At 37.9% G+C, this 144,179-nt stretch overlaps 1 protein-coding gene across 1 annotated transcript; it reads left to right on the forward strand.

The window, feature by feature from the left end:
* Positions 1-47,588: 47,588 nt before the first annotated feature.
* On the forward strand, positions 47,589-109,357 carry CALCR (calcitonin receptor). Its single transcript, XM_046021354.1, has 12 exons — positions 47,589-47,714; positions 54,644-54,800; positions 57,162-57,272; positions 61,568-61,680; positions 64,623-64,714; positions 72,491-72,617; positions 89,811-89,964; positions 95,360-95,420; positions 95,506-95,572; positions 98,167-98,385; positions 99,095-99,136; positions 108,943-109,357. The coding sequence occupies exons 1-12, from the start codon at positions 47,664-47,666 to the stop codon at positions 109,201-109,203; spliced, it is 1,455 nt and encodes a 484-aa protein (XP_045877310.1). The 5' UTR covers positions 47,589-47,663; the 3' UTR covers positions 109,204-109,357.
* Positions 109,358-144,179: the final 34,822 nt, after the last annotated feature.

The following is a 144,179-nucleotide window of genomic DNA, read 5'->3' on the forward strand; positions in this document are numbered from 1 at the left end:
AAAAAAAAAAGAACTCTGTTTCACATGTAGAAATAGTGATGTTTGTGAGACTTTTGTTATTTTAAGGAGAGTACAAATTGAACCATAGAAGAAAATTTTGCCTTCACATGTTACTTTTACTGTACTATCTTTCCAATGACCACTGTAAGTATTTTTAGAGTGGTAATTGCTGACCTTGCCCAAAGCTTTTTCATTCATCCATTCATTCATTGAATAAATACTTAGTGTTCTAGCTGAACTGTGGTTGAAACTGTGCCATGACCCTACACTTTAATCACAGTTGTAAGTCCCAGATACAAGATATTCAAACATGGAATTAAAAAGGAATAAAGAAGACAAATGAAAGGATTTCTGTCACTTATGGGATGACTTAAAATAAGTGAAAAATCAGATCAAATATGCAGTTTTATGGTTCTTCAAATTGTTTCTTTACTTTGAAACTACGTGAAATACATACTTATATCTTTATCATGTAGCTGCTTGTCAAATTTCATTCACTTTATAGAGTTATCCATGCATGCAATGCATGCAACAGGCATTGAAATAGACTAATTTGCCTATGATCATATTTCAGGCCCGTGCCTACAGCTATAGAACACAACATCCCTCCCAGAGAAATTGAAGATCATTTCCCACAAAAATAAAGCCAAACATTCCTCTTTCACAAAATCTCCAATAAAGTTGGTTAAATACTATATATATCAATTTCAGGCTAAGTTAGTAACATAAGTGAGGGTAAATCAGAAGCTTTACTCAGGGGCATCTGGGTGACTCAGTGGGTTAAGCCTCTGCCTTCAGCTCAGGTCATGATCTCAGGGTCCTGGGATCGAGCCCCACATCGGGCTCTCTGCTCTGTGGGGAGCCTGCTTCCCCCTCTCTCTCTACCTGCTGTTCTGCCTACTTGTGACCTCTTTCTCTCTCTCTCTGTCAAATGAATAAATAAAATATTTGAAAAAAAAAAGAAGCTTTATTCAGGGACAAGTATTTTAAGGTAAAATAGGTATTATGAAACTCTGACTAAAACGTTTCAGTGTGGTTTTTTGTTAGGGTTTAATTTGTTCTTTAAGGGCTAAATATGAGTAAGATATATTTCTAATTTTTTCCCATTGAAGTCTTTTCAAATTATTTTTTCAAATAAAATGGTTTTGATATATTTAAATGAAGAATACTGTTTTAGAAGTTACTTATATTACACCATAAAATTTAAAATTTCATAGCAACTTCCCAAACATTATTGAGGGTGTACTTTGGACCAAACACTGTACAAGGTGATGGTAATGCAGAAATGAGTGCAGAGGTGTGCCTGAAAGTGTTCAGGCTAACTGCCAGTCTTTGTTAGTAAACTACAGAATCTGTTTGAACATAGACTTAATTTTTGGACTAATCACACAGGTGTCAGGGCACTTACTAAGTAGTTGCAGACTTTTTCAACGAAAAAAGACCAATATTTCAGGGCAGTAGACAGCAGTATCTTATACTCTGGAGCCTCAAATAAGCCAGTAGACCACTATGCTTTTTGAGTAAGCTTACTAAGTTAAACTGAAAATGGTCACCTTGAGGAAATGAACAACAAAAACCCCCATCTGTCATTAAACCCATGCGGGTCTGTTTCCTGCAAAGATATATCACCTTCAATCGTTTTGACCCTAACATGGTATTTCCTACCCCACTAGAGCAAACCTGCATGAAATACAGAATTATGCCCCCATGAAATAGGCTTCTATTTGGTGAAGTACTTCTGTTGTGTATTTCTACCTTTTATAATGGCTGTGGGCCTTTGTTTTGTCTCAGAAGCTGATAAACAGGGTTAACCCTAGACGCTGTTTTGAAGTGGGTATACTTTCTTTTGGATGCTTTTTTCCAAGAGTCAGTCATTTTCTGAAGCTGTCTACCTACTTCAGGTGTTTGTCATCTTTAATCGGAGGATCTAAAAAATTTTATTTTGGTAAAATATTTATTACTAGAAAATCACAGTACTAAATAAGTATAAAATAAATTTAAGTAATTAAATTTTCGAGTGTTACTTTTGTAAATTTATAGCATTTATGGTTTAGAAGTGATTAAAATTTAAAACTATATGAAGATTTTTGGGACACCCTTTAAATAGATAGATGAACAATATTTAGATATAAAATTTAAATATAAATGCATGCTTTTTAATGAATAGTACATAATACAAATCAACTTATAAAAGTTATATGTAAATTTGTAAGTTGATCTAAATATGTATTTATTTGAATTTATATAAATGTAGATTTGTATGAAGTCATTTTACTGTCTATAAGTATGTGAATCTGAAATACATATCAGTATTTTTTATTTATATATATTCTTAAAATTCACTCTTGACAAGCCATCTATTTGACAGAGAATGAGGAAGATATGTTATTGAGTGAATTTGAAGTTCTGCTAAAAGTTTTAGAGCTACTTTTAGATATGATCACTCTTTATAAATAAAAATTCATTCCATAATTACTAATCCAAATTTGGGGAGAAAAGCAGTTATGAAGAATAGATTTTTTTTTCTCAGAACTATTTTATTTTGACTCATAGTTTTATGATACTGGAGTAATTTAGTTCACTTTATATCAAAAGAATAGCTAACCTATTGTCATGTATTCTGGGAATGAATGACCCAAAGCTAGAATTTTGGTATCTTATGTTTGCTCATAAATTTACACTGTCAAACATAGACTCTCTCTGTACTCTTTGGAAAAAAAATTTTATTTAAGTCGTAAGGAGCTATACTGTTGAATAAACTTCTAATACTTACATAGTTATAAGAACTAACATCTTGTACTCTCTCTGTATTGACAAATAACATGGAGTCATTTTGCTTCTTTTTGCAATAATACAAACTGTATGATCTGCCTAATTGAAATAATATTTGTTATCATCTTACATTATTTTACAGTCTCTCCATATCCTGAAAGTCTTACTAACATTCTTTATGACCCTACTTCAATATAACCCCTATACAAATCTAAGTAATTCAAAATATTCGTTATAAATTGCAAGCTAATTTTTTCTTTGTCTTGTCTCTGAATCAGTATCAGTAATACTTTATTTTTCTCCCTTCATTACACTGTTCTGTATTGACCACTTATCTTTAAAGGACACTAACAGTATGATGAATTGATGCAAACAAAAGAATAAATGCCAGAAGAGGTGTTGTCTCCACCATTCCCTGCTATTGCACAGCAGTATCATCGTGGGGAAAATTGCTTCATAAACTCAGGGTCTAAGTTTTCTCAGCTGCACAAACAAAAAACAATCCAATTCACACAGACAGGTGCTAAAGGCTCGGTCTGTGTTTCACTACCCATGAATCCTTTTGGAATAGTGGTTTCTAATCTTTATATCAACTCCTCATCAAATTAGTTCATTGACAAGTGTCCACTGATTCCAATCACATTTCGTCTACCCTAGTTCGTTTCCTATGTCTAGAAGTGACAATGAAAGCAAAAATGTGAATTCCAAGTTTGCTAACTTGTTCCACTGAGATTGAACACTGATTTTTCCTACACATAATAATTCTTTTCCAAAGAGCACTCACGTATAGATTAACTTAATAGGAAACAAGTCTCTAAACACATAAAGAACATCAACCAAAAGAAATATTGAAACCGCTACTGAAATATTCCATCGTCAAAGAAATAATCTGATAGGAAGTTAATACACATACTGTAATGCATGTAAAGTGTTTAAGAACACTTGTAATAAAGCTGTTTCTGAGAAAGCTAGAAAGTGAAGGAGGGAGGGAGACAACCTAAGCATCAACACTGATTAACTGTTGTCACTCTAATTCCTAACTGGCCTAAATTCCTAAACTTTCAACTTGACAGACCTACTGACTTATTTCCCTGTAGTAAAATCTCCAGCCTTGATATCAACGAGTATAGTGTGGTACTGATACCGGAAGGGATAGATTGCCATGTGGCAAGGCAGACACAACTTGAGTTCCTGGCTCCTAGTTTCCTTTGCTTTGTGTCTAGCATATACACTATTATCTGCTCTATATTGTCTGCTGCTCTCAACCTTAATTTGAAAAGCTCTCTACCTTTGATGGGATAGTTATTTCTTTCCTTTTCTTCTTTTTAAGATTTTATTTATTTATTTGACAGAGAGAGACACAGCAAGAGAGGGAACATGAGCAGGGGGAGTGTGAGAGGGAGAAGCAAGCTTCCCGCTGAGCTGGGAGCCCTTTGTAGGACTCTATCCCAGGACCCTAGACCATGACCTGAGCTGAAGTCAGACACTTAAGGACTGAGCCACCCGGGCGCCCCAGTTATTTCATGTTATTAGTGTGAACATAGTTCTGAGAAATCCAATCAGGTACCTTCTGAGATAGATTACACATCTCTAATAGCCTAGCAACTTCTGTTATACTAAATCCAGATTCTGTAAGAAATGCAAATAATTGGAGAAAGGTACAGCAGAGAGTCAGTGTTAAAGGTCATGTTTTTGAATATTTTTTGAATTGGTCAAATTGGGAAGATAGGAAAGTATAGAATGGGAAAGACAGGAATATTTAAGTGATTTCTAAAAGAGCAATATGTAAAAAAAAGAAGAAGAAGAAGAAGATTATAATTTTCTATTTAATTGAAGCCAGGAAAGGAAAAAAATTTAGCCTCAAGATCCAAGGTTACTATTTGACCATGTAACTTGCCCACTAATGATCATTATAATTGACGTTTATGAAGCATTTTTTATGTGTTCAGGTACTTCTCTAAGTACATTGCAAGCATTCATTACTTTAATTCTTCAAACCTATAAGGTGAATGTTTATATTAGCCTTTTATTTTTAAAGGTGAAGAGACTGATGCTTGCAGAGGTAATATGACTTGACCTAAAAATTTCAGTTTTATAGTAAAAACCAATAGGGACACAAAATGCACTTTCCTTAAAAGATACTTTATTGTGAATACCTTTGGAATTAGTTTTCTGAAAAAGTTAATAGTCTCATTATCTACTTAGGGACAAAGAATTAAAGATACAGCTATCTATAAAAATTACACACACTCTCTGACAGACATATATTAGTTTCATTTTTTTTATTTTGTTTTTCTAATATTTTGATAATTCTTTGAAGTCAATTGCATATATGAGTTCCTTGGGAAAGGAGAACACAATCAGTAAGTTTTGGGAACAACTTGAAATTAAATTTGCTTACTTAGTACTAGAAGGCATTTTTTTTCCTTAAGCAGAAATAAACTTAATAAATAAAATATATGAGATATAAGATTATAATTCTATTATGACTTAGAAGAGAAAATTATAAATATGTGTAGAAAAATACATTGGAAAAAATAGACTGAAATATTGGAGGTGGTTGTGTTGGGGTGGTGGGACTCTAGCCAATTTTCTTCATTCTACATATTTTTTCCATTTTATTTAATGAGTGGTTGTTACCTCTATTATGAAAAATATTTAAGTATGGAAATAGGAAATGTAATTACAGAATGCTATAATCAGAGAGTCTTAGAGTTATAAATATATTATCTAAAATGAATTTCTATAAAGTATGGGCATCCATTATAGAAATTTCTAGGCATTAATATGCATATTTGTTAGATTGGAGAACTTAGAAACAAACGACTTCAAAAGGAAATCTACCTCATTATCAAAATATTAGATATTGGAGCTTGATATTGGATTTTTAATATCTACTTATTGAAAACTTTTTTATGTTGACCTAAATTTTATCTCATTGTCATGGTTTAGACTTAAAAATAAAGGAACAATCTCTAGGTTTAAAAAACCAATCAAGGGGAATGTTTTGCATTGATTTTGGAAGTGTTGCTTTGTTCAAGGCACTCTACTAAGCACAAGACCAATAAAATACGAGTCCCACTCTCTAAGAGTTCCTGATATAGCTGAAGACGTGAGACACATGCACAAATAAAAGCCGAAAAAAATTGAAGACCTAAAAGTGATAGACTTGATTCATTGGTTCATTCAGCACACATTATCGAATACCTAGTAGATGACAGGAACACAGTGGTCAACAGGAAGCAGTCCCTGCTTGTAGATAACGTCATAGTCAAGTTAGAACAGCTAGTAGGAAATTCAGTGATTATGGGACAAATACACTCATTTATCCATCCTTTTATCTCTAGTTCATTTTTAAAGCTTTCACTAGGCACCCTTTGTGCAGCTACCAAGAACACCACCAAAAAGAAAAGTGAGGGCTGTAGAAGCATGTCAAAATTAAGTCTTTAATGGAGAGGAATTTACCATGTAGAATGAAGTAGGCAACTGTTTGTATTTGAAACTATTGGAGATAAAAACACAAAATAATTTTTCTAGGTTTTAAGTGATAAGAAAGGAGATAAAGAACGTGCTGAAGCCAGGGACACATTCATGGATGAAGTGTTCTCTAGCGTTCGTTTGAAGGGTTAACTTTTAAATTCCTCTATTCTATTACATTTCAAGGAGCTCATTATTATGAAGCAACATTTTTAGTAATGCCACTTTAAAACATTAACATTAATAATGTAATGGGTAAGTCACCTCAATTTTCTTAGCCTATTTTACACAAACAAACAAAATAGGAATAAGCTAGTTAAAAATCACTTGAGGATGCTCTATCCTTTGTTTTTTACCTCCAAAAGGTTTTCAGGTGGCATAATATCTTCCTTTTTAAAATTAATTAATGATTTGGTTTTTGCGAGAGAGAGCATATAAGGGGGGGAGGGGCACAGGGAGAGACAGAATCTTCAGCTGACTCCCCACTGAGTGCAGAGCCCACGCTGGGGTTGGATCTCAGGAACCTGAGGTCATGATCCCAGCCACAAGCAAGAGTCCGACACTGGACCAACTGAGACTCCCAGGCCCTCCCCACCCCGCCATTTATCTTTCTATCTCTGTTGCTCTCTTTCTCTTTCTGCCTCTCAACCTCATACACGCACACACATTTATGTATTATGTATAAATACATGTACATATGTGTATATGTATGTTCATACAGATATATACATATCAGAAAAAACAAAGCCATAAACAGATATTTGAGGTTTATTTCTGACACATGTCCTATTTTCTCATTTCTTGTAATGCTTAGAATATCTCATCAAAGAAAATTGAGGTCATACTTTCACTTCTGGTATCAATTTTTAATGCTTTCAGTGAAAGCCACTATCTTCAGTTAACATCTCCAAAGTTTTAATAATTCCTCAAAGTGCACATACCTAGTTGTATTAGTTCCTCAAGGTCCTTGGGTACATATCCATGTCAATTTAATAATCAGTAATCCATCTTGACTCTTTTTAATGACTCTGGACTTGATGAGATCTGTTTTTGAATTGTTAGAAGCACAGTTTGAAATGTTTCTGGTGAATTTTGAGAATGACTTACAGTACGTCATTCCAGAAAACTGCATGTTTGTTTGCATGGGCAGTCTCTGAAATTTTCTGTTTGAACAATCATTAACATTTTATCAACAGTGTAGGTCCTGAAATTAAAAGAAGAGCAGGAATTTACAGATATCTTTGCTAGCTCCGAGAATAGTGTGTGTGTGTGTCCTCACACGAACACTCCCAATCTTCAGTTCTGATAGTCCTTGAAGGACCCAAAGGAACAAAAACTGAAGGAGATAAAGAAATACTTGATATTCATACATTATCTAAAGCAAAACAGTGATGTTATATCCAGTTCAATGAAAGAGTAAATCTTGTATAGTTTCAAATGCTTTACAAATTGATAAATAAATGGCAGCATTGAGAGGTTTAAAGTTCTTTTATTTTGCTAGATTTACCAACTAGAGAATGATAATACTCAGTTTTTAAGTTGATGAGTTATCTCGCTCCCTCCATGATATGAGTGCTATGCTTTGTACTACTTGAAAAAAAAAAAAAGTCCCTGCTCGGATATGCTACAAACATATACAATATGTCTCAATAATATACTTGGGATATTATCTTGGAACTTGTTTAAAAATTAAAAAAAAAAAAAAAAAGCTGTTGAGAGAAGACAGGCAGAATTCACTGAAAATTATTAACTCCAAGAGTGTACTTATGGCTTTCTGATTTCTCCAAGTTGAATCAAGCAACATATTCCATTGAATGATTAATTATAATGCCAGCAAAATGTAAGGAAAATGTCTGGGTAATGCTATACACGTTGCTTGCACTTTACAACTAAATAGAGTAAAAAATAACTAATTTAACGAAGTCCTCATATGTATCTGTAATCTCACTGACCCATCAGATTGAATGACATTATTTTCCTTTTTCTTTGTGAACCCTCTTTGGCAATTTTGATTTAGGATTGATCTTCATCTCATTTTCTAACTTCATTTTTTGCATATTTAGTAATTTCTGCTTGAGAAATTAAAAGGTAATATTCACAACTCTGATATTTTTCAACAAATGAGAAACAGTTGCTTCAGCTTCAACATCAATAACAATTTGTTCTATTTTTATAAACATACTTTGGAGGTTGTTTGTACTTGAAGACCAGACAATATTGTAACAACTGAATCTGAAAATCTCTTTCAAAGTATTTTAATAATAATATAAATTATGATAATCTTAACACATTAATTAAATATTTACTAAGTGCAAGGAATTGTTAAATCTTCTATATGCATTTATCTAATCCCCCAACTGCCCTATAATATAAAGACCACCATTTACCTCCTTGTACAAATGAGAAAACTGAGCAGTTAGGTAACTTCCCTAGGATCACACTGCTAACAAATGAAGGAGCTGGAAAATGAATCCAGAAAGTCTAATTCTAGAATCATTGCCCTATAAAACAATTTAAGTTAAAATTATTATATTGATGGTAGATAGTCAATTTTTATTTAGGCTGATAATATTAAAGCAATCAGATAATTATGACAATATAAAGAATTCTAGATAAAATGACAACCAAATTTATAAAGATTAAATTCATAGAACAGATAAAGCAGAGGAAAAGATTGGTATGTTACGAGGGAAGACTAGAAGTCTTTAAAGTCTACAGGAAAGGTCTTCATATAAGACTCTAAGTCACCTAGAAGATTATGAATAGCAGTTAATGAACATAACACATTCATTTAGCGTGGTTTAAGTTTTTATTAAAAAATCAACATGGTCAGGCGCCTGGGTGGCTCAGTGGGTTAAGCCACTGCCTTCGGCTCAGGTCATGATCTCAGGGTCCTGGGATCGAGTCCCGCATCGGGCTCTCTGCTCAGCAGGGAGCCTGCTTCCCTCTCTCTCTCTCTGCCTGCCTCTCTGTCTACTTGTGATCTCTCTCTGTCAAATAAATAAATAAAATCTTTAAAAAAAAAAAATCAACATGGTCACTAAAAAGTACATGATGGGGCTTGTGCCTGAGTGGCTCAGTCAGTTAAGCCACTGCCTTTGGCTCAGGTCATGATCCCAGTGTCCTGGGATCAAGCCCCACATCGGGCTCCTTGCTGAGTGGGGAGCCTGCTTCTCCCCTGCCTGTCATTGCCCCTGCTTGTTTTTGCTCTCTCCCTCTCTCTCTCTCGGTCAAATAAATAAATAAAAATCTTTTTTTAAAAAAGTAAAAGATATAGAAGATTTACACAAAAATGAAAGTTTTTTCTCTCAATTCTACAACTCAACTACCCAGAAGAATCCCCTGTAAACAATTTTTTCCCCTTTTTATTAATTTTTTCAGCGTAACAGTATTCATTCTTTTTGCACAACACCCAGTGCTCCATGCAAAACGTGCCCTCCCCATCACCCACCACCTGTTCCCCCAACCTCCCACCCCTGACCCTTCAAAACCCTCAGGTTGTTTTTCAGAGTCCATGGGGGGGTAGGGGGATAGGAGAAGAATAAATAAACAATTTTTTTTTAAGATTTTATTTATTATTTGACAGAGAGAGGCGCAGTGAGTGAGGGAACACAGTGGGAGTGGGAAAGGGAGAAGCAGGCCTCTCCACTGAGCAGGGAGCCTGATGTAGGGCTTGATTCCAGGCCTCTGGGATCATGACCTAAGCCGAGGGTACACACTTAATGACTGAGCCACCCAGGTGTCCCTAGACAATTTCTTTTGTACACTGGATGCTTTTTTGGTAAATGCAAATATATGTTTATGTTAAACATAAATGAGATCAAATATAAAAAGTGTTATGTAGTTCTTTTTAACTTAGTGAATCATGAATATCTTTCCGTATTATCCCATACAGATTGAGCTCCTTTTTAATAGTTAATGCTCCATTTCACTGATGCAAAATAACTATTCTAGACTGTTTCCAAATTTTGCCTGCTTTAAAAACTGCTGTAACCAAACATTCTTGATGGTCTACACATGCTCATACTAGTTAACCCTACAGAAAAATTCTTGGAACTAGATGGGTTAAATTTTTGTAGTTACTGCCCTTCAAGAAAATTGTACCCCTGCATTCCCAACAATAAGGAAAGGTGCTGGATAACAAGACATTTTGCTGAACTAACAGGTGGGAAAGTTCCCCATATTAATTTTCAGTTATTTAATTATGAATAGAGCTTAATAATAATTATTAACAACTTAAGTATTTCCTTAATTATGAGTGGAGTTTTCCCATATTTGAATTGGTCATTTCTATTTTATTTTGTCTGTTTTTATTGAGTTTTTCATCTTACTGATTTTTGGTTTTGTTAAAGATTTTAGAGTATTTTCTGTCATATAAGTTGTGAATATTTTCCCTAGTTCCTAATTTGTGTTCTGCTTATTTATGTTTTGCTGTATGTATGTGGTGTTGTGAAGAAATTTTAAATTCCTATCTTGTCTGAATTACCAATCTTGTTTTTTATGCCTCCTGAGTTTGACATGCCTGGAGGAGTTTTTCTATTCCATGATTATAAAAACAATCATATGTTTGTTATTTTTAATGTTACATGTTTTTACATTTACTTATTTTATTTATCTAAAACATATTTAGATGTAGGGAATGAAGAAGAACCAGTTTTCCCCCAAATGTTCTTGCGCCATTTATTAAGTAATCCATCTTTTCCCTACTGACATCAGATGCCACCCTTACCCTATAATAAATTCCCATGTGGAGCTGGACTTATTTCTGGGTTTTCTATATAGTTATACTGAAATAATCCCTTTAAAGTTCTCCTTCGGTCAGTATTTTACTCAACAAGATTTCCTATCTTGGATAGAAAATATATCCTCATTATAGCTATAAGATAGAAAATAATCCTAAGGGGTTTAGGAGTCAGGCTGCCTTCACAGTAACTATGTACAGAGAAGTGTGGTGCGTGTGTGTGTGTGTGTGTGTGTGTGTGTGTGTGTGTATTTAATATCTCAAATCCTTAAAGTTTTGTATCTTGAATATGAGAATAATTTAAAGTTGTCTTTTCTCTAAATATAGTTCCATCTGCTCTTAGTTCTTTGTCTTGTAATCTTTCAGAATTCTAAAAAGAGGGCATTGTTATGAATTACTATGCTATATTTAAAAAGTGTTTTTGAAAAATAGAAATAGTAATAATTTATGTGCACTAATCATTCATAGTTTATCATATATAATTATTTAATCTTCCCATGTGAAGAGGCATGATGATTATCAATGTCATCTAAATTTTATAGGATTGATATCTGTCTCAGAGATACAGGTCATTAATCCAGGACCATACGGCTAGCAAATAAAAAAAAAAAAGAGATCCCAAATCAAACCCATAATAATGCACAGGTTTTTCCAGTATTCCAAATTTCCTAAGTGTAAAAGCATTTTCAGAGTTTGGGCTATGTATGGTACTATGATAGGACATTGGGTTATAGGAAAAACCTTCAGTTCTATCTCCCTATGTTAAGATGGAATGACTTGTGAAGCCCCTTATAGTTTAGGCAGAGGCAAAGCTGTGAATAATGGCTTATCTTGATACCCTGTTGACAACTTTGTACTATCCTCTTCTCAAACACCAACAATTGCATGTTCTACTGGTTCTAATGGGCAAAAAACACCCCAGTGTCCTCCCAAGCCTGTCCTCCTTGGATTTACTCTCAGCTCTGATTCATAACTCCTTTTTACTGTCAATGCTATGCTTTTGGAGTTCTGCATCTTAAAGTGGTCTCCAGAAACCCATGATAATTTAAGAGTGATACAACACAATACTTTTTTCAGGGCCATTTGTATTTTATGAAAGACTTTTAGTAACTGATTGTTACTTTTTGGTTATTTAGTTCCTTTTGGAAAATAGGTAGCATTATGGGAAACATCACCTATCATCCTCCACAAAGAGATAAACAAACTTAATCTGTATAAACACAGACATATATACATATACAAATGTATACATGTGATAGTGCAAAAGAAAATGGGTCTTCTTTTTTTTAATATTTTATTTATTTATTTGACAGACAGAGATCACAAGCAGGCAGAGAGGCAGGGAGAGAGAGAGGGGGAAGCAGGCTCCCCGATGAGCAGAGAGCCCGATGCAGGACTCGATCCCAGGACCCTGAGATCATGACCTGAGCCGAAGGCAGCGGCTTAACCCACTGAGCCGCCCAGGCGCCGAAAATGGGTCTTCTAATGGAAAGATCTAGGTTCTAGTCCTGTTTTTTGCACTCATAAGTTGGGTAATAATGGCTATATCTAGCCTTTGTGTATGTGGTAATATGTGAGCAAGTTCCATTTATCTAAGCGTCATTTCCTTATCTATAAAATGAACATATTTCCATTTGTTCTCCCCATTAAGTGTTGTTGTGAGATACAGTTAAGACCATGGATATAGTAATCAATTGCAAAATATAATGTAGCATAAGATTCAAGATTCAGAGCAACTCACTCTTAGGGATGCTAATCTTCATATGACTCCTGCCTGTACCTTTCTGATTTCTACTGGTGTGAAGGATCTACTCTTGGTGCGTAAGAAGATTGAGAATGACACAAGCAAATGTACTAATGATTCTGCAGAAACATTGGAACTTGAAAATAAAAATTCCATCCTAACATATAATAACAAAGAAGTCTTCCATCTCCTCCCTTGCCCTAGGAGTTAACCAGTAGTTTATTCTCATTATGTCAAAGGTGGGCATAATTCCCCTAAGATGGGTTGTCTTCATTGTGGCCACAACTGGAACTTACTAATTTTTTTTATTAGACCAGAATCACAACAGAAATAACCGGGTCAGCAGACAGAGTGGAGCAGATTAGATCTATAGGGTATCAGTATCATTTTCCCTGTTTTCAAGGCAAATGAAATCTCTCATGCCTTAGTTTCAATGACTAAGACAAGAAGTTGGCCTTGTGGGTAGAGGTCAAGTGCAATTTGATAAGAACCTTTGTCTCAAAATATATTAAAGATCAGAACATCATATAAAGATTAGGATGAAGTTTCCTGAGCTGTTACAAGAACCAGAGAATGTCAAGTTTCTAGGGACCTTAGATAGCAGCTAATAAAGCACTTTCATTTTATAGATGGGGAACTAGAGCTGTATATTGACTAGCCTGAGATGATATAGGTACAGTAAGTGGTAAAACCAAGACAAAAGTATGGATCAGTAATATCACTTGAATATTAATATTTGTAACTCTAATAGTTATTTACATTTTTTAAAGTTTCCTTCTAGTTTTACTTATAAACACTACTTCATGAATACCTAGGGCACTCCCTAAAATGCTTTCTCCATCTGTCCGGGATACAGAACTGGTTCTACATATGGATTATATACTCAAAGGAAGCTTTCCATAGAAAGGAAGAAGAAAGATAGGAATGCTGTGTTCTATTGTTCTCATTGTCATGCTCCCTTTCTCCTTATTCCTTTAATTTGAAAGGTCTTTGCTCCTTTGCTTCCAGGGTATCTAGAGCAACATGCCTTAACACTGATGCTCTCAGAACATATGTCAATTACTCCTTCTCTTCTTAATCTCTCTGTGCCTCATTTTTTAATCTATAAAATGGGAGTAACAGTAATACTTACTCCATCCATTACTGTGAGAGTTAAATGAGACAACATATTTAAAGCATTTTGAACATTGTTAATACATAGCAAATGCTAATAATATTAGCTATTATTACCACCACTGTTATTTGCTGAATCCTTTCTTCAGGGAATGTCAGTAAGGTATCACTTTTTTTAAAAAGATTTTATTTATTTATGTGAGAGGGAGGGAGAGAGGGAGGGGGAGGGAGAGGGAGAGAGAGAGAGAGAGAGAGAGAGAGAGCACAAGAGCAGGGGGAGGGAGAAGCAGACTACCCACTGAGCAGGGACCCTGACACAGGGCTGGATCCCAGGACGCTGGGATCATGACCTGAACCGAAGGCAGACACTTAACTGACTGAGCCTCCCAGGCCCCCCAAGATATCACTTTTTAAGATATAAGTCTATTCACAGGGCACATGGAAAAATCCGGCTAATAGCATCAATAGCATATTTGAGATTATTTGAAAAGCCTGGTTTAACAGCAGAATAATTTTAAGATCCCATTGAAATTTGTTCCTTATCATTATAATGATATAAGGTGGTGTAGAGGATAGTGGGTGTCTGAACAGAACTTTTCTTCTTAATGTGTAAAATTTTATTTTGTTATAAAAGGAAAAAATTTACCGGGAATATGCAAAAACAACCCCATAAATATATGACTCTCTCTTCTAATAATCTTACTGCACAAAGACTTAAAGGTTATTATCTCAATTCTATATGCTTTCTAAGGACTTTCTACTTCCCTGACTGTATCTGGGCCTTCTCTCCCTGACTTATCAGGCTTTCTAGAGGCTACATTCTCAAATTATAGTTTGTTCTCAAAGAGAAGTGGAACAGGCTCAGGTCACAATAAAAATGTGTCTATATATTGAATAGCTTATTGCATGTCAAATGTTTTATGGACCCAAACTCCTTGAAGTTCACATTAACACTGGAAGACAGGTATTATGATCCCCATTTTTCAAGTAAGGAAATGGCGCCTCAGAGAGATTGACTCCCAAGGTCACACAGCCCCTAAATGCCTCAGCAGGGATTCAAACCCTGTTGGTCATTTCATGATGCCATGCCGATACTTTAAGAGGTTTTACTGAAAACACAACATTCTAGAAAATATCACCTTTTAAAACATATGTAGAAATATTAAGAATAAAACACAAGAGAAAAACTCAAGTGAATGGAAATATAAAAACAGAAGAAATATTTTTCACACCAGCTGTTCTCTCTCTCTATCTCTCTCTCAAAATCTTTAAAAAATAAATTAAATAAGTCAGTTGTTCTGGAAGAAACCTGTGGTTCTGAGTTGCAGTATTCAACAGAATATCCCGTCAAATAAACACATACACACTTTTACTCTGAGCAGATGTTGTCAGCAAGATTTTTTTTCCATTTTATCTTGTATTAACACGAATGATCAGTTTGATCTTCTGTGAAAATACATAATTTTTTTCTTCTATGAAAATAAATAATTTGTTTTTGCATCCTCTGTGGAATATTTGAGACTTCTAATTGTCTTTTGGGATTACTCACCCCAGTTTCCTTTGAAAGCAGTATTACTTTAAGGCCATCCCAGGGGCACCTGGGTGGCTCAGTGTGTTAAGCCTCTGTCTTCAGCTTGGGTCATGATCTCAGGGTCCTGGGATTGAGCCCCACATCAGGCTCTCTTCTCAGCAGGGAGCCTGCTTCCCCCTCTCTCTCTGACTGCCTCTCTGCCTACTGCTGATCTCTGTCATATGAATAAATAAAATCTTTAAAAGAAGAAAAAAAAGAAGCACAGCAAGAGGAGAAGAGTCAGGATGAAGGTGAAGGCAAGTCTTGGGGCACAGAGCCCTGGGGAAGAGCAGCCTCCTGGAGCACCTCAGTGCCAGGATTTGGGGGTGCACATGTATCTGGAGAGTGTTTTTGTCACTTCGGGCCTTTGTGGAGCCTCTGGTTTACCCTAATATTTTGTTACATGCCTGGCTCTCAGCCTGATTCGTTAGATGCCAGTTCCCAAGTACAGTAATCATATGTTGGAAGGAAAGTAGTTATCATAAATTATGTCAGTGTTCCCATTTATTGAGGGAAAAAAATTTTTATGAGTGCTATTTAGAACCAGATAATTTTCTATGGAATCACAGAATACTCTTGTGTGTGTAAGGGGCAGATGCTGTCAAATGCATGGAGCTGTTGAAGAGTTGCTGGAGAGCCTCTTCCACGCTGAGGGTTGCTTTTTAATTAGATTTTTCAGGTTGTCTGTGTAAGTCGTAGTAATTCATAGTATCAAAAATATAATTATCTTAAATATTTTAGGATCTCCAGCTGGATTTGTTTAAGCAAGAGGGTACCCCCATGTTTATGCTCACCAAATGATTGTTGATCCCCTGTACATTGCACAAAAATCTCATGTTATGTATACTTTTAAGGCTCTGAATTACTTTCATTACAAATTGTGGTACCATAAAACAGAAGAAATGCTTTTCTAAAATGAGAAAACCACCTTGAGATACTACTGGACAATGAAAACACAAGCTGTAGAGTCAGAAAAACTTGGGTTGGAATTTAAACTCTGCCTCTTCCTAAATGGAAGACTTTGAATAAATCTCTTAATCTCTCTGGGATGCAGTGTCTTCCTCAATAAAATGAAGAGGCCGTGTCCCACGCAGGGCTGTCGGGAAGGCAAATAGCATGATGCCTGGCCAAAGCAGGTCTCTGACAGTTTTGAGTTGAAGAAGAAGATCATGAGCAGTACCCTATGACTCCTCTCCCCATCTCACCTGATTCCCTTCCCCCTCGGAAGTAACTATTATTTGTTCTTCTAAAATGTCTCCTTAAGAGCGCCATGATTTTCTTTATTGCATGTGTTTGTGTCCTTAAGCAGTATTTTTTTGCCCATCTTGCATATTTTTACACTTAACTTTCTCTTCTCATCTCCCCCTTGAAGTCTTCCCCAATGCCCCAGGTCGGCTCCCTGACTGTCCCTGCCACTAGAATTGCTTTTCCCCAATCCATTCTCTAAAGCAGAATCCTATTGCTCCCCTAGTTAACACTCTAGTGAGTCCCTAGTTCTCTTGGTCCAGGCTTAGAGATGAAGGATTTGCAGTGACATATGCAAAATGCAGAGTTACTCCTAACTTTTCTGAAAAGACTGATTGAAGCTTTCTTGGGAAAGCCCTGCTACTCCTGCTGAATGCCTCCTACTGGACGGTCTTAGCTCATGTTACTCTGAACCAGGAAGGTTCAGATCAGAATTGCTGACCTGCTCTGACTTCAAACTATAGTTTTTAAGGGAAGACACATTTTTATATCATCCATGTAAATAACTATAGAGTTCTCATGACTCTACCTGAGTTCCAGTGAAATAATAGAATTAAATGCCCTTGCTTATGACAGGGAAAAACAACTCAAATGCCTTTAGAAAAGACTCCTGGTTTTGCTTTTTTTTTTTTTTTTAAAGCTATAGATCATTCTAAATCAGCTCTGCAAATCCCTTCTATATTAAAAAATTAGTAAAAGTATTATAAATATAATGCTTAATTAATATGACTTATAGGGAAGCTTTAAGTTAAACTAATGATGTAGGGAAACTAAATTTTTGTTTTTAGACTATGCATATTCACATTTTCTAGTTAGAATTAAATATTACTACTTTTACAATAGAGTTTTTTTTTAGTTTTGTATTTAAACTTTCATGATATACTGATACCATATATGTAATTTATTTGGTGCTAAGTCCTTAGGGACATAGTCTATAAATGCAACACTATTTCTGGAATAAATAAGATTCACCTGATTTCCATTGAGGAAATAAACTAAGAACTTCTGTATTTGGCAAAAAGTTAATCTCCAAATGTGAATTTTCCAAACGTTGCTTTGACCAAAGTCTTTAGAAAGAAAATAAAGCCAGTTTCTGCTTTGAAAGCAGCTGACCTCCAAAGTTTTAGATTGATTCTAAATTGGAATTTTTTTGCTGAGTTGTCTTGAAAGTTTTTTCATTTTGTTTTGTTTTTGTCATACGTACTAAAAGGTCCAAAAGGACCTAGGGCATTAGTTTATTTATATGATATGAGGTTAGGAAGCCTGTTAGCTCTTAAATACCCTATTAGGATCTTCTCTTATCCTGATAACAATATCACATTTCTAATAACTCGAGTCTCAGAGTTGCCAGCAACTCTTGAGAGAATGGCTCCCCAAATTAAATTTTCAGAAATGTGCAAGATAAGATTATTTCCTGCCTAATAATGAATATCGTTGGGGACAGTTTAAGAGATTTGGGAAAAAGAATTTTGCCCATGAATCTATAGGCAAAATTCTTTTCCCCTAATCTAAGGGATTTCTTTTTGCCATGCTTTCATCTGAACCAACCCGGTACCACTGTGCCTTGCTCTGCCCTTAGCTCAGTCTCAGAGCTCCCACAGGCTGAGTCCAACTCCTAGAACCAAAACTTTATGCTGTCTCACTAAAACCAGGTCATCTTTTAAGCAAAAACATTCGGTCTGGTTTGCTGAAGGTCATATTTCCTGGGCTAATGGTTCTGAGAATGGCAAATTGATGCCCACTTACCTGGTGTAGATCTTCATTCTGGGTCAGCTGAGTCATGGTCTTGCAGGGTGGTCTTTTCTTTTGTGTCCCACTCCGTTTCTGCCACACAGGATTTTTAACACAGAAGTTGGGTTTTCTGTGATCAAGAAAGATGAATTCTAGGATTTTCATATAATTTTGTTCCTTTTAACTAGTTCCTTCATTTCAGTTAAGGATCATTTTGTTTCTGGGGCTCCTGGGTGGCTCACTTGGTTAAGCACCTGCCTTCAACTGAGGTCGATCCCGGGGTCCTGGGATGGAACCTCACGTCTGGCTCTCTGCTCAGCGGGGTGCTGCTTCTCCCTCTCCCTATGTTCCTTCCCCAGCCTGTGCTCTCTCTCTCTCCCCCTCTCTCAAATAAATAAATAAAATCTTTAAAAAAAATTTTTAAAGGATCATTTTGTTTCTAAAAATAAAGAAGATACCAAATGCCTCCTCCTGACAGAGAAGTTCCCTTTTCCTCTCTTCTCTGTGTTTCTCCGGGTAGAGATTCAGGAGAAGTGAAAGGCAAGAGTAAAATGAAGAGCTAAGAGTTAATTTTAGCTCTAGCCAGGCTTCTCTCTGGGATGTTTCCTTACCAACACCTGGGCCACACCCCGAGAGTCAGAGCCCTGAATGAGAAGCCAGGACACCAGTGTGTTTTGAATGTTCCCCAGGTGATTCTAATCTGCATCCAGGCTTGAGAAACCCTGGAGTTTCCAACCACAACGCAATACTGAATACCGCTTGGGCCTGCAGCTTGCACTTGCTACTGCATTTGACCTGTGTGACTTTTAATATTGTCTGTCCTGTTGTTGTGTCTGTAAAATGGAGGTGGTGGGTAATGACAACTGGTCTATCTTCCTTTCATCCTGGAAACCACAAGCAAAAACATCTATCTTCTGTATAGCATTTCATTGTGTTTGAGGATGTTGTAAATGTGTATCACTGTGTTTAGGACAATCATTATATTGATTCCACTCCATTCACTCTAAAGCATTTGGTTAATGGCTATTATTTTACTTTTGAGTTGTTCATTCATTCAACAAATACCCATTGGTTACATCTCTTGATACGCCCTTATTTAGAATGCCCCCATCACAGAATCTTGGATCCTAAGGCTAAAAGGGACCTGTTCCAATTTTCTCAACTAGAAGTTGGAGAAATTGAGACCTAGAAGGTATTGCAGCTTATGCAAGACTAGTTATACTAGACTAAAACATCTAGTTAGTGGCAGAGCAACTTAATCTTTTACCTGAAGTCCTTGAGTCATATTTTAATATAGCTGCCTATTGCATTAAAAATTACCCTAACACTTAGTAGCTTCAAACAATAAAAATAATTCATTATATCTCACCATTTCTGTGGATCAGGAATTTAGATAGGGCATAATGGGAACAACTTGACTTTGTTCCTTGATGTCTGGAGATTCAGCGGGAAGTCTTATAGGTAGCAAGCTAGAATCATCCGAAGGCTAATTCATTACATGTGTGGCAGTTACTGCTCATACTAATGATCACAACACCCATACTTGGCCCTTCCCTGTGTTGTGGTCTGGGCTTCCTTACATCATGGTGGCTGAGTCCAGGAACAAGTGTCTCAAGAAAAAGAGAGAGCCAAGGAAAAATAGATGAGCTTGGAAAGGCATGAAGAGTTACTTCTGCCACACTCCCAAGGGCCAGGTCAGTTACTGAAGTACCCAGATTCAAGAGGAGATTCAAGAGTCCCCACCTCTTTTTTTTGTTTTTTTTTTTTAGTATTTTATTTATTTATTTGACAGAGATCACAAGTAGGCAGAGAGGCAGGCAGAGAGAGAGGAGGAAGCAGGCTCCCTGCTGACCAGATAGCCCGATGCGGGGCTCGATCCCAGCACCCTGGGATCACGATCTGAGTCGAAAGCAGAGGCTTTAACCCGCTGAGCCACTCAGGTGACCCCATAGTCCCCACCTCTTGGAAAAGTGTCCACATCACATTGTAAGAAGATAATGTGGGGTGATTTACCTGTCCTATCAGAGCCACCATTTTGGGGAGAATACTTTCTGCCACAAGTCAGAGACTATTTATGGGAGCCCGGTACAAGTTGAAAACAATGTCCATCATCATTTTATATAAATGAGGCGAGAGTACAACTCCATCAAGAATATATCTCTGAACAGCCTAAAGCCAGTCATGCTTAAGCAACATATCCCCTCAAAAAACTCCACATATACCCAGGATATACCCTCCACATTTAGTGTTCTGATTTTATGCTCTAGCTTCACGCTCTGGCTTATCGATGCTATATAAATGATGGTTAATAAGACTCCTGAAAAAAAATTAACGACAATTTTCTCTTTATTATTTTCCACAGCATTTGGGAAATGAGAGGGACTTTAGCCCCATCATGACTTCTCAAGAAGTCAGGAAATAATTACCATACACTTGGGCATTTGTGTGGAGTAAGGCAACTAAATGTCTCTTGGAACCTAGAACTCACATCTTCTCTTCTCTGTGTTTTGTATAGAATGTAACTCTGAGAGGGAATTTCTTGTGCCTTTTTAACTCACAATTGGGTTTCTAGTGCCAGCATAGTCCTTAGCACAATGCATACGTATGTTAATATATGTCAACATATATATGTCAATATATACACTGAACCATTTTATCTTTCAGAAACATTGCAGAGTATATACATGCTGAAAAATATCAAAAGACTTCTTTTTATTATCATTGTAATTTTTCCCTCCTATTTATTCCTGGGAGAGAAATGGAATTTTATTGGCTTTATTTCCAATATGAATAAGCAGGTTCATAGTCCAAACCCATGAGAAACTTATTATATAAAGGTATATTAGAAAATCTCTCATTATTTAAGAATACTAAAAATATATATATATGAATGTTGAAAGATAGGAATCATCAACAGATTTTAACCCAACAGGATATTATTTTCTACTGTGATTAATGCAAAATAACCAGAAAAGTTAAAACATTTTAAAACATCTAGCTAATTTGATTTCTTGATGGGAACCCTTAGTTTTACTTTTTATTTTTTTATTTTTAAAAGATTTTATTTATTTATTTGACAGAGAGAGAGAGAGAGATCACAAGTAGGCAGAGAGGCAAGCAGAGATATAGCGGGAAGCAGGCTCCCTGCAGGGATCCTGACACGGCGATCACTGAACCCTGGGATCATGACCTGAGCTGAAGGCAGAGGCTTAACCCACGGAGCTACCCAGGCGCCCTTACTTTTATTTTTAAAACTTACTACAATGACATCTTGTTTTGGAAAATAGTCTTTCTTTCTTTTTCTTTTTTCGGCCTTATGGTTGCTGTTATAGTTGGGCAAATATCAACATAATTTAGTAGATTCAAATGGTTTTGACATGCTCTAACCAGCTTGGCTACTGACACAAGGAGCCACTGTTGTTATCTTATTTAACCATCTCTCATTATATTGCCTAGAATAACTTAAATACATACACAAAAGCACAGTATTAAAAAAATAAGATGAAAAATCTTTCTAATTCTTTCAATCTGCTGTCAAAGTTATTTTGTTGTATAGGTCCCAAAAGAAGAACATCTTTATTAATTCATCCTTCCTAACCACTAAACAAGGAGATGGTCCAAGTCCTTTTTGAAACTTCTATCAATTTATTTTGGAAATCATTTTCTAATATTTTTAGAATGTAAAACATAGTCCTTGAATTAAAAATGTAACTGGGACAGAGTCCTTGACTCAAGCATCATTAATTGAATGACCCTTAAGTCAAATCTCAACTGAAGAGTCCTTTAAAACTAACTTAATTCTAAAAATACATTCATAAAGAAGTACATGTATAAAATTTTCCTTGATACCATAATATAAAGGCAATGTTGAAAGCTTTACACATTACTCAATCATGATAATTATTATATATTATATCCTATAAAAATGAAAATCTTCAATCATATCAAACATTACTTATCATCTATTTATCAGAGTCCCTATAATTCTAGAGTATTTAAAATTTAGTGACCTGTTTGGGAAAGTATCTAGTGTTCTTCTTCTGTAAATGAAGGTCACAAGGCTTTTTAGATGGCTCATGAACTTCTTTCTTGTAACATTGATGTGTATGAAATTTTGGTGTATAATCACTGTCCATACTTTCATCTTAGCATGAACAAATAGCATCTTTTTCCAGTCAACTACAAAAAAGAATATGTGTATAATGAGTCCACATTTGTGTACACACATGGAGTAGAAGACATAAATGGGTGGGACAAATGATTCTTGAATTCCTTTGCTCAAGTCACCCATAAACTGATGTGAGAACCACATATCTACCTAGTAGCTAAGTCCTGGTTTGTCTGAAATTTCACTTCATTAATTGATTTACTCTCTCCTGGCACTTATTTTGGCATAATATAAGTGCAATCTATTTGAAGTTAATTCTCCAAATACTCCTGACTGCCGAGTGCACAGCTTATGTCAGTCATTTTGTGACTAGTGAGAAGTAGAAAAGACATAGCCAGTTGTTTTCTGTACTGAGTCCCAGCTCAATTTCCCAACGTTTAACCCAACTCTGTGGAAATTAAAATCAGGGAGAGTTGACTACAAATTCACTGGGTCCCTAGACTGCAAGATCTTAGGATCTGATCTTGAATCCCAGATCTGCCACTTTCTCACCTAGAAACCTCCCCTCTTGTGGCTGCGGAGTTAATTCAGGTGATGTCAGTGAAGGCCTTAAGCACTGCCCTAGGCACACAGTGGTTAGCATACAAATAGCTCCATATGTCCCTCTATCTGTGATGCCCCTGATGGGCTTCATTTCAGATTGGGTTAGTTAAACATACTGCAATGACCCAACCCACTATACCACTCAACTCTTTACAGTTATGACTTTCATTTTGTTCATTGCTACATGAGAATCCAATGCCAGTGGAAGCAGAATCAAGGCTTAAATTCAGTTAAATTGCATTAAAAACAATTGCTTTTAATGCTTTAATAGGAGTGTATTAAAAAAAAAAAAAGTCCACCCTCCTTTGTTAGTCCACATGCCTTCTGATAGCCACACTTCCAATATAGCCAACTGGAAAATATATTACATTTTGCTTTGACTTGTTCCTCTCTTTTGTCGACCTAAGTACATTGGAGATTTGACTAGTTTCTGTTGAAAATCTAACTGTTTGTTTGTCTTAGTTTATGATTCAGTTTTGTTTTATGCTTTTTTTTTTTTTTTGCTTTTTTATGATGATTTCAGCACTCACCATTGATGTGCTTATTAACTGGGCAAAACCATCCTAGTGAAGCATTTTGATGACACAGCACTCTGTTTCTGATGGTGGCACAAGGCAGCTGTCACTGCCTTTCACTAGGAATTGTGCAATGCCCACAAGGAAAAGAGAAGAGCTATTGAAATAGCTAATAGCCCCGATTGAATGTCTTCTATTTCTTGGCCATGGTCTGGAGCTATCCAGGAATGGATGTCCTCATGATTCTTTCCAAACCATTCTCTAGGGAAGCAAGGCATCTGCTCCTCTCTAAGCTATGACATGGAACTGAGTTTTCCATGTTTGGCATGCTGTCCTCCAGAGGGGAGAAGGGATCTTGCCCCATAGGGAGAGAGAAGAGTATACAATGTATCCTCTAGGCCCTAGGAAATCTTTTGTCTCCTTCTTCCTTTGTCCCCAGTCACTGAGTATTGTGGAGCTGAATTCTCTGTTCATCATTCTCCATCTTCATACAATTGTAGAGTTACTAGAAGTCAGGGGGCTTAGAGTGTGGTTTCTCATTGTACACATCCATAGTTCTCATCTTGCCCAGATTCCCACAAGCAGTAGATGGCAGAGCTGGGTCTTGAACCTGTATGTGCAAGCTGGCACTTCCTATCTCCCCCTCAGCCCTCCCCAGCCAATTACTTCATCCTTTCCCGTCATGTCAGTGATGAACTCGAAATGAGACCATTCAGAGCTGCTTCTTTTTTTTCCTTCTGTTGTCTTTTCTTCTATTATTTTTATTTTTCACTGTGGCGAAATACACATAACACAGAATTCACCATCTTAACCACTTTTAAGTACACAGTTCCATGGCATTAACCACATTCACCTACCTGTGTAACGAGCACCACTGTCCATCTCCAGAACATTTTTTTATCCTGCAGAACTGAAACGGTGTACCCATGAAACAGTAACCGCTCCAATTTCCCACCGAGGTGGTATTTCACTGTGGTTTTGATTTGTATTTCCCTCATGATTAGTGATGTTGAGCATCTTTTCACGTGCTTATTGGCCATTTGTATTTCTTCTTTGGAGACATTTCCATTCAGGTGTTTTGCTTATTTTTTTATTGTTTTTTGATGGTGTGGCTGAGGGTTTTTTTTTTTTTTTAGTTTTGTTTTTTGAACGTTTATGTAACACCTCTCTCTTCCGAGAAATGTCATGCTAAAAAAATACCATTTCAAGATATACCATGGGTGTAATTTACACAGAGCTGCCAATGGGGCTTTTTACTTTCTTTTTTTTTTTTGTCCGATAGATATCACAAGCCTAGTCATTGAACATTTTGAACATTTCTCTCTTTTTGACCTTATAACCTTAAGGACTGTGGTAGATATAGAGGCCTATCTTATTTACAAGTATTATTTGAGGTCTGTCCAAGATGGCAGATCACAGATTTCACATACAGGGAGAGAAAGGAAAAGATATTGCTGAACAGAGAAAACAGTATGTGGTTAAAGAATTCCTGCTGGCATTTTTTGAGTACCAGTTATTGCTGAGGTTAGATACTCTAACTATCTTATGGTCTGTTATTTTGCAGTCAGGCCTTGCCTTTATTTCAAGCATAGATGTTGCAAAATTTACCTATTTTTAGCTACATTTAAGTAATGTTACCATAGTGCTCATTAGGAAAGGCAGATATGAAATGTAAGATAGAATATGTTGTGGTTTTTTTTTTTCCTCTCCTGCTTGTGGGAATTTCCAAAGAAGCAAAACAGTGATAAAAGGTAAAATGGAAAACGTGGGCAATTTTCTATAATATCACCGAACGTGTTCCGCCTTTGTTTGCAGTTGTTTTTATGGGTATATTATGACTATTCCTCATTGGCCACTGAGATTCATTTCCCTTTATAGTTTAGTAATTACATTTGTGAAATATATTTTTTATTATTATTATTTTTATTAACATATAATGTATTATTTGCCCCAGGGGTGCAGGTCTGTGAATCATCAGGCTGTGAAATATATTTTTAACAGCTAATCACCATCAGAGCACTCTTAAGAGATGTAATTAGAAAGACCAGCAGACATTCTGTCTTAAACATATTGCTAATTTAGTACTAATTCATTTTTTTAATTGCAACTTACTGTTGGTATCATGAATGAAGCTTTAATTACAGAGAATGGGCTGCTCAGAAATGGCACTCCCACTTGGTCGAAGTGCCCTCTTTTAATCTGTGGGGTATTCCTTATCAGGGATTATTGTCAAACATTTTTTTAAAAGTATTCTTCCAGTTACCAGAAGACAGATTGAAAGCAGGGCCAAACAATTAAGGTGAGATGAGCATCACTTTCCCTTCTCTGTAAAGCATTCTTATTCTCCGCTACACCACAGAGAACTTCCTATTAGCATCACCAAATAAAGCCCAGTTAGTTTATTTTGTCTTGTCTCCCCCCTCTCTCTATATTTCAAATGCAATTCCTACACATTATAGAAGTTAGAAAATGCAGAGAAGCAAAAGAAAATCACCTGCAAACCCACGTCCTGGTGAGGTTTTAGTATCCTCTCTGCCATTTTCACTACTGTGAAAATTTGTGCAGTTGTCTGTGTGTGTGTGTGTGTGTTTCTAATTATTTACTTTCTCTTTACTCAGAAAAGGATTATTTGTTCCTGATACATTGACTTTGGGCTTCATGTTGTGACTTGCTTAGGTCAATGCGAGGTGACTGAGAAGCTGTGTCTTACCCCATTGGAGCAAAGTTTGAAATGCCATTTTGTAGTTTGGCTCCTCTGGCCTGACAACCCCCTGACAGGACAGCAACAAGATCAGGTTCCCTGCTGCTCCTTCAGCCTTGGTCACAGAAAAAAAGTCAGAGGAAGGAGATCCAGGGAGGGAGCCTCAGCTGCCCTGTAGCTCCATGTCACTTGAGCAAAACATAATAATAGTAATAATAAATACCTGTTCTTTTAGGCCACTGAAACTTGGGGGGTTGTTTATTACACAGCCAATCTAATATTTTACCTAGCCCCTAAGGCTCAGTTTCCACAGCTACAAAATTATAATAACAATATTATCTGCACAGAAAGGCTACTGAAAGGATTAAGGAAAATAGTACATTGATAGTGACTGCTGCGTAGTAAGAAGTCAGAACACGCAGGCACCTGGGTAGCTCAGCCGGTTAAGCGTCTGACTTCTGCTCAGGTCACGATCTCTGGGTCCTACAATTGAGTCCCGCAACAGGCTCCCTGCTCAGCGGGCAGTCTGCTTCTCCCTCTGTCTTCTCCCCTCTGCTCATGTTCTGTCTCTGTCTCTGTCTCTGTCTCTCTCTCAAAAAAATAAAATCTTAAAAAAAAAAAGAACTCAGAAAGTACATTTTATTCTATTCTTCAAGCTGTTCTTCTGTGCACATATATAGATATTTACAAAAACAAGATTATGCAGTACATTCAATTTGTAGTCCTTTTCAAAAGTGTTAATGTAATAAATATGTAATAAGATAATTAAATATTCTAATACAATTTTCAATGGCTGCACAGATTTCCAGAGTGTTGATGTACCGAAGTTTATTTAACAAATCCATTATTTTGAGCATTTAGATTATTTCCAAATTCTGCCACAGTAGACAATATTATAATGGATATTTCTATAATTAAATATGAGCCAATTTATGATTATATATTTAGAAAAAAATCACATCAAAGGATCTCCATGTTTTAAGGATTTTGACACAATATTGTAAAGTTGTTTATAGTTTACAAACTTATGCAGTTAATAAAGCAAACTTTGCCAGAAGATAGTTATATATCCCCATTAGTATAATGCTTATAATATTTAAGCTTTCCTGTGGTAAAATCCCATCAAGAAATTATGTTAAAATGCATGAACCCTTATGTTGCAGTATTTTTTCCTGCTTCCACTAAATTAGCCAAAAGAGACATATTCTGATTTGTTTTCTAAGCATCTAAAATTTATGTTGATACAAGTAAAAATGTGCTGCTGATCATAATATTATCATTGCTCTTAAATGGGGTGCTGTTGAATTTTGTGTCTTTGATAGTATTGTGTGAAAATAGCAAACCACATTTTTGCCATAGGACTCATCTATGTGACAATCAAATTCTTCCATATTGTCTTTTTATAATGAAATAGGACTTTTGCTATTTTATTTTTCAAGAAACACCGAGTTTTAATTAAAAAATAACTTTAAAGACATTTCTGAATCACTGCGATAAATATCCTAGTCTTAAAAATAAGTCAAGGTAACAGTTTCTAGACTATGTTTCCAATTGTGCTATTGATTTTGTTTCCCGTTCTAGTAAATATTGTCAGCCCATGGGGTCATGTCAACTTTCTGTCAGTTGTGGGTATATACATACATATATACATGCATATACATAGATATACATATATATATACATACATACACACACACACACACACACACATACACACACATATATATAGTAGGTGGGCTTGGTCACTTTACAGTGATGTTTGCTGCCCGTTTCAAGTCTCGAATTTGTATATACACAGAGCTCCATGAGAAGCATCTCTGTTCTAGGGAGATTCAATTAGAATTGAACTGCCATTAATCCAGTGCCCTGAACTATGAACCTTTGAGGCATTTAGCAAAGTATTAACTGATGGCAATATGAGCAAACCACTCCTAAAGGTGTTGCTTTTTTAAAAAAAAAATTTTTAAAGATTTTATTTATTTATCTGAGAGAGAGAGAGAGACCACAAGTAGGCAGAAGGGCAGACAGAGAAGCAGGCTCTCTGCTGAGCAGGGAGCCTGATGTGGAGCTCGATCCCAGGACTCTGGGATCATGATGTGAGCCGAAGGCAGAGGCTTAACCAACTGAGCCACCCAGGCACCCCCTAAAATTGTTGTTTTTTATATTTGAAAGTTTCTTTCTTATGTATTTGTTTTAACGGGCTTCTCTTTACACCTTTCTAAATTATTTCAGCATTTTTCTTGCCAATGCTTAATTAAGCTAACTCTAAAACAGCAGTTGATATGGACCAGATGGAAACACTTGGCTGGCTCTATTTCCCGCAGTTCTTTGGTTTAGGAGAGCCCTGGAATCAACAGTAGCCTTACCGCTGATACAGGACTAAGAAGATCCTTGATAAATTGAGTATTTTGATTTTGATCTTAATTATCTTTGGTTGTATGGTATGCATTTAATTCTGACAGAAGGAGAGAATATAGTACTGCATTTTTAAATTACATATTGTAAGAATATTGAAGCAGTTAATTGAGGAGTATTAGTTGTAATCTAGCCCAATATTCACCTTGGTGACCAACTTTAGAATTAGCACAATTCCACAGAGAGCAACTTTGAAACTGACACTGAAGCACTTGTGAACAATTGCTTCAAAACAGTTAAGTTTGAAAAAAGAATATAAATAATTTACATTTGTCATTAAGCAATAATCATTCCAAAGTATATTAGTTTACTTGTATGATCTAGGTAAAAGTCAATATAGTTAATAGAGTTGACCTAGGAAAATAATATTTGTCTAATAGTTTTATTTTGTTGGGAGGGAGGGGCAGAGGGAGAGGGACAGAGAGGATCTTAAGCAGGCTTCACACCCAGTATTGAGCCCAATGAGACACTCGATCTCACAACCCTGAGATCATGATCTGAGCCAAAATTTAGAGCTGGAGGCTTAACTGACTGAGCCGCCCCAGGTGTCCCATCTAATGATTTTAAAATGAGTGGTCATAAATCTCTTAATGCCTTTTAGATTTGGTCTTTGTTGAAGGTTTTTGCTGGTTATAATGGATTGCTAATGAAAACTAAGAATCCTTATTGGCCCATAACTCTTCAACAAGAAATATACATGAAGAGGCTCTAAAGGGAAATATATTGTCATTATTTGTAATTAATCATTAAAAACATATGACAAATTAGAATTCTATAAAATATAATGTATAATATCTAAAGCAAGAGAAAGAATGAAATATGCTTAACATATTTAATGATCTTCAAATTGTCAATTTAAGAGGCAAGAAATGTCTACCAAACTTCTAAACATTTTCCAAAGCAAAATTTCACACACTTTTTAAAGCACAGACAATTCTTTCTAAAAAATAAAAATTACTGGCAACTTATTTTCAAACTGTCATTACCTAATATTGATTTTAAATGTCTGTGTTTCTAGAATCAGTGTGAAATATGAAGAGAGTGTGGTTTTGAAGAACTGTTTTCAAATTTTGTCTCTGCCCCCTCATTGACTGTGAGAACTTAGTAAAGTCACTTAACATCTGCAAACTTCTGTTTCCTTATGCATAAAGTGGGGATAATGTTTATTTGCATTTGATGTGAAGATAATGTAATAAATATAATTACCCAGCTCTTAGTGAGCACTCAGCTCATTTTAGTTTCCTTCCTTCCTTTCCCATCAGTTCTTTCTTAAAAAAAAAAAAAGAAAGTCTGTTTAAATACATATTTTACTTTGGCTAAAGACTGCTATATAGCCCTGTGTATCAATCAGTCATGATAATAATAGGTTTTCTTGATGAACAGTAGGTTCCATCTACAAACTTTCCTGAGGGCACCTGGGTGGCTCAGTTGGTTAGGCGACTGCCTTCAGCTCAGGTCATGATCCTGGAATTCTGGGATCAAGTCCTGCTTTGGGCTCCAGCTCCATGGGGAGTCTGCTTCTCCCCCCGATCTTCTCCCCTCTCATGCTCTCTCTCACTCTCAATCTCTCTCTCTCAAATAAATAAATAAAATCTTAAAAAAACAAAAACAACTTTCCTGAACCTAAAGCCTTAAGTTCAAAGGTGTGTTGTATTTCACTCTACAGCAGAGAACAGAGAGGCTAAGGGAAGAGCTCTGTTACCTGTCCCCTTCCTGCCAACAGTTAGTCCAGGCCCCAGGAAGACCTGCCCATTAGCTATTCTGCCCAATAGCAACAGCAGAACAGTGAACTTATGTTAGTCAGCTGACATTAGAGAAGCAGTTGCCAGTAAGGTTTCCTTTGGAAAGAGTCACAGGTCCTGTTAGAGTAAACTCTTGGTCAACTCAGTTACTCCAGTTCACTTCATTGGCACGACATGAATTCTAGCACTTACCTCTCCAGTGTTTCCATTAGCAAATATCACTGAATGCAAACGACCAGAGGGAGGCAGGGGAAGTACAAAGAGCTGTCATAGAAATTCAGCCAGAGATTGGGAAAATATGAATAAGGATTACGTATGGATGGAGATTATCTAGATGCCTCCCAGACACATTCTGAATTCACTGAACTTGGCTGCCTGCTTCTCAGTTATTATCCCAACTACATCCCCAAACCAAATCACATGCATTAAGATTACTTCTTTGGTATTCCTAATTAAATGTCAGATTGGCCTACTCTTAATTTTAGGGACCAAAGCTTCTTTACATATATAGTTTTAAAAAGTGAATTGAGAAGATGGCAGAGAAGTAGCAGCCTGAGACTACATCAGGTAGCAGGAGATCAGCTCGATAGCTTATCTAAACATTGCAAACACCTACAAATCCAACGGGAGAGCGAAGAGAAGAAGAACAGCAACTCTAGAAACAGAAAATCAACCACTTTCTGAAAGGTAGGACTGGCGGAGAAGTGAATCTAAAACGACGGGAAGATAGACCACGGGGGGAGGGGCCGGCTCCCGGCAAGCGGCGGAGGAACGGAGCACAAAATCAGGACTTTTAAAAGTCTGTTCCACTGAGGGACATTGCTCCAGGGGCTAAACCGGGGTGAAGCCCACGCGGGGCCAGCGTGGCCCCAGGCCCCGCAGGGTCACAGAAGGATCAGGGGTGTCAGAGTGTCGGAGAGCTCGCAGGTATTAGAACGGAGAAGCCGGCTGGAGAGACAGAGCCGAGGACTAAACTCTCAGCTCGGGGTTACCTTGAACTGGTCGCGGGCTGGGTGAGCTCGGAGCGTGGCTAGAGGCTGGGGATACGGGAGTGATTGGGTGCTGCTGTCCTCTGGGGGCGCACTGAGGAGTGGGGCCCCAAGCTCTCGGCTCCTCCGGGCTGGAGACTGGGAGGCCGCCATTTTCATTCCCATCCTCCGGAACTCTACGGAAAGCGTTCAGGGAATAAAAGCTCCCAAAAGCGAACCCGAGCCGATTACTTAGTCCGGCCGCCGGTAAGGGCGGTACAATCCCGCCTCGGGCAAAGACACTTGAGAGTCACTACAACAGGCCCCTCCCCCAGAAGATCAACAAAATATCCAGCCAGGACGAAGTTCATCTATCAAGGAGAAAGCAGATTCAACTCCTAAGACAGCAGAGCAATTCCAGAGGAGGAGAAAGCAAAGCACGGAACTCATGGCTTTCTCCCCATGATTCTTTAGTCTTGCGGCTACTTCAATTTTTTTTTCTTTTTTCAATTTTTTTTTCTTTTTTCTTTTTTCTTCTTCTGCTAAATTTTTTTAAACTTTTACCCTTTTCTTTTTTAACATTTTTTGACTAGTTCATCTAAATATATATATTTTTTCTTTCTTTTTTATATTTTTTATTTGTTTTATTTTTTAAATTTTTTTCTTTCTTTTTTTTTTTTTCTTTTTTTTTAAGAAGCTGTTTTTATCCCCTTTCTCCCCCCCACAATTTGGGGTCTCTTCTGATTTGGTTACAGCGCATTTTTCCGGGGTCTTTGCCACCCTTTTAGTAGTTTATTTGCTCCTTCATATCCTCTTATCTGGACAAAATGACAAGGCGGAAAAAATCACCACAAACAAAAGAACAAGAGACAGTACCGAAGGCTAGGGACCTAATCAACACAGACATTGGTAATATGTCAGATCAAGAGTTCAGAATGACGATTCTGAACATCCTAGCCGGGCTCGAAAAAGGCATGGAAGATATTAGAGAAACCCTCTCTGGAGATATTAAAGCCCTTTCTGGAGAAATTAAAGAACTAAAATCTAACCAAGTTGAAATCAAAAAAGCTATTAATGAGGTGCAATCAAAAATGGAGGCTCTCACTGCTAGGATAAATGAGGCAGAAGAAAGAATTAGTGATATAGAAGACCAAATGACAGAGAATAAGGAAGCCGAGCAAAAGAGGGACAAACAGCTACTGGACCATGAGGGGAGAATTCGAGAGATAAGTGACACCATAAGACGAAACAACATTAGAATAATTGGGATTCCAGAAGAAGAAGAAACAGAGAGGGGAGCAGAAGGTCTATTGGAGAGAATCATTGGAGAGAATTTCCCTAATATGGCAAAGGGAACAAGCATCAAAATCCAGGAGATGCAGAGAACCCCCCTCAAAGTCAACAAGAATAGGTCCACACCCCGTCACCTAATAGTAAAATTTACAAGTCTTAGTGACAAAGAGAAAATCCTGAAAGCAGCCCGAGAAAAGAAGTCTGTAACATACAATGGTAAAAATATTAGATTGGCGGCAGACTTATCCACAGAGACCTGGCAGGCCAGAAAGAGCTGGCATGATATATTCAGAGCACTCAACGAGAAAAACATGCAGCCAAGAATACTCTATCCAGCTAGGCTATCATTGAAAATAGAAGGAGAGATCAAAAGCTTCCAGGACAAACAAAAACTGAAAGAATTTGCAAACACCAAACCAGCTCTACAGGAAATATTGAAAGGGGTCCTCTAAGCAAAGAGAGAGCCTAAAAGTAGTAGATCAGAAAGGTACAGAGACAATATACAGTAACAGTCACCTTACAGGCTAATAATGGCACTAAATTCATATCTCTCAATAGTTACCCTGAATGTTAATGGGCTAAATGCCCCAATCAAAAGACACAGGGTATCAGAATGGATAAAAAAACAAAACCCATCAGTATGTTGCCTACAAGAAACTCATTTTAGACGCGAAGACACCTCCAGATTTAAAGTGAGGGGGTGGAAAACAATTTACCATGCTAATGGGCATCAGAAGAAAGCTGGGGTGGCAATCCTTATATCAGATCAATTAGATTTTAAGCCAAAGACTATAATAAGAGATGGGGAAGGACACTATATCCTACTCAAAGGGTCTGTCCAACAAGAAGATCTAACGATTTTAAATATCTATGCCCCTAACGTGGGAGCAGCCAACTATATCAACCAATTAATAACAAAATCAAAGAAACACATCAATAATAATACAATAATAGTAGGGGACTTTAACACTCCCCTCACTGAAATGGACAGATCATCCAAGCAAAAGATCAACAAGGAAATAAAGGCCTTAAATGACACACTGGACCAGATGGACATCACAGATATATTCAGAACATTTCATCCCAAAGCAACAGAATACACATTCTTCTCTAGTGCACATGGAACCTTCTCCAGAATAGATCACATCCTGGGTCACAAATCAGGTCTCAACCGGTATCAAAAGATTGGGATCATTCCCTGCATATTTTCAGACCACAATGCTCTGAAGCTAGAACTCAATCACAAGAGGAAAGCTGGAAAGAACCCAAATACATGGAGACTAAACAGCATCCTTCTAAAGAATGAATGGGTTAACCAGGAAATTAAAGAAGAATTGAAAAAATTCATGGAAACAAATGATAATGAAAACACAACAGTTCAAAATCTGTGGGACACAGCAAAGGCAGTCCTGAGAGGAAAATATATAGCAGTACAAGCCTTTCTCAAGAAACAAGAAAGGTCTCAAGTACACAACCTAACCCTACACGTAAAGGAGCTGGAGAAAGAACAAGAAAGAAACCCTAAACCCAGCAGGAGAAGAGAAATCATAAAGATCAGAGCAGAAATCAATGAAATAGAAACCAAAAAAACAATAGAAAAAATCAATGAAACTAGGAGCTGGTTCTTTGAAAGAATCAATAAGATTGATAAACCCCTGGCCAGACTCATCAAAAAGAAAAGAGAAAGGACCCAAATCAATAAAATCATGAATGAAAGAGGAGAGATCACAACTAACACCAAAGAAATACAGACAATTATAAGAACATACTATGAGCAACTCTACTCCAACAAATTGGACAATCTGGAAGAAATGGATGCATTCCTAGAGACATATAAACTACCACAACTGAACCAGGAAGAAATAGAAAACCTGAACAGGCCCATAACCAGTAAGGAGATTGAAACAGTCATCAAAAATCTCCAAACAAACAAAAGCCCAGGGCCAGACGGCTTCCCAGGGGAATTTTACCAAACATTTAAAGAAGAACTAATTCCTATTCTCTTGAAACTGTTCCAAAAAATAGAAACGGAAGGAAAACTTCCAAACTCATTTTATGAGGCCAGCATCACCTTGATCCCAAAACCAGACAAGGATCCCACCAAAAAAGAGAACTACAGACCAATATCCTTGATGAACACAGATGCAAAAATTCTCGCCAAAATACTAGCCAATAGGATTCAACAGTACATTAAAAGGATTATTCACCACGATCAAGTGGGATTTATTCCAGGGCTGCAGGGTTGGTTCAACATCCGCAAATCAATCAATGTGATAGAACACATTAATAAAAGAAAGAACAAGAACCATATGATACTCTCAATAGATGCTGAAAAAGCATTTGACAAAGTACAGCATCCCTTCCTGATCAAAACTCTTCAAAGTGTAGGGATAGAGGGCACATACCTCAATATTATCAAAGCCATCTATGAAAAACCCACCGCAAATATCATTCTCAATGGAGAAAAACTGAAAGCTTTTCCGTTAAGGTTAGGAACACGGCAGGGATGTCCATTATCACCACTGCTATTCAACATAGTACTAGAAGTCCTAGCCTCAGCAATCAGACAACAAAAAGAAATTAAAGGCATCCAAATCGGTAAAGAGGAAGTCAAACTATCACTCTTCGCAGATGATATGATACTATATGTGGAAAACCCAAAAGACTCCACTCCAAAACTGCTAGAACTTGTACAGGAATTCAGTAAAGTGTCAGGATATAAAATCAATGCACAGAAATCAGTTGCATTTCTGTACACCAACAACAAGACTGAAGAAAGAGAAATTAAGGAGTCAATCCCATTTACAATTGTACCCAAAACTATAAGATACCTAGGAATAAACCTAACCAAAGAGACTAAGAATCTATACACAGAAAATTATAAAGTACTCATGAAAGAAATTGAGGAAGACACAAAAAAATGGAAAAATGTTCCATGCTCCTGGATTGGAAGAATAAATATTGTGAAAATGTCTATGCTACCTAAAGCAATCTACACATTTAATGCAATCCCTATCAAAATACCATCCATTTTTTTCAAAGAAATGGAACAAATAATCCTAAAATTTATATGGAACCAGAAAAGACCTCGAATAGCCAAAGGAATATTGAAGAACAAAGCCAAAGTTGGTGGCATCACAAATCCGGACTTCAAGCTCTATTACAAAGCTGTCATCATCAAGACAGCATGGTACTGGCACAAAAACAGACACATAGATCAGTGGAACAGAATAGAGAGCCCAGAAATCGACCCTCAACTCTATGGTCAACTCATCTTTGACAAAGCAGGAAAGAATGTCCAATGGAAAAAAGACAGCCTCTTCAATAAATGGTGCTGGGAAAATTGGACAGCCACATGCAGAAAAATGAAATTGGACCACTTCCTTACACCACACACGAAAATAGACTCCAAATGGATGAAGGACCTCAATGTGAGAAAGGAATCCATCAAAATCCTTGAGGAGAATGCAGGCAGCAACCTCTTCGACCTCAGCCGTAGCAACATCTTCCTAGGAACAACGGCAAAGGCAAGGGAAGCAAGGGCAAAAATGAACTATTGGGATTTCATCAAGATCAAAAGCTTTTGCACAGCAAAGGAAACAGTTAACAAAACCAAAAGACAACTGACAGAATGGGAGAAGATATTTGCAAACGACATATCAGATAAAGGGCTAGTATCCAAAATCTATAAGGAACTTAGCAAACTCAACACCCAAAGAACAAACAATCCAATCAAGAAATGGGCAGAGGACATGAACAGACATTTCTGCAAAGAAGACATCCAGATGGCCAACAGACACATGAAAAAGTGCTCCACATCACTCGGCATCAGGGAAATACAAATCAAAACCACAATGAGATATCACCTCACACCAGTCAGAATGGCTAAAATTAACAAGTCAGGAAATGACAGATGCTGGCGAGGATGTGGAGAAAGGGGAACCCTCCTCCACTGTTGGTGGGAATGCAAGCTGGTGCAACCACTCTGGAAAACAGCATGGAGGTTCCTCAAAATGTTGAAAATAGAACTACCCTATGACCCAGCAATTGCATTACTGGGTATTTACCCTAAAGATACAAACATAGTGATCCGAAGGGGCACGTGTACCCGAATGTTTATAGCAGCAATGTCTACAATAGCCAGACTATGGAAAGAACCTAGATGTCCATCAACAGATGAATGGATCAAGAAGATGTGGTATATATACACAATGGAATACTATGCAGCCATCAAAAGAAATGAAATCATGACATTTGCGACGACGTGGATGGAACTAGAGCGTATCATGCTTAGTGAAATAAGTCAATCGGAGAAAGACAACTATCATATGATCTCCCTGATATGAGGACATGGAGAAGCAACATGGGGGGGTAGGGGGATAGGAGAAGAGTAAATGAAACAAGATGGGATTGGGAGGGAGACAAACCATAAATGACTCTTAATCTCACAAAACAAACTGGGGGTTGCTGGGGGGAGGTGGGATTGGGAGAGGGGGAGCGGGCTATGGACATTGGGGAGGGGAGGCGAACCATAAGAGACTATGTACTCTGAAAAACAACCTGAGGGTTTTGAAGGGTCAGGGGTGGGAGGTTGGGGCAACCTGAGGGTTTTGAAGGGTCAGGGGTGGGAGGTTGGGGGAACAGGTGGTGGGTAATGGGGAGGGCACGTTTTGCATGGAGCACTGGGTGTTGTGCAAAAAGAATGAATACTGTTACACTGAAAAAAATAAATAAAATAAATTAAAAATAAAAAATAAATAAATAAATAAATAAAAAGTGAATTGACAAAGTGAGTCACATGCAAGTTTTATTTTAATAAAGAAAGTACCGGGGCACCTGGGTGGCTCAGTGGATTAAGCCTCTGCCTTCGGTTCAGGTCATGGTCTTGGGGTCCTGGGACTGAGCCCTGCATCAGGCTCCCTGCTCAGTGGGGAGCCTGCTTCCCCCCCTCTCTCTGCCTGCCTCTCTGCCTACTTGTGATCTCTCTCTGTCAAATAAATAAATAAAATCTTAAAAAAAAAAAGAAAGAAAGAAAGTACCAAGGTTTCTGAGTGGCTCAGTTGGTTAAGTGTCTGCCTTTGGCTCAGGTCATGATTCCAGGGTCCTGGGATTGAGTCCTGCATCAGGCCCCCTGCTCAGCAGGGTGTCTGCCTCTCTCTTTCTCTCTCACTCTCTCCCCCTTCTGGTCCTCCCCACTATTTATTCTCTCTCTCTCTTCCACTCACAAATCAATAAATAAAATCTTAAAAAGAAAGTACAAAGCTTTGTTTAATAAAGCAGGTTGCAAAATGTCGGCTTCACCTGAAATACTAAATTTTCATATTGAAATTTACTTTGATACCATCATTTTAGACAAGTTCCTTAGACTACCATCTTGAATATTAGCTGTTAAGGTCATGGTGGGAAACAACTGCTATGATGAAAACTATTTGCATCATCATAGCTGACACTGAGGGTTCCAACTTGGCTGGCCATTCCTGATGTCATTAATCCCACTGAATCTCTGTTTTTCAAGGGAATCCAGCTAATTTTACAGAAACTTTGAACTGCTTACATAACCCTGCAAAAAGGATAATTTCCAAGGCACTCAAATTTCAGGGAAATGGACCCTTAAATAATTTAATAGGAAGAAAAGGAAAGCTTTGTAATGATTAAATTATATTTGATAGCACCTTTCTCTATTAGTAAATATATGCTACTAGAATTGGAAAAACAGGAACAGACTTGTCCCTTGTAAAGTTCTCAGTGAAATATCTTCATGTACAATCCCAGAAATAGTGAAGGGATTGGGAAGAATATATAAATAAAGGGGGTACATAAGAGTAGCTCCCACTCAGGCATTCTCTGTAGTACATAATGGCTCCTAAGAGCAAAAAGTGCATCTGACTCAGTAAATATTTGATGAGTGAATTTATAAATACAATAAGAGCTCTCTGCCTCATTCCACTCCACCTTCATTTTTGCAAACACAAACATACGGAGATACATGCACAGTGAACACCAGGGCTATGGGATAGAGGAGGGAAGTGGAGAACTTCATCCACGGCTGGCGTGCAGCTGGTGAGCACCGGCACAACAGAGCTGTGGTAAATAGCCGGTATTTGTTCTGATTGGTGGATGTGGAAGTAGCAGCCGCTGTTAGCCATTTTGAATAATACCACAGGGTATTCCTTTATTTAATCCACTTAATTCAGGCCTAAGCATCTTCTTCCCCAAGGTATCTTTGAAATCAGAACCAAATGGAACTCATGAAGGTGAATAAGAGGAAACACACTGGGCACAAGGATGAGCTGTGGTTGTGGATTACTCTATCCCAACTAGACTAGACCTTACAGGCTTTACTAGCAGAAGGCTAAAGCTAGAAAAAACCTTCGAGGTGAGGCATTGTAGGGGTTTATGGTGTACACTCGTTTGGGAATATAATAGGGATTTAACTAGAGCTCTTCCACTAACCTCCTAACCAATTTGGGGGAAATCACTTCAGTAGGCTTTCATTAACTCACCTCTATAGTGAGAGTTTTGGAAAATCTGAATTCTGGAGTCTCTTCCAGTTCCGTCACCCAGTGAAATCAGGCATATCTTTTTCTGAAAGAAGTTTGTCAAAGGTGTATTAGAACACAATAATGTGTAAATAAGGACCAAATCATAAACCCACAATTTTGAACTCCTGTTGGTATTTATAGGATGGTTTGATGTACGTTGGACTATTTGACTTTCTTTTTTTAAATATTTTATTTATTTATTTGACAGAGAGAGATCACAAGTAGACAGAGAGGCAGGCAGAGAGAGAGAGAGGGAAGCAGGCACGCTGCTGAGCAGAGAGCCCGATGCGGGACTCGATCTCAGGATCCCGAGATCACGACCTGAGCTGAAGGCAGCGGCTTAACCCACTGAGCCACCCAGGCGCCCCTGGACTATTTGACTTTAAAGAGTTTATAATTTGAATCAAGCAATACATCACCTGGCAGGAAGTCTCCTGGGTAAAAAAGAAGGACACTTTTCACCTATCAGTATTTTAAAGCGGACTGTCAAAACAAAGCACCAACATATATTTATATACACATTTTTTTAATTGTCTGTACTCCCTATGCTTAATAGAACCAACATATTCAACTAAATCATCTCTTCATCAGAGTTACAGAAATCTAGATAAGTTGTGGCAAAGTCCTGTCATTTCTATTCCAGGATAATAAAGAAATGCTAATAAATCTACAACAGTTGCCTATAACTAGAGTCTTTCTGCGAATAGAGAGTAGCATAGCTTTTGTTCACTGAAATCAGTGGAAGTCAACTATTAGCTAAATTTGCCTGTCCATTCCTTGAGTGTTAATTACACATTATTAATGGTAAAGTAATTGATAGCAAGAGCTAACTTAAGTGAATTTAGTTAGAGGATCCATTGTTCCAGGACTTCTCAGAACCCTTAGTATCCTAACACAAACATAAACTTTTTTTCCAGAAAAGACCACATAGTGTTCCACATTTCTCAAATCTTGTCCTGGTGAACTACTCCTTCCTTTTTCATTATTAAATGAGTGGTCACAATGATCATATTTTAGAGAACATAATATGGAAAATGATGTCTCTGTTTATTTTCTATTGGAGGGTCAGCAAGACCCAATATTTATCTAATTGCTATGCTTTCCCTTTCTCCAAAATGTCTTTTTTATATTTTATTGCAGTTCCACTTAGAGCCAATGTTGGAGTATGAAGAACCCTTAATTATAGTCCAATTGTCTAATTTATAGATAATTAAATTGAGGTCCAGAAAGGTGCAGTAACATGCTTAAGAGTCACATGATGAGTAGGGAGAAGGTGGTGGGGTTATGGACATTGGGGACAGTGTGTGCTATGGTGAGTGCTGTGAAGTGTATAAACCTGGTGATTTACAGACCTGTTAATCTGTAACAGGTTAATACATTATTAACTGGGGCTAATAATACATTATATGTTAATTTAAAAATTTTTAAAAGTGTCACATGATGAGTTTGAGGTTATTTTAGGATTGGAATGTAGATTCCTTATTCCTTAGCCCAAGATTTTTTTTTTTCTACTACACTGCAATGACTCCTCTTACCATATTCACCATAGCTGATCTCAACAGAAACCATGAGCGTATGAAGTTATGAGTTTATACAGAAGCTGTAAAGCTGTTATTTACAATCAGGTGCATTTTGGGGTGGCTATCTGGCTCGGTCAGTTAAATGGTTGCCTTCAGCTCAGATCTCGGTCCCAGGGTCCTGGGATCAAACCCCGCGTCGGGCTCCCTGCTCAGAGGAGAGCCTGCTTCTCCTTCTCCCTCTGTCTGCTATTCCCCCCTTGCTAGCACTCTCTCTCTTTCTCTCTCTAGCAAATAAATGAAATCTTAAAAAAAAAAAATCAGGTGCGTTTTAGGTTCTCCATACAGATGACCCTGTTGACAACTCAAATTCCATTTGTCCAAAGCTGAGTATTCCTTTCATGTCAGATGGCAGTATATATGTAATGACTAAGAACATGAACTTCAAAATCAGCCCAATTAGAGTTTCTTCAATATAGTCAATGATTCCCACATCCTGTTCTTTGCTCATGCTGATCCTTTAAACTGGACTATTTTTCTCCCAACCTCTCACATATTGAAGTTAAACTTTATCTTGAGATGGTATTAAAACACACATAATAAGTATGTGATGTGCTTTTAATTAAACTGATTTAAGCCAAACAGTTCCTATCTCTCCTTTCTCTACCATAGGATTGATGAGGTCATAATGCCTTTTCCTCAAATTACTCTTAATTAATGAGGTACTATCTAATTATTCATTAATAGTATCCATTTGAGTAATGTCACACTTTTGAACTGCACATGATTCTGAACTACTTCTCCAAGATTTCTCACTGATTAATGTTGCCTAGCCAACTGCTTAGAGGCAATCTGTCTTTTTCATTCGATAAATGTTTATTGAACACTTACTACGTCAGGCCCTTGACAAGAGTCAAAGGAAAAGTCATTTTTTTTCCAATATGACATCATTTTTATTCTGCTTCCCTTCTCATCTAGACTCTTTTACATGACATGCCAACCTGTTTACCAAAAACAGCTCCCCAAGGCAGAGATACCAATTCTTACTAACTAAACTTGGAGCTTGGAGTCCGATGAGCATTTTAAACCCATGATGAGGAGCAAAAAGTTGTTTTGCTTTGCACAATAGGCCAACAGAAATTGGGTTTATGATGACATTGTATCTTGGCAAGTGAGTTCCTGTAGTAATGAAGAACGATTTCCTAATAGATCATGTAATCAAGGAGTTATCCAAACAGAAGGCATTGTTAAGGCAACAAACCAGCAGACCTTGTGGCTTCACAAAATATATTTACCTGTCCACTTGGACTATATCTACAGAAGCTTACTAGATAGATCGGTCTTCAAAACAAATGTCAAATTGCAGATTTGAGGGGCGCCTGGGTGGCTCAGTGGGTTAAGCCGCTGCCTTCGGCTCAGGTCATGATCCCAGGGTCCTGGGATCGAGCCCCACATCGGGCTCTCTGCTCAGCGGGAAGCCTGTTTCCTCCTCTCTCTCTCTCTCTCTGCCTGCTTGTGATCTCTATCTGTCAAATAAATAAATAAAATCTTTAAAAAAAAAATTGCAGATTTGAAACGGATTCTAGGCCTTGGGTGACAAAAGACTATAGCTATTCTGAGATAAGCAGTGCCTGTTTCTTCTCTTTCCTGCTCTTTGCCCATACCCTCATCCCACTCCTGTTCTCATAGCCAGGGTATTAGGGGAGAGGTTCTTAACGAATAATGCTCCAAAGGAGCAATTGCCTCTGAGATGCCTTTTATAGCTTTGGGCTTTGTACCAAGGCTGGGGAATATTTAAGACCTCAGAAATTCCACTTTTGCTCCATGGAGAAGAAAAAAGAAAATTTAAGTAAAAGGGCAGCTCTTTCTCATGACTTGCAAACTTAATAGACTATGGTGGGTTAGAAATTGCCATTGAGCCAAAAGAGCATTTTCCAAAGTATATTCTGTAGATGGGTTAATAACTGTGATTGCAAAAAAAAGTTTTTTTTCATTGTCAAACAGGTTTGGAGAATGAAGACTTAATGAAGTCAAACTAGTGGTTTTGGTACAGGAAAATTAGCTACTTTAATGTGCTAATGTCTATGGTAGATATTTAAGAATATAGGAAATGCTTAATTTCCTAAACATTTTTGGCCATGGAAACTTTATTTTATGCTGCTTCTCATGGGATTACTGCTATTCTATGGAATACGCTTTTGGAAATGCTGATCTATGAGAATAGACACATTATTTTCAGACTTTGACATTTCATATTCTTTCCACAAAAAAATAAATAAATAAAAACAATGTAACTTTACATGTCAAGGAAATTTGTTCTCCTTAAATGAAGATTATTCTCTTCAATCATCATCATTGAATTAGTGATTTAGACTGAGTGTATTAATAGAAGTGGTTTCCACTGACCAGCTCATCCCTGCAAAAAAAGAATACAATTTGCTAAGGAGGAGCTTAGTGATGAGTGCTCATTTGTGGATTCAAACCGGGGCAGATTCTGTTTTCCTACCCAGTAACTGAACCACTGTCCAAGGTTATTTCATTTCCATGTTCTGTATCAAACTCCACAATCAAGTTTTTAGACTCTACCTCCATCTGGTTTCTATATGGGGCTCCCATAAAAGCTTTTGTTTTTTTGTTTTTTTGTTTTTAAAGAGTGGCTAAAAGACATCTTGGAAGTAATTAGACTGCTTCCACTAAGTAATTAGACTGCTGGACAGATCCAGGGGAATCAATATGCTTCACATATGGAAGCATGTTCTTCTAGTCAAGGAGGATTGGCCAAGGAGTCTTGATATAGACAGGGATGTGGCATAGAGGCGATGCTCCTTGTCCAAAATAAAAGAAATCATAAAAGTAAAAGCAGAAATTAGAATCCCTTGGCTCTACAATTAGGGCTCTTTGGGAAAAGAATAATGCTGGCTGTCTTACAAAATTCTGACCCTACATCACCCCTTAAACTAAGCAAACAACATTCACCGAGCACTTACTGTGTTCCAGATTTCTTTCTAGGTTCTTGGGTGACAAAACTGAATAAAGTCCTTCCTGTAGAGAAGGAATAGGGAAAACATCAGGAAGTAAACAAACAAATCATCTAATGTCAAAGTTAAGCTTTGTTCTGGTTTCTCTGAGTCATTTTTCCAGGATTCCAGATGACTGTCTGATCACAGGCCACCTGTCTCACCTGTACCCATTCCAAATCGAACATTTCTAAGTTTCATTTTTGTCTCCATTAGCCTCTGTTTGCCTGACTTTGTCCTTTCCTGTTTGGGTGCAGGTTTAACTCTCTAAGCCTTAGGTTAAAAGAGTTCTCCTCAGGGTCACTGAATTCTGAACCCTACCTATTAGAAATTTCAGGTTAGTCTTTCCAGGTTAGTTTTTCCAGGTTAGTCTTTCCTGAGAGTCCACACTGCAATCTACCCATTCTTTAATCATCCATTCAACTAAACTATAGGTCTCTGTTAGTTCGTTTGGGTTCTCCATGTCTGTCATTCTTTTTAACTTCATCCTTTTCTCCCTCCTTCCTTGAAAGAATCTTAGTGAAGGTGAATTACTTCATTCTCCATTCTTTTTTTTTTAAGATTTTATTTATTTATTTGACAGACAGAGATCACAAGTAGGCAGAGAGGCAGGCAGAGAGAGAAAGGAGGAGGAAGCAGGCTCCCAGTGGAACAGAAAGCCTGATGTGGGGTGCGATCCCAGGACCCCGGAATCATGACCCGAGGCGAGGAATCATGACAGAGGCTTTAACCCACTGAGCCACCCAGGCGCCCCTTCATTCTCCATTCTGATTCTACTTTTCTTGGCCATGTTTTTCTCCCTTAAATTCATAAAGCCCTGTCTTTATTCACTATTTCTACTTCCATGTTCTCCTTCTCCTCTTCTCAGATCACCATGAAATACTTCTCTCAAAGAGAGGCATATCTGCAAAGCACTGTTTAACCTGGGAGAATTACGACTGAACCTGTCTGACTAGAGGCAGGTTCAGTATAGCCCAGATCTGCTATAAAGTTGCACATGAGAAATTTGTTATAGTTCAAAATAAGGCAAGAGTATTTAAAGTTATAGACCTCTCCACTTAATAGGAAAAAGGAAAGGACTTTGTTTTTTGACTAAACCACTCTGTCATTTCTAAATGTTCACTGAGATCCATGTTCATACTATTTTCATTCCCTTTAGTTGTTCATGGTGCAATCATAAAAGCAGTGTGTGGGGCTATGAAACCATGGGGCTTCCCTTTCCTATAGCAAAATGACTGTGAAGCCTCACTCACCTTCAGTTGGACAATTCTCCCACAACCTCTAATGCTCCTCATGGTAAGGATACTGTTGAGCCAAAACCTAGCAACTTATACTTTATAAAATATCAAATGACATCAAATGTATCCAAAATCTATAAGGAACTTAGCAAACTCAACACCCAAAGAACAAACAATCCAATCAAGAAATGGGCAGAGGACATGAACAGACATTTCTGCAAAGAAGACATCCAGATGGCCAACAGACACATGAAAAAGTGCTCCACGTCACTCGGCATCAGGGAAATACAAATCAAAACCACAATGAGATATCACCTCACACCAGTCAGAATGGCTAAAATTAACAAGTCAGGAAATGACAGATGCTGGAGAGGATGTGGAGAAAGGGGAACCCTCCTCCACTGTTGGTGGGAATGCAAGCTGGTGCAACCACTCTGGAAAACAGCATGGAGGTTCCTCAAAAGGTTGAAAATAGAACTACCCTATGACCCAGCAATTGCACTACTGGGTATTTACCCTAAAGATACAAACATAGTGATCCGAAGGGGCACGTGTACCCGAATGTTTATAGCAGCAATGTCTACAATAGCCAGACTATGGAAAGAACCTAGATGTCCATCAACAGATGAATGGATAAAGAAGATGTGGTATATATACACAATGGAATACTATGCAGCCATCAAAAGAAATGAAATCTTGCCATTTGCGACGACGTGGATGGAACTAGAGCGTATCATGCTTAGTGAAATAAGTCAATCGGAGAAAGACAACTATCATATGATCTCCCTGATATGAGGACATGGAGAAGCAACATGGGGGGGTAGGGGGATAGGAGAAGAGTAAATGAAACAAGATGGGATTGGGAGGGAGACAAACCATAAATGACTCTTAATCTCACAAAACAAACTGGGGGTTGCTGGGGGGAGGTGGGATTGGGAGAGGGGGAGCGGGCTATGGACATTGGGGAGGGGAGGCGAACCATAAGAGACTATGGACTCTGAAAAACAACCTGAGGGTTTTGAAGGGTCAGGGGTGGGAGGTTGGGGGAACAGGTGGTGGGTAATGGGGAGGGCACGTTTTGCATGGAGCACTGGGTGTTGTGCAAAAAGAATGAATACTGTTACGCTGAAAAAATAAATAAAATGGAAAAAAAAAAATATATGACATAGATAGAATAAGCCAATTAACTGCCTAATCACCTCATAGTCATCTACATAGAAAAGCTGACTTCTCACTGTGCTTAGCCCTCACATTTGGAATTAATGAGTAGAACTTTCATCTGAAGAAGAGATCTGGCTTTTAATTCTGGCACCCATAATGTTCCACACATCCTGCTTCTCTCAGAGGCTAAATCATAGGACCACCATAAGCAGCAGACCTTTAGAAATTCAATGTATGTCTATAATTTCCTTCTAAAAAAGCAGGATCTAGTTAAGGGAAGCTGTGTTAATTTCATGAGTACCCATAATACATTTCTTTCTTCCCCCCATAATACATTTCAAAAGTCCTACCTTTCACCCCAGAATAAGACTCATCCAATACTCAGGTAGCAATATTTTCCATTGAGGGAGGAGACAAATTAAAATCTCCTTCTCTTTCCCCTACTTCCCTTCTTGAATTCCTTCACTATCCATCCTTGTACCTGGGCTAGCAAGCTGGGAGAAAACTTTAATTTCTTCTTCATTTTCTCTTCCCATAGTACTGATATATAAATGGAATACAACTTACTTATTTGGGAGCTAGTAAATCAGGCAAACAATATAGATACTAACTTACACCTAGGAGAAAGTATAAGGCATATGATGCAGTCATATGTGAAATACAGTTTCACACAAATCTCACTGATGAAAAATATATATATATATACATATTTAATTTTTTGCTTTTTTATTACCTTTCCTTGTGTAAAATTATCTGCACAGTCATGAAAAATTGTTATTTGTGACACAGCCGCATGTTTCTCTTATACGCTTATGAGAAGGAATGGTGAGCTGTTAGGTGACATAGTCAATCCTTGCTATTGAAGAAATTCATTCTTAGTAGCAACTTGAAGCTTGTAGAAAATTTTGTAGGAAAGAAAAATGCTCAAGGCTCTAAATAAGACTACTCAAGTCAAAGTTGGCCTTAAATTACCTAGAGGGCATGACTAACGATCCTTTACAAATCGTTAGGTCGTATGCGTTCCTGTCCAGTGAAATGATTTCTTTGTGGATGTTTCCATTGAAATTTTCAGCAGTTTTACTGAGGCCACAGATTAACTGAAGTCCACATTGGCTGCTCTTGATTTCTCCGAATTCTTTATTTTGGTCCTGATATGTAAAGGTGGCTCTGGAATTTCTTAATAGGACTTTTGACAATGACCAGACACCAGTCCTTCCTGGCTGGAAGGAAGGGGCATGGAACATGCAACTATATTTGCATTCCCACCACATTGCTTGCATACATGAATTTTATGTAGAGTGTCTTGGGACGTGATCCTCTCCAAGTGAAATAGAAAGACAAGCAAAAGAAATTAACTCTAGTCAAGATTAAAGCTATATTTACTAATGTAAATGTCTTTGTTACATGTATGTTTTTCTAGGATTTGGACGATCATCTTCAAAAACCAAAAATGAAGTTCACATTCACACGCCGGTGCTTGGTACTCTTCATCTTTCTCAACGTAAGTAAAACATCATTTTTAAGCTACATTAATCAAGAATGCTGAAATAGAGCGTATGATCGAATGGACATTTGGAAGGGTAGACATCTTGCCAAAACTAAGTTCCACCAGCCAGAAGTTCCTCAAAACTATCCTTTTCTCGATATTTTGTTAATAGATCCCCACTCTGAATTTTCACAGTTTAGATTAGTGTTATGGTTCACTGAGAAATGTGAGCTTTATTTACAAAACTTTAGCATTAACTTGAGACATATCCACATTATCTTGGAATTTAACATGAAAGGTTAATAATGTTCTCGGGTAAAATATTTTTCATGTTAGACAGGTGGATTTGAAACACAGTTTCTAGGCTCCTGTGTTTTTCAAACATCTGAACACTTTCAGTCAGGTTATTAATTTTAAATGCATCCCTCAAAAAAACTAAGAATCTTAAGTCTTAATAGACCAATATCATTTCATAACTCTTTCTCTAACCTTTTAAATCATGTCTAATTTATGAGCTTTTATATTGTTTTATTCCTAAATGGTTAGCAAGTAGTCAGAACTGCAGTTATCTTAGAAAATGCTACCGGGGCCTGTCTGTTTATTTGTGTTGACTTCACTAACCCACCATCATATCAGCTTCCACAACACACATGAAGGAGAGATGAGTAATTTTACATAAATAAATTAGGAGTTGTCTTGATCCTTATCCTTTCTAGCACATCAGGACAACAGTGACCAATGAATCATAGGGGCAATAAAAATCAGTCAGTACCTGATATTATTATAGTCACCTAAACAAAACTTTCCCAGGGTTCCAGGACTTACATTTTTAATTTATGAGTAGTCATAGGCTTACAAGTTTGCATAAACTATTTCTCTTAACATTATTCAGGGGAAAGTACTAATATTCCAAAAATGTTTTAAGGGAATTTTTATTTTGTAATGTTATACATTAAATAAATCGTTTATGGGTATGACTGTTAATGTGGCCCTTTTGTATCTACTCGGATATTGAGTATAGTCTATTTTATTATGTAATATTGTTGTATTATTTTACTCTTTAGATACTCTTTAGATAAAATACAGTATAATTTGCTAAAAGTAATCCAGTATTTGGAAATGCAAGTAACTTCATGTCATTGTAAATATAATAAAAACACGTAAACAAGAATATTGTAGGAACTAATAGCATATTTAATTTTGTCTCTAAATGCCCATGCCTTTTATGAGATTCTATAGTTGCAGAAATAGTGGTATATGCCAATTCATAATTGATATTATTATTTTTAGAGCTTAAATTAAACCCTTGTGATCAATTACATGTAAATATTTCTAAATAATTTTATTTCATAAACCATATAATTATATTTGACAGTGACAGAAGAAAAGTAGTTAGTAAGTTACTACTTACTAAGTTACTAAAGTAACTTACTCGGTATGAATGACAGTTTGAATACTACTGCAAAGATGAGAGATCAGAATAACATATTCTGATATGTTATTCAAAACTTTTACCCAATATATCTTAAAATTCAGACGTTAAAAAAATTTCACATATTTGAGCCATGGACAGAAAAGTTTTCTGGTTTGTGAGCATCTCTTTGCTAGCAAACACGCTGCACAGGGCACCTGAGTGATTTTGTGCTCTCTGCTGTGACAAAGAGAAATTTGCTTCTTTATCCTATATTTGGTTCATATATTTGATTTGGAGAATTCTTCCATAAAATTTTTGATATGTTGGTTTCCTCCTAAAACATTCACTGTGCTCCACATGGATACTCCTCTAAGAAAATTAAATTTTTTAATAAAGTGATATTGATTTTAATCACTATAAAATATTATTTCTTAAGTACATTGGTTTGAAAAACCACTACAAGTGTGTCTGTTGAATTCTACCAACCTGATTTCCAAATGCTCTTTTAAAGTATCAGTTTGTCACCACATTCCATGAGCCTAAGTTTACATTAAGCAAAACCATTCCCTCACTTCCTCTCCCTTACCTGCAGTAAAGCAATAAATAGACTTAGGAAAGTGCTTGACACATAGCGAGCCTCAAAAATGTATTTTTATCAAAATATAAATATAAAATATAAATATAAAATGTATTTTTATCAAAATATATTTTTATCAAAAAATAATTATAACAATGATGATGAGGACATAGTAAAACTAGATTTTTTGGAGAAGCATTCTGTTGTTAACTAAGCTGTATTCCCTTATTTGCTTAGAATTTATCATTATGCAGCAGTTTTATTGTTTATATAATGCTTACATAGAAAGTACATAGGACACCAACCATCTGATGCTACCTGGAAAAACCAGGGCTAATACTTTACAAACTTCTGTTTTATCCATTGTTATTTTGAAAAGTGTAAGTAACTGAAGCCTACAAATAAAATCCTAACATCTACATTGTCAGTATTAAGGATGGTGACATCGGAATCCTGTTAGTTCTATCAGTTTGTGGATTCTAGAATCATGTTCCTTTTAGGGTAGTTCTGTCTCTGACAGTCGTTAGGAATCTTTCCCTATGCTAGTACCATTGCATGGGTTCCCACGTTCATTAGGTTTAAACCACGAAGAGATGGACCATTTCTTAAAGTTCTACACAGAACAGTCCTGTAATGATTTTTGTCTCTGTGCTTCTAGAAACCACCTGTAACCCAAAAGTAGGCTGGTTGTTACATCAAAGTAGGAATTCCTTGACTCCATGGCCATTCAAACCAGACTGAGTTCCACTAAACTCCACGACGAGTGTGCACGAAATCTAGAATGTAAGCCCCATGAGGGCAGGGACCTGGCTAGTCTTCTTCGCTGCTGAATCTCCAGCACCTAGAACAGTACCTGGCATGTGGGAAGCAGAGTATTTATTACCCGAAAGGACCAGCGGTGTTTCGGCTGAGGACTACAGGTATTGGTGGCAGCTTGGCAGTCGTATTTGTGGCGCCATTTGCTTGCACCTTTAGGAGTGACATCACATATACGGCGGCTAAACTGCTACACAGGACAACAATTAAGAGGTTGTTTTTTGTTTTGCTTTGGAAAAATCATGTAAGATGTATGCAAAGCTTTGAGCACCAATCTTTATCCACAAAAGCAATGTGCCCTTAATATCTCATCTCTATCCTCACGTGAGCATAAAATATTTATTTACACCCCAACTATATAACATAAATGTAATACTTATGATAGGTAAAAAAAAATTTTTAAGCCTTTCACATTGCTTGGTAGTCTTATCTGCTCACTATGCTTCTATTTTTGCCTCTGTATTGCTCAAAACTCTACTACTGCACTAGTCATTTTTATTGGTACAAAATTGTCAGCAAAAAGTGTATATGTTGGGCGCCTGGGTGGCTCAGTGGTTTAAAGCCTCTGCCTTCGGCTCAGGTCATGATCCCAGGGTCCTGGGATCGAGCCCCGCATCAGGCTCTCTGCTCAGCAAGGAGCCTGCTTCCTCCTCTCTCTCTGCCTGCCTCTCTGCCTACTTGTGATCTCTGTCTGTCAAATAAATAAATAAAATCTTAAAAAAAAGAAAAAGGAAAAAAGTGTATATGTCCAATGAACTTTATGAAATTTGTGTATGTATTATTGTCAAGCAGTAGTAATTCCATTTTTGGAATTATATATATACATTAAAAGGATTATCTGTCTATGTCCACCTACATAGACAGAATGCCTCAATGTGTATGTTATTTTCAGAAAAAAATCACTGAAACATTCAGTTACTACTGGAAAAATTCCATCATCAAGCTCACACACAAATCAGACAAGGAGCAGACTCAGACCACTATGGCTCATCTACAACAGGAGTTCTAATTTCTCATTCCTTCAGTGTTGAAACAATCTCTATGGAACCAGGCTCCAAACCAAGTTCACTGGAGTTTGTTTCAATATTGCAAGAATGGTAAGATTGATGCTACTATCGTCAACGTGAACAACACCTTCTCTTTCAGATGGTCATATCTATACTGTTACTGGTGTTAAAACTGCATTAGAACAAATAATGCTGCAATTGAAACTACAAGTACAGGGTTTTCCTCGTGATATCTTTGCACATAATGCCCCCCTCCATGGTTTCCAGGAACATTTCTTAACTGGTTGCCCAGTACATTTAAAGATAGAATTCAGAATGTTACTTCTGGAAAGAATGCCAGACTTAAACAAAATAGTCCCTAATATCTAAAATATAAATATTTATATATGACATCACATTCTATCTTCTAATATGATTTGAATGCGGTGAGAAAGATGGCCCATAAATAAGTAATATATGAAATGATAATTCTCATGTCAATGAAAGATTCTAAGAATAGAGGCACAAAAAATGTAAAATAGATGCCCAAGGTTAACCTGTAATTAATATCTCTTATTGTGAGGAACACAATGATCTATTAAAGGCCATGGTTATGGTGATCTCTAGTGAGATTATTAAAACACGCACAGACATGTGTGTTCATACCAATGTAGGCTCATACAATCCAAAATGAAGTCTTAACATGAAATCTCTTCAAAATATGTCTTTGTTATCCGCAAAACACATTCCAATTCCTGAAGGAGTTTCTGAGCATTGAGTGATTGATGATTCTTTGCCGTCACAATTTCTGGTGTCTGAAAATATTTTATGATGTTGGTCTTTCTTGCTAGTCTGTAAGCTCCATGAGGGCAGGATCTATGCTTGTTTTATCCAGCACTGTATCCTCAGTTTCTAGCATAATGCTTGACTTCCTAGCAAACAATGACTATTTGCCATTTGGTTGGTCTTAAAACAAGTAAGAAAGGGTCATATGACAGCAGAATGATGTTCAACTACATTGGCAAAGGATCTGTACATTTTAAATAATTTCTGTCAGTACATTAATTTCTCTTTTCATTGTCATACACTCAAGAGGCATTAAAATTAGAAATAATCCTAATAGTTAAAGAGTAGTATCAGCCATACTCACAGTAAGTGTCCATCTAGAGTTAGAAGTATCAAGTGTTCAGAACCTCTTCTGTTGGCAAGTAATTTCTGCTTTGATGGCTTGTTGGCACCTTCAACTTAAGTACAAAAGAGAACTTACCTTCTTCCCCCTCTAAGGTTTTCTTTGCCCAACTTCTCCCTTCTCAGGGCACTCCTATTTTTTCCATTATATAGGTTAAAATATCAGAGCTAGTGGACTGTTACTGTTCTCCTTTCCTTGTATTTCCTTATATTCAAATATATCTTTTTATTATTTGAGAAAATGCTGAGGGCTGTGCTTCCCTGCTCCCTCCTGCTGTGATCCAGTCCGTGTCTTGGGCTTCCTGGCTCCCTCCCTGGCTCTGATCTGTAGATATCTGATGCCCACCACATGAATTTTACTAACACTCTCCTTTCGCAAACTTCACTAATCAAAAACTGGCATGAGATCTTTATTTTATTGTCACGTTGTAGTAACATTAGCTAAAAATGTATTGAACCTTTCATTACACCATGCACTTTGTATTTCTTTTCTTAGGGCTCTGTATTACCTGATTTTCCTTGACTCCATTTATTACTAACCCCTAAAGACGCTCCCCTCCAGGAAGGATGGTTTCCTTGCAGTGTCTCACGCATGTCATTTCCTACCTCTGGGACTTAGATGCGTTCCTTTCCCTCCATCCTGAAAGCTTTCCCTCTCCTCGGCCTGGACAGGCCCTCAAAGTCCAATTCAAATTCTCCCTTGTTATCTGTAGTCATCCCTGACTGTTCTTGCTCTCTGCCCTCTGTCTGTTCTGAATTGTTGTTGTATCATGCACTGTATAGTTTAGCATTTAGTGCCATGCTGTCTTACAGGACAGGACGCCTGTCTTCACAATGACACACACTGGAAAACAGTGTGGTTCTCCTATGAGTTACCTGACCTATACAGCTCAACTTAACAAAAACGAGTTTGTTTTAGAGACTGTGAGGCATAAAAAAAAAAAAAAAAAAAAAAGGTACCCAACACTATTTCTGCCATCGGTACATTTGGGGCAACTTTAGTCTTAGAATAATTTAGACAGAATAAGGCCAAATAAACAGTGTGTTTAACAGGTGTGATAGAAAGAGAGCAAGGAGTACTCTTAACTGTAGAAGAAGAAAAGTCAGTGTGGGCTGAAGCTTGCAGTCTTCTCTGAAAAAAGTCTCTATGCAGAACACGGATATCGAAAATCACAGATTCAGGCACCACCAAAAACATCATGGCCACAAAAGAGATTGAACTCTATATAAACGCAACTTGGGATGATGTGTTAGATGGTGATCGTGACCCTTGTCCACCTGAACCAAAAAAGCAGAAGCACTAGGAGAAATATTTAGGATTTACATTGGTTTTCAGCAGTGAGATTAAAAACCCTGTGTAAGTCATCTGCTGATGAAACCAAATTAAAGATATTGAGGCCAATCATCAAACGCAGAATATCTCAGAAGAACAGATTTTGTTTGTTCTGTGGAATAACTGGGGTGAATTTTTGGCAGTGTACATACTCTAAGCACAAATTTTTAAAAAGCTAAAATAATTTAATATAAAAGTTTACTTATTGCAGTAATATATCTATTTTTAATAGTATGACTCATGATTATTAGAAGTTCCAAAGAAGGCAAAATTGATTTAATGTTAGTATTTTTTGGAAATCAGGTTATTTGTTTTGTTTACTTCTAAACTTTACAGTGATAATAAAATTAAAACAATCTTTTATGATAAAGAGGTGCATGAGTTTGGGTGGGTGCTATCCATTTTTAGCAGTGAATGGAACAAATACAAATATGAAATTTGTAGGTGGAATTTGTGGATGAAATATAAATATACTTTTTAGTTACAAAGAAAAATATCCTATGTGGAGACTATTCGTAATTGTTACTCATGAAGGAAAATGTTTTCAAACTTTTTGATTGTTTCATTTATTTTTGTATACACCCATTCCCGCTCTGTATAAGTAACCGATGTTTTTTTTTTTTAATACAGCACCCAACCCCAATCCTTCCTGCCAATTCGAATAACACCTATCCTCCCAATATGAAGTCCGAACCATTTCTGTACGTCCTAGGACGAAAGAAAATGTCGGATGCGCAGTACAAATGCTATGACCGCATGCAGCAGTTACCCCCATACCAAGGAGAAGGTGAGAAGATGGATGTATGCAAATATGTTTTCAGGCATCATTAAAGGCTCGTTTTCTTCCATGGATAAATATGTGTTGACTAATTTTAATATGCTAGCATTTTTAACAGTGGTTTTCAAATTATGGTATGTTTGTGTATTTCATGTTGGAGACATGTCTACTTTCTTTGCCCAGGCTCACCCAGCTGGTTTTGGGCTAACAGCAGCACTTATGACAAAATTACTACAATAACCCCGTATTCACACCTGGCAAGGAGGAACAATACAGGGCTAAGTGATGGAGAGGAACTGGAAAATGACAGGAAGGGAAGTGGAAAATATTGGGCAGAGAATTAGCCTCAGGTCAATCCTGTCAAAACCCTGTCTCGCTTGGGTTAATGAGGCAGTATCTTCCCTTAACTGTCAATGGGTTGGCAACTCTGGCTATTCCTTCCTCTTGTCTACCCCCAGTTCTCAGAGGAACTAGTAAAATCTGTCTCCTAGGCAGGCTTTGTTTATCTATCACCTTCTCTAGAATGCTCTGTGGGACTGTTCAAATATTTTCAGAACCAAGCTCATTCTATTAGCTATATATAGAAGGCTCTGCGATTGCCAAACATTACTACACCCAGTTCTCTCCCCTGTCCCCTAAAACATTTGAAAAGTCCCAACAAGACCATGTGTACCCTTGTATATTCTAAGATAACACCGCTTGGTAGGGGGAATATTTTTTAAGTATGTTCTATTTCTACGTGTGGTTTGCCTTCAAATAGTTAAAGTTTTAATTTCTAGTCCCTATTTTTAGCATTTTCCTTTAAACAAAACTCAAGACAATTAAGAGGCAGATACATGTGATTCTTCCACCTGCAGTAGTTTTAGTGTTTTTTAAGAACCTGAGAAGTTATTAGATGCGGCTCTGCCCAAAGACAAACCATTCCTCTGAAACAAAAGAAATGATAGAAACACGAAATTTGTTTTCAGAGACCAAGTGAGAGCAGGCTCCTTCACTTCAGTCCTAATCATTTTGGGAGGTTGAACTTTCATACTATGATCATTATATTGAGATTTCTTTTTCCTTTTCTTTTTAATCTTTTTGCTCTTTTCTTTTCTATTCGTTTCTTTCTCCTCCCTCCCTCCCTCCCACCTTCCTTCCCTTCGTCCCCATCTCTCTCCCTCTGTTTCTTTCTTGCCCATCTGCCCTTCCATCCATCCACTTCCTTCCTTCCATCTTTCCTTCCTTCCTTTCTTTCTCTCTCTTTCTTTCTAAGAACTGACTTCAAAGGCTGAGTCTTATTCTTTTGAATAGCTTTATAGAGGCAAATCTTCATGTTTTAGGGTAGATTAAATTTTGAAAGGAGTGAGAAGCTACTTGGGGTCAAAGCTGATAAATACATAAACTGCTCAAACTGAGCATTACTTTAGTCACTAATAAAGTGTGATTCTAAAATAATAAGACTAGTTTTATACGTAATCTGTTAACTGTCTACAAATGCAACTCCAATAGGAATTTTGAACAATTGAATTTTAAACCCTTGGATTAAGAATAGAATTATCCAAGGGATGCCTGGGCGGCTCAGTCTTTTAAGCTTCTGACTCCTGATTTCTGCTCAGGTCATGATCTCAGGGTTGTGGGATTAAGCCCTGAGTCAGGCTCTGTACTCAGCGGGGAGTCTGAGGATTTTCTCTTGCTTCTCCCTCTGCTCCTCCCCTGCTCTTGTGTGTACTCTCTCACTCGCTCTCTCAAGAAAATAAATAGATCTTCAAAAAAATTAAGAATAGAGCCATCCGAGGCAGCCATTTTTAAGGTTAATGTTTAGGAAGATCTGTATGTTCTAAAGCCATAGAATTTCTTTCAAATTAAGCCTCTTATCCAGGGATGATATTGCATATACTTTTGCAAGACTTCTTTGCAGCATTTCTGAAGATATATATTTTTAAGATTTTTATTTATTTATTTGACAGAGAGAGATCACCAGTAGGCAGAGAGGCAGGCAGAGAGAGGAAGGGAAGCAGACTCCCTGCTGAGCAGAGAGCTCCCTGCGGGGCTTGATCCCAGGACCCTGAGATCATGACCTGAGCCACCCAGGCGCCCCTCTGAAGATATTTTCAAGGAAAGATTTTGGAGGAAAGATTCCATACAGATGACATGCATGTCTTTTGAAGAGCAAATGGAGAAAACCTATAAAAATGTAAATTTCGATTAAGAGTTGGTAAAGTTAATATCTTTATTTTGCTGCTGCTGTTCTTTCTAATATTTCCATATGCACATAGAGAGCTCCAGAATAACTATTAAATGGCTAGATCCTATTGAACACTGTTAAGTCCTATTGATGATTCTGCAGCTTTTCCCAATGTCAATATTAATTTCTATCTGAATCATCAGGTCCATATTGCAACCGTACCTGGGATGGATGGCTGTGTTGGGATGATACACCGGCTGGAGTATTATCCCATCAGTACTGCCCAGATTACTTTCCAGACTTTGATCCAACAGGTAAAATATTTCTTTTTATTTCATATTTTGCTATGAAGCCTTTAGAATTTTCATGGTTCTGAAAAGAAAATCAGATGTAAAGGATACCTATCTAATCATACTCTACATGTTTCAGCACTTTCTGAAGACTTTCTTCGCATGAAATATCACCCAGTTGTACAAGTATTTCAAGTTCTCCTTATTTTTTAGGTCATGTTACTGGTCCAATGTGCACGTGGGTCTCCAATTCTAAATGGAAGTTAGATTTTTACATATTTCAAATATTTAATTTTAAATTTTAATAAAATTTTAAATTAATTTTTTAACTCTTGAAGTTTTACTTAAAAGTGGTTGTTTTTCAGTTTTCAGTTGTTGCACATTTGGTGACCTATGCTAATACTTGATCTAGACTTTCGGTATATGAGACTGACAGAGCACATGCAACGGAAATTTTATGTAACACTGAAAGTTATATAAAACTGTCATGTGTAAAGGAAAAGGAATCAGAAGATAGTAACTCTAGACACTTGCTAGATTTCTGTTCCAACAGTAAATTATTAATATATGTTTGGTAAATGAAACTAATGATAAAATGAATGGATCATACTAACATCCCCCTCCAGGCCCTGCACAACGTGAGCGATCAACAAATGTGTCTTAAATAAATAAGTGACACCAAATTCATTTTAGTTATAAAAGTAACATAGGAATACTTCTCATTGAGTATCATTTTTTACTTTTCAAAACATTTTCATGTATATTATCTAAATGTATATACTCACACAATATTTGACACAAAATTGCAAGTGAACCAAGTCTCCTTAGCTCTTACCTAACCCTCTCTTTATAAGTCAGTACAACAGCCTTGGAAAAGCATTTGAGAAACAGTATTTCTAATTCCCCATGCACACTCACTTCTGCAGATAAAAAGTACTTTGAGTACTTTAAAAAAAAAAAAAAAAAGCTAATTTCCTAGGGAAGACATGTTTTTCCTTCAGGTCTTCATCTAGCCACACTGGTATAACTGGAGGTTGAATCAGGATGCACAGAGAGGATGAGGGTCTAGGGGTACCATCCACCAAGTGGAGTAAGGAAGAAGCTGGGCGGGGGGGGGGCTGATGCGATGTATCTCAGAAACGTCAGCTATCCAGATAGATTCAAGGTCTGGAATCCATGGTACTCAGTGGTTAGTGGTCAGCAGCAACGCAAAGAATGTGGAAAGAGATATCTGAGTTTGTCTTACAGCCTCAGGCCAGGGACTAGACACGTGAAGGACAGGAAATGGATTTGGATAGGGGCTGGTGGTGAGTGATTCTCAACTTGGCTAAGAACCTTGAAAACTTATCAAAATCCTGATGCCTGGTACCACCCCAGACATTCTGAATTAATTAGTTTGGAGTATAACCTGGGACATGAGGATCTCTTAAAGTTCTGCTTGTGATGAAACATGCAGTCAAGATGAAAGTGTGTTAAGAAAAGAAAATAAAGAAAAAGAAATAAAGAAAGAGGCGGATGCCTGGAAAGTTCAGCCAGTACACTGAGTAGCTGTACCAGTGGCATCAGATGAGACTGATGCAGACAATGGAGGAAGGCAGGTCCCAGAGGGGTAAAAAGCAGTAGCCAGCTAGCTTCAGGGACTAGCGGTGTTGGGGCCAGAAAAACTCTGTTCTGAGAAACTAGATAGAAAATCTGTCCCATTGAAGCATTAACCGAGATTAAGAGACTGAAAAGGGAGTATATATCTTGGGTATAAAAGAGACCCCCATGATGAATGGAAGCTACAGGCCCAGCGCTAAGCCCCAGTTAACAGGCGAGGTTTGCTGCGGGGAATAGAGCAAGCCTGAGGCCGCAGAGTGTGTTTAAGCTACCCCACACGATGAACTGGCTGGCGGGGTCCCAGGGGCCCCCAGGGGCTGGTCATTCCACCTCAAACTCCAGACTTCTTCTCACAAGATGTGATATAGAGGAACACAGTGAACACAGTGAGCCCTCCACCCTCCACGGTGCTCATTTTCCTCCTTCCTTCAGTATCCTTTTGGAAGTGGTTCTATGGAAGAGGAATATTCAGTCAGTGGAAGGGAAGGTCCGACAAGATGGATCTTCACTGAATTATCTGGTCTGAACTAGAAATAGCATTTTGAAGAGAGGAATTAGTGTTTGTTTCACGTGTAAGAGACTAGGAAAAAACAACCCTGACTTTCAGATTTTTCCACAAGTTGCTTGGTCAGAGTTTCTACCACCTTTCATGGTCAGCCAGTCCATCCATCTGGGTACCTTTGCTCACTGAGGATGAAGGACAAGAGGTTACAAAAGTGAGAATTTCAGTTAAGATAGAAAACAATCGTCAAATGGTAAAAATCTAGGCAAGAAAGTTTCCGGAATTCAGATCAGAGCAGAGAAATTAATCTATCCCTGTGTCAGTGTTTAAGAAATGCTTTGGCGCTTCAACAAGGATGAGATCTGAAATTCTACCCCAGTAAGACAGAGATAATGAAAATGAGATTACAGGGGACAACTTTAAAGACCAATTCAAGCCAGCCACTTCTGAAAAGTTTCATTGTGCAAAGAGGAAGGGCTGAGTGCCCTGCCCTCCTCAGCACTACTTCCTGTAAACTCCAACTCAGCGCTCTTTGATGATCATCTTTCTGGCTTTTACTGACTCTTCCCAATGAATGATGCTTCATTCATCTGGACTTGACAACTACATTAGAGATAACTTGATTGGCATAAAGAGCTTTTCTGTAATAGAGGCTACAAGGCCATTCCAGAGCAGCAATGGGCTCTTGCCAAAGTGGCTATAATTATTGACTAAAAGGCAAGTTTTTGGTCAGCAAAACAGGGATTTCCAGGCATAGATCCATCTTATCAGCCTGGTTTTTAGAAAGAACCCTCTCAAGTGGGGGAAAAACCCACTTCAAAAGAAAAAAAAAATCTTAAAAATATGTATATCCAACACACTCAAATTTGTTAGGATTTTACCGTTGACCCAAGGCTATATTTTAATGATAAACAAAACAGTTTAATGAAATGACAGAGATTTCATTTTAAGATGAAGTGTTTGGTAAAAGACAGGTCCTGATAGAGTGAATAACAGCACTGAAATTCAAAAGAGGCTGGTAGCCTGTAGGAATATGCTAGAATGTAAAAAGCACATTTAACAAGGATATGCTTAAGGCGCTGCCCTTAATGTCAAACACTCAGTCAACGTTAATGGCAAAGAGCCAAGAAGGTCAATATACAGTTTAGGACCATGATTCTCAACCTCCATACCCTTCGGAATTGGTGAGCTTTTTTAAAATGCTGATGCCTGGTTACCTCTTCAGATAAGCAAATTTGAATCTCTGGGGATTGGGCCTGAGAATCTATAAAAAGCTCCCTGATGTAGATCTGGAGTGAAATAAGGATTCTTTCCTTTTCATGGGGCAGTCCAAAACAGAGTATTTCAGAGGAAAATACCAATATCGAGCACATGCCAAGTGGCTCTAGGCAGTGAAGGGACACCAAGCTGTGTATTGTGAGTAAATGGGGATGTTCGGTTTGGAAAAGGAAGTTAGAGGAGACATATCCTTTCTTCAAATATTGAAAGATTTGCCAGGTGGAGGAGGACAAGTTCTCATAGCTGCAATGGGTAGAAAATGCCTAGACCCAGACTTTGGTGACATCAGAACAAAATAATATCTCCTACAGTCTTGCCCGTGATTGGAACAGACTTTTTCAGAAGGAACATCCCACCCTCCTCCATAGAATTTGCCTTTTGTAGCTAAATAGCTACAAAAAAAGCTTTCTGAAATATTGTTGGGGTCCAATGGTGATTCTTTAAAGAGTTTTTGTTTGATGACTGTCTCAGCAAATTCACAATTTAAAATTCTTCTATGTAACTTTCTAACAAAATTACATTAAGCATATAAATGAAGGAAAGTATGGTCTTGCCGGTCTCACGTAGTTCCTATCTAAAATCAGAAATGTAGGGTTTGTTAAAAAATATGAGGTACAGAACAGGTAGCACTTCTGAATGCGATGGACCTGAGATTAGATCCCAGCTGACCCACTATCTAAGGACTTCAGACTCTATAACCCCTCTCACTCTGTTTCCTGTTTGTAAAGTGGAGATAGCAACCTCTGCTTTACTTGGCTTTGCTGAAGATAACACGAGACAACAGATACTAAAACATCTTGTAAAATGCATGATTCCTGGTAGTCTCCTTTGACCTACATTCACACTCAAGTTCTATAAAGTGATTAATGCTTGTAAGCCTTATTTTTCCTTCTTGGTGTTTTGAGATCGCAATGTAATAACTGTTATGTTTCATTAACAGAAAAGGTTACAAAATACTGTGATGAGAATGGGGAGTGGTATAAGCATCCCGAGAACAATCGAACCTGGTCCAACTATACTATGTGTAACGCTTTCACTCCTGAGAAACTGAAGGTGGGTTTCATTTCCAGTTTGGGTATTGGGTGGGAATGTCATTATTTTTACATAGATATGTATGCATAACTTTAAAATACCTGCTACCAAAAGCCAACCTGTTCTCTAGAAGAAAATTAGATCATGGCCTGTGAGTTCTAGGGATTCTCTGAAGTAGCATTAGAGAAAATGACATTTTACTTCTTCGTTGGAACTTAGTGTCGAAGAGTTCCAAGAGAATCAGGTCATTTATAACGAGGGAAATATTGTCCATGGAAGAGATGATGGGATTCTCTTCCATGACATCATGACATCATGATGCCAGATGTTAGGCAGCATTTCCAGGGACTCTCTAAGATCTGTCTTCTACTGGAAGAGTGCGAAAATCACAAATTTTTTTCCCCAAGCCACAAAGTGACAGTTGCCCCCAATTCCCTACCCAAGGATGCCCATTACAGTTTTATTATCAGGCTTTGAAGGAACCATTAGAATGAGACTTCTCAGCTACCTGTTGATACAGGTGTGGCAGTTTTGTCTATTCCGATTTGTTAGTATTTATGTCATACCCCCTGTTAAATATTTGTAATATCATCTCAGCTCAGAAACATTTAAGCCAATGGGAAAAACCCAGACACGTACTCTCCAAATGCATGAGAAATCTGAAAACAAAAACAAAAACAAAAACAAAAAAAACTCACCAAGCCCACAGTCAGCCTCCTTTCCCCAAGGTGCTAGGAGAAACAATCGGTCAGTATTTAACCACACAGGCTACACCCTGAGCAGCCCCCTGGTGCTACAGCAGAAACCTATTGTTTCCTTCAGAGCTAGACCTGTATGCTAAGTAATTATAAGTTGGAAGCTAAAAGCCCATCAGTGCTTCTGTTTACTATAGAGAAGATTTAGGAGTACAGAAATTTTTTTTTTTATCTAAAACAAAACAAGCAAGAACAAAAAGCAAACAAGAAGAATATGTAGCTTAGAGAGCGGTCGACTAGAGACCAGAGGAACATCTGGTCACAAGCACGGGCCAGGGGCACCAAAGCCCGTCACCTCTTCACAAATTACTTGGTTACCCCCTGAGAATCAGATGCATGTCTACATCCTAATGGAGAGTTATTTACTTAATAAAAACTGATGGAAATTACATGTCGCCAAGTAAGGAATTCCTGAACAAATGCGGATTATGATTTTACAGAAAAAAATTGTAAACCTGTTAACTGAATTGTTACAAAGAGTGCAGATTCAAATCAATAATTCTTAGTACTGCCATATTTGACCTCACTCTAGCCATGTCTGAGATAGAAACAAAGTATTTTAAGAGTAAATGTTCCCCTCTAAGCACCTAACATAACGATTGAAATTCTTTGTACAAATCTTCCAGTTATATACAGGCCAAAAAAAAAAAAAAAAAAATTGAAGAAACCAACTTAGAATTTATTAAAAAGAAAAAGAAGAAGAAGAAGCACTTCTCAGTCTTAAGAATGACACCAAGAAGGGCAACTAAATTATGAGCTGTTGGTTTAATCTTATACATTTAGACAACTTTATTTCAGAAAAATAAATATTTTTTAAAGTATTCTGGAGGAAACTGAAGGAAAATGAATTAAGTTTTATAAAGTTTTCTTAAAAATAAAATATACAGAGATAAAAATAAAATAGTGACAGAGGTTAGGGGCACAGCTATATATCCAAATTAAAAACAGTATTTTAAATGGCAAGGGGATTCTATATCATGAACTATTTAAAAGAAAGAACTCTTAGAAAGTGCCACTCCTAGTTTTATCTAGTTGGTGAAGTTAGAGAAGTAGCCAGAAAATAAACTGGTGGGAGAAAAGACAGGAGCTGAGTATTTGTTTTCTTGCAGAGATTCCTAAATACTTTCTAAGAAGGGGATTGTACACTATTTTGTAGTCTTATGAGCTCTGGCTATAAACCAACTATTCCAACTTTGTCATCATTTCTGCAAGGATAAAAATGGTGCCATTAGGAGGATAGTTATCAATGAAAGTGGCAAATAATATGTAAATACCCCATCAAGTGGTACAACAGCCACCATTCAGGAGAAGTTGATTAGTTCATTTTGAAATTCTAAAGCCTAGAAAGGCAATATTTGTTTCTGTCCAGCAAAAATGCATATCAACAAACAAAAGACTCTGAGTGCTTTGAGAGCTTTTTAGCAGAATCAGTGCTTCCATATCAGGCTCTTCACAAGGAAATTCACAAGAATCAAATGTTGAAGCATAATGATTTATACCTAAATGCCACATTTCTCCCAGGAATTAAAAAAACTGCATAGAAATGATCCAACTTATCTACACTGCATTTGTATCATATGTTCTCCTGAGCATGGTGTCACTTTTTGCTTTATGCTTTATGTGGTTTGAGTTTATATTATTAGGTGAATAGAAATTAAAAATTGTTCTGTCTTCCTGACTTAACATCTGGACCTCTGTGATATAATACCAATTTTCTTGCAGTTAGTGTTTGCATAGATCATCTTTTCCTGTCCTTTTATGTTCAGTATTTCTGTATCCCAGTAGTTAATGACGTTTCTTATACGCAGCAGATAATTGTTTTAAAAATCACTTAGTTTTGACCAAACTATTTTAGAGATGAGGCCTACCGAGATCCAGAGGGGTGAAGTGACTGACTTATGAGAGTCACACAAAGACTTAATGATTAGTACTCTGAGTAAGTGCTGATGAATCCAGTCTGATGTTCTTCCCACCACATCATGCATATTCTAATATAACTGATACTTGTGTAATATTTTAACCTGTTAACCCCAAATATGATTCAATATAATTTAATTCTCTGAAATGTTTGTTATAATTTTAGTGGATTTTTTAAAGGATGAGAACAATTGTTGATTTACACTGGTAGTAAAGATAGAAACTATTTTCCCTCCTCTATTATCATTTATTTGCCTGTTCATTTTTATAACTGTTCTGTTGTTGTTCCAGAATGCATACGTTCTGTACTACTTGGCGATTGTGGGCCATTCTTTGTCGATTTTCACCTTGGTGATTTCACTGGGGATTTTCGTGTTTTTCAAGTAAGTACCCTTATAGCATCTGCTTTTTCTTTTCTTCTTTAAGGTACTGAAATAAATGGTAAACTGTAAGTTAGGGTAAGGGTGGTCTTCTGCAAACCCCAAGAGAAATGCAACACTGGGAATCATGAAGTAGTAAGGAAAATGGAATTACTTAAAACATGCTTTTTAACCCTATCTCTGAGGAAAATAAGATGGATTTATATAATTTTCAAAGGTAATATGGCTTCTTCCCAAAATGAAATAGTCCTGTGAGCCCGTAGGTACATTGGGTTAACATGTGAAAGGCTCCACTTACCATGGCTAAGGTTGCAGAAGTACTTAGGAGAGGCTCCTCTTCCTTCTGTCACCCTCTTCCTAAAATATGGAGGCCATGGCCAGAAACTCAAATGCACCATGTCTAATTGTGAGCTTGTCACAGGTGGATTTGGCCGGAAAAGAAGTGTAGCTAGTGAGCACAGAATAGTGTTTAGCCATAGAAGGAAGGTAAGGCTCCCTTCTGGTCCTGACTCACTCAGCTGGGACCAAGCAGATTCTGGAAGAAGAGTTAAGTCAGTATTTTGCCCTTGCAAGCCGAGCATCATTAACCAGTTATCTTCTAACACTCTGAGGAGTAAAATCCCAAGGAGGTTTCTATTTCAAGGCCATGTCTACGCACTTGATTGCAGAATCTATGGCAAAATGATTAAGTTGATATAAGTATTGATTTTGTAAAAAAGGAGAATTGGAAGTATTGAATCTGTTTTTTCAGGAATGACTTCATCATGTGTGTGAGATGGTAATGTGTGTTCAATTCAGTCCTAGACATGTCCTTTAGTGTGATTTTTGTAAATCAAAGGCAGGAGGCACTATATTACTCTTTCATGAGAACTCTGAATAATTTCTAAACTACTGGACAGTCTCCTTCAACTAATATGTTCTTTAGTTGTGTGGTTTTATACAAAGGGTCAAGAAAACCTCCTTCATAGGCTCAGACTACAAATAATCCTCCACGCTTTAAAGAGGTGATGGTATAACTAGTATATAATGTAAGTAAATATACAGTGATTCATATATAGTATAACAGAATCTTAATTTTATTTTTGTCAAAAGATTATCATGCAACTACTAAAGAAAATTAAGCTGGGGGGGGGGGAACACCTGTAAGCACACCCTGAACACAGTGACTATTATTATTTTTCCCTTGACCCTTTTTCTAAAAAAAATTTCATTTATTTGGCAGACAGATCACAAGTAGGCAGAGAGGCAGGCAGAGAGAGAGGGGGAAGCAGGCTCCCCACTGAGCAGAGAGCCCGATGCGGGACTCGATCCCAGGACCCTGAGATCATGACCTGAGCTGAAGGCAGAGGCTTTAACCCACTGAGCCACCCAGATGCCCCTCCTTTGACCCTTTTTAATCTTTGCCTTCATCTTATACCATTGTCACATTAGGTCTATATCTTACATAGTCAAAGTTCTTACTCTGACCAAGCAATGTAACTGAATAGCAATTTTTTGTTAACTGAAAAATAATAATTAAGTAATAGTAAATAAATAATAATTTAAATCAACAGAGAATGAGCTCCTTCCATATGTGATTTAATTGGACAAAGCTATAAACAAAGCAGCAAGACATAAGGGATTAATTATTAGAATTAGACTAGAAGAGTATTTTCAATTATAATGATCAAAATATATCAGAGTAAACACATAGCATGATTAATCTTGGAATTTCTATTCATTTTTCAACTGCACTTGACCATAGTGAATAAATATATCATCATGGCTCCCATATAACTTTGATTAAAAAGTCTGTCACTAAAATTCTATCCTTTAAAATTTTTAATATAACCATAAAAAAATTGAAAGGAAAAAAATGGAAAGAAACTGCCCCCAAATCAGTAATGGTGCAACTAATACATGTATTCTGAAGTTTAAAGATAATAAAGTGTCAATGGGATATTTCTTAGTTCCTTATTTCTACAGTCACTTAAGTAAGTGATGAGACGTGAGAGCCAAATCAGCAAAGAAAATAAGAATATTCCTTCAGTCCTCATTTCTATATTATTACGCATTTCTATCTTCACGGAAGATGTGTGTTTAAAAGTACAGCACATAAGTAAAGTATTTCTCAACTGGTCCAGTTAGACCCAGAACAGAATTAGTCTGATCAAACCCCTGAGAGAATCTGGGGGCAGATTGTCTAGAAAGCACCTAATTTTGTCCTACTGTCTCTCAGTTCCAGAAGCCTACCAAACAGCAACTTAAATCTTGGGAGGAAAAGCAAGTCTTATTGATTTATAATCTGAATACGGTAATGGGAAGACAGAAACTGAAATAGCTTGTTCTCCAGAGTGCACACAACCAGAGACAGATACAATATGAAAAACACACATGCTGAGATACCAATATTAAGATCGAAAGCAGTCACATCTGATTTTAATACTTGTTCTTAATTTTATCTTAAACCTACCCAAACTAAAAATATCAAGGGCATCTGCTTTCTTCAAATTAAAGTTTGAAAAAAAATATTAAAGTATGTTTCTGAATGTTCAGATTTTTTTCTGTATATTTGCATTTCATAAATATTAAAAGCAAAAAATAAAAGGTAATTCTGATCTATCACTGGATTTTATCTTTTAATTAGCAACATTTCCCCAGAATTGTTTTCAAATGCTCAACATCAGCCTTAAGGTCTTTACTGCATATTACAATGGAAACTTTTATGATTTATGTGCTTAAGGGGCATCATCTGTGTGAAACCTGAGCAAAAATATAATCATCACTCCCTTGCTTAATTCTGCATTCCCAGGCTTGAGTTATTCTGCAGAATCTAATCAATTTCATAAAACTTTCATGAAACCAAAATGAGAAGTTACACCCAGCTCCACTTTTGAGACCTAATGCCCCATTCATAATCATCCCATTGAAATCTCACTCTCAACTCATAAAATGTGCCTTATAGGGTCTATAAAAAGGAATAACCCTGGAGGTGTCCCCCTCAAACCAGCAGTCTAAGAAAGCCTGCAGAGGAATTTACAGTTACTAAATATACAGGAGGCTGTGGAACTGCCATTACTTTGCTGCTAAAAATCTGGGAGATTACTCATATATATACTCGTTTTCTTTGCAGGAAAAATAGTTAGGAGCAACAATATGGAGAGGGATTAAATAGAAACATCAAATTTATTCAGCAAGACTCCTCACTACTAGATGCCATAGTAAATGTCAACAAGAGAGTTAAGAGGAAGATCCCCTTAGGGAAGACGGTCTTGAGAAAGTCACATAAGTGGCCATTTATCTGTGTTTGTTCCCTGACCATTTTAAGCAAGTTTGCAATAAAATTCACTTATCCCCATCAGTTCCACTTGGAATTTATCAATTGACATTTCTGTGGAATAGTCCTAAATTACTAAAACACCTCACTGTTTTCTCTCAAAAAATCACCACAATCGAACATTCATTAACATCCACCTTGACTGTTTGATACTCATGCCTTACTGATTGTTGAATTTTGAATATTAATTATTCTTGCCTGAAAGTGGATAGAGATCTATGTTGGAAGGCAGGGGGTGTCTTTATTGCACTGCGTTGTCTATGTTACATTACCTTGGCCGTATCAATACAAAAAGAGTGTTTCCACAGGGACCTGCAGAAGCAATACTGATTCCTTGCTACTCACTCAGTATGCACTGTTACTCTCTGTCACATCTACAGAGTGGATGGAGAGTTAACACTTTATCTTGTACTTGTAGAGTAGCCACTATTATACATCTCTGGTTGCCTTCCTGGTTCTCCAGAAACACCACTCAATCAATGGCACCAAAGGCAGCCAGCCTCCTTTCTCCCAACCCACCCTTGACATGACAGGACACAAAAGGTAACTATTGCTCTTGTCTTGGCAAACTGTTCCCTCATAGAACAGCAGTAATAGCAAAAGAGGCAAGAATAATGATTGAAAAGGAGTTCCTTAAGGATAAAGATTTTGTGTTAAATCAAAAAGTATAGTCTCTTGTCGGAGAGGAAACATGTATAAGACACTGGGTTTCGAATTTTTCTAGGAGTTTTAATGCAATCCATTCCACATTCCCTCCCTTCCCCTCACTTGTCTTGTCCATTGTGAACAAGATAGCATAGCCAGGTAAAGGAAAACTTTGAGTTCCACAGAAAGCTACAACTGCTTGTACCAATCACGGCAGTTATTGCAATGCATATTTTCACATGTACCAGTAAACTCAAAACAGCATTTACTTGGTTTATGACTTGCTTCTTTCCTTATTTACTTTGCATATGACTATCATTACAGTCTTACAAAGAACTGAACACTGCTGTCCTTATCCTGTGATATCAAACTGGTTTACACAATCTGCAAAACTCAAGGCAAATATTAAATGCCTTCTCATACAACTACAAGCTCCCCCAAATCACACACATGCATATCTAACGTCCCAATTACTTGAAACGGTTTTCACTGTGGAAGATTTACACCGAGTAAACTAAAACCATGAAAATAACATTTAGTTTGAGCCTTAAAATATGGCATCTTGAGAGTCATACCTAAGTAAATCATGATCACTTCCTCACATCTGAATGACACTTTGGTTGGGCCAAGACAGAAGTAGATGTTGTCTCATCATCCTGCTATTAGAGAATCTATAGTACTTGGGGTTCCCTGCCATTCAAAAAGTGAGGAATGTTTGGTCTATCTAAATAAATAGCTATTTTCATCAAGAGGCATGAAGTATAGGGGCCCCTGGGTGGCTCAGTGGGTTAAGCCTCTGCCTCTGGCTCAGGTCATGATCTCAGGGTCCCGGGATCAAGCCCTGAGTCAGGCTCTCTGCTCAGCAGGGAGCCTGCCTCCCCCAACCTCTCTCTCTGCCTGCCTCTCTGCCTCCTTGTGATCTCTCTGTCAAATAAATAAATAAAATCTTTAAAAAAAATGGGGGGGGGGCGTGAAGAATAGCTAACATCAGGTTTGTACTGTTTTCTACTTAAGACATTTCAGATCTGACAGATCATGTTCATTCAAGCAACAAAATATTCACATTGAAAACAATTGAACACCTAATTCCTTATGTTAAGTTCAGTTAACCTCTTTAGCATCCTGTGCCTCTCCTTCAGAACAGTGATCCTAATAAGGGTAAATAAATAATTATGTAGCATATAAGGTCCCCGTAGACAGAAGCCATCTGTTTTGTTCACCCATATATCCCTGGTATCTACCAGAAGGTCTGAATCATACAGTAGTGTGTGTTGGATTATCAAATGGGTACATAGTAATATGTGTTGGATTACTGAATGAATTTTAATAAACTTAAAGTACCTCTAACTTGATTCAAAAAGCTGAGTGTAAATGTCATCAAGTAAGTGTAATAAAATTTTTTAAACTCAATAAGCAGAAATTATATTGAAACTTCAAGACACAGAAACTCATATTCTATACTAGTCATATTCTTCCTTTGGAACCTAACAGTTTATCCAGCTTTAAACCAGATCATCTTCTCATTATGTACATAATACTGCACTAGATATAGGTTTTTGCTACTGTTGAACAACAGCATAATGTCCAATATTAGTTAGTTAATACCTACAGCAAGAACTTGGCAAGTGTTCAGTATGATACAAAGTATAAGATATGAGACGATCTAGCATTTAATGTAATGCTTTGATGTACTAGAAAGCTGTTTACTGGTCACAGCGTGAAGAAGAAAACTGCTTTTATGTAAAGATTTTTCATTTAAAAACATGGGTATCAAACCCTGTAGGATACCAGACTCTTCTAGGTGGACAGAATGAATTTCTTTAGCACCGCCACTCTGGTGAGAGAAACAGAAAATAAGAGGCAAATAAACAGATAGATGATCGGTCAGGAGGTGGTGTTAAGAACAAAAAATAATTAAGCAGGGACAAAAGTGCAATGGAGTGATAAGCTAGAAGTGGAGGAAGTATATTTTTGATTTACACAAAAGACTGAGTATTAACCAGTCCTTTAAACTGATATCGTACATTGGCAGATTATTGAACTCTACCTGGTCAAAAGGAAAACAGGCATGAGAATAGCGACACTGTTTGATGCATTCATCCTTACTCTTTAGTTCTGGATCATGTCAACTGTTGTTGATTTAAGCCAGGCTGAATCCAATAATGAGACCACAGATACTTGCCCCCCAGTGAGAAGAATTATAAAATGCCACTATGACTCTATGGAAAATGGCAGGTCACGGGTTTAATGTAGCGGTCTCAATATTGAAGAGTTTATGCAGGATAAATGGGTATGATGTTTAGCATAAATAATTTTTTTAAAGCCTTAAGTTTGCAACCTATTTTTATAATACTATTATAAAACCAATTAGATTTTGTTTGTTTAACAGAGCTTTCTGCTGCCAAATAAAGTAGTACATGGATGTGCATGTGTGTAAGTTCTTCTCTAAACCCTTCCTGGATATTAAGTTCTGCATTCTATCCCTGCTCAACAAGCTGCAAATTTTAAATTCTGCATTCTATCCCTGCTCAACAAGCTGCAAATTTTAAAATATTCTGTATTGACTATTTACTAATGGCTATACTTCCTGAAAGTTGGAAGATGTAGCTACAATAATCAAAATATGCCCTAACAGATGACCTCATTACTTAAATATACTTTTTACTACAGATAATTACATTTTCTTTTGATTTGAAATTTAGGAAAGCATTGTAAATAAACCCAGACGATTCTCATATTTCATCTTTCCCCAGAATTCCCTTTTCAAAATTCCTAGAATCCTAACTTCCTTCCATGAAAATATTTTTAGAAATAGTTACTGTGATCAATCATTGGCATCATTAACTGAATGTTTTAAATTTTCATATTATGCTAAACATTTTTTGACTGGATCAATTATGGTAAAATCCTTGTTCATCAAGGATAATCATTCCAATTTTGTTATAGCCATCCTACAGGGTTCTCTCCATTTGCATCAAAAAGTGAAATAGGATATTCAAACTAATGTTTATTTATGTGCTCATTCACACAAATACATATGTACAAGCTTATGAAGTGGAGGAGAGAGGAATGAAAAATCCAACAAATTGTTTAGTACCCAAAAGGTGGGAAATGGCTATGCCAACAATCGGCAGAACTTGGATGGGTTTCCTCAGATGGAAACCACAATATGCCTCCTAATGAGATCAAATTTGAGCCTATTTAGAATTCTCTGACTGTGTCTGAGCTCCACCATCAGGAGGATGTGGAAAGGGAAAACCACAGAGTTGATTCTAGTTGGAATATGAGAAATAAGAAAATGATAGAAGAAATGGCAAAAGAGAAGAATGATGGAGACTTAATAAGTCTGGGATCGGTCAAGGACGCAAATTCAGTACTTTGTCAAGGGCAGCCTTGGTTCTGACTTCATGCTCTGTTATCCCATTTGCCACACGATTTCTGCCTGGTTACATCAATGAATCTTTGACTTTTCATCAGAAGCACCCTCCAAACCCTAATGGTTTCTCTTGTAAGAGTCCTTCTCTTAATTAATTTCATGACATTTGTTATAATTAAAAGTGATTTTATCACTCACTCTTTTGGTTATTGTATGAAGTCACGCTGAGGGCTGAAAACTAGGAGCTTCCGTGACTGGAAACTGTTTTTAAAAATCAGTCAGAAAAGTGGTGATGAGTCTTTAAAGTAGGACCAGCCTCACTTATTTCTACAGATCTCTCACCTATGGCTAAAGGAAACATTACAAATATTACCAAAAAATTTTTTCCAGGTACTTCAACATTTTGGCACTAGATAATGCTTTCTGTTACATTTTCTTCCAGGAGCCTTGGCTGCCAAAGGGTGACTCTGCACAAGAACATGTTTCTGACTTACATTCTGAATTCCATGATTATCATCATCCACCTGGTTGAAGTCGTACCCAATGGAGAGCTTGTGAGAAGGGATCCTGTAAGCATTGCATGATTTGTTCGTGATTTATTCTTAAGGACCTAGTCCCTGTAAATAGCGAATGTGATGCTATTTGTCTGACTTAGAGAGCTGTTTACATGTGTGATCATACTTACTTTTATAGTTGAGTTTTGCAAAAAGCATGGTGTATCATTTCTACCCAGTTATTGGAACGAATTGCTATATGCAGTAGTAAAGAGTTGGGAATAATTCAGTCATAACCAAATAAGAATTATACAACAAATCAAGACTTTTTACTACTTATAAAAAATGTATTCACATCAATGGGAAGTTTACTGAGCACATCTTATGAATATAGGTAATACGAGGTGTACTAAGGCAATGCCTCAGTGTGTCACTAATGGGTTACAGGTAAGCCTATATAGGAATCCCTTTTGTTTCCTGGCACTGGGCTGGGCTTGTGCCAGCCAACTGAGCTATAAGTAGCTATGCATCTACCTGGTAAGCCAAATAACTACTGTCATATTTTATGTCTGTATGACTTGAAAAAGTTTTAATACCCTGAGCTTAGTCACTCTCTTCTCCCAATCTCTGCTGTTGATCCCCATTGACTGAGCTCAGTCATAAACCAGAGGACAATGAAGCCCTGGTGGAGATGTCCAGATGGGTTTCTCTGGGCCCAGGGCGGTGGGAGCAGGGTGGAGAGTACATCTGAAAGCAAACAGAAGGTATCTAGCACCCAGTGAATGACCAAGGGATATTTTCATTTTTGTTTCTCTGCTTAACTGTGTTATGCAAGCATCTGTAGATAGCCTCATCTTTCAAAACTGGCATTTGACAGCTCCGCCAACCCAAAGACAAAAATGCGTGAAATCTGCCCAGAGCATGCATCCTGCGTGACAGTGGCATGGCATGGGAAAGCAGCTTAATTTGGCTTCTAATAAATCCACACTGTTAATCATTTTTGCAGTGTGAATGTATTCAGAAGGATATTACGATCCATCTTTTAAAACCATGGCATCTGTTATCTGAGACAGTCTTAGCTTACCTCCAATGGGTTTATCTTGATGAGTTTTCTTTTTTAATGTCAACTGATTTCAATAAAAATCATTTCACTTCATCTAGTCTTCCCAAGACCCCAGCAAAGGATGGATATTATTCCCATTATTAACTGAGTACACTGAGGCTCAGTGAAGGGACCGATCCTCTGTCCTGTGGTTATTTAGAGATGGGATTCAAACCCAGACATGTCTCACTCAGAAGCCCATCCTCTCTTCTCTATACGACATTGTGCTCTTGATTTATTTCCTTAGGAAGATGTGTTCTTAAAGAAATGGCCTCAATCAAAAAAAAAGGAAAAGAAATCTGCCATTTGTAACAAAGTGGTTGGAACTAGAGAGTATTAAGCTAAGTGAAATAAGTCAATCAGATAAAGACAATTACCATGTGATCTCACTCATATATGGAATTTAAGAAACAAAACAGGATCATAGAGGAAGAGAGGAAAAAATAAAACAAGACAAAATCAGAGAAGGAGACAAACCATAAGAGACTCTTAATCATAGGAAACAAACTGAAGGTTGCTGGAAGGGAGGGGCTGGGGGGTAGGGTAATTGGGTGCTGGACATTAAGGAGGGTATGTGATGTAATGAGCACTGGGTATTGTATAAGACTGATGAATCACTCGGGGCGCCTGGGTGGCTCAGTGGGTTAAGCTGCTGCCTTCAGCTCAGGTCATGATCTCAGGGTCCTGGGATCGAGTCTCACATCGGGCTCTCTGCTCAGCGCAGAGCCTGCTTCCCTTCCTCTCTCTCTGCCTGCCTCTTTTGTGATTTCTCTCTGTCAAATAAATAAATAAAATCTTTAAAAAAAAAAAAAAAAGACTGATGAATCACTGACCTCTACCCCTGAAGTCAGTAATACATTATATGTTAATTGTATTTAAATTTTTAAAAAAGTTAAAAAAGAAAGAAAGAAAGAAATGGGCTGAGCCATTCCAAAGTGGTAATTGTCTATAATTGGATGCATATATTTAATTAGGGAAGCTGACTCCTATTAAATATAGAAGCAATTAACTAAGCATTTCTCAGCAAAAAAGATTCACATTTTTGGTTTCCCATACCCCATTAAGTGTGGAAATCCTGAAAAAGTTATTATCTGTATGGAGGAGGCCAGGAAATGGCACTGAGTCATTAAAGAATCAATGCAGTGCTCAGTGGTCACATTATGAAGTATTGTAAATTCTTGAGAAGGCTCTCTCCCATCACTCTTGTAGGGGTCTCCTACCCATGTATCATTCCACAGCCCACTCTCTAGAGGCCCGTAGGGTGAAGGGGCTTTTCATCCATTGTAAGACCATACTAAACCTACTGTCTTCCCTAAATAGTCTAAATTCAGGATTCTTCCGGATTCACTACTGAATTACAGAACCCATTTAACCTTATCCATCAACAAGAAAAATAAAAACTGCCCTGCTTACTTCCAAGAACTTGTCTTAGAGTCCCAAAAGAAGCATAAAGCTTTTAAAAAATTCCCAAGGGCACAATATTGCAAGTGATTGCTCACAAGTGATTGCTAACTCTTGCCCTATAACTAACGCCCTTGGTCTCTGCACTTGGCTTCCCTAACTCATCTATTAGTTTACTCATTGCTCTTAACAGTCTCATGAGTTATCACTGGATGTTTTCACTTTCATAGGATACTTTAGGGGCAGACGTGCCTATATACTTGGCCAGTCACCATGCACACACTGCTTGCTAGCCACCACCAGGTCAACCTGACTTTGCCTTGCAGCTTCTCTATTACCTGGAAACCTATAATAATAAAGCCTGTAAGCAGATGTCTAGGGACCCAGTTCAACTACAAGGCAGCTGATCTCCTGGGAGAATATAAGTGTGAGCGTAGAGGAGACAGAGAAATTAAGAGTAAGCTTTCTTATACAGGAGTGAGGTTGGTTCTGTCGCACACATTAGGGACTCTCAAAGTGACCTAAGTTTGAAAAACAGGAAAGAAGCTTATCTTTATGGCATGACTAACAACTGGTTCTGCCAATCAATATATTGTTAACCTAACAGAATTGTTACTTTAGCTATCTAAGAACAAACTTCCTAGGGAAAAAAAAAATGTAGAATCTTGAAAGGTAGAATTTAATACAGTCAATCAAGTGTTTATTGAGTGCCCAAACTCAAATTTTAGTCTTTAAGCTAAACTGAATTTCACAGAATTTGGGGAACATTGCTATTTACGATAATCCCTAGAAATGGACCACGCCTCATGTGGAAACAGCTTCCTATGTCTCACAACCATTCAGCCCTTTGTTTACCTATTTCCAAGTATTTGTAAAGTTTGTTTTTTTTTTAATGGAAAACAAAGGAGCAAAAGGTCTGTGTGCCTGAAAGAGAAGCCTCGTCTCCTCTGAGGGCAGACAAAATGAAAATAAGCCTCCGATAATAAGCCACTGACAGTGGGAAACAGGGAACAGTCATAATGTGTGAACACCCTGTGCCCCCTTTCACATTTCCAAAAGTCTTTTTTTTCCATAAGACAAAATTTGGAAATTTGCCCTGTTTACCAAATACATACAAATAGTGTTGGCTAAAAAGAAATAGCTACAATGACAAAAATTAATTCATGTTTGTAAGTTGTGTAGCTTAATGCACTTGGCCCCCCAAAACAAGGTCATTTGTGTTTAGTATGTTTTCTATTTGCAACAGTCACTGTTTTCCAGTGGGATCTTGCTAAATCTTTTCTCATATGCAAACAACACAGGGCTACTCTGTCTAAGCAAACAAAGTTAGTTCAACGAAGGGCAAGAAAGAACCCTTGAGTAGGGTATGTCTTATATGATACTCAACCTTGAACTGTTTATTTCCAAGAGAGAAAAAGGTCTTAAAATCTGTGTTATAGCTCCCCTTGAAAATAGATATTCTGTTATAAGAGGCCCAATTTATTAAGTATTGCTTCCCATCCAGGAGATTCTGAAAGTGAACTGCAGTTGAAACTATAAATTCAGTCATCAAGAAAGGAGAAATTTTCCCGTTGTAATATAATTAAATATAATATAAATTATATTTATAATTATATATATAATTATAATTTAATATATAATATATAATATTATATATAATATATTATATATATAATATTATATATTATATATATAATATATAATAATATAAATTAAATATAATATAATTAAATTTATAGGGGATAAAGAAGAAATAGGAAAAGTAGGAAAGCCCCATCTTTCCTAAGGGTAAAGTTCTCCATCTCTAAAGAGACAGACAAAATAACGTCTCAACACTGAGAATCAGGTCATCAATATATTACTAAATCACATGCAAAATTGTATATTTAAATGTTTTTAAATATATATATATAATGTATTTAAAATGTACTTTAAATACATTATATTCTCAACACTGAGAATCAGGTCATCAATATATTACTAAATCACATGCAAAATTGTATATTTAAATGTTTTTAATATATATATATATAATGTATTTAAAATGTACTTTAAATGAATTATTTAAAATATATTTTTCTTGAAAAAGTGACATTCCAGGAAACTTAGATTAAGGTTCTCCATAGCCAGGAAGAGTGGAGATAATAAAGAAAAACCCAAGAAAAGGCTCCCACCAAAAAACAAAACAAAACAAAACAAAACAAATCAAAATAAAAAACCAACAACAACAAAAACCAAAAAACAAACCAAACCCACAAGAAATTTTTGAAAAAGGGAAGTTATTGGACATTGTCAATTACACATATCAATTGAAATGATAACTATCAAAAAATATATAACTGCAGCCATAAATTAAGGAATATTTATCAGCATTCCATTTACCTGTGATTCAGGTATGTGTCATATATATATACATTTAAAGATACTTTTTCTCTTAAGCAAACTGAAAGCAGAGTTGTGGATTATTTTTTTTCATTTTGACCCAATTCTCAGGTCACTGAATCAGCAGTTAAGAGGCAAAAAGATTTTCCTTCCCAGTGCCCAAGGGAATATATTAAAGAGAAAGTTATTTCTTGTAAAAGGAGGCTGCATCATCCCAAATGCTGTTGCACTACTTCTGTAAGAGTTTATTTTGTTGGGGGCAAAAGAAAACAATGTTCTCACTCCTCAGTAGGGAATCCCCATGGGTTTGTGCCCCCTTTCCCATCTAAGTAGCTAGTTTCATTCCTTGAAATTTTTTTAAGTTAGGCAGATTCTCTGCTGTAAAACCAAGGGTGAGAATTTCATTCCTTGACATTCTTTTTTAAAGTTAAACTCAAAATAACTCATGGCATAAGTAAGGGCTGAATAGAGCCTCAGTGTATTGAGTGATGTGAAAATTGCCCCTTGTCATCTGTGTCATTTGAGCATTTCATTTCCATAATATCTAAAATTTCATTTTCTTGTTCTATCTGCTGATTTGATGATCTTCATGTAGAGAGTCGGGAGGCAGAATTAAAAGCATTGTTCTTACTGCATCTAAACGAAGCTGGCAGCATATTTGTCATTTTCTAGAAAGAAGCGTCTCTCTGCACTTTTCCTCCAGGTCTAAAAGGGACAATACAGGGAGATAAGTTTTTACTGGGAAACTGGGCACTTGCACTTCAAAAGCCAAAATAATCCAGTCCCATTTTCTCTAGCCTCTTACGTAAGTAAAGTCAAATGAGTCCCAAGTTGTGAAAAACAAAGTGAATTTCTTCTAATTCTAATTTGTTGGGACAGTTGAGCCACCAGACTATGTCATTCCTAGTTGTAGGAAGCTCAGTTTGGAATGGATGCCCAGAACTGAGACACCAGAGACAGATGAAACCCAGGTTGGAAACAGGACTCCTCATACCCAGTCCAGAGGAGGCTGGTGCAAGGGAGGGCATCTCAGTGTGAGAGAGGTGACAGGGACAGCAGTTTTTGAGACAAGGGAGATCACTGCAGGTAAAAATATATTGAAATTATCCACTTTTGTAGCCTACGGAAGAAATTAGACTGAGAATGAGAAAGTATGATGGATTTGAGGGACAATGCAGGAGAATGATGGTAAGAAAATATCCTACTCTGGTCATTTATGCTATTTCACTTTACCTATACATCGAAACCCATAAATGGTATTTTAACCAAGCTCATATGGTGCAGAGAAGTATGGAGGAATTTCTTTATTTCTTTTAAAATTTTTTATTTATAACAGACCACTTTCCCATATGGATTTGAAGAATTTATTGCTAAAAATGGCTATCAAACATCAATCCAACCTGTATTTTCTCTCATCTGGCCAATCTGGGTGGTTCCTCTTCACAGGAAATCAGTGATTACAAATGGTACCTTGTGAGATGGTTTAGGTAGTGAGGCTTCATGTCAACATTTGCAGCTAAGCTATCATGAATTTCTTATAGATTTGTTTTCACTCTCAAAAAGCTTATAGTTGAGATAGAAAGAATTCTGTACTCTCCGTCGGTGGTACATTCTGTTGGTTCATTGCTAGAAGGCTAAGGAGCCAGTCAGTTTGTACATAGCCAGATTGCTCCCAGTACTGTAGCATTGATCTTACTGGTCTTACAGGATCTCAAATCCTTAGTTCTTAAACTTAACTTACAGATTATTCTGCACCGTTAAGCAATGTCCTTAACCTCACTTTTCTAACGTGTAAAGTGCAGATGATAATAGCACCTTCCTCATAGAGTCGTTTGTGAGGGTTAAATGAACTGATACACCTAAAAATCTTCAAAGCATTCTGGGACATAACAACTCTCAAATGTTAGCTATTGTTATTTATATTATAGTTGTTATCATGGTTGTTGGGCCTTAAGCACTGTCATTTTCTCCCTTGGCACCTAGTTCCATTTCTGTATTACACAGCATAAATTTGGAAACTTAAGAGCCTTTGTATAAATAAATAAATAAATAAATAAATAAATAAATAAAATAAAACTGCTTAAATCGAAAAGGGACTAAGTGTAAAAACAGAATACAGAGTACTCAGAGGTTAGCAAATCGGAAATCACCAAAAGGGCAATGGTCTGAGAAAATAAAATTCAGTCAGTTATGGCTTGAGAACCTCTAGTGAAGAATGACATAATATCCTCATTATACCATATAGAGAAAGACCCTTGAGCGTGGCAAGCTGTTAATTTGTATTCCCCTCTTGCATTCCTAACAAGCTTTTCTTTTTTTTTTTTCATCATGTGTGTATCCTGCTGTTCTGTTTACTGTGGCCTTGTTTTCTGAACACTTCCAGAGTGCTTCCTTTGCCGATCTGTAGGTCATCTTCCAACATTCTTATCTTCGTTGGGACTTTTATCTCCCGTGCCTTCTTTCCCCCTAAACACACTGGATCCCAACTGTTCCATAGACTCCAACTCATTTTCTCTGACGCATTATCAGAAATCAGCTCAGGATTGCCTGACAGACTCACATTTAATTGCAAATGTTACATCCTTAAATTCCTCTGGAGAAAGACTGCAGTACTTCCTTACGAAGTTATTTAATGCTGACTTTCTGACTGGAGGATTTTTCTCCCTCATCCAGCTAGCTTTAAAGACTGTACAAGTCGACAGTTTTCAAGTTGATATGAGTGCCTTTTGCTCCTTCGTTTATCAACTGCCCTGGCATCTTGACAAAAAGTACTGTAATCCCTCCTCATGAGGTTTTCGCGTACATGTGCTCTAACTCGGGACTTGCCCCACTGCATTGTGTTTCTACTGGAACAGATAATTAGCATTATAAGCACTAGAAGGCCGGTGAGTAGCCAAAACAGGAATTGGTACCGAAGAATTTCCTTCTATAACCTAAACCCATTCAGAGTGGCCCAGGGACCAACAGCATCAGGATCCCCACCTGCTCCCTAGAAATGTAGAATCTCAGGTCCCATGTTAGACCTTTTAAATCATGATCTCTTCTGCTGGAGCCCAAGAACCTGTGTTTTAACAGGCTCTGCCAGTGATTTTGATGCACCCTAAAATTTGAGAAAATCACCCCCATAGGAAGATAATGACTATGGATGCTTTCATTATTTACATTTGACCTGGACATATTTGGAGGGATGTATTTTAAAATGCTTTCAGGAACTCAGATTCCTATAAGTAAACCATAGCCACCCCTTTCAGAATTTAATATCAAAGAGTAGATTGGGGCACTTTGGTTGCACAAGTTGGTTGAGCATTCAACTCTTGGTTTTGGCTCCAGTCATGATCTCAGGGTGTGGGATCAAGTCCCACATAGGGCTTTACACTGAACATAGAGTCTGCTTGAGATTCTCTCTCTCTCTCTCTCCCTCCCTCTGCCACTCCCCTTTCTAAAATAAATAAATATTTTTTTCTAAAGGAGTAGATTAAAGGGCATTTTCAACCTTGTAAGATATGAAGGGATGAGAGGAAAAGTTAAGCAATATTCCTTTTTAGTTCTCCATGTATCAAAATAACCCTCTCAATTTAATAGAAGAGAGCTGAGGAAATTACCAACCTTACTGAATGTCAGTCTCATTTAATCCATCCTCCTTGGTAGACAAACAAAATGTTTGCCCAAAATTCGCAGTGTTATTCACTCCAGTTCCGAATTATTCAAGGAAGATCATGGATATGAAGCCTCCATGTCCCAAAAGTTTCTGCCCATACAAGACAGAATGATCTACACATCACGTAGATACAAGAGACAAAACAAGCCAGAGACACAGCCTCAGCTGGTGCCTTGTTGACATACATATATATGTTGGCCAGATCTTCTGGAACATTCACAGAAGAACAAAAATGTGCTTTCCAGAAACTTAACAGACTCCAACAAAATCAACCAGAAGATCAGAATCCTTTTTGTTTTGGCTTTTTGTTGTGATTAACCTACCTCTCTCCCACAAGGATTTACTTCTCCACATTTTTGCTCACCACTCTTCCCCATCTCCTAGTTTTTCTGGATGGCTTCATCCCAGTTTTCACCTGTAACCAATCCTGGTGGTCTGTGTGGAAGTGACTAGAACATAGATAAAGTCCTAATCCAAGCAGTTGTTCACAGGAGACAGCATTGCCCCTACAGTCCTGACTGCTTTTTCCAGAGGAAACCCCACATTGACTCTGAAAGTATAAAATACTTCTTCCATTGCACCTGGGCTCAGTATGTCATGTTTTCCTAGAGAAACTGAATGAAACCCTTTCCAGTTTTTCCTGATTCACATAATGTCCTCAGATAACTGTGAATGACACAGAAAACTTCTCTGGGGTAGCACTACTACAGCTCCCCAAAGAGAAGTTGTCCTGAAAAAAAAGTAATCAAAAATCTCCCTCATAGGAAGATAAAGAGGCCTTGGGGATTTAGAAATTAACATTTAGAAATAAAAACACCCAAGAAAAAGAAAATTTACAGTCCTGTGACTAGAGCAAGTTAAATGCTAATCTGAAAAGCAGACATACAATAGGTAAGGAAAACCTACGAAGAAAACAAGAACATGAAAATCTTCACTGAAACCTGAAATTTGAGGTCATGAGGCACCAGGCCAGGTGTAAGCTACCTTTGATATAAATATATCACATTCCAGAGAAACATTCTCATTTCTCCCTCTAAACTCTGCACATTTGGAATGCAGTCCAATGGCTGATATGTTGGGGAAACCTAACATTCCTAACAGCATGAAATGATCAGTCACCTAATAAAGAAATTGATTCAAAGAATATAAAGTTTTGGGGCACCTGGGTGGCTCAGTTGGTTAAGCTTCTGCCTTTGGCTCAGGTCATGATCCCAGGGTCCTGGGATTGAGCCCCATTTTGGGCTTCCTGATCAGTGGGGAGTCTGCTTCTCCCTCTGACACTCCCCCCTCTTGTGCTCTCACTCTCTCTCTCCCCACAAAATAAAAATCTTTAAAAAAACAATATAAAGTTTTGCTTATAAATTTATAGATTATCATCCTTAAAATGAAGGCCTAAAGAGAGAAGCAGTATTGTGGAGTTGTATGCTAGCTGTGTTGGGTATTAACATTTGCCTATAAAAATAACATTCTCAAATAATCAAAATTATCCTCGAAAATCCCTTAAATCATCTATCAAGTACAATATACTTTCCTCTACAGAAATGCTTACGCACACAAAATTTTGAGGGTGGGTTGTTTTTCTGGACAACTTTCTCTCCTTGGAGTGCTGAGTTCCTTGCTTTCAGACAGCTTCCAGAATAATAAGGAACCACTTACAAAAGGGAGAAAATGGCAGTGATAAATAACATCACTAATTTTTTGCTAAGTCTTTTTGAAAACTTTGTAAAATGGATACTGTTTTGGAGACTTTGTAAAACTGATATTGTTTTAGAAAAGAAAAGCAATAGGAAAGATTGAAAAAGTAAGTCCTTAACTCTAAAAATGTAAAATAATTTCTCTTCCTTTGATTATCTACCAAAATATTCAGATACCTCATTCCCTCATGACATGTCTCAAGACAATTCACAACCTCAAATAATTAAGTAAGGGAAATAAAACTCTTCTCAGCATCCCTCATCTCATCCGATCTAGTATCTCCTATTTTGTTTTGGTCTTATAACTGGGTTCAGTAGTGTTTAATGAATGATAAATAAACACAGCCTTCCCATCATATCACAGAGAACGGGAACACTTGTAAACTTTTTCACGTAAAACCAAAAGCTAATTATAGAAATCCTTCTCCAATAATAATACTTCAAAATGATCCTGAAATCGAAATTCCTTCTCACAGATAGGGGGCAGACTGATGAAAGACCCCATAACGTAGGACCTTTTTCAATCATTTGAGAGCATGTTGTCTCTTGATTTTCTGTTTTCTAAAGAAGTGCTATTTGGAATGATGGGATGGGGAGAAGAGATACTGAGTATTTGACTCAGACAAAACCTTGTTTTCTTTTAATTGAAATGATAAGGGAAGCAGCAAAAGACATACTTTTAAATAGGTCTCATATAACGATGGCCATTGTAGAAAAATATTTCAACTGCATACATAACTAGTACTTCAATAGAGAGCATCCGTCTTCCTGTCACATGCAATTGAATTCAGCTGATAAATAAGTCTTGCATCTCTCCTTTATGAGAAAAAAATGATTATGGATTTTACATGTAATAAGCTCAAAGGCCTTGAAAATTTCTGGATGATTTGCATGCAGTGTAAATAATTGAAAAATGTGAACCATTGTGACAAAGTAAAAAGGAAGTATATTATCAAAGTTAAACTACCAGGTGTATAGGTGACTATATTTTTAAATATGTTATTTAACCATTATCTCAAGCCTGGGAATGTATTAAGATAAACTGCAAATCATGAAAATTGGAAGTGTTTTCAAGGAGAAGAATTTGTATGCCCAGCTTGAAGACCTCTGTGCAAAGAAAAGGAACTGCTTTAGCAGGGCCATAGGGTATAAAGGATGGGGCATTGTTGACGTTGGGAATGCTACCTTCTAAAGATATCAAAACTTAGAAGAACATGGCAGAGACTCAGGAGGGCACCCCTACCAGAGATCCTGCCCAGCAGTGTAGGTTTTTTATTGATGTCAATAGCCTGACCCCTTCAGACATTTGCAAGAACCATAGGTCTGTTAGGAAAAAAGGACTCTGGAATTTATTTGCCAAATCTTGATTAAGCAGCTCTTATTTTGATACGCGAGAAAAAATCAAAGTAGGTATCAAAATATTTTTAGTGAACAACATTATAAACACTACCCAAAACCATATTCATTTAGATTTAATTAGCATCTACTGCTCACCTTTTGTATAAATATTATTGAGTTAGGGGCGCCTGTGTCGCTCAGATGGTTAAGCGTCTGTCTTCAGCTTGGATCATGATCCCAGCGTCCTGGGATTGAGTCCGGTGTTGGGCTCCCTGCTCCGCAAGGAGCCTGCTTCTCCCTCTGCTTCTGCCTCTCTCTGTGTGTCTCTCATGAATAATAGATAAGGGGAAAGATAAATACATAAATAAATATTATTAGGTTTAAATTCTGAGGGTCCAGATAGGAGAAATAGCAGAGACAAAAAGATGATCAAGTAGACACATATTTAATAGCAATTTCATGTTCACTTAATATGTAATCTAAATGTCCATTAAGTAAAATGTAATAAAAAATTAACCTGGCAATTTTAACCAATGTAGACCACAATTCTTTATTAAACAGCATTTCTAAAAATGTCTTTTCCTTCAAGCAAAATATCTAGAGATCGACTTACCGATTCTTCTTCCCTGGCTCAAGTAAACATAACTTTGCACCCTTCCTTCTGTGCTAAAATGAACCGATGAGAAACCTTTTTTGAAGCTTCAGGGAAACATAAATAATCATGCTTAATCACTGGAAGTCACTCTGAACCTAGAGCAAACTTTAAACTTTCTACTTTAAAACATGACAAACCTGGCAGCTTTGACTTGACCGAATTAATATAGAAGCTGAACCTGTTCACCTGATACTTCATTTTCTCAATGAAAGGCAGAAATTGCAAGTATTTTGTAGAAGAGAAGAGTTTTTGGTCACATATAAAATATATTATGTGAACGAAATACGCACTGGCTTGGCCCTTGCCAAAGATTTCCAGTGTAGAAAGCTTACCTTTGGCAGCACTTCTCTGGGCCTTCAAGACACTAAGTTTCTTGGGAGTGTGGTTGGTATTTAACAACTTCAACCTTCCAGCCTAACACCTGTAATCCAGTAAAGAGTAAGAAGTATCTGTAATGCCACATTCCACATCTGCATTTCCTATGGTTCTCCATTCCCATTTCTTTTAATGTCTTCAGTCCTTCCACTAAGGTTTCTATGAATGATAGGATTAAATGTGTAATCCTTTCCAGAGGTATGGCATTTTAATAAGGAAATAGTCTTAAACTAAAGAAATGAAATTATGTGGCATATCGGACATTTTGAAGATGGTGTTCTCTAGCTCCCTTTCAGACCTGGTAACATACCCATAGGGCAAAGGTACCAAGAATGGTTCATGGTAGATTCTTCAATGGCTTAGAAGTAGGATATAGGCTGTGACCTACTGTTACCTGCATTACTTCCATAGATCAGTGCTGATTTCCTTTCTACTTCTCATCCCCAAATCCTTCCCTTGTCCCCAGCACAACCAAAGAACACCTCAAAATATTGACCACCTGTTCTTAGGTTGGTTTTTTCTAAAAAACCAAAAAATTCCAAGGCAGTTTTCTTATGGAAGCATTCTTTCCCCCATTGAATGTTTTTGTTTAAAGATTTATTTATTTATTTGAGACAGAGAGAGAGAATGGTCATGGGTAAGGGCAGAGGAAGGGAGAGAGAGAATCCCAAGGAGACTCTGAGCTGAGCATGGACCCTGACACAGGGCTTGATCCCACAACCCTGAGATCATGACCTGAACTGAAACCCAGAGTCAGATGCTTAACCAACTGAGCCACCCAGGTGTCCCCACTGAATTGTTCTTAAAACACTAGCACACATTATTTTCTATGCGATGCAGATGAGAAGAATTATTCTTAAGTGTGGTTGGGAGATATAACTGGAATAAAATCTGCAACCGAACATCAACATTCCATAAAATTTTGAGGTTGACTTAATTTATTAGACTAAAGAAAATCTTTTTGCTATAATTCCAATTCCATTTTTAATCAAATTACTATAAAGGCTCTTCATGCCATGTGATGAAAACATAGATTTGTCTAATGAGTATACCAAATCAAGAAAACTGTAGGATCTCTTCTCTTGATAGTGACATCATTGCTCAAAACATTGTATGTTTTATTGAAATACAAACAGATAATGAAGACACTAAATGGTGATACAATTCATCTGAAGCCAAAGTGGATAGTACTGCTTTTACTTCTTAGGATACATATCATTCACAGAATTATCTCTGTTGCCCATAATAATGAAGAAAATAAAATAGAACATAATTCACAAATTCCATATATTTTTGACTTGGAACATTTGTTGTTTTATTTGGGAGTGATCTGGTTGTATTTGAATATAGATTATTTCTTGCAATTTAGGAAATCATTAATCTATACAAAATTATAGTATTAGACTGCTTCCTGGAAGAATAGTCAAAGAGCTATTTAACTAATTTGATCTCAGAATTAATCTTTTATTACCTCATGCTGCTAAGCAGAAAACCATTCCAGAATGATGGGGAGGACTAACCTTAGGCAAGAGGACCTGTCTCTTTGTTGAATGCCTGGTTTACTCCATCCTTGAGGGAAGAGTTGTAATCAAGTCAGAGATTATATGACTATACCTTATTCATCTTGATATTCACAGAGATACTAGAGTTCCTGTCTCATAATAGGTTTTCCATAAATGTTTGTTGAATGCACCTGAATGACCTTGAGTATCTCAGGCATGTGATTCTTCACTAGGAACCTAAATTAGAAACTCCTAAAATATTTTGAAAATACACAGGGAAGTTAAGGTCTGGTTATGTATATTTTGTAAGTGTTCCCCAGGTGATATGATGAACAACCCTGGTTATGAACCACTGATCTAAGTGGTGATGAATTTTATAAAAATTTTAATAATCATCTTGATCATCTAGATATATCAAATTATGTCCATGATATATTGGGGGAAAAAACTAGTAGACTATTGATTTTCAGACTTTTTGTGAACTTTTGAGCCATTTAGCCTCAAAAAATATCTTACCCTAAACCCAAATACAAATGATCCTCATTATTCAAAGAATCCATATTTGCAAATTTGCTTACTTGCTAAAAATTTATTTGTAAGTCCAAAATCCATATTCTCAGGGCTTTCATATTTCACATATTCTACTCTGTGCATTTTCACAGACATGCACAGAGTAGCAAAAACACTGAGTCACTTGATGTACACATTCTGTACAAGGCAACACTCTGTCTTCTTATTTCATCTCACATAGTGTAAATGTCCTTTTCATGGTCTATTTAATGCCACGTTTTTCACATTTTTGTGCTTTTTGTTAGTGATTTGCTTCAAATGACCCCCAAGCACAATGCCTAAATGCTGTCATCTTCCTAAACACAACCAGGCTATGAAGTATCTAACAGAAAAAAATAGATATGTTGATATGTTAGATGAGTTTCCCTCAGGCAGAAGTTATAGTGCTGTTAGCCGTGAGTTCAATGTTAGTAAATGAACAAAATAAAATAAATAAGTTCTCTTTAAACAGAAACAAATAAAAGTTATATATTGATTGGTGGATGAAAATGTTTAGACCAGAGGCTTAGAGGAACCTGACCCTGTATTTTCCTTTGGAGCCATAGCTCAGTATTTGCTAATTCAGTTTTTGCAGTAACTTTGTAGAACATAACTATTGTGAATAATGAGAAGTGACTGTATATAAAACATGAAGCCAAACTGCTCTGGGTGAGAAAGAGCCTCCTCTTTGCACAGGACTATTGTCTTTATCTTTTTCCTCTCTCTTCCTCTATGAGTGGCAGCCACCTAAGTATTCTACCCTGGGATTCTTTTTTTTTTTTTAATATTTTATTTATTTGACAGAGAGAAATCACAACTAGGCAGAGAGGCAGGCAGAGAGAGAGGAGGAAGCAGGCTCCCTGCGGAGCAGAGAGCCCCATGTGGGGCTCGATCCCAGGACCCTGAGATCATGACCTGAGCCGAAGGCAGAGGCTTTAACCCACTGAGCCACCCAGGCGCCCCTCTACCCTGGGATTCTTGACCCGGAAGGCATAGAGCTTTCAAATAAGAGTAGTCTTCAAAATGAATGCAGAGTATCGACTGCATTTCTTATTTCAGCTATATGTTTGAGTTTATGTGCACCTAACAAGTATTTGCTTAGCAAATGCAAACTCATATAAAATTAAATCAAATAATTCCAATCAGAAAGGTATTCAGATAGAGGGGGGGAAAAAGTCAGTGCCTTCCTAAGCCAAATATAAATTATTATTTTGGGTCACCTGATGTTTTGAATTCTGTGCACTGCTCTTCTACTTTGGTCAGAATCAGAAGTTGCTTCTGTCTCTGAAAAATGCAGTATTTGCTTTCTTGTGGACCCAGCTGGCATTTTCCTATGTTCTATGAGTCCCAGAAGGATTGAGCACATTGGATTCTCAGTAAATAAATTATTACTGCTATGCATTAAATAGAAATGTGCAGTCCTGAAAAGGTTAGTGCAGCACTGAAAGTCATGTTATGGCTTTCTTACTTTGTAAAAAAGAAAGCCTGAAATCAGTCAGATTCAAATGCAATAGGGAGCAACATGATGTAAAGCAGAGCAGTTGGCAAAATAATAATGCAAAAAATCATCTCTAATACCTAACGTCTTGAATAGTAAATGTTGTTGTTGTTATTGATACAGAGAGTTAAGCACAGTTAAATATCTTAGGGTAGTGATCCTCAACCAGGAACATTTTGCTCCCCAGGGTATATTTGGAAATGTCTGGAGACATTTTTGATATTATGAATGGGTCAGGGCTGCTACTGGTGTCTAATGGACAGAGGTCAGGAATAAGGCTAAGTGCCCAACAATGCACAGGACAGCACCTCATAAGAATGACAATATATCATCTGGTCCAAAATATTTGTGGTACCAAAATGAGAAGCCCTATTCTAAAGGTGACTATGAAATAATTTAGGGTATTCTGTTATACAGTTTAAGCAATGATTATTTCTATACAGACAATATGTACCTGATCTGATTCCCCAGAGATGTGGTTCCTTCCTCTGCACTGAGTACTAAACAAGGATGCTATTCCTAATCTCTGTGCACCAAACATGTGGATCCCAATTTAGAAGCTAAGCCTCCCATATGACAACAAAATCACTCACATCCGATGGGTTCAGCATAGCTCCTGGCTCCTACATGAGAAATTTATGACTTGGTTCTCTCCTCTGTATTGCTAACGAGACATCATCAACAGATCAATGGACTTTAGGAGCATCATGAACAATTTCTGGGTTATTCGCCTCATTGGCCACAGAAAAGGGGCCATAAAAGTCATGTGAAAAATCCTTGGATGCTCAAAAACTATAGGCTCAGAAACATTGCAGGGAAATCAACCTGTTGAGTCTATATAAGTCACCGGAATGTAACAGGAAAAGAACACATTGAGGACATGGCTTCCATGGCCCTAAATGGCTGTTTACCTGTAATACGAATGCAATATTAATGGTCTATGCACTGTCATTCTGATTTGTGGGGACAGAGGGTGGCACAGGTCCACAGATGCCTGGGGAAACTCCCTCACAGGCTGAATGCAAATCCTTTGGTTCGTATTAACATTTACCCTCTGTTCACTGTCACACCCTTGCCAATATCTTCACTGACTTCCTCCCTTTCTTTCTGACAGCTGAGCTGCAAGATTTTGCATTTCTTTCACCAGTACATGATGGCGTGCAATTATTTCTGGATGCTCTGTGAAGGAATCTATCTGCACACCCTCATCGTGGTGGCCGTGTTCACCGAGGAGCAGCACCTGCGCTGGTATTATCTCTTGGGCTGGGGTATGTATTTTTCCAGCTGAGTTTTGAGTCACCTTCACCTCTGTCTGTAAATTTACAGTCTTCTTCTAGTCTTGGTCTCAAAAAATGATCAGGAGTCTAGGTCTTGGGAGGAATGATGGGACACAGGTTGGGGCAGGAGTTCAGTCTCCAAGAGAGCTTGGTAAAAGCCCTTTAACAGGTTCATATGGATTGTGATCAGTGTGGGAGTCAGTGCAGAGAAGGAGGAGTGTGGTTATGTGTTTCACCAGGAAGCAGACCCCACTACAGATGGACAAATGTGCCCTGACTGAGAGAAGATCTGATCAGACTCTCCCTTCAGTTTTATTTATCACCTGTTTGTAGAGCAAAAGAGTTTCACATTTTCGATTCTGTATCTCCTCCATTCGGGCACCACTTCCCTCCCTCAAAAACATTCTTTCTTATCAATCCATCAGCAGGACTTCTCCAGTGAAAGGTCAGGAGGTAGACTATCACCAAGCAATAGACATAAATAACCTCATAGGACTCCACAGTGCATGGCAATGGCTTTGAAGAGCCTGTAGTTGGTTGCTTAAACCATCGCTGCTTCTGCACAGATTGACTAAGGTAGGGTGTTGAGGTCAATGGGGCGACTCTAAAATTTCTCCCCTTCCCCCAGGGGATGCTAAAGTTTAGCTCACTCTGATGGAAGGAAACTAGGTAGGTAGTGAGGCAGGGAGAGGGAAAAATGTCTGAGACCAAAAAGCATGCTGTCAAAAAAAAAAAAAAAAAAAAAAAAAAAAGACACATCCTGTGAACCTCCCATACCAGAGAAAGATCCTGACTGTAGAGCCAAAGGTTTGCCCTTATTCTTCACTGATAGAGTGACTGTGGCTCTTGGAGCAGAAGCTGTGGATTACCCTCAATTAATCCCGCTCTTTCATGCGGCATTTGGCAGAGCCCCTAAAAATACTGATAGGAAAGGAAAGAGTTAATGAGGAGAGAAGATAATCCAAGGGTTTTCTGAGAACATCAACCTTTGTACTTAAATCCCTACTCAACAGGCATTGTCACCAAGGTATGGAAATATATCTGGGAAGTTATGTAGGTGACCTAAAGTCTTTCACAGTCTACACCAGGCCTGGTCCTATGTGATACTTGTTTCAGTAACACCCTTCCTAACAGGTGTATATGGACTTTAACAAAACATATGACCCCAAACCAATAGGACAAATGTATAATGGTTGGTTAGTGGGGCAGATATTTGGGGTGTGTCATCAATGAATTGATCATGCTATGTCTCTTCGGTTGCAAGTAACAGAGAACAATATTTTCTAACTTAAGCAAAAAGAGAATCTAGAGTATCTCCTGGAAGTCAAGGGCTGAAATGCCACCAAAGCTACTATAAGGGTTGCCCACCAGGACTAGAAAAGGAGCACTTTCCCTCTATCTTTTGTTTCTGGTTTTTTTTCTGTTTTCCCCTAAGCATCTGTTTTAACCCTTCTCTGTCTGTATAGACCATAGATCACAGGGTCTCCAATCCTAATGGTCAGTACAAGCTACCCCAGATTTTCCTGAGCTCACATTTTTCTGTTCCAGGTACATAAAAAGACTAGATGCTTGTCTTTAAGTCCCAATTCTGAATAGCAGGACAAGAGAATCTGATTGGTCCAATTGAACTCAGGGGGCCAGCCCCAGCTCAATGAATCATGGCCACGAACTTTGAGAGGGAGATGATCACATAGTGCAAACATGTCTGGAAATGTGTGACCCATCCAAAAAAATGGGAGAGGGGTCTTTGTGACCTGGACAACCCATCTAGAATATACCCCAAACCACCTCACCACTGTTCCCCCACGACCCCCTCATTCTGTTACCTTAACCATCCGGCGAGATTAGAAAGCCGGCTTGTGACTGTCCTGCCAGTCCCACATCCAGTGCTAGGTTCTCTTGCTCTTCCTTGACCTCAAAACAGGTAGAACACAAAGATCAAAATGGCCTTTCATTATTTTTTTTTCTTTTAGTTGCAGCCTTCCACAAAGAGGCTGATCTTACCTTTCCCTGACCTTCTCTGCCTCATACGTACCTTGTCAGAGATTTCTTGTCCTCCAAAGCTAATCATACCAGGAATCAGCTGAATACAGTTCAATGCCCCCAATAGTAATTCTGATCATTACAATAGTAATGATTGGTGCTGGTCAGATGCCTTCCAACTGAAGACCTGAAAATAACATCCCACCCCTCCACACACACACACACACACACACACACACACACATGCACACACACCATTTCTGTCTGATGGATTTTACTTATGTCCTTTAAAATAAAATCTATGGCATATTTCTTATACTGGTTTTGACTATTCAAAAACATCTATCTACCATACTCAGAAATTTTTCCATGGAGTAAAAAGGCTGTAAATTTATTCTTGCCTGTGACATTCAGCAGAGATGAGGGCACCCTGGAAGGAACAATTTATAATTACTCTTTCCATTCTGATGCATTGTGAATTAGTTATAAAACTTTTGACATCATCATAGACAGCTCGATGAAGACATCTGCTTAACACGCATAAACAATTCAGAGGGAAAAAGGAACAAGCTGTTCAGTTGTATCAAAAAGAAGGTAATAAAAATAAGTAAAAATATTTATGGGATACCTTAACCTTCCTTAATCAGAAAATACTTAAAACTGTATCAGAATGATTGAAGTGGGATCCTAAGGAACATTGCACTCAGTAAGGTAAGCATGGAATCATAAATTGAAAAGAATGAGGATTTGTACTCCCCCCAGACAGATGTTTGGAAAGACAAATAGTCAACCAATAGAGTTCTAAAATGTAATTATTTTTTAGCAGGCCAGACCTAAATCTATCTTATTCTACCCCTGCACACATGCGTGTGCGTGCACATGCTCCAAAATTCCACCAAACCCTTTACCGTGTCTGAGAACAAAATTGAGACACAACCATGATGATGTGTTTTGAAGCAATAGTTCTGTCCTAGAATTTTGGGCAAGCATTGTCTTTGGGTGGGAGGAAAATAGCTAAAAGTGCAACTGAAATAGTGCCTCAAGAAAAATAGTGTCACAGGCTCTTTAAAGAATTTCTAATGGACCATAAGAGACTATGGACTCTGAAAAACAACCTGAGGGTTTTGAAGGGTCAGGGGTGGGAGGTTGGGGGAACAGGTGGTGGGTAATGGGGAGGGCACGTTTTGCATGGAGCACTGGGTGTTGTGCAAAAACAATGAATACTGTTACGCTGAAAAAATAAATAAAATGGAAAAAAAAAAGATGTCATGAATTTTAAAAGGAAAAAAAAAAGAATTTCTAATGGAGCAGAGAGGAAGAAATTTCTACTGGATAATATTTTTATTGTCCTTTTGAAATTATTTTCACACCTAAAAAGTATGATAGTTCCTAAATTTTATGGTGCCATGAAATAAGGTAAAACCTGTGCTTTGAAAACAGTCTGAGAGTGGGACAGCCGAAGATTTGGTCCAAGAAATCTGTGCCCGAAGATGTGACTTTGTTTACAGGTGATGTATGTCCCATCCATTCATGTCAGCTGTGAATGGTATTACCCACAGGATAATGGTATTATCCTGTTCCAGATCCTGGAATTATAAAAGATCCTAAAAATTATAAAAGACATAAGGAACATCACCCTCTGGGAGGAAAGTATCCAGTGGTATAATGGTATAATTCTCCCTCCCCAACACAAAGTGAAAGAATGCTTTTTTTTTTTTTTTTTTTGTAGTTACTGTGTTACAAATCTGTACAGGACCACTTACTAGTTGATTTCTCTCAAATCGAAGCAACTTCAAATAGTGAGGTTTAGTTCTCAGAAAAAAATTATTTGTTTTACAGCCCTCTCCTGATTGATTCTTCACCTTGCTCTTTCTCCTCTTGTTATAAATTAAAGAAGGAAATTCCCTCTGCGGACTCTTACAATGAACACACAGAATTTATCTAGTCTCCCTAAAAAAAAAAAAAAAAAAAAAAAATCCTAGGGAGAAGGGATTATTTTTACAGTCCCCAACTTCAGTGGCAGGAAGGGCCTTTGGGGCTCTTGGGGCCTGGGGGATAAGAGGAAGAGGAAGGGGAAACAAACTGCCCAAACAAGGCAAAGAAGCACTAGGAATGAGCAGAGTTGGGGTCCGCATTCCTCTGTACATTAAGGAACACGTCCTCCTCTCTACAAAATGATGAGGTGGGAGTGAAAACTCCATATGCTGCTTCTGCTAATTCTAAAACGTATGTTTCAGAATATATCGAGAAAATGAATTTCTGTTTCTAAAACCCAAGTGGGGAAATGATACGTTAGAACTGCTGTGAATAAAATACAGTTATGTTTTGTGTAAAGAGTCTAACTCAAAATTCTCTCAGGCCAAGCATTTAATCAATGGCCCTATTGAATTATATGCTTCACAGGTTAAGAAGCTGAGGTTATTCTCAGGTGAAAACTCAATATTCTGAGGCAATGTCTTTTTGCATAGAATTCACAGAAAATAAAAATGTGGTGGTCTAACTCACTTCTGAGATACATTTCTCAATGTGATGATAATTCTAAAAGCTCTTTCTACAAATGTCTCAACCAAATCAAGCAATAGTGTGTTGGGCCGGGGTACATCTGAGGGAAAAAAAAAAAACTATTTTGCAAGAACCACAACTGTATTCTAGAAGACACTTAGAGAATGAAAATTGATTTTAAAAAGAGGTACCCTGACAGAATGCATTGCCGATAACAACCCCTATCATTCTGTTTATAAATTCAAAGTTGCTTTTTACCAGAACTTAGAGTTTAGTGAGGGAAGTAGACTCCAAGTTACCTTCATAGAGGTTCCACAGGCAGAACTTACAGAGGGTAGGGAAGGCAGTCGTGTCCTGAAGTATTCTAATGGAAAGAAAATGGAATCGATACATGTGATATAAACATACAGAAAAAAGAAAAGCCTACAAGAGATATTATGAACATCAACAAGGATTTCAGAGCAATCGGGCTATTGTCTCCATAAGCTATCCCAGGTCATTGCCCTCCATGGTGACCTAACTCCTGTCTATTAAGCGAGTCCAGTTCACATGCAGTGAAGAGCTTTCTGGTCTCAACTAACAGTCATCACCACAGACATAACAATGGTATAATGATCACAGTGAGAGTAACAAGGTACCTACCATCCTGGATAATTTGTTAAAGACTTTTAATTACCTGAATGCTCTTCACAAAACTCTGAAAGCACGTGATGTTCTAACCAAGAGTAAATTTATTGGGATTGACCAAAAATAGTTTGTGTAAAAACATCAGGGAAGTATCTTGACAGAGATACTAAAATTTGCCACCTTTTTTGAAAATAAACTACCATTTTCCATGCAATCATTGTTGCAGTTTAAGATCAAGAAATCAAGTGTGATTTCTGCTTTTTCACATTTTTAGGGTTCCCGCTGGTGCCAACCACTATCCATGCGATTACTCGGGCTCTGTACTTCAATGACAAGTAAGTATTTTGGTGGTTTTTAAGTGAACGTATTTGTACGTAAAATGCATTTATATTCATGTATTCCCTCCCTCCTTGTTTTCAGCTGCTGGCTGAGTGTGGAAACCCATTTGCTTTACATCATCCATGGCCCCGTCATGGCTGCACTGGTGGTGAGAATTTTTTTTATTTATCTTGTTGTTGTTGTTGAGAATTGCTTTTTAAATCCATTATTAAGTGTTATCTCTTTGTGAAGATTTCTGTAAAGTTGGCTCTGTGTCCCATATGTCTCAGGACTTCAAAATTAGGCTAAGGTAATGATGATCTATAATGAGATCATCTGTAACAATTCGATTTGAGGATATTCAAATGAAAAAAAATAATTTTTATTTAACACAGTTGGAGAAGGGTAGCATTAAGTTCATCTCTACACCCGCCGTCACAAAAACACAGTTTTCTTGAAACAACGCTATACCTACCTGCTCCTCATTAAAGGTAAACAAGGGACTGAAGAATGGTAAGAAGATGTTATTGAGAAAGAAAGTGAAACATCAGAGCCCCTCTGCACCTTCTTCCCCGGTCTCTGCCAAATGAAACCATCTTTCATTTCATGTCTGGTCCGTGAGCCATAGTGGGAACTACTACTACTGAGCATGCACTTGAAGCCCTTCACATACATTGCCAGGCTCTTCCTAACAGCAGCCCTTCGAAGTAGATACAGCAGGACTATTTGTACTCATTAGGAAAACTAGACCCAAAGATTCAAGTAAACTCATTTCCAAATCAGGTGACTAGTAAGAAGTGGGGTCGAGGAGAACATGACCATCTGCATGTATTTCCAAGCTCTTTGTTTTTACCCAAGGTTTACTTTATGGGAGTGAGCATGACAACCAGCCCATTTAATATTTAGACATTATTTTTCCCACTAGCCTCATAAACAGTGTTTTTCCCTTGGAAAAAGAAAAATGAAAACAGTCCGAGTCACAAACCATGTTCTGCTCATGTAGTGAAGAACTATCCATTAGAAACTGATCAAATCAAGTCATCATCCAACCTGACTTCCCACTGCCCCAGTCTCTCCAGTGCACACTCAATTTCTTTTGCCCTCCTTCAGCGCAGTGATGGACATGCCAGCCCAAATGTCCTCACAAAGACCCACGATGTGGATCTTGAATATTTCCAATACCTCATAAGAGTTTAATTATTACTAAAGGTCTCTTTTCTTTCTTGAGTTTTGGGGGCAACTATGTTTATTTCTATTCTGGGTAGAAAAATCACACTAATCACTTAAATAAATCATCAATTAAATTTTAAAAACAACCTTGGGGGGCGCCTGGGTGGCTCAGTTGGTTAAGCCTCTGCCTTCGGCTCAGGTCATGATCTCAGGGTCCTGGGATCGAGCCCCGCATTGGGCTCTCTGCTCAGCGGGGAGCCTGCTTCCTCCTCTCTCTCTGCCTGCCTCTCTGACTACTTGTGATCTCTCTCTCTCTCTCTGTCAAATAAATAAATAAAATATTAAAAAATAAATAAAAAATAAAAAAATAAAAACAACCTTGGTTTCAAAATTAATCTCCATAGCCAAAAGTAGTTTGGGACCCACTGCAATGGCTCATATTAAAAAGTGTGACCATACCAAGAGTTGGCAAGGGTAGAGAACAACTGGAATGCTCAGCTAGAGCTAGAGGGAACGTAAAATAAAGCCACTTCTTTGGAAGACAGTTTGCCAGTTTCTTATAAAGTTAAATATACATTTACCATATCAACAGGCAGTTCTAATCCTGGGTACTTACTCAAGAGACACAAAAACATATGTCCACACAAGACTTATATACAAATATTCATAGCATGTTAATTTATAATAGTCAAATTGTGAAACCTTGCCAATTTCCATCAACAATAGAATGAATAAACAAATTATGTGTATTATCCATGTAATGGAGTACTACTCAGCAGTAAAAAGGAATGAAATGCCAATATATACAACGTGAATGAATCTCACAGATAATATGTCAAACCAAAGAAGCCAGACATGAAAGAGTACATACTGTATAAGACTCCACTTCTGTGGTAATAGAAATCAGTGGTCGATTGAGGTGGAGGGGTTGTTGACTGCAAAGAAGCAGGAGAGAACTTTCTAGGGTAATGAAAATGCTCTTTTCTTGTTTGGAGGGGTTGCTACCCAGGTACCTACATTTCTCTAAACTTCTTGAACGTAAACTTAAAGTCTCCAATTTACTGAATGTGCCTTACACCTGAATGAAGTCATGTTCTTTAAAAAATGTTATTAGAAAGAAAAGAAGGCTGGGATAGCTGTCTCCACTACATAAACTTTACAGATGAATTCTTCAGTCCTCATTTCACTTTCTGGGAAGTAGTCCTGCCTAAGCAGAAAATCTCCGTAATGAAATGACCAGAAAGCAAGATCTAAAAGTGTCAGTTATGACTCTTCTTCGTAAAAATCATAAAAATCAAAGTGAAGAATAAACCACCCTCGTTGGAATTAAACTTAATTTATTTATACAGGAAAAAATGTTTTCTCATTTGAACCAAAAAAAAAAAAAAAAGGAAACATTAATTCAGGTCTGGAGAGGGTCTTTGGTTTTACGGCTGCACCCAGTAATGCCGAACATATTACACCAACTCACAGGCCGTCTCTCCCGTCCTGTGACATCTGCTCCCAGGATGAGTTAAACAAGAGTCAAGGAAAGCAGTCATCTTTAAGTCAGCCAGACCTGGATGATTTGCTCATAACATCACATCTTTGCAGGTCAATTTCTTCTTCCTGCTCAACATCGTCCGGGTGCTTGTGAGCAAGCTGAGGGAGACCCAGGAGGCGGAATCGCACATGTACCTGAAGGCGGTGAGGGCCACTCTGATCCTGGTGCCCCTGCTCGGAATCCAATTTGTCGTCTTTCCCTGGAGGCCTTCCAACAAGATGCTCGGGAAGATCTACGATTACCTGATGCACTCTCTGATTCACTTCCAGGTAAAGAAGCCGGTGGTGTATTGATCAGCTGTTTGCTCAGCTAGTTGACGAAGGCAGAAGCACTTCTAAGGTCCACCTGTGATCAGAAGGACCTTTGCAAATATATATAACTTGGAAGGGATACAGCTTCTCTCTTCTCATTACCTGTTTCCCCCTTTTATTTTTGAATCTCAAAACTGAGGAAGGAAACGGGGAGGGTGAGCTTTAAGAACACATCTTTCTGAGGACAAATACTTGTCCAGGGACAGACCCACTGCACAGTACTGAGTACTAAGGACAGAGTTTCTATTCCCACCGTCCTTTCCACTTTTCCTTCCCCTATCCAGTAGTTTGAGGGAAAGCACATTTGTTTTGCCTTTATGAGTAGGAGTTTTGAAGATCAACATAACCACTGCCAATCAGTTTCCCAACCTGATAGCTAGCATCACAGTCACCAATGCCATGAAAACAGAGGGCAGAGAGGCAGATGTTCCTGTCAGTAGGAAATGTCTCCAGTGGACCCCAAGCTGGAAGCTGTACCCCCCTTAAACTAGAATATTCTTATAGTGAAGCACTGAATATGAGTGTGCCAGTAATTGTTTTTCCTCGAGCCTTGATTTGCTAATGCAATAGTGAAATGCTCCTCTTCAGGCTGTCTATTAATATTGATTCCTAAACAACATAATGCACCCCAAAATAATCTCAGTTCTGTTTTTCCTCCTCTTTTTAGGGATTCTTCGTCGCCGTGATCTACTGCTTCTGCAACAACGAGGTAAGTGTGCATTTCACATAACACCATCACTCGTTGATATAAAGCCAGCACTTTACAGTTCCCAAAGGGCCTCTGGTCACGTCATTTGCTCTCACTTCTGCAGTTGACCTCAGGGGGTTTCGTGACATACAGGATCATGTGTTTTTCCACTACTTCACATGAATCTGATCTGTGTTTCTATGGGAGAATTGTAGATACTACCCACATGGGCAGCTGTGTTCTGATTTCATTGGATGGCATCTTAAACCGGTCAGTCCCTGGAGCAGCAAGAGTGAGAGCTATTCTGGATTCTCCTAGAAAGAGAAGTCATGCTGCCATCCTTTTGGAAGACTCAGCTCCTCCCTGGGGCTGAGCCAGGATCCAGCCAGTGTGAACTGGTTCACTGCTTTCTTGTCCTGTTGCTTGGTGCCAGGGTCATACCACGTCTTCGACATGGTGGCAGTCCTCCTGAAGTTAAGACCCCAAAAGGAAGCTCAAATAAGTAATTTATTATCTGAAGATTTAGCTCAGTGAAATCTAGAGATCTGCATGGCCAGTGTTGTCAGGGGGCGGTTAGCCAAAGTGCCCTTTCTTGCAATGAAATCTTCTTGCCTGGGACCCCGACTGTGAAGTAGAAACATGGAGCTGCTTATTGTCCCTGGGAATGCAAACCGGTACAGCCACTGTGGGAAACAGCATGGAGGCTCCTTGGAAAGTTAAAAATAGAACTATCATATGATCTGGTAATTCCACTACTGGATATTTACCCAAAGAATATGAAAACACTTATTCAAAGAGATATATGTACCCCTCTGTTTATAGCAGCATTATTTATAATAGCCAAGAAATGGAAGCAGCCCAAGTGTCCCTTGATGGATGAATGGATAAAGAAGTTCCAGTACATACATACAATGGAATATTACTCAGGCATAAAACAGTGAAATCTTGCCATTTGCAACATATATGTTAATTATACCGGAATTTCTTTTTTAAAAGTGCTGCTTAAATTTATACCAAAGAAGACCCAGGCTTTCAAGAAACATAGTTTGTAAGCTCCCTCATTTTTCAGGTGAGAAACCTACCCTCTAGGAAGAACGTGTGACTTGCACAATGTCACAATCATAGTTCCATAACCAGGACTAGAACCTAGATTTCCTGATTCTTAATTAAATGAACTAAATATTCCACTGCACTGTAATATGTCTATAATTCCTCCCTGGAGCTTTGTTCATATACTTTTTCTAGTTATATATCAGATGAATTATAATGTGCAATTATTTTTTATCATTTTACATTGATCCCTATTTAAAATAATTCTATACCAAGGAAAATAACATTTGGTTAAGAGATCAACAAACGTATGATTTTCCTGTTAGTAATTAGAAAGGTTTTCTAACCAGAATCAATTGATCTTTAATTCCCTATTCTATATTTCTTCAGTTAAACAGGGAGCACCTACAAGTTTTTGCTGTTCTATGACGTATTATCTCCAACCTTGTCACTGCTTTACAAGATTTTTGTCGCTCTCATTCTACTTTTTAATTGGTACATTTTATTCCTCCCTTCATCCATTCACCCATAAGCTCATTCCTTTATTCAGCAGAAATAGATTGTCCATTCACTATCACTAGAGGCTAGACTGAAGGCCTCGGGTAGAAATGAAAAGTCACCCTTCTGCTGTCAGCTGTTAGTGTCTCTTTGGTTTTTTGTTTGTTTTAAGAATAGCAAAAACTAAATAAATAAATGGGGTTTAGGGCATCCCATCTTTATATCAATTTCTATGAATGTATAGTCTGTCTTTTAAGTTATTTCAGGTGCCATTAAAATAAATTTTCCCACCTAAAGCAATATCTCTGTAGGGCTAACATAAAGATCAGGTTCAGAAGGGACATACCTTGAAAACACGAGAGGATTGCAGGCATTTGCAAAAATACCTCAACCCTTCCTCTGTTTTAACCATGAGGCAGGCTGTCGTTGAAGCATCAGGCATAGAAAGCAAGCCAAGAAGTCCTCCTAACTATTGAATGTTTCTATTTCGTTTGAGTATGTTATCTCTGCTTTTCAAAGCCAAGAAACCAGCTCCATTTTAATTAGGATTCTTTTACCAGGGAAGCTACCAGTGTGATGTTTCTAATAAGATAGAAATTGTGTACTGTGCCAAACGTAACATCACAGGCCCATGAATTTTAGGTTTGCGGCTCTCCACGGGGCCTTCTGTGAAAGTGCTGTCTATGCCCCATCAACCTGGCAGGGCACACAGCCCTGCGGGCAGGTCTCGAAGCCGCTGCTGCTGCAGAGCAGTGTGTGGGCTTTGCTGGGAGCACGTTGAGTTTTAGCAGAGATCTAGGGGCTGAGATGGCAGCTAGACAGTGCAGAAGGAGGTTTTCATTTTCATTTCTTACCTGCATGTTGTGATTCCCATTACGGAAATTGGTCAGATACGGACAGATAGACTAGAAGCAGGGAAGGAATTTGGAGAATGACAGGAGTAGGAATCAGGAAGCACTCACGAGGGCATGCTTATGGATCATGTATTTCCTACAAGTCTTCCAAGAGTGTGGATGTTGACCGTGTATTATTAAGTACGTAAGGGACCTCAAAGAGATGATGATGGCTACAAAGATGCCCAGTGGTTCCGAATCGCATCTTAAAAATGGAGAGAGCACCAACAAGACAGTGGATGTTCTCCCTTTCCATGGGTCTTGCTATTGTCCATGCACTGTGGGTAAAATCGTTTGTCGATCAAAGTAGCATGATCAGAAAGATCTCAATTTAACAGTAACAGACTGGAGTGGATGGAAACTACCACTGCTTTTCTTTGTTGTAACTTGTCTTGCTTTAGAGAGCCCATCCACCAGCTTATAAGAGATAGCAGTCTCTTTCTAGAAAATATTTGGTTCCAAAGCCTTTATCCAAAGGTGCAGTTGGTAGCCCCTGCTGACCCTCAGGGTGGCTCCCTCACTTCTGAGGAGCCTAGAGATCCTTTTACTGTGTCGCCTCCTTGACCAGGCCCCAGCCTTGTTCTGCCCCACCAGTTCTCTCTTCCACCCACCCAAGCAGCGCAGAGGGTCAGCCTCCTTTCTTCCTAGGGCCTAGGAGTCTGTCTTTAGCACATGTCATAGCCATTCCCACTCCACCGCTCAGGCACCAGCTTGGACATGGTACCAGGCCAAGTGTGGGACTTCTTTACATGGCTATCAATTTCTCGACCTGTGCTCTAAGAATCAAAGAGAAAGTCTTGCTATACTGGGGTGTTTCTATGGTTCCTGCTTTCTGTCTTCTCCCCATTTCCCCAGGTATTCCCACCATGAAGGGGAAATGCAAGGACATTTGTGTCTCTGTATATCTCTCTCCCTCTCAGGACTGGAAGGGCTTTGCACTCACCACTGCTTCTTCCTATCCTCAGGGGACTCTCCCTATGCTATATCTTGCGTGTCCTCTATACTGTGGCTTTTAGTAAAATTCTATTTCCAGAGTAGTATGGTTTTCACTTCATAATGAAAAGATAAGCTTTTCTATTTAGAAATTCTTTTTCTCACTCAATAACTGGTTTTCAAAGCTGTTGTTCTTCTAGAGGCTCAAGAAAGTCAGCTTCGAGACTCAAAGCTAAACAGTGATTTCTTTGTTCTAGACCAGTATTCTCAAACTTTCGTGTGCATTCGAATTGTCGGGGAAAGTTTGTTAAAACATAGAGTGCTTGACCCCTCTCAGAAGAGTTTCCTATTCAGTAGGACAGGGATGGGGCCTGAGGAATTTGCATTTCTGACAAATTTCCAGGTGATGCTGATGCTGCTGATCAGAGAACACACTTTGAGAACCCACTCTAGACAAAATCTAATTTGTTCGTCAAGCAATGAATGGCCATGACTTAATGAACGAGGGAGTTGCAGGGTAATGTTATTTAGGAAATATAATAGTTAAATATTTTCAAAAATATTAACCTCGTCTTCTAGAACAAGAAAGCTTCTACAGACTAGAAGAGTATGTAGTGAACGGGAATTGGAAAGCCTGGTCTTATGATCATGAAGTACCCAATTTACCTCAAACTGTAGGGCATGGACATTCTGGAGGAAAAAGACCAGTAAAGATAATGCTCCAAAAGGTGAAAAAAATATCAGTGACAACTTTATGAATAATATTCAGAAGCATCCCTCAGCATCTAATTTGTGGGTTTAACAGGGGTTCCGCTTCAGAAAGTCATATAAAAGCATTTAAAGCATACCTCCAAGTGGATCTAAAGTGTTTTTAAAGTTCATGATTTTTAATCTTAAATTTCGATTGCAGCAGGCCTGTTGAGTTGTGGCATCAGCAAGTGAAGGTGTGAGGGAGCAGGTTTGAAAATCTTTCTGTCCAATGGATCAAAACTCCTGGGAATAAATCCCACCTTCCACTCAACAGTGTATAACTTCTGGTGCTTATGCTAACTTGAAACAAAGGCCAAAGATGAAAGCATTCAAGCCCAACTGCGAAGATTCTGACCTGATTTTCTTTTTCACAAATGTAGAAACTGAGGCCCAAATATATCAACCTCATATAGATGGTTAATACTAGAACCAGGTGTAATACTTATGACTTCAAACCATCAGACCAGGGCTCTATTTTTTAAATTGGTTAATAAAGAAATTGATATAATTAGGGAAAATGCAAAGTGATCTGTGTTAATTGCTTTTATAATGAGTGATGAATCTATATAATTCAAAACTTTGTATATTTATCACATTGGCAACTCCTAACATTTCTGATGCTTTTCAAGAACAATGAAAACTCTCCCTGTTGTTTTTTTTTTCCCCCAAACAGATTCAATGCCCTTATTTTAGTGATCAAAGCAGCATCAAGCTCAACCTGTGGTATTATAGGAGATAATTGCCCTGTTAAACTATAATTATTCAAGTGTCTTTTACATCCTGCTAAGGGCCTATTCTTATATGTGTGGTTTACAAATTTAAGCAGATTGCCATCTCCACACAAAAGAAAAGATTATAATTCGGGAATGCAATTATAGAAGGCTATGAACATTTCTGTAATAGTAATAATATTAAAAACATAAAATAGGCCTCAAACCCTTTGGCCTCATGCTGGGCAGGGTACTTTATTAATACGCAGGGATATGCCAATGGGGATTTTTTTTTAAATGTGAGGAGAAACAAAGCCTTTTTTTTTTTTTTTTTTTTTTTGGTCCTCTGGGCACTTTTACAATCTCACTCTAAACTTAAACTGTCTGCTTAGGATACCTCTAAATATCTGTGTGTAAGTTTTAGCTATAAAGATAGTGTTGGTATTTGAGAGATGCTGAATCCACGGAAACTGTCAATTCCCTTTGGGGACATCGCTTCTCCAAAAATATGCTGAAGTAGTATATTTCCTAATTCCTCAACAGGGCATTTGGTGGTTCCTAGATTATAAACCTGGCATTTAAAGCATTAAGGACCTACATTTAATAGACAGTATGACCCAAATAAAACCATGCCATCTCTTGGCTAGTCCCAACAGAAAAATAAATGGTACAGAAATCCAAAAGAAATCCAGGAAGTAGCAAGCCTGGGCCATGGAGCACTCTGCAGAGACCTAGTGTAGAATGTATGAGATCAGAAACTATGTGTGTCATTGAGAGGTCTTTGTATTTTCTTAGCACTACCACCCTCCAAAAAAGAATATGACAGGAGAGTTTCATTTTAGTCTGAAGACTTGAGGTCAACATCCTGCCGTAATAACAGTACAGTAATAGCAATAATAACAGTAGCCTCCCTGTGTAGTACTTTAAAGCTTAGATGCCACTTTGATATATACTGTCGCAATTTAATCCTTCCAACAGCAAGGTGAGGTAGAAGAATTGTATTGAAGAAAGGAGTCTCAAAGAGGTTAACTACGCTACCCAAGATTACAAGGCTAATGTGGGCAGAGTGAGTTTCTTGACCCCAAGTTCAGTCCTTTCTTTCATGGCATCGAATGAGACCCAGTGAAATGATGCTATAGGTGGAAAAAGAACAGAAAGGTGGTGTGATGTGACCCAATGACAGTCTTCCCTTCCTGCCCAGCTGGTTGCCAACAATGCCTGCTTCTGCTCATTTCCAAAAGTAGCAACTCATTGGAGCTCAAGAGCAGTTCCCAAAAACACACACCATAGCATGAGAGAAGACCTAGCAACAGTTGTAGGTGATCCGACACCCAGTGGCTTATGGTTTACCTCTGGAAGGAATTCAAGTTCTCAAAAAGCAGTGATTCTAGGTCTCATATCAAAACCCATGAAAGAATATTTCAATTTCTCCATTAGGTTTGCCCTAGATGCTTTCAGCTCCCCACCCTGGGAACACCGGATATCAGTGCACTAATTATGGTCATTAGTGATCATTTTCTTGGCTGAAAGAGTTATGAACTCATTCTAGAATGGATGTTGACAGTCAGTCTGCAAGTATTTGTTGAAGAACTGCTATATGTCCAACAGCACGACATGTTCTGGGAATACAAAAATGAACAAGACATGGTTCCTGCTTTTTAGAATTTTCTTGTACGGGAGGGGAGAGAGAGAGACACACAGCAAGTCACAATGAGATAACGCAGTAAGAGCAATAATGAGTATAGGTTATTGCAACAAGAGCACAGAAGAGAGACTCCTAACTCTGTCTGTATCAAGGGGTCAAGAAAAGTTTCCTGGAGAAACAGTTGAGTCCTGAAAAACAAGTTTGGGCACCAGTGAAGGGTGGGAGAGGGCCATTCGGGTCAGAGGGAGCAGCATGAGCAGAGAGACCTGATGGGAAGACACTATATAGCTGGTGGAGAGAGACAAGCAGTTTGTTAATTTTGGAGAATTCAGGTCAAGGCCATAAGTGGCTTAAAACCACTCTGGCAGAGAGATGAGCCAACTCAGACAAAAGCAGTAGAATGATGGGAATTTCCACTCCTGCCCCTGATAGTAGCTCTGTGCCTGGTGTCTAAGTGCTCTTACAGGACCCTAATCCCTTCTATCTGTGCTGGCTGGGTGACTGAAATAGAGGCATTTGGCATAAATAGCTAAAGGACAAAACCATCAAACCAAGATTTCAGGGCACTCTGGGTATGGACTGAATTCCTTCTGAAGGGAATAACCCCAATCCAGTTCAGCCCATTTGGAGTATGTCCCTCTACTGCTGTTTTGAATGGCAGCAGCTGAGTGCAGGAAGCCGGTGTGAGCAAGAGCACATTGTTTCAATTAGAGAGAATAAATGGACCCAATCCTTCAGACTTTGTCTTCTCTTTGCGTCTTGACCTCTAGACAGAAATGTCACAGAGGGGGAACAAACTAGTCAATGCTCAGTTATTCAGCACTAAATGCAGATAAATTGTCCTAATTGCTTTTCTTCTTTACTGTTTCATTCTTCCTCATCTCTGCCTCTTCTATTCCTCCAATCCATCCTGTCCCCTCCAGCTGTATTATACCTTCCATCTGTACCTCTTGTACTAATGTGCTTACATGAATCAATTTTCAACCAGTAAATAGCCCTAATAAAGAACTAGGCCAGATAGGAGCCTGAAGGTGCCAGACTATCAAAAGGGAGATATCTGACTCTCAAATCCAGCCACATTGACTGGCAGAACTTGGAGGTGGTAGGGGGTGGGGTCAGCAAGGGGTGAGAATGGGAGAAAAAAATAGGAAATTACTGCTGCTACACACCAACACCATATAAGCTGATTCAAATAACCTCAGTAAATCTTACTCATAACTGAATTCGTGTCCTGATCTCCTTTTTACAAAGGAGAAAAGTCTAAGAAAGAAAAAAACAAAGAACAAAAAAGACCAAAAAACCTATGCAGGCAACAAGCTGGGACCCAAACCCAAAGAGCACAGTCTTTGGAGTCGATGTGTCAACACATAATGCTCTCATGCTGCCTAAGCAATGACCACAAGAAACAAATTCTATTTTCAGTTCAGTCCAGAACTTGATGGTCAGCTGTCTACAGTGTGTACTGTGGCCAAGCACATGGTCAGGAGCCACGAGCTTCCCCTGGGGTGGTGGTTCCACAACATTCTAGTGGTTCTGACCCTGGACAGGTTACATAACCTCAGCCCCTATATGTAAAGTGAAGGGAACAGTAGCCATTAAATCAGCAGGATTAAATAAGTTCATACTAATCAAGAGCTTGGAAAATGGCACGTGGTAAGCCCTCAGAAAATAACAGCGACAGCTCCAACTTTTCATGCTGTCCATGACCCTCTGTACGTCTTTTGTCAACACAAGGTTCGGCTACAAGGTGCACAGCTTGACCATGGCACTTAAAGTTTTGGTCTTTGTCTCTTTTAAATAAAATTAGATAGACACACATTAGAGAGTACACTCACACACTCATCACCTCCAAAAAACAAAAAACACAAAACAGTTTGTTGCCACAATAATTCCAAATGATCAGATTACCAGTATTCCAAATGATCAGATTACCAAATTCATCGGTCATTTGTCATCTTGAACTTAATGGCTCCTCTGCTGTATAAAGAAGGACCTCTCTTCAGTGACAAGTTTCATACCCTCTTGTCTTTGATGAATCATTTGACTGTTTTGCCTTTTTCTGAGTAAAATATTTAAAATGATATGACAAATACTAATAATTATTTGGAAAGACTGTTCTGCTATGATACACAGAAAATGTATTTGCCACAGAAATTATTCAGCCTTCTATCATGCATATCGGTTTATTACATTAATATGTTGTACTATCATTTATATCTTCTTTTAGATTCATACAAATTTGGCTCTTCACAATTAACTCATTACATGCTTTATCTCAGGTCGTACTGTTTCCAGATTCCCCCTCGTGTGCCCGCATAATGGTTAGGTCTTACATTCAAGTTCGGTAGCAAAATAACAAAAGATGTATTAATAAATCAATGCAAATATTTTGTATAAAAGCATATCTCCTGTACTGAACCATAGAAAATCAGAAATGTAGAGTAGATATTGCAGCAATAATCTCTATTTTAGTCTTGCTCAGCTATAGAGAAAAGCCAGAAGTTAGGAGATGACAGGGAAGATGAACTTAAAGACTAAACTGAATTCAGTTCTGAAGAAAGCAGAGCTATACAAGCAAGCGTTACTGCTTTTCCGTGGTGGTTTTTGCAGTTTTCATATTTAGAGCTTCCTGATTTTAGCATCTTCTCCTTCTCTACTCTACAGTTTATCATATTTGTAAAGCAAGTTTGATAAGTTTGTTTACATAGTAGAGGTTTTTTCATAGGAAGAGATTGAAATTTTATTCCTAAAAGCTTCATACTCCATTAACCAGAGTTTTATCTGGGACGCCCCATCTCAAGTCATGCTGGAGAAAGGAAAATCCACAATATGAAGCCCTTATAATGAAACTGGGTTTGTGCTGTCTTATATGCATATGTATGTGTATATGTATGTATGTATGTGTATATATAAATACATATATATATGTATAAACATAAACAGTAATGTGTTTAGGTTTAGATAAAAACTTCTGCATAATCAGAGGTGGTAGCAGATAAAAACATTTCAAAAATCTTTTCCTCTGATAGGACACCTATACCATAATGGGTATAATAAAACCAAGGCAATTTTCATTCATTGGACAGGAGAGCTAAAGAAGAGACCTCTGCTCAAAAAGAGCAAACGACCTTGCCAGTGATAGCTTAGGCAAGCAGCTCGTTTCTCTGACTTACAGATTCTTCTCCCAAGATGGTATATATTTCCCAACCAGGGCGTGTATACTGCAGGGTCCTTTGGATCAGAATTACAACACAGCCTCCTCTGGCCTCTGATAAGCTCCACGAACTGTGCCCATAAGCTTGGCTTGGGTCGTTTCTGACAATTATACGAAAACCTTTTCTCTTTCAGGTCCAAACCACCGTGAAGCGCCAGTGGGCGCAGTTTAAAACCCAGTGGGATCAGCGCTGGGGGCGAAGGAACCCCCGCCGCTCCGCGGCCAATGCCGCTGCCGCCGCCGCCGCCGCCGCTGCCGCCGCCGCGGCCGAAGCCGGGGACATCCCGGTTTACATCTGCCACCAGGAGCCGAGGAACGAAGCCGCCAACAACCTGGGCGAAGGGGGTGCCGAGGTCATTGCTTTGGAAATCATTGAGCAAGAGTCATCTGCTTGAATGTGAAGCTAACGCAGCATCGTGATCACTGAGCCTTCATTTCCTGGGAGACAGACAGACCATCCGTTTAAAGTGATCCCCATCCTCCCAGGAGCTGAGCATATCATTTGTGAAGAATTATTAAGTGAATTTGTCCATAGTAAATCTGGAGAAAGTTATCCTTGGTACTATTGCTGTGGGAGACAGTCTAGGAATGGGGTCTCCCACTGCATCCCTTGTGAATCCCATCTTTCATCCGGGACTGAGATGCAGTTGTCTTAGTAATGCAAGCAAAGTATCCAAGAAAAACACAACTAAATTGACCTAGTTCAGAAACAGGGTGCTCCTTGTTAATCTTGAGCCATTTATAACTTTGAAAAATTAAAAGCACGGTCACTATTTTTCTTTTTAACTCTAGACTTTGAATTAGAATATTTCTGTATTTGGCTATGGATCTGATTTTTAATTTTTTTATTTCAATCAATTCTGATGTTACTCAGATGTTTTACCATCCACACAATGTAAACTGCACAAATTACATGACCTCTGCAAGACCAAGTGGCTTTCTCATATAGAGATGACTAAGAAGGTAGCGGGGAGACCTGCATTTGGCAGGAAGATGTAATGTTTTGGATGAAAAAGAAATTTAGAGTCAATTTGCTTAAAACATTAGATGGGCCAGTTTGTTAACTGGTTTATTAATATCGTATGCTCAGCGTGGTTTTGGATAATCCTGTCCATCGAACAGGCCCTAACTGCCATAAGGAACTGGCTTTCACGTTGAGTGTGCTTTGGTTGCTGACATTTATAAATTGGGAGGTCACAAAGAATCCATCACTAAATTTTTCACAAAACTGCCAAAAATATAATTTCTAGTGGAAGAGAATATTCTCTTTAAAGAGAGTTTTCCACTTTCTTAAGCTCCAGGATTTATAAAGCAAATCACTCTAAGGTTTATAAAGCAGATTACCTCTTGCCCTTGGGTGCTATCTAGCAGTAAAAGATAAATTTGTTTAAGACTGGTAATTAAAAGACTCCATATAAATCCATTAACTGCCTTCCACCCAGCTTCAAAGCTTAACAAGATCTCCGTCTTTTCCAGGAAAATTCAGTAGGGCTAATTAGAAATCAGTTTGTAGTTGACCTTTTGTTTGATGCTATTAGCAAAACAGGAGGAGGAAGAGTAACTGCTACGAGTTGAACCATCTACCAGTTCATTTAAAATAAAAGTAGAGGGTCTTATTAAAGCCCAATATTATATTCCCGTATCTCTCCTTACATCCTCATCATAAAATCTTCAAAAATCCCTGAACAAACCAGTTATCGTTACGGGCACCTAAAGTTCATTTGTGGATTTGCAACAGTAATCAGAGTTACCATCATTTGATTTTGTGCTAAATGGGAGATCCATCGAATCCCTTCAAATCTCAGATCTCATCTATGTCGATGCCACTGCCTTTCAGAGGTGATCTAGTTGTGGAAAAACAAAAAGTTGATTTGTTCTGGTTAGATATTTAGTGCACCCAAAGAAAATTATATTCCTTCAGTGAAAATGTATTTTGGATACTAAAGTGGTTTATGTCTCCTTTACTGAATGTAAGGGAGGAATTGAAAAGAAGGTATTTTTCCAATCACAGTATTTATGTAGTGGTGTTCCTATTTTCGTTTACAAACATGGAAAACAGAGTATTTGAGGCAGCTCTAGTACAAATGTGATAATATATTGCTAAATATTCTAGACATTATTGTGCTATTATAGTAGGGGCTGACGAAACAACACAGCTTACCGTAGAATTATACATAGTGCCAAAATGATGTGAACTGCTTACGCTATGTATATGTATAAATTAATACAGAGTATGTTAAAAGCAAAAAGATGTATATGTGCATATTTTTTTACAGAAATATATTCTCATCTTTCATTCATTCATCATGTCTCCAGCTCATTCCATGTTCATTTTTTCATTTCAGTCATGCGCGGCTAACATCCCACTTAATTTGGGTAGCAGGAAGGGGAAAGATAACGCAAATAGGTTAGAAAACCATATGTAAAAATATTGAAGTTATTGTCTTTGTCAGTGTAATCAGCTTCCATCTTCAACTTTGCTATAAACTCCAAAGTACAGTTCTCATACCCTGGATAATGCAAAAACCACACACAACTGGGGTTGTGTTGATCTCTATGGTGTAAATTTGGGAAGCACAGCAAAGAAATCTAGGGCAAGAAGTATCCTTTTATTGTTCTTGACTTCTTTTTTTTTTTTTCCATTATTCTGGGACCAGACTTGAACTGTCCAACATCACATCAGATCATTAGAATTGTTACAATCATTGATTTTTAATATAGTCCGGGAGAGAGACTAAAATGGGACAAAAGGCAACTAATTAAATGTCATTAGAATGTATAAAGACCACTATTGGAAAGATTTTCAGATCTAGAAAGCATAAAATGGAAAAAATGAGGATTAAATGAGAACTGTGATAGGCAAATAAAAGGGAACAGGAACAATTTGTAGCTTCTGCGCACGATTCAACTACTGTCCTCCTGAGAGCTGGAGAACTTTTTCAGAAAAGATATATAAGGACTACGTCTTTCCCTTTGTGTCCCAGTAGACAATACAGATAGATATTTTTACCCTTGTGATCCTGAAAAACAAAAGTAATTTTCCATCATACCATAAAACCTGATTCTTCAAGAGGACAACTTTAACTCGGATGGTCAGTTTCCCACCTGCTTTGATCCCCACTACAAAACAGACCTTTGAAAGATATCATGGTTCTTGAAAGAGGGAAAGATATTGAAAAAGAAATGACAGAAACACTATTGTCATGGAGCTCCAACCCTGTTCATTCATTCCTTCATTCATTATCATTGATTCAATAGACATTTCAGACACTTTTCATCTAGCTCCACAACAAATATTTATTAATAGTAGTTATCCTAGCAAAGTTTCTTTGCAGTGGTGACTGCTTCTTTCCTGTGTCAAATACAAATCAAAACCTACTAAGTGAACCATTACCCTAAAGCCATAACCACTGACATCTTTGGAGTGGAAGAACGAAGGGACCCATGCGGTTGGAACTGGTAGCTGAATGTGACCTTTCCTCTTGATTAGTGTTCGGTGGGACAGCTCAAGTTATTAGAAACATTCTCAGAACAAGATCTCTGCATAAACTCATTTTCTTAAGAACAAGGCCTGAAACAGTGATTCTTCCATTGACTAGATTACCATTCAACTGCTTATCAGGGGAGTTAATGCTTTAGAGTTTAAAATAAGGTTATACATGAAGAGGGGAAATCAGAAGCCATATTTAGAAACACAATCAGGTACACTCAGAAGTAAACTCCATTTATTGTTTTGAGAGGGGAGACAAGATGGCTCACTCCTAGCTTAAGCTTGCATAAGATTGATTTTAGTGAATTAATCCATAGGTAATTTATGTGTCTGCAGGGGGGCAACGGGGGAGGAAACAATAACTGGAAACATAAAAGAAAGAATGGTACGTGTCTGTGAGAGTCAAGTAACAAGGAAAAACCACATTTGAAAAGTAAGAGCCACCCTTCTGATTATTTTTGTTCTTTGGGACACAGGAGTAACATCTGTTTACCGCCTGTAAGTAATATGAAGCATTGAAGGAGTGAAAACACAGTATAACTCATGTCAGGAAGATTTTCTAATAACATGCCTTCCTCCATTTGGATTAGTGAGCATCTCTGAAAGATTTCAGAGATTTTCCATTATCTTAAACATGAACCAACCAGGCTCTCAGGTCACTGATCCGACTTACAGAAATTTCCACTTACAGAAATTCAATGCCTTGTCTCTAACTTTCCAGAAACCCTCTTGGCTGACTGACCAGCAATGCAGCTGCATGTCACTGCCGTCTCCTCTACTTAAGAGACTTATCTTATTTTAATTTGGAGAAATCGCTTCCCAACAAAATCTCAAAGTACTACAAGAGAAATGCTGAACAGAAATTCAGTAAAACCAGTTGAGATGTCTTTAATGAGGGGAGGAAAGAAAATGCATTCAGAAGAGACAGGAAGTCAGTGTCCACACACCCCTGCCAGACTGGCTAATTGAGGCTAGTGCGCACATGTACTAGTACTTGTCTCACACAGACGCCCTGCACCAAAGCGTACACCCAGCTGCAATGTCCCAACATGTGCACACAGCATGGTGGGTGACTACTCTCAGGCCTGTAAGCATTTCCCTCCTGTGCTCGAGCATGACAGCTTCTGCGTGCTGTCATCAGAAGAGGGGTATTGTTGGGGGGGGGGGGGTCGTGTTATGGAGAGCATCCCTTAGATAGAGATGATTTAAGAAGACAAAAGAAAGGAACTCCAATCACAGAAACACCGTAGTCGATATGAATGGACTCCTAGACACTAGCTTACTTACTCTTTATAATCACTGAAACTGGTTTTATCTCCCATTTTAGTGATGAGGAAACTAAGTGAAAGAGGAGTTAAATAATGCACCCACCACAGTCACACAATTAGTAGTAAGTGGCCAGGCTAGGATTTGAATCAAGAGTAGCCAGTGCCTTTGGTTTTGAAACTGCCATTGGTTGGGTTGTCCCATCCTGTTTCTCAAAGTAAGACCATCCGTTCCCCTCTTGACTCTAAAGGATACAGATCATTGTCTCCTGTTGACCAAGAGAAGAGAGATTGTTCATAACATTTTTCTCTTTTGGTCCAAAATTAACTTAATTCATGGTCCATGGATTCCTTCAAAAAATGAGTAGTCTTTAGATGAAATTCAGCTTTCTATAGCTTAAAGGGTTTCTTCTATAGTGATGACTCCTTCTTCTACCCAGGGATATTTTTTTTTTCCACACACAGTGCCAGTTTGCAGCTTTTCCATTTCAAGATGCAGTCTTTGTGCAGACATTGGGGAGAAAAAACATGCTTTGGAAAATTCTCAGTGGACACCCCAGGCCTAACTTGAGGCCTACGGCAGAGCTGAAGAAGAGGAAAGAGGGCTGATTTTAGCGCTGTTTGTCATAAGACTTTCACTTACTGATTTTCAAGAAGGGAGGCCTGCACAGAGAGGACAATAAAGACCACGAACATGAACTCACCCATGGAACGTCAGGTGATGAAGAGAGGCAGAGTGGGGAAGGAAAAGATTCGAGGAACTGTAGCACCAGCCAAGGGGACAAAGTAGTTAGGGCTGCCGGCTCCACCTCCTACAGAAACGGAGGGCACACATGCATTTTAGGAATTAGCCTTTCATGGGGGGAAAAGGAAAAGGAAAAAAGAAATAAACAAAAATGAAAAACTAGGTTTCTCGAATGAGTGCACGACTTTGAGGAGAGGAAGGGGTCTAGACAATGGCTGGAGGCCACAGCAATAGAGCACAGGACAGTGTTTTATTGTGCTCTGCTCTTCACCTTCTCAGGGCCTGGGACCTCCCCTGTAGTCACAGGCCCCACTGCTGGTCCCAGGGTCCACAGAATACTCTCAGAGCAGCACAAAAGCCCTAAAGAAGTAAGGAGTTCATGAAAACAAGTAAGTTTGCACTAAGCTGCTACCCTGGGCATCCATTCCTGCCCTTCGTTTCTTCTCCAGCACCGCAAAACTGGTGCATTATAACTTGGGTGGGGTGGGGAGGGGAGTATCTTATCCCAATACTTCACACCAGTGGGCAGGTGTAAGTGTTCTTGTGGAGTAGCAGCCCGGGAAAGTATCCAGGATACCCCAAGGTGACTTGGTCTTTACCCTGGGACTCACTCCCTCCATTCTCCTTAAATTCACCAGGATCCAGAAAGCCATGACTTGGTCTTTGGTCACTCCCCAAGAGACTTTAGAGACCAATTACTCCAAAGTCAGAGGCTCATAGGCCAAGACAATTCGACGTCTCCAGAATAGAACCATTCCCAAGGAGAGCCAACAAACTAAACAAAGTCTACAATAAACTAGTGTGATTAGGAAATGCTGATTAAAAATTCCAAATAAGCTTGAAAACATATATTGAAGGACATAAAGAAAGATTATTAACAATACAGCAAGGAACAAGAAAGAATACAAAAGAACCCAGGGGAATACTGTTTATGAATAAATGCAATGGCTGAAATAAATCACTCTACATGCAATAATTGCAATGAATAACAGTTAATTAGTAAGATGGACACAGCTTTTAAATGAATTAGTAAGAAGATCTGATTAGGAATATCCCCCAGAGGAAGCAGGAAAGAATAAAGAGATAGAAAATAGAAAACAGAGGTGGAAGTGCCAGTGTGTAGACAACAGGAGTCCCAGAAGGAGACCAAAAACATACAAATATATTTTTTAATTAATTAAAGAGACCTCAAATAAGAAAACTCAAGTGTTAATAAATAAATACCCCAAACTAAAATTCTTGTTGATATTGACAAGACTGGGGACAAGATCAACATACAAAGTAGCTGAAGCTTTTCTGGGTTTTTTGGTGGGGGGAGAGGGGAGGATAGAGACTGGGGTAATTAAGAAAGCAATATGGGCCTGGGGCACCTGGGTGCCTCAGTGGGTTAAAGCCTCTGCCTTCGGCTCGGGTCATGATCCAGGGTCCTGGGATCAAGCCCCACATTGGGCTCTCTGCTTGGCAGGGAGCCTGCTTCCCCCTCTCTCTCTACCCTCTGTCTACTTGTCTACTTGTGATCTCTGTCTGTCAAATAAATAAAATCTTTTAAAAAAATAAAGAAAGAAAGCAATATGGGTAAATAAACATGAATATGGGTCTTAACATGTATGAATATATATCATATATATGATAATATATATATCTTAATATATATATATATATCTTAATATATCATTAATTATAATACAGCGGTTGTGGTCACCAATTAAAACAGAGAATCTCAAATTTAAAAAAGTAAAGCCCCACAACATACAGGCAACAAGAGATACACATAAGACCATGAGACTAAAAGATTGAAAATAGGTGGGAAAAGTTTTGTTAGGGAAAAGTGAACCCAAAGAAATATGGGGTTGTCTCTTTATATCTGACTAAATAGAATTTAAGACAAAACAATCATAAAGGAAATCATGTGCCAGTAAAAGAAATAATTGAACAAGATTATAACCATCATAAATTTATACATATTCTAAAATACAGCTTTAAAACACATAAATACTAAAAGAACTTCAGGAAAAAATATGTAATTTGTCAACTATAATGATGCTTTTTTTTAAAGATTTATTTATTTATTTGGGGGGAAAGGGGCAGAGGGAGAAGGAAGGGGAATCTCAAGCAGACTCTCAACTGAGCACAGGGATCCCCATGGGGCTCGGTCTCATGACTCTGAGATTGTGATCCTGAGATCACAACCCAAACTAAAATCAAGAGTCCAAAGCTTAACTGACTGAACCACCCAGGTGCCCCAATTGTAGTTCATGATTTTAACATACCTGCCTCAGAATCTGATAGATGAAGCAAATAAAATGTTAGAAGTGTTACAAAAACATCTGGAAAATACAATTACCAAACTCAAGCTATTGAAAATACATTAGCTATGTTCAACAAACAGGAAATATGCATTCCTTTTGCATATACACAGAATGTACAAAAATGCCATCTTTAAGATCATAAAGAAAACCTCTATTAATTCCTAATGATTAATACCATTCAGAAGATCTCTGACCATAAAGCAATAGGATTAGAAATAAATATCAGAATCATAGCTTCAGCAGTCTTATGTTGATCAAGGAAAAAAGTAAGAGTACGCTTAGTTAAAAAAAATACTAAAATGATGAATAATTAAGACACCACAGAGATTATAAAAAGAGAGCATTATAATGTCTATATGTATATGCTCAAAGTCCAACATACACTAATAAATTTGAAAAACTTAAAAGAAACAACTAAATTTCCAGAAAAAAATAGATAAAAATGGACAAATTGGGCAGCAAAAACAGAATACTTGAGTAAACTAGTCAAAAACCACAGTCTTAGATGGTTTTATAGGTAAGTTACATCAAATTTGTTGAGGTACTGTTCATTTCTACCATAAAATATTTTCCGAATATACAAGATTTCCCAAAATATATAAAAAAGATGGTACCACAAATCAGGGGAAAACAATGATTTGTTTAATAGATGGTGTTAGAAAAACTGGCTTACAACATGAAAAAAATAAAACTGGATCTCTTATTAATCCTACATAAAAAGATAGAGTCCAGGGATATTATTAAATATCTAACTATGAAAGATAAATATATGCATGAATGAAAAGAATATGTAAGCAAATGGCTTAAGGGCAGGGAAAGATTTCTTAAAGAAATACCATAAACTAAAAGTCAAAAAACCAAAATAAAACAAAACAATGAGTTTGTTTACATCAAAATCAATATACCTGGTCAACAAGGAATAGTGTCCCCTTGTTAAATAGATATCTTTAATTGACAAATGATAGGATGGAATATAAAACTGAGTTAATACCTAGAACATAAAAAGAACTTCAGCAAATTAACAAGAAAAATATTGGCATAGGATATGCACAAGCAGATTATAGAAGAGGTCATCCAAAAGGTTAAAAAGTATATGTAGATATGCACAGATTCCTTAGTTAGCAGAGAAGTCCTTACTAGAACAACAGGGCCACTATTAGACATGGGAACATGCCTACTTCCAGGGAGAACCACCAATGTCTGTAGTTCATCTTGTGAGAGAAGGAAACCTGCAAAGTGGGCATTATTTTTTATTGATTCAAAACTTTCACAGATGTTATTTATTTTAGGACTGACAGGTATTGGGGGAAAGCAGCCCTCCTCCAGTTCAATGGAAGACTAGAAAGAAAAAATTCTGAAAGTCTAGAAAGGAAGCAAAGCCAAAGTTTGGAACCTAGTGACTAGTAAATCACATTTTAAAAAAAGATAACTCTTGACCTGATTTATATGACATCTATTAAGCATTTAATCAGCAATGACAATCAAGAACCCCACCAATCTAAAACTCAGTAACAAGACAAAACCTGTCTATCCTTGTACTTGGCATATATTGAAATAATTGAATCAGAGAAGAAACTTTGTGCATTTAAGAAGTGGATAAATCTCCATTCTAGAACAGTATGTTGATGAACTGATAAGCCAATCATCACCTCTCCATTCACATCAAACATGTAAGAGAATCTGTCTCCCATCCATGCTTTGGCAGTTATGTTTAGACCACATGATCTCACTGTCTTTGCCACAGTACATTCGACCATGAGCAGATAACTAACCTAACGTGAACTAATCAAATTCTGTCTAACTAAGAAACATAAACATTATTAATTACATGGCGATGGACTTTGGAGATAAAAGTCCCCAAAGATTCTGAGTTGGCGGATATTTTTGCCAGATATACAGTGATAGATAAGAAAGAGAACCAGGAGAAGAAAATAGACACTTTGAGCGAATGAGACAAGGAACCATGATGAGACAGAGAGAGGGAGTCTGGAGGGAGGGACAGGGAGAGAGGAAGAGAAAAATGGAAAAAATAGCTGCCTGATTGCTTTCTATCTCTCAAAAGACCTGACTATATTTCCAACAATTGGATTCTATAATGTTGTAATGTTGCCATGTATTCTTACAATTAATTGCTCTTTTCCTTGAAATAATTTCAGTGGATTCCTGTCCAAATATCACAATGTACCCTGACTAAGATAATTGGCTTCTTAGAACATATGTCTAAGCCTTGAATAAAAGCTTGCCAAGGCTCATTAAATACATCAGACATACTCTTCTTGTTCCTATAAGAATGAATAGTAATGTCATAAAAAATGATCTCTGTCAGAGGGTTTTAGGTAAGAAGCTGAGGGTCATGGAAGCACAGATGGTTTTCATTTCTTCTTCCAAATGATGGTAGTAGCTTTGTCAGGGAAAGAAGATAAAATAAGAGGATTTGAGTGAAAAATGAATTTGGTTTTCTGAATCTTATTAGTTACAACAGTACACTGAGTCTGCTGAGGACCTGCCAGCTCAACCTACAGGCTGAGAGGATTCTACTGGGCAGAAAACTTATTGGTAAAATCAAAAAATTTTTGAACTGAAAAATAAAAGGAAGAATAGTGCCTAGATATAGCTCCACAACCTTCTCTGGAGGACCCTAGTATGCCAAATAAAGTAAACTGAAGAAGAACAGGATATATTTCATGGAAAAGTGTCTGGGAGGAAAGTCAGAAATAGTTCTTATATCCTACAAAGACTATATGACATGTGAAGTAGGGCAGTAACAAAGTGAATCAGAAATGTTAACACAATTAGAGAAGTACTGTCATATGCATGTTACAGAAAGTTGGAGAGTCAACAATAGAAAGATGTGATGTCCTGTGTGTGTGTGTGTATAATGATGTCAAACATATATATTTTATTGTATACATATATTTTAACTCAACTATCAAAGAAATGAAAGACTAGAATAGTATATTGAAAATATATGGAAAAATAATTGATATGCCTATAAAATCAATAATGGACCTAATGAGGAAGGGGGAAAGAGCATCTAAAAAAATCAGCATGATATTCATGAAGCTCTCAGAGGTAAAACACATTACAAAGAAATGTGCTCAACTGGAATTTCTATTTCTTTATTTTATTTTATTTTAGAGAGAGAGAATGCAAGCATGAGAAGGGGTGAGGAGGGGCAGAGAGAGGGAGGAAGCAGACTCCCTGGTGAGCAGGAAGCCCAATTTGGGACTTGATACCTGGACTCTGAGATCATGACCTGAGCTGAAGACAGATGCTTAATGAATTGAGCCCCTTAGACACCCCTAGAATTTTTATTTATATTAATGGTTTGTTAGGTAGTTCAGATTAGTTCTTCAGAAAAACACTAAAAACTTTGATAAAATAACAAAATCATCTTGTTAAAAACATAAAAATGAAAAGAAGAAAAAAACCAAGGCACAAAATCAAGAGTCAATGGAAAATAATAACCCGAAATGATAAGTGCTCTCAGAAGTTACTCACACACTGAGGTCATTTGCTGATGTGAACCTTAATTTTGATAGAAGACAGACAACTAACAACTAACAAAAGAAATCCTTCCCCACAGTAAGCAATCATCCCCAAAAGGCTAAACTATCAGGATTCAGGATGAGGGTGAATTAAGGTGAAATACATTACATAAGGTGAATTACATTCCATCCCACTCTTCAGGATAAACTAGAGAATTTCAATTCTTGAATTCAGTTTATGTTCTTTAGAAACATTTGTGCTATCCATTTGTGGTTTAGCAAAAGCAAACTCAAATGCTCTATTTTTTTAATGTAAATATAAGTTTTGCCCATAGGGGAAAAAAATAATAATGAATGCTGTGCAGCACACAGCCAAAAATGACTAGGCACATAGAACTAGGTTTCGTGAGGAGAACAGGAAAAGAAATAGATTTGCAAAGACACCAATATTGAAACTTTATAGACTATGAAATAATTTTATAAAAAAGAATGAAGATATCTACAGAGGATAAAAAATTACAAAAAATAGAAATAGTATGTAAAAGAATCAAATATAATTTCTGTTATGAAAAATATATTTGAGAGACAGTAGATGAGTTTAATGGATGATAAGGCAGAGATATAGAGGATTCATGGACTAAAAGAAGAGTGAGAAAAAATATCTGGAGTTCACACAATTTGATAGGAGAAATAGGTAGAAGAGAAGCTAAGAAATGTGAGAAGGTCTAACATCTGTTTAATCAGAGCTCCAAATAGGATGAAAATAGAGAATAAATTGCAAGTAGTATTTGAAGAGATTATGACTTAGAATTTTCCATAAACTTGACACACATTAATCCACAAACATAAGGAGCCCAACAAAGGCCAAGAAGACTAAATAAAAAGAAATCCATAGTCATACAGACTAAATTCAAAGGAATCCAAAAATAGGAACTCTTAAAAAGAAACCAATGACAATAAACAGACTAACTTCCTAATGAGTGAATTAGTTAGTTCTCCGCATTAACAGTGGAAGACAGCAGAATGAGAGAATCAATAAGATAAAAATAAAGTTAATATCAATCTAGATTATGCATGAATTCAAAGGATCTTTTAAGAACGAAGGCAAAATAGAAAAGAGGCATACCCAGAATGGCAGAGTAAGGACTTCCAAAAATCTGCTCCTCTATAAAAGCAATGAGAACACTGGCAAAATCTGTCAAAATCAATATTTTCAAAACTCTGAAAATTAACCAAAGGCGGAATTATTCTGGGAAAGTCATTAAGCAACTCAGCTAGAGGCGTCTCCTGGGAAAGGAAAAAGTTGAGCGTACCTCTAATGTTCCAGCTTTTGGGGCCAGGGAATGCCCGAGAGACTTGTTTCTGTCTCACGCACTGGGGGCACTGATGGGACCAGAATACCCTAGGAGCCTGGGGGCTGCTGAGAAGGAAAGAAAACCGGGAGGTTTGCAGCAGCTCCAGGGAACCTGCAATACTGCAGACAGACACCAGAGGGAGGAATAGATTACAAACTCCGGGGTGGGGGGGGGGGGAGTAAATCCCTCTAATTGAGAATTTATGTACACAAATCCTTAAAATATACATCAACAGAAAAAGTTTGGGAGGTCCCCAGAATTTCTAGCCAGTCTGATTTGATGGTGTGTTTTTTTTTTCCTGTGCAAAGCCAGTTTGTGAAGACTGATCAATCATTTCCTAATGACACTAAGTTAGGAATTAAATAACAGAGGCTGTTCTTAAAAATAGGTCTTCTTAAAAACAGGACTTTTATGTGTCACTATTTTTACATCAGCTTGTCTTCATGTGAGAAAGCTTGAGATTGTGATAGATGTTTCACCTAACATCTTTCTTTCCTTGTTTGTTTTGTTGTTCTAGTTAGTTAACATACAGCACAATATTGGTTTTGAGAGAATGCAGTGACTCATCACTTACATACATCACCCAGTGCTCATCCCAACAATCCCTCCTTAATATCTTAATACCTATCACCCATCTAGCCCATCCCCACCCATCTCCCTATAGTAACCCTCAATTCTCTATGATTAAGTGTCACCTATGGCTTGTTTCTCTCTTTTTTCTTTACCCCCTTCCCATACATTCATTTGTTTCCTTTATTAAATTCTACATATAAGTGAGATCATATTTGTTTTTCTCTGACTTATTTCGCTTAGCATAATTTACTCTAGCTCCATCTACATCATTGCAAATGGTCAGATTTCATTCTTTTTGATGGCTGAGTACTATTCCATCATATACATATCCACATCTTCTTTACCCATTCATCGGTTGACAGATATTTGGGCTGTCTCCTAGTTTGACTATTGTTGATAATGCTGTTATAAACATTGGAGTGTATGTACGTCTTCGAATCTTTTTTTTTTTTTTTTTTTTGTATCCTTTGGGTAAATACACAATAGTGTAATTGCTGGATTATAGGGTAATTCTATTTTTAATTTTCTGAGGAACCGTTCTCCAGAGTAGGCTGCACCAGTTTGCATTCTGACCAACAGCGAAAGAGGGTTCCCCTTTCTCCACATTCTTGCCAACACCTGTTGTTTCCTGTGTTGTTAGTTTTAGCCATTCTGACAGGTGTGAGGTGGTAACTCACTGTGGTTTTGATTGTATTTCCCTGATGATGAGTGATGTTGAGCATCTTTTCATGTGTCTGTTAGCCATCTGGATGTCTTCTTTAGAAAAGTGTCTATTCATGTCTTCTGCCCATTTCTTAACTGGTTATTTGGTTTTGGGGTGTTAAGTTTGGTAAGTTCTTTATAGATTTTGGATACTAACCCTTTAACAGATATGTCGTTTGCATCACATAACATTCTTCTCCACTGGCTATTACTAGTCTGTAAAACTTAGTAGAGATGGTAGAAGATAAACTGCTGACTCTGCTCAGGGTGGTTTAGATATGTATCATGCATCCTGAGTGAGCCCACTTGTGTGCAGAATTTTGATTAGTAAATTCACAATAATTTGAAAATCAGTTAAGATTTAATTTGTAGCTCTGGGGACGGCTGTTGATGACTGTATTTATAGGGACTGGTATCCAGAGAGCATGACTGAGTGTCAAATTCCAAACACCATCATTAAAATGCATAATTATTTTTGCACTCAGGATATTCAAAGTCCGCACATTTGTAGGACTCTTTGGCCAACAAAGTATATAAGACACTGGTCTCACCGGGTTATTATTTATACCATGCATGTATCCATCAGTTTACAGATTTAAAAGCCAAAACAGAAACGAGCTTGTGGCAAACATTGCGAGTGTTGTTTGGTTCTTCCTTTAGGAAGGGACTGGCTCCCCAGACATGTGGTGAGCTGACAGCCATCAGCTGTTAGTTCCAGGCTCCCCTTATCTTTTGAGCTGAGCACACACTCTTCTCAGAGTGGCCCCAGTCAATGACTAAGTGACTAAATGGCTCAATTTCTTTAAAGTGAAGTCTAGAAGCTAACACATGCAAGAGAAGAACTCAAAGCTCAAATCTGATAAGTTTTTACCATTTTCAATAAATTTTTATTACCATTTTTCCAACCTTTTCAGTTGTCTCACCCTTACTTATTTCAAGAGCAATTTTTATGACTCATTCACCATTATTGTTGTTTCAAAGCATTTAACTTAGTATTCTTAATGACAACACTCTGTTTTCTTATGCTTATTTAGCTTTATGTGATGCTCGGTTAAATTATATAACTACAAAAGCAAGAACTGGTAGCTCATGATTTTGAAGCAAACTTTTGCTAAGCAGGTGTCCTTGTCCTAGTACTTCTCAAACTTAGCTGTTTCTAAATCACCTGGGGAAGGGAGAGGGTCATTAAAATAGACTCCTATTCAGCAGGGGTGGGGTTGAGACCTAAAAAATCTCTAATTCTTTTTCTTTTTTAAAGATTTATTTATTTATTTGTTTATCTATTTATTTGAGAGAGAGAGAGAGAGCAAGCATGTGAGCAGGGAGAGGGGCAGAGGGAGAGAGAATCTTCAAGCAGACACCCCACTGAGCATGGAACCTGACTCAGGGCTTTAATCCCAGGACCCTGAGACCATGACCTCACTTGACACTCCATCGACTAGTCCACCTAGGTACCCCTACTAAAAATCTGCATTTCTAACAAGGTAATGCCAGGTGATCCCAATGCTGTTAGTCCCTGACCACACCTTCTTGAGTGTTTTCTAGCCAGGAGCATTCAGCATGCCATGGGTATCTGCTAGTGTGTTTTACACAGGAAAGGAAGAATACAGGTTCATCTGGAAAACCAGAAGTTTCTTCAATAATGGCATATGAAGTTTTACTCTGATCACATGCTAGGGGAAGTGCTATACATACCCCCATACACTCTATCAGGGAAGATGTTATTCCCATTTTACAGATCACAAAAGTAAGCTTCAGCCAGCTAAGGTGCTCAATGACACACAACCAGTAGGTGGCAAGAGACATTTTCACTAGGAGAGAGCAGTTATTCTTAATTCCAATTAAGATTTTGAAAATCTAAACGGAAGAAAATAAAACCAGACTGAAGAGACTTTCTTTAGATTTCTTTACATTATAGTTCAAGGAATTTTCCCAAAAGGAATATGAAGCAAAAGAAAGGAAGAATAGTGTTCAAATTCTGAGATTTCTGAACAGATTCTGGGGGAGGTAAGCTCATGTCATACTTTATTTACTGAAGGTAAAATCCTTATCTTTATTAATAGAAATACTTTTCATGCTTGAAATTCTGTCATATTTATTAATTTATAATGTTTATGGGTTTTTTAGTGCTCATGAATCAAACACACATATCACATTAGTCCTGAAAGGGATGCAACATCAAAGATTACAAATAGAAGTACGAAACCAAACCCAAATTGAGTTTTACTGAATCCTAAATATTAAAAAGTTGCAGAATAATCTAGCCCTCTAAAAATCTGAAGCGATGCCCAGCTGGCTCAGTTGGTGGGGCCAGCACTTCTTGATCTCAGGGTCATGAGGTCAGCCACCCATTGGGTGGAGAGATTATATAAATAAATAAAACTTTAAAAAAATCTGAAAAAGATCCCCTTCTCTGTTAGTAAGGACCTAAAAAGAAGAGTCACATTTGTATTTTATCCTATTCTTTGAATCACTATTTTACCACCTACAAGAGAATAAAGCAATACAATAAACTAATATCATAAGTCAAGAAAGCAGAATGTTTCTTCCTGGACAATAGACAACTAAATGATTCTCAATTCCACAAAAATTTTCTGCCTTACTTACATTAATTATTAGGTGACAAAATTTTAAAGAATAAAGTTAACTTCATAATGCACTCTATCAGAAAAGCATTTTGCAGGGGTACCTGGCTGGCTCAGTTGGTGGAACATGCGACTTTTGATCTTGGGGTTGTAAGTCAACCCCACCTTGGGGGTAGAAATTACTTAAAAATAAAATCTTAAAAAAAAAAAAGTTTTGTGAGGGTAATTTCTGTCTGTTCTTTATTTATGCAAAGACTCAGTTAGACAAGTATTTGAGTCCCTACTAGTGGTAAAAATATAGTACTGCACCATAGGACCTCCTCTTGGAGAGAGGACCCCAAAAGCTTGATTCAGAGTCTGCAATACTCAACCAACTCTCTTGCTCCCTTCAAAAAGCTGAGTCACTTGGAGGAAGCAGACATGAAAAATGAAATTTATTATCTATTATTTTAAAAAATACAATTTACCAATATGTTCATTTTCTTGAAAAGGAAAGATTCCTTGGCAAAAAACCATGCTGGATAAACTTGAGGTGATGGGAGCCTGTTGGAAGGGTCATGGTTTGGGAGTCCCAATAGCAGTGTTCTCAACCTGGCTCTTTCACATACTGTGTCTTGATTTCCATACGTGAGATGAAGCTCCTTCTGGCTTTATAGTTCTTGACTGTGTGAAGAATTTTCTTTAGCAATGATAAAACTTCAAAAAATATAAACACTGTGATTGCATTGCACCTAACCTTTAAGGCATTAGGTTATGAATCAAAGAATAGCTACAATTATCCAAAAGAGTTATTAAAATACTCTTCCTTTTTCTACTACATATCTGTGTGAGGCTAGATTTTCTTTATATACTTCAACCCAAAACAATCTATTTCAACAGGTTGAATGAAGAAGCAGATCTAAGAATCCAGTTGTCTTCATTAGGCTAGTCATGGGGGAGAGATTAAAAAATGTAAAAATAATGCTGTTCTTCTCACTAAATTGTTTTGTTTTAGAAAATATAGTTACAAAATAAGTAATTTATGGTATTTGGCAATCTGTTCATTTTATTTTAAATATATATTTAATAATGAATGTGGTGATTGTTTTCATTTTACAGCACACCATACTGAAAGATAGTTACTGAAAGTTAGCAGAGGTTACTCTTGGTTGGTGCCCTAACCTATTTAGGGATTTTTATTTTCTTCTTTAAATACTTCTGGTTTTTTTCCTGAATTTTTGTGGTAAGCACCTATTAGTCTTATATTCATAAAATGCCATTTCAAATTTGAAAAATAAAGCAGACCACAGTTCTTTCAATAATATATATTACATAGTATCCATGAAAAATTTCCTCTCTATTCAACCCCAACCATAAGGTACATATATTATTAATAGCCATTTGTGCTACCATTGAGATATGTTGCATTTTTAATGTGGTCGATTGGTATTTCTTTTCAGAAAAACAAATTAAAAGTAGAACACTTTCTTCACTCAGACGCTGGGTATCATAAAAAAAAGAATGGTTTCTTCCAACCCATGTACTGACCCAAGAACCCCAACCGTTCTACATTCTAGCTGTAACTTTACACAAGTTAGCCAATCTTTCTACAGATGGGGTGGAGCTACTGTGTGCTACTGGCTAACCACCTCTCAGGACTAAGCCTCTCATCTGTATTCTGCTCTAGGACACTGAGTCTGGGACTCCAGATTCCTTGGCATCTGGACTCCTACTAAGATTGTCAGTAGGAGTCACCGGCTGGTGACCAGATTCTCTCGGCATCCTTCCTCCACTGCAGGTGACCCTCCAGCTCTAGCTTCTCTCAGCACTCCCATCCAGCACCAGCTACCCTAAGACCCTCCAGAATATCAGCCAGCTGTTCTGCGTCAGGAATCTAAGCACTATGCAGTGTGGGCCCCAGAGGCACCAGCACCAGCCACACTGCACACCTTCTGTTGACTTCTCCCCCTTGGAAGATCCAAGCACCACTGCTTTATGCCCTCACCTCAGAGATCTAAGCACCAGCTCTAGAGGTGGGCAGGAGTATCCCACCTTTGAGCCCCTGTGTTCTCATAACTTAACTCTGCCCTTCTTTTCCCCAATCTGAATGTCTGTTATTCTACCTACACAGATAAGGAATACCCTTCCTCATTCATTCTTCCTGTGGAAAGTCACTCAAATGTGTGCCTCAGTGAACCTTACATTTCTGATCCTTGGGATTGCTTGTGAGTGGTTCAAATGGCACGTTTTTAAATCTCCTGTGTTGAGGGACTCTTTTATTTCTGAAAATTGTTCCTATGAGGTCCACAATAAACACAGATGTATCTGCACATCTGTAAGAATGTTCCAAGGTCTGCAATTTCCTGCATCCCTTGTAAGGACAGTTTTACCCCCAGGAAGTTCTACTTCCTAAGTAAATAAGTTCCTAGTTAATAAGAGAACAGATTTCTTCCGAAAAAAGTGTCCTTCCTTCCCCAAACCACTACCTTGACTCTTTACATTTTCATCCTATTTTCATCTTGGAGGAAAGGAGCCAAGGAACTATAGAAAGACAAATTATGGTACTTTAAAAAGACCTTTACTTTAGCATTCCCTAGAGAGTTCCTTAAAGATTTTTTAATGAGTAGGAAATCCCCCTAAGACAATGATCAAAACACTAAGTTTTGGTGTGCCTGGCTGGATCAGTCAGTAAAGCATGTGACTCTTGATCTTGGGGCTGTGAGCTTGAGCCCCCACTGGGTGTAGAGATTACTTAAAAATAAAACATTGTAGGGGCGCCTGGGTGGCTCAGTGGGTTAAAGCCTCTGCCTTCGGCTCAGGTCATGATCTCAGGGTCCTGGGATCAAGCCTTGCATCGGGCTCTCTGCTCAGCGAGGAGCCTGCTTCCCTTCTCTCTCTCTGCCTGCCTCTCTGCCTACTTGTGAGCTCTGTCAAATGAATAAATAAAATCTAAAAAATAAATAAATAAATAAAATATTGTAAAAACAAACATAGTAGGTTTTTGTCCATATGGCCAACTTTCTGTTGTGACATGACATAGTCACTGAAGTGACATATACCAGACAGATGCAATGTCCTTCTCCAGGTAAGAAAAGATTACAATGTATTCTGAGCATTTCCTAAGAGATCCAGTACCTGGTCCTAAGTATTACTTTGTCTGCTCTGAGCCTCACAAAGTCCCTTGTGAAAACAGTCCTTTGATTTTTCTGTTTGAAAACTACCTCCTCTTAGAGACTAAGAAACTAGCTGGTACAGGATTAAATGTAGTCAGTATGTCATATTGTTTGAAATTCCCACCTTGTAAGTCATTTTGTATTAAGACTCTGCATGAGGAAGATTATTGTCAGATGCAAATTTGTTAAGGAGACAGGTTAACACAATTCTAAATACCATGCATGTAATTATAAATATGCAAGAATTTTGAGAAAACAGAAATTCGGCAGAAAGAGCAAGAGCCAAGGTCTTGCAAGAACTCTGTGAAGAGCAGGGACCAGTGGGGTATCACCACAAGGGGTCACCAGACTTTAGATATTGTGGCTATGTAGAAGACAAACAGAGTAGCCCTCAAGAGAAGAAGGAAATTAGGCTTAACTGATAATTTCATGTTAACTCAAGTCTTTTACGTCTGAAGAAGGGAGTGGAAGACTCTATTGGTATTTTAGATCTCCCCAGATTAGAAGGACAGCCCAGTTGAGAAGAGCCAAAAGACAAAGCTTGGGCTTCAACTTTTTATTCCAATTGAGAAGACACTCAAAAAGAGCCACTCAACTGTCAAAAAGCATTCTGAAGTCAGGATCATGTTTAATCATGCTAACAAACAGAAACCCAGTGTACAGAGTTGACCACAAGCTGGCTGAGAAGACAGGAAACTGACACTCATCTAGCCCACACTTTGGAAACTAAGCAGCAGGTCATCTTGCCTCTAACAAAGACATGTGGCAAATCCATGTTTAGAGGAAAACATGCTATTAACTTCCACTTTCAAAAAAATGGGGTACATATAAAGTTCCTGTGATGGTTCCACTACCATGGTAACTAGACCAACATCTAAGGCTACAAATGGCTTGGATTATGAAAGTTAAAAATCAAAACCCTAAGGACAAGCAACCACAAACAGCAAACTGGGCTTTGAGCTCTTGTCAGTCAAGTAATGGCCTTTCCTTGCCCTAGCACTTTGTCTATACAAGTCTTACCCCCAGCTCCTGCCTGGGGGTGCGCCTAACCACTTCTGGCTTTGGAGCTGCCTGGTTTGAACAGGTAAACTCTAAAAAATTTCTTAATGTGCCTGAGTTTATCCTTTAAAAGTCCTTCACATGCTCGTGAGTTCATTTATCCAGGTGTAACTGTTCCATCTTATCCTTTCCACAATCCCAGTGGGTTCCCATTCTGAGACTTAATGGATCTGGCTCACTCCACTTTGTTTCCTCCATCCTGCTGCTTCCTGCTATGACCCTGATTATCCTCCCCTTCCTCCCACCACCCAGCTTCTGCTCAAACTGTTTGTCCAGTCTTTCCAGGCAGGCTACCAGCCTTTTGCTCTATCTTTCCCTGTGGATTAGATTTTCAGGCCATCGGTCATGTCCGCTACTTCTCTCTGAACTCCTTCCAATTTTGCCAACATCTCTCAAGTAATGAGATGGTCAAGACTGAACACATTACTCTCTAGAGTAGGATGGAAAGAACATACTCCTTCCCAAAAGTATGGAATTCCCTGGGCTATGGTTTTTGGTTTTTGTTTTTGGGGGTTTTTTTTGGGGGGGGGAGCTTTAAGATTTTATTTATATATTTGTTAGAGACAGAGAGACAGAGAGCACAAGCAGGGGGCGTGGCAGGCAGAGGGAGAAACAGGCCTCCTGCTGAGCAAGGAGCTCCATGTGGGACTCAAACCTAGGACCCTGGGATCAGGACCTGAGTCAAAAGCAGATGTTAACCAACTGAGGCACCCAGACATCCCTGGGCTATGCTTTAAAATAATTAAAAAAAAAAATCCATCTCCCATTTAAGATTTGAATATAATTTTCTGTGTACTAATAACTTCAATTGGGTTTTTGTACTTTGGGTTTATTTTTTTTAGTTCAGATTTTATTAGGGTGCTTTGGTGGCTCAGTCGGTTAAGCACCTGCCTTCAGCTCAGGTCATGATCTCCGGGTCTTGGGATCGAGCCCCACATTGGGCTCTCTGCTCAGCAGCGAGTCTGCTGCTTCTTCTCCCTCTACCTTTGTGATCTCTCTCTTTCTCTCAAATAAATACAATCTTCAGGGGAAAAAAAAGTTCTTTGTGAAAGTATTTCTCTGGAAGTATTGTAACACTTCAATATTCTTTTTTCATTTCAATACTGAAATATTGAATATTTCATTTCAATATTCTTAATTTTTAAATTTCCAATTTTCAAAAAGTATTTTTCAATCTGAGCATGACCTAAGTTTTGCATAAGTGAAAATTAAAAAGTACTTTCTAAAAAGTGAACTCTTTTAGGAACACCGTATTAGAAATCACCTTGTTTAGAGAGTGCTGAACTAAATTTATTTACATAACGAATTCCTACAAATTACCTTACTTTTTTTTACAAATTACCTTTTAAAAATAGGATTAAAACACATTATAATTAACCTATTGCTTTGACACAGCGTCAAAATAACAAAGTGCTTTGCAATTTACATCCTCCTCATTTACTTTGTTGGGGAAAGAAGCTCTCAAGTGTATCATGCCTAAGAGTGATTATTCTAGTCCTCACAATCTGAATTACAGAAGTTCATATAATCTTAGAATTTTTAGGCAAAGTGAAATAATCAGTAAAAGTAATTTTACAGGGGCACCTGGGTGGCTCAGTGAGTTAAGCCTCTGCCTTCGGCTCAGGTCATGATCCCAGAGTCCTGGAATCGAGCTCTACATCGGGCTCTCTTCTCAGCAGGGAGCCTGCTTCTCCCTCTCTCTCTATGCCGACCTGCCTCTCTGCCTACTTGTGATCTCTGTCAAATAAGCAAATACAATATTAAAAAAATAATTTTACAAAGAATATTATGAATTCAAAAAGGATATAAGTTCTTACTGATTTTTTTAAGAATAAGAAAGTACTCTATGTGCCATAGTAAATATGAAAAAAAAAAACCACTGGTTCCATTAAAACACACACAAAAACAAGCAAACAAATAAACACTTTCTTATCTATCCAGGCAGCAGAGACAGGCAGAGTAACATCAGTTCACCAAAGGCCGAAAGTTTTACCAAAAGTAAGGAAACACACGGTCATTAAAAAAAGGTCTTAAAAGCACAAAAAGAACTCTCAAAAACAAGAAGCTGTGATGTAATAAGTTTAAGTTGTCATTGCCGAGCCTTAAAACATTTCCAAAAGGTGCCTTTGGATAATGAAAGGATATTTATCAACAATGAATGAGGACTAAGAAATTATTCATAAAGGAGAAATTATATCAGAAAAATGTCTGTCTACATAGATCTGGCAGGGATGTTTTTCCTTTAAAAAAAAATCACAAGTCAGTCCCTGCCAAAGAACAACATTGATTCATGTCATTTAACAGAAGCATTGACTCATTTTTCAGCCAAAAAGATTTCAGAATATTCTATGTCCATTACCACATAGTAGATCAAATATAATAAAAATGAATTAAGACCAAGCATCCTCCTAGGAAAGACTTGAGTAGAAAGTAATGTAACTCCTGTGCCTTTGACAAAAAAGATATATACTGCAATAAATTTATTCTTCCCATGGTGCAAATAGCGCGGTCTGGTTTTAAGTGGTTTATTGGTAGCTCTTTCACTAAGGAAGTTTGAAAGTATTTCTGGATAGATATCAATTAGCAACATTCCATGGTGCCAGTTTCCGGTTTATTTAAATCTGGTTTTCTACCTTTTGGTGACTTGTCTTGACGTGAGGACTAACCAGCATAAGAAAATTCCTAAATTAGTGTATGGAGTAAAGATGTTTTGGGGCTTCCCTCCCCAGTCACTTAATACTCAATTAATGTAAGGCTGACTTCAGATATTGTTATTAACCAGGGATTTTAATTGCAACTCAAAAAGCCAACTCAAACCAGTGTGAGGAGGGAAAAACGAACAATTGGCTCATGTAGCTGAAAAAGCCAAAGATGGTTCAATTTAGGCACAGAAAGATTCAGAAGTTCAAGTTATCAACTGGACTTAGTTTCCCTTTCTCCTCTCTGAGTTTTACTTTTCCTCCGTGTTAGCTTTGTTCACAGCAGGCCCTCTTCATTTAATAATTCCTGGTATTTCCAGCTTCTCTTTCCCTCTAGTTCCAATTAGAATCCAGAAAATAAATCTCACTTACCATGCCTGGATCCTATTTCCATGCTTGCAACCAGAAGGGGTTGTGAGTCAGAGTCCTGTGACCCCATCTACAAGGACCAAGGTGCGGTGGTCCCCAAAAGTAAAATCAAAGTGCTGTTAATAGAAAATGAGAGAAGAGTCCTAGGCAAGTGAAATGTACAGATCTCTATCAAAAGTAGTCAGGACACTTTGGCCATGTAACAACTCCAGCTCTAACTTAGATAATGAATGGAGACTTTTGGGTCAGAAAATCAAATCACAGGCAGGGTAGGAGAACAGCCAGGCCTGTCTCTCTCTTCTCACCTCTGTGCTTCCCTCTGAGTGCCAGTCTTATTTTCTCAGACTGGACTTCCTGCATACTGGAAACATGATGACCTACAGCTCCTAGTATCTCTTCTCCCAGCCTCACCCAAGAAAGGGTACTGGGCTGGCACCCTCTAAACTCACACCTAAAAATCCTAGGAAAGAGCTCCAGTAATTAAAATGGTCACTGGGCCAGCGAGGCCAGAATTCTAGATAAAACCATGAAAGCTCCCTCATTGTTGGAGTGGAAAGAATGGCTCCCAGAAGATGAGAGATACAATTCCTAAAAGAAGAGAGAAAGAAGGCAAGGCAAATGGAACACTAAATGTCCAGATTTGTATCACGGCACATTACAAAGTTCTATTCTATTACGGTCCCTATACCTTCCATATCTCCAAAAGAAATAAATAGAAAAAAAATAAATAGAAAGATAAACAAATATCCCTATAGTAACGGTATTCTAACGAATAGGTAGGTTCTCCAGGGCCTCTTCTCTGGGCCCTGCCTGCAAGGAGTGGTTATCTTCCAGTGCAAAGCTGTCTTGTTTAAAAAAAATAAAAATTAAAAAGTTGCCTAAGAGGGAACAATGATCATTTTTTTCTGGTACCTATAAATGCACCTGAATTAGCCTGAAAGTAGAGTTGGTATCGATGTGACATATCCAAATTTCCCTTTTTCTTTGGCTGCCGAAAAGGTGACACAAATTCTTCTGTATCATTTCATTAATTCTCTGGTAAGTGAAACCGCACAGCTCTTTTCTCTCTTCATATGATACCTGATTTATTTTTTAAATGTATATTTTACTAACAGACTGCTTCAAATTACTTTTGGAAGCAGGGCGGAGCATACGTTACAACAAAATACAATATTAAAATACTTTAGATACTTATAAATATCAAACCAGAAAATGTTTTTTTAGACCCTACATCTTATTCCTTATGGACCCAGTCATTCCTACTACACTCAAGTTAGAAGATCTTTCAGGAGATTCTCTGTATCAAGGAAGGTCAAGAAACAAATCCATGGTTCAATAGAAGCTATTATACCTCAAGATATGTATGTTTTACCTCACATATGTATGTGTTGGGGCGCCTGGCTGGTTCAGTCAGTGGAGCCTCTGATTCTTGATCTCAGGGTTGTAAGTTCAAACCCCATGCTGGGTACAAAGAGTACTTAAAACCTCCAAAAAAAAAAAAAAGAAAGAAAGAAAGAAAAAGAACATGTATCAAATTTTGATACAAAAAAACTCTACAAATTCCCAGTGACACAAAAGGAAGAAAGAACCAAAGAGCCATTTCTTACCCAATGAGAATCTGCAATTTCTGTTGCTGTCCATGGTATACAAAGTAATCTGGTGAGATGGTCAGTGTCAGAGCTACCGTCATTAGCATTCCTGGTTTTCATATATGAAAACCAAGGTATAGACAAGCCCAGCGATTCATTTAAGGCCACAAACCTTGGCCTGTCCAACTCCAGAGCTCCTTCTACTATCAGGCTCAGGCTTTCCCAAGCAAGGGGCCTCTGCACTTCTCTGGAAAGACAGAGTTTTGTCTCAGATTTGTCATCATCTTAATGAAGAAATTCTGGTAAGTCCTGACTTCCCAAGACTAAAAATCCTCTGCCAAGTAAACACAGTGCCTGGAATTCATTAATTCACTCAATATTTATTTTTGAATGTACACTCTAATTCATTCAAAATTGATTTATTGGATACTAAGCTCTCGGGGTTCAGCGACAGATACAAACGACAGAGTCCCCGTCGAGAACCTTATAAGCAAGTGGAATAAAACAAGCAGTAGATAAGAGTAACAGCAAGTGAAACTTTTCCAGTAGTGATAATGCTATGAAAAAGAACATAAAACAAGGGAATGTAATAGGGAAAAACTAGGTGGCTGCAGGAGGTATGGATACTACAGATAGGGTTGCCAGGAAAGCACGTCTAAGGAAATGGCATTTGCACTGAGCCCTCACTAACAGGCAAGAGCCAGCCATGGGAAGATCAGGGAGAAGAGCATTGGCAAGAGATCTGGAAGGAGTGAGAGGTTGGTATATGTGGGTAACAGAGAGAACAGTGTGGCTGGATCAGACTGAGCAAAACCAGAGCATCAGCTAAAGCCAGAGAGGTGCACAGGGCACACTCAATAGATGGCATCAGAGAACCAGGTTGGACCACGCTTTCTGAAAACAAGGCTGTGGTTTACTAAGGATATTTTTTCAGATGTTTGTATTTATTGTCATTAGAAAAAAAAACCTTATAGTTATATGAAAAGCAAATCTCATATCGCTGTACATTTTAACTGGTTTTTTTTTTTTTAAATAATGAGAGATCATGAACTTGAGCAAAAACTGTCCCAAGAATCCAAGAAGTGAGGCTAGTGTAATAATAACGTATGGGGTGGCCTTGGCACAGGTCTGCCTGGAAGACAGAAGCAGCAAATGTAAACCCCAAAGGTGGACTGTGAGATTTTCCTCCCTCTATTTATGATGATATGGGGCAGTTTACTTGGAAGACTAGAACATAACCAATCTCTTGCTGAAGATATCATTCTTTGTTGAACATTTTGTGAACTCTTTAATTTGCACATTTGCACATAATCATCATGAACAATGCTGCTGTGTGAAAAATGGTCAAATAATGCAGGGGAAATAGGCATGCCCCACTTAACAGCAAATGATCTTTTAACTCCCATGGGTGCCTCACATAATGAAGGTGAAGTGAAGACCAACTGAAATGGAAAAGGAGGCCAGGGGAAGAAAGTCTCACCACCAGCCTGCCCAGAGATTAAGCATCATGGCATTTCTTCCTATGTGCTCTTTTGAACACTTTACTAAAAGAGAGGTAGTCACCTCACAATTTGAGAGACACAAAGGAAATCCCGGAGAGTATCCCTGTGAAAAGGGACATAATACCCTAACTATAAGCTTTGAATGAACTCCAAAGGAACTACTTTAAGGAATGGCTGTGGTTTCTCTGTTTCCTTCCAATTTCCTTCCTTAGCCCCTTCTCCTCCCACCCACATTCTGTTGTGGTCCCTACCTGTTTTATGCACCTTTTAACCTTACGCACAATCAATGACTCCTTTTGCTTTTTCACCCCACCCTCTGTGTACCTACTCACTGTAGACACCTGATGGGGACCGGACTGTAACATTTGTCTTCAAATTATCTGATGTATTTGATCTTACCAGCTCTTGAATAGAGAGCCTCACTGTCCTGAAGAATGCATACCTCCTAATTGTTTCAAGATCCTTCCCCCTAAGGTTTCAAGAAACCCCTTAACCTCTTCTCATGTATGTAAACTGTCCCTAGGCTCAACAGGGCAAGACAGCTTTGGGAGTGATCCCCTGCAATTCTGATAATAAAGCTTTCTTTTCTTCAAAACTGGTGTCTTAGACATTGGCTTACTCTGTCTGAGGTACATAGACAAGTTGGAGTTCAATAAGGAATTTACTCAGGACATTTTCAGAGGTTAAGTGTGTTCCTCGGAAATACTGGAATTTCTAGGTTATGAATTTTTTTTGCACAATCTAGATTATACCTCATGAAATTTTGTGCAACTGAGATTTATTTAGATTATTTGAAGCTGGGGATTCTCACTGTCCCTGACTTTAAGAAACTTGTAAGCTTCCTTCGTGAAGAACCAAATAGCCTAGGGTTGGCTGGGTGTCTCAGTCCCTTTGGCATCCAACTCTTGATTTCCGCTCAGCTCATGATCTCGGTCGAGGGATTGAGTCCTGCATTGGGCTCCCTGCTCAGCATGGAGTCCACTTGAGTTTCTCTTTCTCTTCTGCCCCTTCCCCTGCTCTTTCTCTCTCTCAAATAAATAAATAAAATCTAAAAAAAAAAAAAACCATAATGTAAAATCTCAAATAACCAGAAGCTTTGATGAAATAGCATTTCCCAACATTTTTTAGAAGAAAGAAAACACAATTAATGAAGCACAAATCATGACATTTAGTCAAAATGCCAACCCACAAGAGAAGACAGATACAGTTCATCTCTTACACCTGTATTGACATGGTTGAATGAGAATTTTGAGAGTGATGACTATGAATTACGTCTTTAATCATTGTCAAACAAATAACGACAAAAACCCCTCAATTATGTACCAATGAGTGTTCATTTACTAGACTGAGATACCTGGTAATATCTTGTCAATAAATATCAAACCCAACGGGTTTGGAGATGCAGTTTGAGTTTTAGAGTCAGACAGGCCTCAGTGATATCAAACATGATGACATATGGGAGTGTATCAAGCTATGTAAAAGGGTCTTCCTGGCGGTGCCTGGGTGGCTCAGTGGGTTAAGCCTCTGCCTTCAGCACAGGTCATGATCTCAGGATCCTGGGATCGAGTCCCGCGTGGGGCTCTCTGCTCAGCGGGGAGCCTGCTTCCCCCTTCCCCCGTCTGTCTCTCTGCCTACTTGTGATCTCTCTGTCAAAAACAACAACAACAAAAAAAAAAAAAAAAAAAAAACACCACACACACAAAAACGAAAAAAAAAAAAGGGTCTTCCTGTTTAGCTGGTTCTCAAAAAAAGCAAAAGCCCATGGGATTTTTGTTTGGGTTCAGGCTCATGCAGGGGAATAAAGCTGACTTTCCGAGAGAGGAAAGGACTCCACGGACGGACAAAGGAAGAAATGTCCTCACCTGTGAAAGAGTAGACAATCCCTTTATGTCCCAGTTTTGTGCAGGACTCTGGATGGGATAGGAAGGCAAGGAGCTTAGAGAGGGCCCTTAGGTGCTGTGGAGGCCTCTAGGTCTGAGCCTTTGATATGTACAAAAGAAAGGTGAGTAGGTTGTCTCATTTGAGTCTGAAGTCCAAGAACACAGACAGACCCAAGAATCAAACTGTGCAGCAACATCTGTAGTGGCCAAGGTCAACGGACTTTGACCCATTTTCCAGAGCCACACAAGTCCCTGTAATTCCTCCACGGCCTTGGTAGAAACAAGGGCCCCAGGAAACATAACTGAAATTGAATTTCTTAATATCCTGACAAGTGGGAACATAAATATATTTAAGTTTTTTAACAGCTTTATGAGGCAAAATTGACATTATAAACCACATTTGCAATTCTTTGATAGCTACTGAATGAGAGCATCTTTCCATGTACTTACTGGCAATCAATATATCTTTTTTGGTAAAGTATATAGTCACATATTTTTTTCACTTTTTGATTGAAATTTTGTTTCCTAATTATCAAATTTTGAGGATTTCTAATGTATTCTAGATACAATTCCTTAATTAGATATGTGATTTGCAAATATGTTCTCTCAGTCTGTAGGCTTGTCTTTTTTTTTCTTTTAACAATGTCTTTCAAAGTTCTTAATTTTTTTTAAAGATTTTATTTATTTGATAGACAGAGATCACAAATAGGCAGAGAGAGAGGAAAGGAAGCAGGCTCCCTGCTGGACAGAGAGCCCAATATGGGGCTCGATCCCAGGACCCCTGGATCATGACCTGAGCCGAAGGCAGAGGCTTTAGCCCACTGAGCCATCCAGGTGCCCCCAAAGTTCTTAATTTTTATGCAGTAGAGTTTATAAATTTCCTTTATGGATCATGTTTTTGGTATTCAATTTAAGAAATCTTTGCCCCAGGTACCTGAGTTGTCTCAGTAGGTTAAGCATCTGCCTTCAGCTTAGGTCATGATCCCAGGGTCCTAGGGTTGAGTCCCCCATCAGGCTCTCTGCTCCACAGGGAGCCTGCTTCTATCTGTCTCTCTCTCTCTCTCTCTCTGTCTTTCATGAATAAATAAATAAAATCTTTAAAAGAAAGAAAGAACGAACGAGAAAGAAAGAAAGAAAGGAAGAAAGAAAGAAAGAAAAGAAAAGAAAAGAAAAGAAAAGAAAAGAAAAGAAAAGAAAAGAAAAGAAACCTTTGCCCTGGACCTCCTGAGTGGCTCAGTTGGTTAAGCATCTGCCTTCTGCTCAGGTCATGATCCCAGGGTCCTGGGTTCTTGTCCAGTATCAGGCTCCCTGCTCAGCAGGGAGTCTGCTTCTCTCTCTCCTTCTACCCTTCCCCCTGGCCCCCTACCCTTGCTCACCCTCTCACATACTCTCTCTCTCTCTCTCAAATAAACAAAATCTTAAAAAAAAAAAAAAAAATCTTTGCTTGATCCAAAGTTCCAAAGAATTTTCCCTATGTTTCATTATGGAACTTTAAACATTTTAGTTTTTATATTTAGATCTAGGACCCATTTTGAGCTAGGTTTTTTTTTTTAAGATTTTATTTATTTGACAGAGAGAAAGAGAGGGGGAAAGCATAAGCAGGAGGAGCGACAGGCAGAGGGAGAAGGAGAAGCAGGCTCCCCACTGAGCAAGGAACCAATATAGGGCTTGATCCTGACCAGTGCCTAAGGCAGATGCTTAACTGACTGAGCCCACCCAGGTGCCCCTTTTTTGAGCTAATTTTTATATATGATGCAAGCTATGGATTTTTTTTTTTTTGCATATAGATATCCAATGGCTCTACTAGCACCATTTGTGGAAAAGACTATCTTTCTCCAGTAAATGGCCTCTGTACTTTGTTAAAAATCAATATATAACCATATATGTGTGGGTCTGTTTCTGGAATTTCCAGTCTGTCCCATAGGTCTATATGTCTATCCTGACAGCACTACTAAACCATCTTGATTACTGTGGATATAATAAGTCTTAAAGTCGAAGTGAGTAAGACTATTGAGAGCAGACATCCTTGCTTTGCTCCCAATCTTAGAGAGCAAGAACTCAGTCTGTCACTATTAACTATAATATTACTTATAGGATTTTTGTAGATACTCTTTAGCAAGCTGAATAAGTTCCCCTCTATTCCTTTCTCTGACAGTTTTTATAATGAATGATGCATTTTTTCAAATGCTTTTGTGCATTATCCTTTCTCCACTGAACTGACTCCAATGGAATTAAAATGTAATCAATAGCAGAAAGATAATAGGAAATCTCTAAACACTTGGAAACTGACCAACATATCTCTACATAATCTTTTTTTTTAAGATTTTATTTATTTATTTGACAGAGATAGAGATATCACAAGTAGGCAGAGAGGCAGGCAGAGAAAGAGAGAGAGAGAGAGGGAAGCAGGCTCCCTGACGAGCAGAGAGCCCGATGCGGGACTCGATCCCAGGACCCTGAGATCATGACTTGAGCCGAAGGCAGCGGCTTAACCCACTGAGCCACCCAGGCGCCCCTCTCTACATAATCTTTATGTCAAAGAGGAATTCTCAGGGAAAATCCAAAAGATAAATTGAACCAAATGAAAACATGTCATATCAAAGCAAACAGAAAGAAGAAATAACAAAGTAAGAGTAGAAATCAATGAAATTGAAAACAGAAAAACAAAGTAAATGAAATAAAGAACTGATTCTTTGCAAAGATCAGTAAGATGACAAACCCTAAAAGACTTAAAAGTGAAACAAGAAAAAAGAATCAGGAATGAAACAAAGGTATTACCACAGACCCTGCAGACACCAAACAGCTAATCGGGGAAAATTATGAAGAATTCCATACAAATATATTTGACCGTTTACAAGAAATGAAGCAAATACTCAAAAACACAAGCTACTACAACTCACTATGGAATAGATTATTGAATAGCCCTATATATGTTAAGGAAATTGCATTTGTAATTTAAAATCTCCCCAAAAAGATATCTCTAGGCCTAGATTGTTTCACTGATGCATAACACCAATTCTATACAATCTTCCATAAAATAGAAGAGGACAAAATATTTCCTAATTCATTCTATAAAGTTATTATTATCCTGATATCAACACTTTGCAAAATTTAAAAAAAGAAAACTATAGACCAACTATAGTTTTCTTCATGAACATAGACACAAAAATCCTTAATATTAACAAACAGAATATGAGGGCTATCTGGCTGTGATATCTGTCACCCATTGCCAGAACAGATTCAGCTGATCTAGCTGGTTAGGCAGGTGTCTCCTCCCCACCTCACCACTGTGTGTGTGTCCCTTCTGAAGCTGCATGCTGGGTTGAAGAGGACGACCTTCAGGGATAGAGAAGGACTGTTCTTTAGTCAAGGGTATGTGAACAGCTGCGCTCCCCTGCTAGAACCTCCAAACAAGCTCTCAAGAATATTAACAAATAGAATTCAGTGATATATAAAAAGAATTATACACCATGACAAAGGGGGGGGGGTTATTCCAGGGACAAAAAGGCTGTTAAGCATTTCAAAAGAACTCAATATAATTTATACATCAACAGGCTAACAAAGAAATTACACGTGTGTTATGTTTCTCTCACTAGACAGAGGTACAATTACGTTACAAACCTGGACAGGCTCTAGGAACATGTCAACACAAAGGCACTTTAGGGTTGGGTTTTGGTCTACCTTGTGAGATTCCTAAGACATCGTTAATTGGTCAAGGCATCAAGGCTTGCGCTACCTATTTGCTCTATTGTAGGTTAAAATTTCCAACTCATACAGTGACCAAGTCTATTTTCCAATAGAAATCAAGATAAAGGGAAAACAGAAAAACCAATACCCAATTAAGAGTTAATAACTTATTAGCTGATAAGGCTTGCTTTCAGAATAAATCCTAAAGCACCACTTTTTATCAAATTGTATAATGACTGCTGTAGAGCAAATATGATGAGTCCTTCTAAACTGTCATCTCTTTGAACTGGTGCCCTATGGAGTATGAGGAACACCTTGCCCCAGGTGGAAGCTTCCATACTCCCATGCCAATGGAAAATACAGAAACTGCCTAAAACAAAGAGAAAGCCTACACGGGCTTAAGGTTAAAAGTGTTTATTACATGACTCAGAAAAATGTTACACATCTTAGAGACATCATAATGGCTTACTCATTTCCCATAAAGACATTCTTTTTTAGAGAAGTCTAGGAAATTGACGCAAAGCCAGCTAAACTCATTATTATCCACCTGCAGAACTGTGGAACATACAGCATGACATACGTCTTCAACTGCACAGCCTGAGTGTGAGAGGCTGACGTGGGTGACGAAATAGTTATCAACGCACACTTGGGGAGGAGGCAGTTTGCCCACGGGAGGTGAAATATCTAATCCTAACTGCAGGTTCTATTTGTATGACTATTCCGCATTCTGGTTCATCCTTCATTGATCCCATCCCTCCCTCTTTCCAATTTGAATTCTACTTGCTCTAGTGTAACTATACCATAGAAATGGACCTCAAATTGAACATATACTCTATGAAGCTTAGTCTGTTAGAGGCACCTGAGGAAGGCTTGCTTTGCCTTGCTGGTGGTTTCATCATTCAGGAAGGAATAAGGACGAGTGTGCGTGCACTGCACAACTGTAGGAGGCACTATTCCCAGTACAGTCCATGTGAGTGCTGCAGTTGTGTAGGGCCCAATGTGCAGCCCTGGAGGCAGCTTTTTTAAACTTCAAGAACTGATTAATAAAGTGAAAATGAAGAGAATGCTGGAAGAATGGAACCAAATTCTTAGGATTCATGGTAGCATGGTCAAAAATAGCCCCTGGGCAATAATAACTAATATAGATTATCTCATGTTAGGCATTTTACTAAGAATGTTACATATTTTATCTCATTTAATTCTCCACAAAATGTGAACTACTATTCAATTATTCCAATTTTATAGTGAGCAAACTGAGTAACAAGGAGGTTAAGTAACTTGTCCGAGTTCACCTAGTAGGTTAGATTCTGAAGCTGAGTTGCTTAACCACTATCCCATATACTGTCCCCCCCAAAGAGAGCAGGTGTCAGAAAACAGTCAGGAAAAAATACCACAGTCCCGTGTCCAGGGACTGAAAGGGAATTCAGCTCTAGAAGAATATTTTTAAAAAGAGTTGGGGGTGGTGGGGGAGAAGAGGAAAGAAAGTTTGATTACAGAGTTCCCAGCAATCATTATGATCCTTCTGAGGAAGGAGACAGAATTGTCTGAAGATGATCAGGTGGCTTCCCAAGGAATATTCTCCTCATTTCACTGCAAAAAATAACAAAAGATGAAAAGAAAGGTGCGTGCCTAACCAGAGTGAAATATAGGAGTGACAAGGGACCTTTCAGGAGGTCAAAGCATAGTATGACCTGAGATAAAGAAGCTTCAAGACAACTCTAAGTGTTTTTATACCAAGCAGAAAGGAGGAAGAAAACACATCACTGCTTGAAGCATATGGAGTAATACTAATTAGATTTTTTTAAAAAAGAATGTTCATTACAGTAAGAAAGGGAAACGTAAACGTTGATTAAATGGAAATCAAACAAACTGAGGGTTGCTGGAGGGGCAAGGGTGGGGGATGGGGTAACTGGGTGATGCGTATGGAGGGCACTTGATGTAATGAGCTCTGGGTGTTATATGCAACTGATGAATCACTAAATTTCCTCTGAAACTAATAATACCTTATATGTTAATTAACTGAATTTAAATTTTAAAAAGACAAATGGAAATCAAAGATGGATAATATTCCAAAGTACACAAACACCTAGAGATTTACATGAGTTCAAGTTTTCCTCCTGTGGTGAGAAAGGAACAAGAATTAGCAAAAATTTCTGCACAATTTTATGAATGGCGGGGAGATGTCTGAAGTCTGGAATTAGGTGAACATTCTAATGTATTGAAAGAAATTAGGCTTCCCACACAACTGTCTGGTGAACTCACCATAGAATACTTGGCAGAACTCGGAAATAAAATATTTAAAAAGTTTGTGAGCACTTAAACATTTAAAATGTCATCATCAAAAGCCTTTATGTGAGGCTTTTGTTGAGGACAAGAATATCAAAATATTTTCACTTTCCATTTTGAAGGAAATTCCCAGAAAATAATTTCACAAAATTTCCTATGACATTGTGGGCAAAATGGAAAAATATGGGGAAAGTGACGAAAGGTAGTGCATTCATGGCTCTTACATGCTTGTTCAAAGAGTTCTGATTACTGGGGCTGCCTTGTGCCAGGGCTGAGGGCTCTGTCCTTGGTTCTGTCCCACTCACACTCTTTCCCACTTGACTGAGGACCTACAAGAAATACTTCCTTATTGCTTGGACAGCAAAGTAGGACATGCTTTGCATTCTAAATGACAGACTCTGGAACCAAAAAATTCCAAACAGGCCAAAATAAGGCCCAAAGTAACAAAACAATACTTTTTAGATGAAAATTACATAAGATCTTAAACTGGCATTTAAAACAATCTACTGTAAAAATGCTGAAGAGGACAGGATTTTGATAGCACTGAATAAACTTAAGATCTGTAGTGGACTAGAAGTTCAAAGTGAGTTGACATTATGCTTGTGATCTGGTTATCATCAGTCAATGTGGCTACTC

Source organism: Meles meles, chromosome 10, assembly GCF_922984935.1.
Source record: "Meles meles chromosome 10, mMelMel3.1 paternal haplotype, whole genome shotgun sequence".
In the NCBI taxonomy this organism is placed as follows: Eukaryota; Metazoa; Chordata; class Mammalia; order Carnivora; family Mustelidae; genus Meles; species Meles meles.

Coding starts and splice junctions, on each gene's coding strand:
- CALCR (XM_046021354.1), top strand. CDS start 47,664: ATGAAGTTCACATTCACACGCCGGTGCTTGGTACTCTTCATCTTTCTC. Junction 95,421..95,505: donor GCTCTGTACTTCAATGACAA/GTAAGTATTTTG, acceptor CCTTGTTTTCAG/CTGCTGGCTGAGTGTGGAAA. Junction 99,137..108,942: donor ACTGCTTCTGCAACAACGAG/GTAAGTGTGCAT, acceptor TTTCTCTTTCAG/GTCCAAACCACCGTGAAGCG.